This window comes from Medicago sativa, chromosome 7 (genome assembly GCF_051527215.1).
Source record: "Medicago sativa cultivar Bolivia chromosome 7, Bolivia_mono, whole genome shotgun sequence".
NCBI classification, from domain to species: Eukaryota; Viridiplantae; Streptophyta; class Magnoliopsida; order Fabales; family Fabaceae; genus Medicago; species Medicago sativa.
In genome coordinates this window covers 89,248,873-89,359,411 of record NC_140755.1, presented here as the reverse complement: position 1 = coordinate 89,359,411, position 110,539 = coordinate 89,248,873, and the positions used below count along the sequence as shown (strand labels likewise).

The following is a 110,539-nucleotide window of genomic DNA, read 5'->3' as shown; positions in this document are numbered from 1 at the left end:
TTAATGAATAAATAAATAAAGATGCAAATTTAGAGCCAAAATTTTAGAATTGAGTTGTTGGATACTTAACAAAATTAAATTAATAAACAAGGATACCGACTCTTCTATTCTAATGGTGTAATAGTCTATCTAATACTCAAATTTGTTTTCTCTTCTTTGAGTTCTGTCACGTGGCCAATGTACCAGCCACAATCCTAGCAATAATAGCAGCCTCCAACGAACGGCTTAGCAGTTAGCACTAATATCAAATTTCAGTCAAGTCCTACACACCCCATCACACTGGAAGCTAGCTAAGTTCTCCTCTCTGTTGAATAGAATAATAGTCCTCTCCCGTTTATAAAATTTCCAGCATTTGAATTTGAATGACGGAAAAAAGTTCTCTATACGCCTTTTAAACATCTTTTTCACTCCATGAAGAAAATATGAGCCAACCCATATCTAGAGGTGCAAATGATACCACACTTAGAAAATTTATTTACGTTTGGCTCATAAAAAATGTGTGGTATTTGGTTCACATTTCTCTTCCTTCTTTTTTTTTTGAGGGGTTTTTCTTTTTTTTTTTTTTGAGGGTTTGAAACTCACTTATTCAATTAAATGAATTTAGCGAAAAATATGAACTTGGTTTATTAATATATAATCAAATATGAGCTTGATTTGGTTGACTCGTTTTTAATTTATTTTTCTCATACTATATGTACTTGCGTAAAAAATGTAAAAATGTCACAAAAAAATATCTTGTACCAAAAAAAAAAAGTAAATTCAGAAGTTCTAAACTATTGAATATTTATAATTCATAAAAAATAAAAATTTCATAACTTCTTGACGACAAAAAATATATATCAATTTTTTTATAGGTTACCATATCCTAAGAACGAAGTTTCTACCTTTGTTTAGTGATCGAATTTTTTCCGATACAAACGAATCAAATATCAAACATTTGACCACTTGGTTAATTCGTTCAAGTCCCTTATGAATCAAAATATTGTTGGTATAAAAATTTAATTTTAACAATATAAGCATGAACAAAATTTTATATATTTCTATAATATAAATAAATAATAATTGTTACTAAAATATTAACCGTCAACTTTTTTTTGTTCTTCTCTCATTCTCAAACCCTAGCCGTCACCATCTTTTTTCTTCTTGTCTACCGAATGAGGGTGATTCAAGTTCAAAATTGACCCTAACTCACTCCTCCGAAATCTTTTTCCTTCCCTTTTAGTTAAAGGAAAATGCTACTTCTCAAGAAAAATAGCTTCAAGAATTTTTCAAGAAATAGTTGGCAAATTTTAATTGGATGATTTATTTGTCCACTTCCTATTTTTCAGCCACACCTCCTTGAATTGTGGCAAATAGTGCATTGTGATTGGCTATTCTTTATTCTTGAAGAATTCTTGATGTTATTTTTCTAGAGATATAGCATTGCTCATAGTTAAATAAGTGATTTTCACATATTTTCAGTCTTCTTTCATTTGTTTTTGTGATTTCGTCGTCTTTGCACAACTCAGTTTGTTTTGATTTCACGTCTTTGTGCGATGTGTTTTAGATTTCCCATCTTAGTGCAGTCTTTATTTGATTCAGGTTGAAAGATTAGTTTCGAACAAGTGCAGATCCATTCAATTATTTTGGCTTCGAGCAAGTGCATTGGTACTCCCATTTTATGCTATTAACATGGATAATGTGCGGGTTTCTTTTTATTCACTTAAGGAGTAGGATTAGAGATTTGAAATTGAACATGGGAGTGATGAATTGGGATTCTAGAAATTTACGAATTTAAAGTGATAATTTTGATTTTGTTTATGTCAATTTAGTCCTGAAAATATGCCTCATCATATCATTCTTGTCAGCCAAAAAAATGTCAGCTCAACTTTTTTTGTATAACGTCAGTGACTAAAATGGCTAACGGATTCTAGAGTGAGAGAGTGTTTTATATTTTTTTTCCTGAGTCAGGGACTATTAATGACCGGATGTGTTGTAAGCACATTAGGAATCAAAAACTACTACTAAACCCAAACTATTAAGATTAATAAAAAAAATCATTAAATACGATTCATATATATCAAAGATTAATTTCACATGAATAGAAGACAAGCAAACAACAAGCTTTGTTGTTTGGTCTTTTTAGATTGCAAAATATAAAGTCAACATTCTTAGAAGACATGGCATTATTATGCATGATCGTTTAAACTCTATAAATCGTCAAGAACCAATAGTGTTAGGAAGCCAAGATGTCAAAACCAAAATGATAGTTTCCCGTTAAAAATAATAATAATTAACACTTAACAAACGCTTAACATGTTTCTGGCGTCTATCATTTTTCCACCATATTTTGAAATATATCTAAAAGTTTTTGGTCAACAAACGTCAGCTTTAGACAAATCAATACATATACAAATGAACGAAGCAGCCACACCCACACCTATTATAAATAGGCATGCATACAACGAATTGAAATAAGCAATAAGCATATCCTCAAACAATAACAACCAAAAAAACATTCTTAGTTCATTCGCATCAACCATGGCAAAATCTTCACAATCCTCCATAAGTCTTCTAATTTCTTTGAACCTTACATTCCTCTCCATAATATCCCTTGTCACTGCCACTAATTACTATAAAAGCCTATCCCCAACAATGCTGGGTTTTCAAGAAGAGAAATTCACTCACCTTCACTTTTACTTTCACGACATTGTGTCAGGACCAAAACCTAGCATGGTATTTGTAGCTGAGCCTAATGGCAAGGTAAAAAATGCGTTGCCATTCGGGACGGTTGTGGCGATGGATGACCCATTGACAGCTGGTCCTGAACGTGACTCGAAACTTGTGGGTAAGGCTCAAGGAATTTACACTTCTATATCACAAGAGGAGATGGGACTAATGATGGTGATGACCATGGCATTCACTGATGGAGATTTCAATGGAAGTACACTTAGCATATTGGGCAGAAACATGATCATGAGTGAACCTGTTAGAGAAATGGCCATTGTTGGCGGGACTGGGGCTTTTCGTTTTGTACGTGGGTATGCTCAAGCTAAATTTTATTCCGTTGATTACACTAAGGGAGATGCCATTGTGGAATATGATATATTCGTATTCCATTATTAGCTAGGTGTATTACTACTAAAGTAGAGTTTATTTTTTGATCTATTATTTATTAATTAAATTATTGTGTTCCTGTTACACTCTCACGTACCTATAGTACATGTAGGTGAAATAATACAAATGTAATACCACATTCATTTTCAAATTCAATAGTTTTTTTTAGTATTGTGTTGAGTGATAAATTTTAATTTTAATTTTGGAAGACAAACATGTTAAGACTGGTAAACAGACAGAAAGTGTGTAATGATAATTATATGACAAAATGGTACTGTATATGACAAAATATGGCAGTTGTAATCTGTCTTGATGAAAATTATTAAGTTTCAATTTAACATGTTCGATGCTAACGAAAAATGTAATTTGATAGAAAATTTATCTATCAAAGAAACCACACAAGAGTGTTAAGATATATACTAAAAGACAAGTATCAATGAGTTCAGAAAATTTGATGCCAAAATGGGTGGATGCATCTTATGTTTGTGTTTTTTAGCATAATGTAGTTATCACACATGTATACGTGTCAATAACATAACATAACCCCTCAAAAAAAAAACAAAACATAAGTATATAATTTTGGTTATTTACTTTCTTAGTTTGCCTATTGATACTAGGATTTTTCGTCAAACTTTGTGGCGAGGATTTTCAAAAAGCAAGCAATGACGTTGATGTCCTTGAAAAACTTTAATATTAATGGACAAAGGCTCTTATAATGTTTGAACTCGTGTTCTGTGAAATTTATTTGAAAAGAAGATTCAGCTGGCATAATTGCTTTTGCTTGATCTTTAATCTCACCATTATTTTGAGTTGCTAGCATTGCGAGTCTATTAGGGTGATTTGATTCTGCAATTTTTGTTCTAATTTCGGATTTCAAGAAATTTGTTAAAACTTGTCTTTGTCTATGAAGACATATTTGAGTTATTAATTTGTGAGCTTAATTATGTCATGGGTAATTAAACAAACATTGAAACCATGATTTGCTTTATTAATGAGCAGAGCACCATATTTAGCTTAAGCATTTGATAATTGTAAGCTTTATTAGTTTATGCTGATTTTGAGTGATTAAACATATCCTCTCTTTTTTTGGTTACAATTAAACATATCCTCTCTGGTCACATTTATAAGCAACTTTTGTTTTTTTAGATTTATTAAATAATTTTTATTTTATATATTAAAGATTAATTACACATGAATAGAATACAAGCGGGCAACAATCTGCGCCGCTAAGCCATTTCGGATGACAAAATCAATCTTCGTAAACACAACATTCATGAACCTAGAAGACATGACATTGATGTGCATGACCTTTTAAACTATATGTAGAAGATCAACAACCTTTGGTGCTAGGAAGTCAAAAGTGTCAAAAGCAAATGGTATAAAAGCATGTTGATTGTAAAAACACGTTTTCTCATGTTTGGTCACTTGACTTTACGCTGCTTTTAAAGTTGCTTGTCCTACCGTAAAATCCTCGACCCCTCATCCCACAAGTGGTGTAACCCCGACCAAGTCCACACATGCATGTTTTTCTCCTACCCATTTGTACACCATAACATCTGCAGGTCTAATTAAGTGTCGATCTTTTATCTAGTGGATCAGTAAGAAAGTTCGCAGACGCCTCCTTCTTCACTGGTATATACTCCCGCCCGCCTGAATATATAAAAGAAGGCATCCCTAACAAAGTCATGTTTGTACTTAAAGTTAGGAAGCTCCTTACAATGAATTGCATGCTCCCCAAAAGTATACAGGCACGCCTTACGACAAACCGAACACACCTCATCAATAGAAAATAGTAGAATCATAAGACAATGTCTAAGGATATATAGTACGGTACTCTATTGATGACATACGTTGACCTAACCCATCAATACGGATAACTAGAAGAAAATCTTGAGCATGTGTTGCTTGCAAACACCCTAAAATTGTCTTATGTCTAGTGGTCATGTCAAACTATTAGTTTAAGTGATGTACCTAAACTATATTATATTTTAGATATATCAATTATTTAATAAATCTAAAAAAATAAAGGTTGTTTATAAATATGATTGAAGGGAGTATATGCACTTCCATCAAGTGGTAAAGTTTTGAATTAAGATATTTGCATTTGACAATTCATCGCCTGTCTTATTTGTGATTTTTAGGCATTCGAACTATTGTTTTCAACATTGATCTTTAGTTACTCCGTGTTATGTTGTTATAAAAAAGGCTAAACATCATTTTCGGTGCTTTAAGTTACATGATTATAATAAGTTAGTCTTTTAAGTTTTTTTTTGTTATAAATTGGTCCTTTAAGTCATAAAATATTTGCACCGTTATCCTAATTTCATCAAACTTAATCAAAAAATATTTATGTGGATGTTTAATGTTAAGTTGGTTTGTCCAAATTCATTGCTCTCAAAACTAGAGCTCATAAATGTGTTATTCGGTCTTGATTCAAAACAAAATTGACTGATTACTTGATTTATAATATTGTTGATCAAATATTTATATGTAAAATTAGGCTTAAAATTCAAAAACAAGAAGAAGAAAATGTGTATAAGTAATCATGTTTGATGTCATAAATACTTTTGAACCTACCATCTTAAATGATCTATAAGCACTTTTTAACGAAGTTGGCTGAAAAGATGGATGACAGTATAAATATTATATGACTTAAAGGATCAATTTGTAACAAAAAAATAACTTAAAGACCAATCCTCTATACATACAAAAGCAAATGTTCAAAATGCATAATCCACATGTCACCCTCTATACATACAAATGCCACATGTCATACTTTAAGAAAACAAATCACATACAAGTTTTTGGTTCTACAAATCACATGAAAAGGTTGACTATGCATATTAATTAACATTAAAATAGAATCAGATTTCCTATGATTTGAAGTTATAAAAATAAATAAAAACAATTAACAGTTGACTATTATGCTACGAATTTTTTCAGGCAGACAAGCGAATTTTTTTGGATCAATTTTATATTGCAGAAAAAATAATAAATGCCCATTGCCCATTGCTGTTATAAAAAATAAAAAGGAGAATGCTAACCAGTGCCCTCAGGGCAATGGTTAAGTATCTAAATCAAGTAAGTTTTAATGAAAAAAATGTGTAATCATTACTTTATCAAAAGTGAAATCGTATGTTTCCAAGACAAAATTTCTAATTGTAGGTTCCTTAACCATTGCCCTGAGGGCACTGGTTAGCAAGACCCAAATAAAAATAATGCTTTTAGCTTGTTTAGTGCTGCTTCTGGCCTTAAAGCAAATAAGGCTAAGAGCTCAATTTATTTGGGAGGTGTATCCATGAGCGTTCAAGATACTATTGTCACTAAGTTTAACCTCATCAAAGGTGAGCTTCCTTTTCGGTACCTTGGGGTCCCATTGTCCTCCAAAAAATTATCTGTTATTCAGTGTCAACCTTTGGTGAAGAAGATCATCTGTAGAATTGAAAATTGGTCTTCTAAGTTGTTATCGTATGCTGGTAGGTTACAACTTATCAAATCAGTCTTGTTTGGTGTTCAAACTTATTGGAGTCAGGTTTTTGTGCTTCCTCAGAAGGTTCTAAAACTTATTCAAACAGCTTGTAGGGTTTTTCTCTGGACTGGAAAATCTGGCACCTCCAAAAGAGCTCTTATTGCTTGGGAGCGTATATGTCTACCTAAGACAGCTGGTGGGTGGAATGTAATTGATTTGAAAGTTTGGAATCAAGCTGCAATCTGTAAACTTCTTTGGAATTTGGCCAACAAGAAGGATGTTTTATGGGTGAAATGGGTACATGAATATTACACCAAGGGGAGGAATGTGCTACTCATGGATGTGCCTGCACAAGCTTCATGGGTAATAAAAAAAGTCTTTGGTGCAGCAAAGACTATTTCAAGTGTTAATGGCAGTATTTTTCAACAAGCTAATTTCTCTATTAAAAGAATATATAATGCTTTAAGAGGTGACTTTTCAAAGGTTGGGTGGAGGAAAATGATATGTAATAATCCAGCCATCCAAAATGTTTGTTTGTTACTTGGTTGATTATTCATGCTAGATTGCCAACTTGTGATAGGATGCTTAAAGTAGGTATCCAATGTGATCAAGTTTGCATTTTGTGTACAAAGGAGAATGAAACTCATTCTCACCTTTTTTTTCTTGTGATTATGCTGATGATGTGTGGAAAGGTGTTATGAGATGGATGAATATGACTGTCAATACTAGCAATTGGCAATCTATTTTGCAATATATTCAGTCTCATTGTAACAGTAACAATGGTATGCATCAAGCTCATAGAATGGTGTTGAGTGTGACCCTGTATATGATCTGGAAGGAGAGGAATGATAGAAGATTTCAGAATTGTTACCGATCTGTTCAACAACTCCTTAACCAAATCAAAATGGATGCTTACATTAGAGGATTGCAATTCAAGAAGGTGCGAACTCTGATGATTCGGGTGCGAGGTTAATGGTTCTTTTGTTTGTTTGAGCTTAGCTCTTGTTTCTTGGTTTTGTTGGTTCCTGATTCCATGTAGTTTGTAATAACTGTTTTGGTTAATGAAAGTTATCTCTATTTACCAAAAATAAAAATAATTAACAGTTGACTAGGTGCGTACGAATTTTTTCAGGCAGGCAAACAAATTTTTTTTGATCAATTTTTATACTGCAGAAAACCATTCAAATCCATATGTTGACATAATATGTCTAATAAATGCACATTTATATACCTTCTGTCAATGTAAATTATAGCAAGTCATTCAATTTTGTTGAAAGCCACAATAAATTTCGTTGGCTACTATTTTTTTTAATTACTTTACAATTTCTTTTGTCAACGTAAATTTGTCTATCACTCGCACTTAAGTAGTTTTCGTATTTTAAGATTTTGTGCCACTCAAATATTCTTATAAAACTCCTTTCTTTTCTAAATTTCTAAATGGCTCCCAACTATGATTTTGTCATTAACATTAACAACAGCCAAAGCAAGTGGTGATTTTTTACAAGAGTTGTCAGACTATGGACATCAAGCGATTCGACTAAAAATATTTGTTGCCAATAATAAATTTCACTAATTTATTATTCATGAGACAGATATTTGTTGCCAATAAATATTAAAAAAAACATGAGACGAATATTTTTCGCTAATAAATATTAAAAACACGGGACACATTTATCTCTAATAGATAAAAAAAACATGTTCAAACCCCGACCACCACAAAAAAAAAGATAAAAAAAAAGGGGGACAAATACTTATAGCTGATAATACATATAAAAAAAGACAAATATTAGTAATTGATACATAAAAAACACGTGACAAATATTTGTCAATGATATATACAAATATTGATTAATAAATGAACCGTCATGATATTCCTAAAAGCTTAGAAGCTCTAAGACCTCCAGAAAGGCTCTAAGACCTCCAGAAAGGCTCTAAAACCTCGGAAGGGCTTTAAAGCCTCTAAAAGAGCTCAGGCGCCCTCAGGAGAGGTTCCTGAGACCTTGGCGCGCTCGCCTTAAAGCACCGCCCTTTCGAGCTTCTAGAAGTCTCTAGAAGCCGCCTAAAATACAAGAATACTCCTGTTGCTTGTAAACCAAGCAACCAAAACCCAAGCCCATAGCAGGCTATAAATACTAGCCTTTTCAACGTACGTCAAGGACACAACGAGTCCCTCAGGGACTACCTAGCAAGGTTTAACGACACGACCATAAAAGTAATCAACCCCAACCAGGAGGTATTCGTAAAAGCTTTCCAGAACGGGCTGAGAGCGGGACAGTTCAATGAATCTCTGGCCAGAAACCCGCTGATACCATGGAGGAAATTATCGCCAGGGCGGACTGTTACATCAAGGGCGAGGAAAGCAACGGGGAGAAAAAAGCAAGGGATGCCAAAGAGCGTGCATCCAATAACACGGAGCGGCGACCTTATCAACCAGCAGCCGGCAGGGACCGAGCCCCCTATAGAAGACCAGAAAGGCGACCTTACATGCCCTATCATCACATGCCACGCCTGGAGGACTTCACGCCCCTAAACACAAGGCCAGAGCGTATCATGAAAGAGGTCTACGAAACGAAGTTGATCCCGAACCCACCCCCATCACGTCACCCCGTCATGGGAGGGGACAAAGACAAATGGTGCAAATATCATAAGATACGCGGTCAAGACACTAATTCATGCATACACCTTCGCCAAGAAATCGAGAGGCTAATACATAACGGAAAGTTGAGAGGATACGCCTAGGACAAGAGGGGCGAGAACAGACAAAAAGCAGACAGTAAGAAGGAGGAAAAGAGCGAAGAGAAGAGACACACGTCAAACACCATATCGGGCGGTTTCGCCGGAGGAGGAGAGTCGAGTTCATCTCGAAAGAAGTATGTAAGACAGGTAATGTTGTGCCAGGAGTATGGAGAAAAAATTCATGAGCACAAGCTTGACGTATCTTTTACAGCCAAGGATTATCGAGACGTCGTACCACACGACGATGACCCCATGGTTATCACTTTGCAAATCTTTAAGTGGGATGTGAAGAGGGTATTGATAGATCCAGGTAGCTCTGCTGATGTACTTTACTATTACACATTTGATCGAATGGGATTAGACCCAGAACAACTACAACCCTTCAAAGGAACGCTGGCGGGATTTACAGGCGAGCAGGTTCACGTAAGGGGCTACATCACCCTCAAGACGACATTTGGAAGTGGGTCTCACGCAAAAACCATTCGTGTAAGGTATCTCATAGTGAACTCGCCCAGCTCTTACAACATCATTATAGGTCGCCCTACTTTCAACCTTTTGGGTGGGTTCTTATCCACTAAATTCTTAGTGATGAAGTATCCTTTAGATACCGGGAAGATTGGAACCAGGGAATGCTATCACAATAATTTGCGGTTGCAGAAAACTAAGAAGAGATCCAGTAACGAGGTAACGCATGAAGTTAACATGATCGATCTCGACCCCAAAGAAGACTTCCAGCAAGAACGACTGGAACCCACCGAACACTTAAAGGAAATCTCCATCGGCCCAGAAGCTTATCATACAACTAAGATTGGTACATCCCTAAGCCCTGAAGAAGAGACCGCCCTGGTGAATTTACTACGAAGGAATTTGGATCTCTTCCCCTGGCGTCCATCTGAAATGCCAGGGATGGATCCTGACATTGCTTGCCACCATTTGTCCATCAAGCCTGGTGTGAAGCCTGTGGTACAGCGAAAAAGGAAGATGGGCGAAGAAATAAGAAAATCTGTAGACGATGAAGTGAAGAGGTTGGTGGACGCCCACTTTATCAGCGAAATAAAATATCCTACGTGGTTAGCCAACACAGTCCTCGTCAAAAAAAGCAAATGGGAAGTGGAGAATGTGCGTGGATTACACGGATTTAAACATGGCGTGCCCCAAAGATCCTTATCCTCTCCCTAATATCGACCACCTGATCGACAGCGCCTCGGGATACAGAACCCTGAGCTTTATGGACGCATTTTCAGGTTATAACCAGATACGGATGGATCCCCTGGACGCCCCAAAAACGACCTTTATGACCAACACTAAGAATTATCACTACGAAGTCATGTCATTTGGTCTCAAAAATGCAGGCGCTACTCTCCAACGATCTATGGACACGGCTTTCTCTCAGCAAATAGGACGGAATCTGGAAGTATATATCGATGACCTGGTAGCGAAAACGAAAGAGGGGCGTAGTCACACAGACGACCTAGAGGAAATTTTAAGCCAGGTTCGGAGGTACAGAATTCGTTTAAATCCAGCAAAGTGTTCTTTCGGAGTACAGGCGGGAAAATTCCTAGGTTTACTCCTAACAAGACGAGGTATTGAAGCAAATCCTGATAAATGCCAGGCGATCATCGACATGAGAAGTCCCTCTAGCATTAAAGAAGTACAACAACTCACAGGAAGGCTGGCAGCTCTATCTCGTTTTCTATCCTGCGCCGGCGACAAAGCTTTCTCTTTCTTCGCCTCCATTAAGAAAAAATAGAAATTTGAGTGGACTCCAGAATGCGAAGACGCTTTCCAACAAATTAAGAAGTTCCTATCTAGCCCGCGCGTTCTTCAGCGACCAAGTCCGAATGTCGTCCTTTTTTTATATTTGGCGATCTCCGAAAACACCATGAGCATAGTCCTGGTAGAAGACTCAGAAGCGGGTGAAAGACCAATTTATTTCGTCAGCAGGGTATTTAAAGGTGCAGAACTACGATATTAGAAGATAGAACGGCTGACCCTTGCGGTCATCGTAATGGCAAGGAAACTCCGCCCATACTTTCAAAGCCACAAAATTGTCGTGAAGTCAGATTACCCCATCAGACAAGTTCTTGGAAAACCAGATCTGACGGGAAGGATGGTGGCCTGGTCTATAGAGCTTTCAGAGTACGACGTTCAGTTTGTTCCAAGAGGGAGTATGAAATCCCAAGTTTTGGCGGATTTTGTGGTGGAGCTCACCTCGCCAATGCAGGAAAAGCCCCCTTTCGTATGGCTTTTATCCGTAGACGGTTCTTCCAACTTAAAAGGCAGTGGCGCGGGTGTGATCTTGGAAGGACCAGATGATATTCTCATAGAACAGTCCCTCAGGTTCGAATTCAAGGCAAGCAACAATCAGGCCGAGTACGAAGCGTTGATCGCCGGCATGACCCTAGCACAAGAGATGGGAGCTGAGAATTTAAGGGCCAAAAGCGATTCCCAGCTCATAACGAGTCAGATCACAGGCGAGTATCAAACAAAGGACGCCCAACTCGCCAAATATCTGGCTAAAGTACAGAGCCTCGCCAAGAGATTTAACTTCTTCGAAGCAGTTTACGTGCCACGAGAGCAAAATTTCAGAGCAAACTTATTAGCAAAGCTCACCAGTACCAAGCGACCAGGCAACAACAAAACCGTCATCCAGGAAATAATCGCTGCTCCCAGTACAAGGGTTGAAGAGGTGCTTCAAGTCGCCGAAAGCAAAGGAGGCTGGATGGAGCCGCTACTCAGATATTTGACTGGATCATTCACGCCCACCAACAGCGAGGAGGAACAGACAGTCAGAAGGCGAGCGTCAAAATTCGTTATCGTTTCTGGTAAGCTTTACAAACGGGTCCGAATGACTCCTTTATTACGCTGCCTAGGGGAAGATGAGACACATATAGTTCTTTTGGAAGTACACGAGGGCGTGTGCGGCAGCCATATTGGCGGGCGAACTTTAGCTACCAAACTCCTCCGCGCAGGATACTACTGGCCCACCACGCTTCAGGATAGCTCAAATTTCGTTAAAAAAGTGTGACAAATGCCAAAGATTTTATGACAAGAAGCACGTTCCAGCTCAAGAGTTGACTTCCGTTTACTCTCCCTGGCCTTTCCATAAATGGGCGGTCGACATTGTTGGACCTTTCCCTCTCGCCTCAGGACAGCTGAAGTTTCTCATAGTTGGCGTGGACTACTTCACCAAGTGGATCGAAGCAGAGGCGGTCGCCAAGATAACCGCAGAAAGGGTGAAGAAATTCTATTGGAGAAAGATCATCTGTCGTTTCGGTCTACCCAAATGCATAGTGTCTGACAATGGAACTCAATTCGCAAGCTCCACAGTACTAGATTTCTGCAAGCACCTGGGATACAGACAAAGTTCGTTTCTGTAATTCACCCACAAGCCAACGGGCAAGCTGAGTCGGCCAACAAGGTTATCCTTAACGGGATCAAGAAGAAGCTGGAGGTCGCCAAAAGCTTATGGGCAGAACAGCTCCATGAGGTAAGAATAATCTTTAAATTAATTCCACTATTCCAGAAAATAATTTTCAAGTTAATTTCATTATCACAAATTATTATATTCTGTATGAACGCCATCTCGGTCAATATAAGTACAGGTACTATGGTCTTGCCACACTACCCCTCATTCTACGACCATGGAAGCTCCATTCACTATGGTCTACGGCACAGACGCCATGCTACCTGTCGAAATAGACACCCCCACTTGGCGGCGGGATATGTTTTCAGAGGAAGGTATCACTTTTTCTTACTTGTCCGACTAACTTTTTTGTATGCAGGAGAATTCTTTTAATTTTTACACATTTATAAAACACGAATTCATGGATTATTCCTTTAAAAAGCAAATGAAGTAGGTTTGGCAGTTAGCATGGACGTCATTGATGAAGTTAGAGAACAAGCCCACATCAGGGAATTTGCCGCCAAGCAGAGAGCGGCCCGACGCTACAACTCTAGGGTAGCGCCCAGGGAAATGAAGGAAGGCGATCTAGTCCTGAAGCAAGTTGTTGCCCCAACAAGAATAGGAAAGCTCTTTCCAAATTGGGAGGGACCATACAGAATTCGAGAAAAGTGTTCTCATGGGGCGTACAAGTTAGAAGAACTGAACGGAGAAGTTGTGCCTCGAACTTGGAACGTAGCTAATCTGCGCCACTATTATAGCTGATTTATTTTGTTTGAATTTTGAATTTCTTGTAATACAGGGTTAAGGTAGTACTCTTTTCCCCTGCAAGAGTAGGGGTTTTTAACGAGGCGCCTTCTCCTTTTTTATAAGATGTTCCTTGCACTTTATTTGTTTCTCACCGCCATTTTTGAATAAGCAGACTCAACTACTCAGAATAGTGGAAGCAAACAAAAACGAATTTGATCCAAAGGATCTACGAGCCCCCTGCAACGTCAACCTTGATAGAGGCTCTGGCGGGGGTCGAATGTAAAACTCGCTGCGAGCCCCTAGCAACGTCAACCTTGATAGAGGCTCTGGCAGGGGTCGACGGTTAAACTCGCCTAAAACAAAAAATGAATTTGATACAAAGGATTTGCGAGCCCCCAGCAACGTCAACCTTGATAGAGGCTCCGGCGGGGGTCGACTGTTAAACTCGCCCAAAACGACAAAACGAATTTGATCCAAAAATAAAATCTTGATAGCGAGAGTTCAACCTTTAAAGGATCGACGTAAGCGCCCTAAAAGCCAACCTTGATAGAGGCTCTTGCGGGGTTCAACCACATAAGTGCCCCTAAAACACCAACCTTGATAGAGGCTCTGGCGGGGTTCAACAACATAAGTGCCCCTAAAACGCCAACCTTGATAGAGGCTCTCGCCAAGTTCGACATCAACAAACACCTACATAAGCGCCCTAAAACGTTAACCTCGATAGAGGCTCTGACGGGGGTCGGCGAAAACTCTCGCTAAATACGCCAAAATGCCAAAGCGAAAATCGCCCTAAATAAGGCTCTTATAAGAAAAACCTCGAGGTTACCAATAAAAATTCGACGCTAGGAAGATAAACAAATACGAAAGGTTTTCTCAAAAGGCTAACATATAAGTTCAGGCCACCAGCGAAATCTAAGCAGCATCAAAGGATCACGTTAACAAACATTGTTCAAAAAAGCGCTTCGCAGAGTCGCTAAAATTAAGTTAACCAATAAATAGGCACTTCACAAAGCTGCCGAATGTTAAGTTACAAGATCCAAAGAGAAACATAAAATAAATAAAAGGAGTCATTCGTCATCCACCAACTCGCCATCAACAATGATCTTGAAGGGGTCAAGTTCTTCCATCTTTGCCTCGGGATTAAAAAGCAGTACCTGCTCCTTAGCACGTTTGAACCCATTCTCGAAGTACACGGCCAGTGCACACTTTCCCTCATCAACAGCTAACTCTGACTTCTTCAGAGCAGCATCTTTCTCGTCTCTCTCCTCTTCAGCAGCCTCCTTCGCCTTCTTCATTTCCTCTAGAGCCTTTTCCGCAGCTTTCTTCTCTTCCAAAGCATCTGATAGACGTCCCTCTAGGCCAATGGCTTTATGCTTCCACTTCTCCACATCTTCCGAAGCATCCTTGTACTTCCTCTCCACAAGTTCGTGCTTCACCTCCATGGCATGACCTATCAGCAGAACACGCAAGGCAGCAGTCCCAGCGTCCGCAACTAAGTCGCCAAATTTGGCTTTCACCGCATCATCAACGTCGACCTTCGCCAAAGGAACCTGCTCCGCCATATACCTACAAGATGCCAAACAGCACGCCCGGATGAGCCGATTCGAGTAAAATAAAAAAACACATATGTGAATCACCAAATACTCAAGAGAAAGAAAAGAAACAGAAGCATACCGCCTGAAATTAAACTCTGAATGCCAGAATGACTCCATCGCTTCGTCATTCAGGGAAGTACCGCCGACCTCAGTGCTCGCCGATGGGCGACCACCAGCCTTAGTTCCCTTACTAGTCCTTGACTTCTTAGTTACAGGGGAGTCAGCTGTAACCAAAGCATTTGCATCACCAGCACCTTCTACGTCGTCAACCTCTATAACCCCGCCATCACCTTTTGAAGCAGCTTTCTTCCTCTTTAGTTTCCTCAGCGAGACTCCAGCCGGGTTACTAGGCACATAGCCCTCAGGGTTCTTGCTCTTCTCCAACTCCGCCAAATACTTCCTCATCTCAGCACCGGTCAAGGGCAACATCTCATTTACAAACAAAAAAATGAGCAAACATCGATCAATAAAACGTACAAAAATATATATCACAAGGTAGCAACAGAGCATAACCGTTAAAGACACTCACGCAAATAAGCCGTCAAGAGAGTAACGTCGCCCTCCCTATTCAACAGGTCATGAATGTTGGTGAGAGGAACATTTTCAAGAAATTGGACTAAAAGGCGCTCATAAGAGGACATATCCTTGAGTTCGTACCCTCTCACTGCTAGAGGATTACTCGTCCACCGCAGAGGAAACTTTGGCTCTCCAGCCACCAACACGGACGCAGTTGAACATCCCGGCGCTCCCTGTACTCTAACAAAGGTGTCACGCCACTCTTTCTTAAAATTGCAGGCGTATTGAGGAAAGAGCCTTTTTCCCGAGTGAGCGGAGATAACAATCCACGTCCCCTTGTTTACATCCTTAGTCCCGTAAAAACAAAAGAACACGCCCACGGAGGGCTCCAGACCCAAAGCCTTGCATAAAATTTCGAAGCGACGGATGAACGCCCAACTGTTGGGGCGAATTTGTGTGGGCGCCACATTAAGATACTTCAAGACATCCATCTCGAAGGGCATAAAAGGAATTTTCACACCAAACTCCTCCAAAACCGCAGTGTACACGAAGTAAGATTCGTCGCCCTCTCCCGCCATCTCCTGATCACAAACTCGCTCGTCGGGATCACAAGATAATAGAACCACATCCTCCTCTCTCCCAGTGGCAGATATGTCAAACTTACTCCTGAAATAGTCTAAAGCAAAAACATCTACATACAATGACTCCTCCGCGAGTACTTCTTCAGCAAAACGAGCCATTCCTATTAACCTAAGAGGCGAATCCTTTTCTACAAATCCAAACGAAAGCTCTCGAAGCGGACAAGTATCCTGGCAGTCGTCCTTCCTACACTGCGTTCCTGAAGTAGCAGACAGAAACACACAGTCAATATCGCTACTTGAATTAACACTAGACTCGCTAGACAAATCACTAAACAAATCGTCTCCGTGTAACCCTAGATAGTACTTATCCCAATCAATAATCCCATCCAGACCCGTTGCATGCCTCAAGCATTCTTTCCTCAACTGATCCCTTTCAGCTGGATCAGTGGGACAAACCAATTTTCCCTCGTCATCACACTCCCTAATCAAGACCATTTCCAAGGTCTACAGTCCCGGACACAAAGAACAATGAAAGGAGAAACAAAATTAAAAGGACGAAAAGAGGAAGAATACCTGAAACGATTACGCGAAAGATCCTTTAAACTAAGAACAAGAAGAAATGGCAAGCAAAGGAACCGTCGGAGGCAGAGACGAAGAGGAAATGAGAAAAAATGAAAAGTAAACAAAGAGCCAAACACGCTTTAAAGAAGGACAAAAGTCGCCTCGGGAAGCGTGTTTGGGAAGTCGATGAGTGGAGACACGTCATCGGATCAGAACACGTGGCGGCTACTCGAAAGGTCACGAAATACGAACCGTTCGAGAACAGAACGCCTCCCTAAAAGCATGCGCGCCACGCCAACGGAGCATGTCACGCCCATCCAGGCGACCAACCTTCATGTAAGCATGCCCAACGACATACAAGAACGGCTGATCAGTCACAAACCATCTCGCCTTCACTCAAGACTCATGCTTGGGGGGCTACAGGAACCGATAGTGCGTAATACATGCACCCTTGGGGGCTATTAAAACTTTTTGAGACCATCCAGGGAGGATATCTTAAAAACGGATCGTATACATACCCTCGGGGGTCCCAGTACATTTCAGGATCGCCCCAGGAGAATCCTCAAAAATAACAGCAAGTGAAAACTAAAATCCTAAAGAAAGCCAATCACTTCGCCTTGTCCCAAGACTTGTGCCGCCTTGTCCCAAGACTTGTGCTTGGGGGGCTGTGAACCGTCATAATATTCCTAAAGACTTAATGACTTCCAGAAGGTCCAATCTCATGTTGTCATCACTTCGCCTTGTCCCAAGACTTGTGCTTGGGGGGCTGTGAACCGTCATGATATTCCTAAAAGCTTAGAAGCCCTCCAGAGAAGCTCTAAGACCTCCATAAAGGCTCTAAAACCTCGGAAGGGCTTTAAAGCCTCTAAAAGGGTTCAGGCGCCCTCAGGAGAGGCTCTTGAGACCTTGGCGTGCTCGCCTTAAAGCACCGCCCTTCCGAGCTTCTAGAAGTCTCTAGAAGCCGCCTAAAATACAAGAATACCCCTGTTGCTTGTAAACCAAGCAACCAAAACCCAAGCCCATAGCAGGCTATAAATACCACTCTTGAGAGCGTTTTCAGATGATCTAATCATCAGTCAAAACCCTAGCACACGATTCTTAACCCTAGAGTCCCTTACCGTACTTTTTGCAAGTACAATAAATATTAAACAAAATAAAACTGTAAAATATTGTTAATGGTACATAAAAAGAAAAATAAGAGATAGAGATAGAGATAGAGATAGAGATAAATAAAAATAACACGAAAAATATTCTTTACCATTGCTTTAAACAAAATACAAGACAAATATTCATTAATGATAAATATTTAAAAAACAGGAAAAATATTTGTCTCTTACACATAAAAAAACACGAGACATAAATTTTCAATAAATAAATAAATAAATCACATGAGTAATATTTACCCCTAATACACAATAAAATGTAAAACAAATATATATCACTGGAAGAAAAAAAAAAGAGTTATTTTTCATTGACACGTAAAAGCACGGGACATATCCATTCTATCATGGCAAGCAAAACAGTCACGAATACAAAACTACCGGCAAAACCAATAAAGAACTCGACGACACCGCAACTGATCAAACTCAAGGCAGCAAAGATCCAATCTATCATCGACGAAGCAGGTCTACACCAAAAAGAACAACGATGTCGACAAGAACAACTACAAACCTATGAATAGAACAGATCTACACCGGATCTGAACACCATCACTGTAACCATCAAAGCCCAACGGAAGATTGACCGACAATGGAAGCACAACAACTGAGCATCAGAACTCCAAGATCTTAGTCACGGAAAGAAACACCGAGAAAAGGTTCTTCCAAAGAACCACCACCGAAAAAACAGAGGAGATGCGATGAAGATAGAGGCGGTTTGAAACGGAAAGACTTGGATAACACGTGAGGTGGTTTGCTTGGATTGTTTAGAGAGATGTTATTGGCCACCTTTTTCAATGAAAATGTATTTATCACTAATAAATATTAAAAAAAAATATGACACATTTTTTTTTGACAAGATATGACACATATTTGTCATTGAAACATAAGAAAACAAACAAATTTAAAAATAAAATAAAAAATGTGATAAACGATTTTCTTCGATAAATAAAAAATAAAAAAATAAATATTTTTGGAGATTAAAATATAGTAGCCTATCACCCGTGCATTGCACGGGTTAACACACTAGTTGGTAACAAAAAAACTTAAATGATTAATATGTTATAAACATATAACTTAAGGGTGTGTTTGTTTCAACTGATAGAGGGAGGAAAGATTGTGAGTGGAGAGAAAGAAAGTGGAAAGGAGAGGTTTCCATAGTTTAGAACACCATAGAAAGCCATAGGAAAGGAGCATCATTGATGGGGCCCACGCTAAAATTGTTTATGCGCTGCTTTGGACAGAAAATGGACACAAATACCCTCACTTTATTACTTTTATAATTTTCATTGGTTTTTCTTTTATTTCCAACGTTTGTTTTTTTAAGTGGGTGGCGTTTTTGTGGTGTCACGTTTTAATAATTCTTTTGTTACTATTCTTATGTTCTTATTTTTGGCATTATTTTTTCTTTGGTACATTTTTTTGGGTATAATATTTTATATATTAATACTAGAACGCCGACCCGTGCATCGCACGGGTCTCACGGGTCGGAATAATTTGATACATAATAAAACGAAGAATTAATTAAGTTTTTAGTCCCTATAAATATATCAAATTTCGTTTTTAGTCCTCATAAATTTTTTTGATAGATCTTGGTTCCTATAAAAAAATTTAGCACGTAGTTTTAGTCCCTATTAAATTAAAATTTGTTTAATTATGCTTAAAATTTTAAATTTTTTAATGATTTTTTACATACTTGTTTAAAAAATTTCGTACATTTAGAGGTCGAAGCGCTAATAAAAGACAATGATAATAAATTTTTGAAATAATACTTATGCCAATGAATAAATTTATTTAGGTGGACTGGAAAAAGTTTCCTTAGCTAAGTAAATATAGCCGACACAGCAACTTGAAGAAATTTAAAAACCAAATTGTAAAAAACAAAAGGTAAAAACACAGATTATTTAATGTCTGATTTATGCAGATTGAAGGAATTCGATAACAAAGCAAACGGCTCCAGCATTCGAGCAAGCTAAACATCTTTGTCGTCCTTGTGCTCAATTTTGACACGAACAACTCTGGTAGGTTTTGTGACCGACGTCTGGCCAGCTTCATCATCATCAACAGTCACAGAGTCAATGCTATTAGAGGACCTCTTAGCACCTGTTTTGGTGGTTGGTGTGTCAATCACACATGTATTGCTGCATGAGTCCTCAACCTCTGGTACATCCTGCAGACATTGGTGACAAACAATTTGATCAATTGTGTTACGGATTAAACCTTTACGGACTCATGAAAGATTAATGTAATAATTACCATCTGAACATTTGAATTATTTGGCGCATCACCATCCACACTAAGCTCAACAACAGATCCATCGTCGGGTTTCTATCACGTATACATCAATAAAGGGAAGCAATTAGCAACACGATTCTTCCTTTATGTGCATTATTCTATAACAATTATAAAACCGTAATATCAGTTATGTTCTACCTTCAAATTATACTTAAACATAAACTGCTCAATGACAGCAACATCATCAGATGCCTTCTTTACGGCATAATTCCGATACTTCTTTACGACATTTCCTTCACCAACCTCAACCTTGAAAAGAATTTGCTTGTCAATCAGCACATTAAAATCAGCAGGATAATCATTGCCTACTGCTCCCTGCTCAAAAATAATAAAATGTTAGTACAAATTTTCGTCGGTAGATATACCTCATATATAGACCACACATTTATACAATTATATAATACACGACTACCTCATCATGTTCATAGATCAAGTCTTGCACATTACGCCCAATAAACTGGGTCACCTGGCGATCAAAAAGAACAAAAGTAGTGGACCCTGTGTCGTCCATCACGATGACATGCAGCTTGAACCTATCAAATAATCAACTATATCAATACAATTCCACGCATAATAAAAACAAAAATTATATTCGGATAAAATTTGTTTACCTTGGGACTGCACCCTTGCAAGTTTTACACTTGCGACAACAGAGCACTCCGTTGTCAGCGGTGGCCAATGAAGCACACTGGGTGCATGATCGAAAGTATCAATCAACCCCAGTTTCGATCTCACATATAGTGGCAAGCACCGAACCTTGACAGATTTGTAAATATTTCCTAGCCTTTTGCATAAAAATATTGAACAAAAATAACAAAGATGAATCCAAAAATACATCTAAAAATTTCATTAAACAGATAGCCACCTCAGTTGACTCAATCATGCTTTCAATTGTCATTCGGTTGGTGTTGAGCAAGTCATCTGATAAAGACGCGGAGCTGTTCGTTGAAATCTGGCTGACATTTCGGGTTAACTGTATTGATGCATTTTTCATTCTAATAAAAGGGCACCAATGTCAATAGAAGAGTAGCGAGACTCAAGTAGCAAGGTAAGGGACGACAACATATAACTCATGTAACCTATTAATAATAATTGAACAATAATATTTGACAGTGTTACTATTAATATTGCGCTGCCCTTTTCTGTGTGCACATCTTCTCAAACTTTCTTACTTATTACAAATTCTAACATGCCATCAGAAAACTATTGTTAGTGGATATCTTTAGGGTCATATGCCAAATAAGCTACCCATAAACGATGGGAGGACCTCCAGACAACTTAATTACGACCAAAAAAACTTGCCTTTATTCTATAACATATAATAATGTAAATGGTTACCCTGTCATGTACGCAGCGACTTCAGGCAAATCGTCATTTAGCATCAGCTTAGTCCCATTAAAGGCATTAGCAACTCCCATATCACCTCATTTTTCAAAAATTCAATAGCAAGTGAACATAATTTCACATTTCATTCTTGATATCAGCAGAAAGCACAAACTTAAAACATGACATACCTAAATACATGCGTGTCTTGCAGAACTGAAATATCAATATAGTAGGTGTGTGGTTGTCATGGTTGCTAAAAAAGGTCACAATTTTGTCAGCATGTTCACCCCAAAGAGAGCAATGCAAGTGGTTGTTTCTGTAATAAAATATTACCAAAATATCAATTCAGGAACATAAGGTATATTAAAATTATATTACATGAACCAGCAACAAAGAAACAGACAAAGCTTACTCAAGATCCTCAAAAGTGAGATCAATAACCCTGCTTTTCCTTCCATCCTTTTCAGTTTCCCTTATATCACCTCTTTCAATTACATGACCAATAACATATGAAATTACGTATACAAAAGCAAAAACAAATAACAAATGTATGAAATTCCTAAAGGAATGCTTATAGGTAGTAATAATGTACAACGCACATTCAGAATTGAAGTCTTTGAAGTCTTACCCGTAGACACTTCCTCGACAGTTGAAGAGAGAATTTCATTGAATGGCTTGAACTCAAAAACGTTCATAGGGATAGCAGGCGAGTGTACTTTGGTAAAATTTGAATTGTGCATCATACTAAGCTTATGTTTGTGTGAAGTTAACTTATAAGGACCTTCATTAAAACCTACAATTGCATTTTCAAGCTGATATGTACCCCCTTCTTCAACCATGGACCTAAACCTTGCCACCAAATCTTTTCTAGTTGTGGCGTGAATACGTCCACCCTATTGACGACAACAACATCAGTAAAAAACTGGTTAAATTACATAACTAAAAAAACAACGATGACATTAGTTTAATTTTAAAGCTAAGAGTGCAAACATGTAAAAACCTTTTCATCGACCAGTAACATGTTCATGAAAATCATGCTAGTGGGGACCTTCTTCTCTCGAATCAATCAAACGTGAGCAACTCGCACACACATTTTGAGGTTCTTTCTTCCTCCAGAAACAGCTGAGATTGGAGTGTATTTGGCAGACATCATTGGCCGGTTTTTTCCTTTCCAAGAAAGAGAATGCTTGCTTAGATTGAGAAGGTCTGGCTAATAGGTTATGATGTATTTATAGAAAAAGGTGAAATGCGTGTGAGTAGGATATGATGGTTGAGCAATAAAGAGTATTACTTATCACGTTAAGCACAAAATAGTGGAACAAAGTTAGGAAATGGCCAACAATTTAGGATAAGGATTAATATGAATCAGCCTGAAATTAATATTGACATAGTGTGTTTACTAAGGATTGACATCTTGATAAGCATGAAAGATTGAAATACTCGCTATTTTTAGGAAATAGCATAATTTGTTATGCACATTGTGTTGACTTCTCTGCATAAAACATAAGCGATTTTGTTTACTAAAGATTGACATACTGATAAGCATGGAAAAATAGGACATTCTGTTAACTAAAGATTGACACATTGATAAGGATGAAACACATGACACAAATTATTAGGGTTAGGGTTAGCTTGGGGGGATAAGCTGAAGTAGAGATAAATATGAAATAGTTGTTTCGGAAAACAGAAGAGATAAATATGAAATAGTTGTTTCGGAAAAATAGGGCTATAGATAAATATGAAATAGTTGTTTCGGAAAACAAAAGAGATAAATATGAAATAGTTGTTTCGGAAAATAGAAGAGATAAATATGAAATAGTTGTTTCGGAAAATAGAAGAGATAAATATGAAATATGATCAATGGCTAAAATTGAATGGCACCTAAATGTGCAAGATCCAATGGCTCAGAAAAGTGGAGGGAAAAATGGGGGGAAAATATTAGGGTTAGGGTTAGCATCAGAGGTTAAGCATTAGTAAATAAGATAAGTAAATACATATCAATTTAATATGTGGGTAGTTATGTAATTTACTAAATCTAACATTTTTTTATTTTAAATTTTTTATCTTTCTTTCCTTTCTCTTTCTCTTATATCAAACAACTAATAAAATCATCTCACTTTCTACTCTCATTCCTTCCTTTCACAATCTTTCTTTTTACTTTCTTTCCTCGTACTTTCTTTGATCAACCAAACATAGCCTAAAGGACCGCAGAAGATATTTGACAAAAAAAAAAAAAACTTTGTGTTATGTTGTTCATCCCAAACTAAAAGTGCGGGTATTTCTTTTACTAAACTGGAAGTGCGAGTTTATGTTTTGCGCATCACTGCAAATACTATACCAATACTTCTAGTTTTATGAATTTAATTGGCCGATAAAGGGTGGCACTTTGGTGCCATTAATGGCACCATGCCATTACATCCCCACCACACACACACATCACACACATCCACAATGTTTGGGTGTCATCAATGACCAGGATGTAATGGCACGGTGCCATTAATGACACCCAATTATTTCCACCGATAAAGTCCCTCTAAAAGATTTAATTTTGCATTTTTAAACACGAGTTCAAACCTAGAAACTTTAGTCAAGCCACGTAATGTTAGTCTGATGTGATACCCTAATAGTCTAATTTTTATTTTCTTTATCTTCTTTGAGTTTTGTCATGTTTCTAGCGTACCAATCACAAGCTTACCAATAAGAGCCTCCACCGGCGTTGCAAAATGTTGAATGGTGCAATCTCCAAAATCAGTTGTCTTCTGATTGGTATTAGTAAGTCTACACACTCCGTCACGCTGAAATTTAAGACCTCTCGTGTGTTGAGTAAAAAAGAAAAGTCCTCTTCAATGTACACCATCCGGTCACATATATAAGCAAAAATTCATATTTTAGATTCATTAAATAAATGATGTACGTTGTCTACAGACAACGTAGACAACGTACATCATTTATTTATTTAATGAATCTAAAATATGAATTTTTGCTTATATTTATAACCGGAGGGTGTACAAAATTTTCAGCATTCGTACACATTGAGTTTCAATGAGGAAAAAAGTTCTTTACACATTATACACCTTTTGAACATATTTTCACACCGGGGAGAAGTATGAGCCGCCACATATCTGGCTGTGTAAATGATGCCAACACTTCAAATTTATTTACGTTTGGCTCTTAAAAAAAAGTGTGGTTTGAAATTCATTTATTTAATTAAACGAATTTAGCTAAAATTATGAATTGTCTTTATCAATAAGTAATCCAATTTAGGTTTGAATTATTTGACTCGTTTATAGTTTAATTACTTTTCTTGCATTTTTTAGCATTAATCTTGTAAAAAAATGTCACCAAATACTTTATTGTAAAAAAAATAAATATGTACTTAAGAAGTAAAAAAAAAATATAACTTCTTGACTACAAAAGACATTTATCAAAAACGTAATTTTAACAATAGTAAAAAATTTGATATGATGGAACATGAATTTCTCAACACTTAATATGTGTGATAGATAATATGTGTGAGTGACTTGTTTGTTGTTGAAATCTTTAGAGACTTTTGTTTTTTTTTTAAAGGTTTAGAGACTTTTGTTGTTTGCATCAAAATTTTCAATTATTTTAGTTTTACACGTAACTGTAACGTCGATCAGTTCTTCATCCGGAAACATGAGGTTTAGCAATGAAATCATCTACTTTAAAATAAATAAAATCAACGTCACTCGAATACTATTTGCACAAGCATTACTATTGGACAAACAAATGGAAGTAGCTAGCCTTAAGTTTTATAAATAAATAGACATCGATCATATAAATTTATTGAGTGCCACTCATGGGATCAAGACATTTTCCTCTTAGTTCATTCAAATCCACCATGGCAAAATCCTCATCAATATTATCTTCCTCCATAACTCTACTCATCACTCTAAACCTTATTTCCTTCTACATATCCCTGGCTACAGCCACCAATTACTACAAAAGCTTATCTCCAGCGTTGTTGGGTTTTCAAGAAGAGAAGTTCACCCACCTTCACTTCTATTTCCACGACGTTATGGAAGGCCCCAAAGCAAGCGCAGTGATAGTAGCCGAGCCCAACGGCAAGGTTGAAAATTGTCTTCCATTCGGGACAGTAGTGGCTATTGATGATCCGTTGACGATTGGGCCTGAACTTGACTCGAAACTCGTGGGTAAAGCTCAAGGAATTTACGCTTCAATATCACAAGATGAGATGGGACTAATGATGGTTATGACATGGGCGTTCTCAGAGGGAGAATTTAATGGAAGCACACTTAGTATATTGGCTAGGAACATGATCGTGAGTGAACCTATTAGAGAAATGCCTATTGTTGGTGGAACTGGGGCTTTTAGATTTGTACGTGGTTATGCTCAAGCCAAGTTTTACTCTGTGAGTTTTGCCACTGGAAATGCTGTTGTGGAATATGATGTATTCGTGTTCCATTATTAATTAATTAGCATTAGTTGAGTATTTCATATAAGAATAATAATATACTTTGGAGTCTAATTATCGAATTTTTCCCAAAAGTTTATGAATAAACATGTAGTTTGTGATTAAGTTTATAAATAAACATTTAGTTTGTGAATATTTAAAAAAGTTATTTTAGCTTATCTCTCTTATAGTGACATTATATCCCATTGTAAAAGTCTTTTATCTTCTCATAATTATGTTGTAAGATTTGTCCGGAGACAAACAAAGAAGTTTTAGTATTGTTAGAGCATTTTTATGTTGCTTGCCTCCTCATAGTTCATAGTATTGTCCCATATTTTCTATGATGTTCCCTTCTAATATGTACTCGTTAATTATTAATTCTTAATGAAATAACCATCTCTCTTGTATAATATACCACTCCTTCCGTACTAATTATAAGCTCCATTTGAAAAAATAATTGTCTCTAAATATAAACACTTGTACAATTTACTAAGTGGATTTATTGGTTTTTTCTCATATTAATACGAGCAATGCTATATATCAAGAAAGATTTTATCAAGAAATTGTCCCGAAATTAATGTTAGCCAATAAAATCTCAGCGTGGCCGGAAATCATGGGGTGGTGGGTGTTATGTAATTTTTTTTATGAAACGTTAATAAATAAGATTGAAATCTAAGGGTGATTATTCTGCCATGTCATTCTTGAATTCATCAAGAAAATCCATTCTTGATATCTAGCATTTTCCTTTAAGGAAGAACCACTTATAAAGTGGACACATCAAATTCCCTAATAACTTTTTTGAATATATATATATATATATATATATATATATATATGTGTGTGTGTGTGTGTGTGTGTGTGTGTGTGTGTGTGAAAAAAGTCAAAGGTATTTATAAAATGGGACGGAGATATATAGTAGCAAATATTTGTAAAGTATACGTAAAAAATCATAAGAATAACTTCTGATAAATTTATGACTAGTCTTTTTTATTTTTTTGCTTTCAAGATAACTTTAAGCAATATTTTGTCAAAAAAGAAAAATATTAGCAATATCTTATAGTAAGTCATCCATAGAGATGATACAAATGAGTATTTAAATATTAAACAATTTTATAGGCTAATTTAAAACATTCATTTATGAGATGTTTTGAAAAAACTTTAAACAAATACCTAACTAAAGTTTCTATCCGCCATTACAATGTGACACAGCTAAGTAGATGATGGATAATTGGGTCTTAAATTTTATTTTATATTTCAAAAGAATTTCAAGATATTTTTACTAGTATAGTTGGTTCTTTAATCAACTAACACTCTCGTTAGTATTTTTCATTTTTATTATATTTTGTGTTTATTGTTTGACATCTTCCTTTTGCATGTTTCCAAACGTTAATGTCATGTTATTTGTTTATTACCTCTCTATCTTTTTTGAGAGAGAGATCTATCTAGATCTTGAATTCACGAGTTTTTGCTGCGAAGTTTAACAATTTACTGTTTTATTCATCCTTTCCTTAAGAACACAACACTCTTCACAATTTTCTTTACCTTTCAACTAAACTAAACGGAGTACTTTGTATTCTGTAGATCGAAAGAGTCCTAACATTCAGGATTTGTCCTATGAAAGTACACATACACATATGAGATTCATGTAAATACAGCATAGGTTAAAAATAAAGACTAGTGACAAAAAACAAGTTAATTCATTTTTTTCCTCAAAAAAAAAAATGTTAATTCATTTTTTGAAAAGGTATAATAAACTAAGATATATTAAGTTAGTTTTAGCAAGTTTGACCTAATTTAACATATAAAATATAAACATAAATAATAGCAACTTGATTTATCTTTTAAGTAAGTTCAATATTATTAATCGATGTCATTCAACTCTATTTTTAAAATAGCAAGGCAACCCATCGTTAAATAAAGCCTAAAGCAAGTTTCACAGTGATGCATTTTATATTGTAATATATAGCTTGATTTAAACTTTTGAGTTGACATTTATATCTTCTAAAATAAAAATAAAAAAAATCAAGTCTTGCAACTATAAATCAAGAAGACAATCTACATCAAAAAATAAATCAAGAAGACAACAACCAATAGAGTTCAAATAAAATAGACTATAAAATAAAGACCAAGAGACTATAATATTTATATAAAAAAACAAACGCATTAAACAACAATAAATTCAGACCAAAGAAAAAGGATTAGAACAATAATAAAGTGAGCTAAATCCAATCAAATTCTAACCAAGAGTAAATTGTAGATTGAGCTCGTGAAACAATACAGATAAAAAACGACAAGGAATAATACAAATGAAAACTAGTCCTTGCACCCGTGCTGCCGCACGGGTCATACAAATTGCATATGTGCAAATCCTAAAAGCAAATTTTAATAGTAAGTATCAAACCTTGAAAGTACATCTTAGTGATCACACCTCTCTCTGTTGTTATGGATAAAATATGAAAATAAAACTGTATTAGTCTAAGAAAATAATGTGTTCTCTATGTATAATCTTATATGCTATATGTGTGGGATATATGAACTTCTTTTTAAGAAAACATATCAACCAATTTACGGACCTTCCTTAAAAAAAAAAACCAATTTATGGACCGAAAATGTATACCCAAACACAAAAAATAAGGAAAGGAAAATAAAAGGAGAACCACATCACCTTAACAAAGCAGAAAAGCATAAATGATCATGGTAGTAGAGTTGGGCAATCATGCATATATAAGATAAGTTGGGGCAAGATTTTATTGAAAAAATTAAAACGTTCATTTTTAGAGTTTCCAATCTAATGAATGGAACTTTTTTTGGATATCATAATCATTGTAATCTTCTTATCATGTTAGGACTGACTTTTCCTAAATTTTCTGACAATTTGATTAGTGTATACGTTTTTTTATTTATTTTATGTGGACATATGGATTTAATTATTTAATAATTGTAGCATACATATTTTTCTTTGAGGTATATAGTACTAACTGTCAAGTATAGGTATGGCAACAAAACCCATACCCACGGTTACCCACCCGAACCAAACCCAATTTGACGGGTTTTCCCCGTTTTGACTGGGTTTGGGTATGGGTATGAGTTTTCCCCGATTTAAAAATACGTGTATGGGACGGGTAACGGGTATATAGGTACCCACCCCGAACCCATACCCAAACCCGTCCCAAATGTAAAATATTACTTTATGTTGATATGTCATGTTATTTTGTTTGATAATTGTCATGTTAATAAAAACTACCTTTGATACTTAAAGATCTACTAAATCATTACGTCTAACAAATGTTAAAGTGAGCATATTGTTGGATAATGTATTACAATGTTGCTTTTAGGGATGCAAAAAAACTTCTATTTTTTATTAAAAAAAATTATTCAATGAGGGGACGGGGATGGGGCGGGGATATCCAAACCCGTCGGGGACGGGGATGAGATTCAATTTCTCATCCCCGTTGGGTATGGGTAGGGTATCGGGTAAGTATATGAGAATCGGGTATGGGGATGGGGAAGGTAAAACCCATCCCCAGCCCGCCCCATTGTCATGCCTATTCAAGTAAGTCTTTGTATTCTCCTTTCATTTTGTGTGACATGCAGAATGGGAAGTTCCTTTTTCTTTTTTTCAATAGTGGAGGAAACTATTCAATTTGATAATTAATTGATTCTTTAATTCTTCAAAGATAATTGGAAAGTCAAGTTGTTAATTAATAGTGTAAATTTTTTTTAGATGTACAAATTCAAAGATATATAAATATGAAGAAGATAGAGAGATAGATGTGTAACTTGGATCATATCCTTTAACCTTCTCTATATATTGTTTTTAGAGGCACTATTCTTTATTCATCTCAATTTTATCCATCTTTATCTTAATTACACATACACAATGTTTATCTCTATCATTATACTTGGAGTAATATGTTTATTATTATTTTTATACGAAAAAATGGTAGACACTTGTCTTCACCTTTATAAAAAAACAGTATTATTTATAAATATACCCCTTATTTATATTACCAATCTGTATTAATTAATAGCCAAAAAATAAAGAGTAAAAAAGAGAAGAAAAACTATAACACCAAATTGAAGAGGAATCATCCAATAGTTTCATGGAGAAAGTGACGATAAACAACCATTTTTAATAAGCTTCTTCCTCACCATCAATGATGCAACAAAATAAAAAATAGAAGCATCATTTATCCTAATTCACAAAAAAAATAAAAAATCCACATACACGTTAAGGAATAAAAAAATATATAAAAGAAAGTTCGAAAAATAGACTAATAAACATTTGAAGCTTAACTATTTGATCAATCTAAGAGTAACTTGACTCCCTATCAATTATCATATCATAGAAACCAGTTAATAATCAAGATAAGAGAAAAATTGTACCTACACTAATGAATAAATCGTCATATAATTAATACCAAGAAATATTGAAAAATGGATTCAAATCCAAATCCAACACCAAAACTCACTGGTTTCTAGCCTTCATCTTTTGCAGCGAATTAAGACTACTACCACCACATAGTATTATTAGAATTGTGAATATTGTTATTTCCTTTCATATTTGAAGCTCTTTGTCTCCTCATGTAGCCACCTAAAGCTTGTCCTATTGCAAACTCCAATCCACAAATAGAACACTCTTGTTTTAGACTTTGATAATCAAAAGATGAAGAGTAAAAGTGAGTGGAAAAACAACAATACAAAATTGAAGATAAACTATCCAATTGTTACTTGAAAGTGATGATGAACAAAACCCAAAATATGATGCACAAAATCACATATTTATACACAATGTTTTCAATATAGAAACTAAAAATATTGAGATCATATTAGTGGTTGTATATATAATGAGTGAGTGTATGGTCATAATTAAAAAATGAGTTACGGAATAAAAAAAAAAGCAGTTCAAAGGTTGTGATAGAAATGAATCCATCCATCCATAATCCATAATAAACATGTAAAGAATGTGTGAAGGAGGTATAACGTAAAATGAAACAAAAAACAGAACGTCAAATTAAAAGTTAATTGTGCCTTGTATTACTTGAACTTGTGTATTCTTTTTAATTGTTGATGTCAACTACTGTATTGATTCATTGTTGGTTTGTTCATGATATGCTATTCATTCATTTCAATCATAATGTATTAGTGGAAGCGATATTATAACACTAAAACAGCTACTGGTTAAGTGGTTAAAGTGCTTGGATGGAGGTGCTTGCATGGAGGCTATGGGTTGCGAGTTCAACTCCCTGCAGAGACTTTTTTCAGAAAGATTTTTTAAACCTCTCAAAAAAGGGAAAGATTTTTTAAACCTCTCAAAAAAGGCAAGATTAGGTTTAGGTTTAGGGTTTTATAATGAGCATGCATTGTGAACCTTAGTCCTGCAAAGACTTTTTTCAGAAAGATTTTTTAAACCTCTCAAAAAAGGTAGGTTTAGGTTTAGGGTTTCATAATGAGCATGCATTGTGAACCTTAGTATTATATATTAAGATATGAGTATGTATTCCTCTTTTGAAATCTAAAGCCCTTTTGATTACTTGGCCTTTTGGCCGACCATGAGTAAAAAGTATGATTTTAGCTTTTTAGCTTAGTAGACAAAGGACGAAATTGGACTACTAAAACCTTAAACATAAGTTTTTTATTCAGATTGGTCAAATACCTCCCTGGATCCTTTAAGTTTCACGTTTGAAATAGATAGGTCCTTTAAATTTCAAAGGTTACAGATAGGTCCTTTAAGTTTCTAAGGTTTCACATAGGAGGTATTTGGCCATTCAGATTAATCATACTAAATAACATGGGTTAATTAAGTTTTTAGTCCCTGTAAATATTGACAGTTTTGTTTTTAATCCCTACAAAATAAAATCACATTTTTTAGTCCCTATAAAATTTTCCATCAGCATTTTTAGTCCCTATAAAATTTTCCATCAACATTTTTAGTCCCTATAAAATTTTTCCATCAGCATTTTTAGTCCCTAAAATGCTTAAGGAAAATGTCATAGGGACTAAAAAGTGTGATTTTATTTTGTAGGGACTAAAAACAAAACTGTGAATATTTATAGGGACTAAAAACTTAATTAACCCAAATAACATCAAAGAGCGTAATGGTTAAATAGAGTTTGAACGTGTTAATATTATATAAAATTCTCATCGTTTTTGCTTTGTGATTTTGGATCAGTCTAAAAGTCAACCAATGATATTTAACTTCAACAATTTATCGTATCTCACCGTACAAAATGATTCCTATGCTAGTATTTGAAACTGCGTGGCCAAAGGAAGTTTCACTTAAATTACGTACAATATTTGGTGACTTTGGTGAATGGTGAAGGACAGATCAAGCTCGAATCTTTGCTAAAAAAAAAAGATCAAGCTCGAATCTGAATGAAGTAAATCAAGCATGGAGTTTATAGGTGCATGACTTTGGTGGATGACATTCTAAACCGCCTTCTTTTGAAGGAGAAAAAAATAGGGAAATTAGTAAATGATGTGCCAACATGAGTCTTAGAAAAAAAAAAAAAAACATGAGTCTTAGAAGGGAATGTGGACTTTCTATGATAAGAGATAACACTTATAAACAATGTGAGAGATGCGAAGAAATAACCCAAAAAGGTTGGAAAGGAAAGAAACCAAAACATTTATTTTTATAGGGTGTTGCTAACAAGTGCCCTAAGAGCATTGTTTAAGGAACCCACAAGGGGAAAATATGTCTTGAAAATACAAGTCAAACACTTGTTAAAGTCATAACGTACAATTTCCAATGCAAAAGTTGCTACCTTTAGATGCTTAAACAATGTCCTTAGGGCACTTGTTAGCATTTTCCATTTTTATAAGATATGAACCAAAGACAAAATGAATTTTGATGAGTGGCCGGCCGAGTAAAATATTTTTCACTATCAACCAATTACAACTCAACATTTTTTTAAGGGGTACAACTCAACAATTTTTTTTTACACAAACAACTCAACATTTATTGTATACACACTTCTATGTCGATATCCTTTGGCCTCTCAAAAATATGTTGAAATCGTTTGGCTTACGATAGTAGTACTCCTTCCGTCTTACAATAATTGTCACTTTACCATTTTTTTTTCTCAAAATAGTTGTCACTTTAGAATACCAATGCAACATTTATTATTTTTTTCCATTAATATACCCTTATTTATTGAATTTCATCTAACTTAACTACTCCACTAACTACAATTAATAAGAGTGTTTTAGTAAATGACACTAATTTTACTATCAAAATCAATCCAACTAATCATTTCCTTAATAACCGTGCACAAACCTGCCATTCAAAAAAAAATCGTGCACAAACCTTAAACGACTATAATTTAAAGACGGAGGGAGTAGTAAAAAATATGTTTGGTAAATCCTCCCTCCGGTAACTATTATAAGCAAAAAACTATTTTTTAGATTCATTGAATGAAGGATGTATGTGGTCATTAATATAGACCACATACATCATTTATTCAATGAACCTAAAAATTGTTTTTTGTTTATATTAGTGATCGGAGGGAGTATTAAATACTCCCTCCGGTCTTTATTATGAGAAACAAAACCAAAAAACATCAAAATCAATGCAAATTATTAAATAATGTAATTTTTTGAATATTTTTACAAATATACCCTTGTAAAAATGTGAAACATTAAATACACCCACTAATATTAAAAACATAAACATTAAATGAGAGGTAAAAAAATATTTTAAGGGTCTTATTAACGAGTGCCCCCGGGGCACTCTTTAAGCATACTAAATTAAGAAATTATTATTTAAAAATGTCAAAGTTTTCAATTTTCAATGCACAAATTACACAAACTTTCATAAAAAGTTTCCATTTAAGTCCCTTAACCAGTGCCCCGGGGGCACTGGTTAACATTTCCCATATTTTAAACATTAACTACACCTTAAAAGTTGTGACATTTCTTATAAATAAGACCATTTTTTTTTTTTGAAAATTCTCTTAGACTCCCTTCATTTTTTATCTTTTGATGTTTTAGCTAAGGACACACGTCTTAAGGAGTAATTAAACCATATAAATATTTGTGTGTTTTAGACTAAAATATCCTTATTTATGATTAAATTCACATGTGATAAGTCAAATGTCACAACTCCATTAATAGTTTTATAATGTGTTTTCCAACAAAGATAAACTTGAAAAAAAAGGTATTAAATATACTAAAATATAAAAAAAAAATGAAAATAGAGGGAGTAACAAGGAACATAAGAAGTATCATACTCCCTCCGGTCCTATTTACAAGAAACAATTTACTTTTTAGATACATTAAATAATTTATGTATTTGGTTTAGGTTCTTGACTAGATACATACATTATTCAATATATCTAAAAAGTCAATTTTCTCTTGTAAATAGGACCGGAGGGAGTATCATTTGATGACATGATATAAATATGTAATTATGATATCATCATTTATTAATCACATGATATAATTATGATTGGTAGATAAATATCATCATTTATTTATTCTAACCAAGTTGCACTTAAGAAGACCAAATCATTTATTTAAGGAAAAAGAATCTAAATCAAATTATATGTTTTTTTTTAACAAAAACAAAAGAAAAAGAAAAAGAACATAAAAGACACAGGGTCCGTTTGGTTCAACGAGGGGGAGGGGTGGGTTGTTGAGGGGAGGGACAGGAAGGGAAGGGAATGGGAGATATTTCAATTAAATATATGTTTGGTTTAAATGATGGGATGGAAGGGGAGGGGAGGGATTTTAATCAAATATTGGTTCACAAGGGAAGGGGAGAGATTTTAAAACTAAATTACTTTTTTATCCCTCTAATATTAAAATAGTATCACGATTTTTAAATCATTCACTTCATAAAAAATTAAACATGAAAACTCAGTAACCGAAAACTCCATAAATAATCATACACAAAACTTCTAACAAGATATCGGGTATTCATAAATATTAGAGCACTGATTTATAAAATATATTTATAAAATAATCTAGAAAAATATAAAAATATTTATAAAAAAATCATTGTTAGAACTGATTTATAAAATATATTTATAAAAAATCCAACATAAAATTTGTTGATAATGTTTTAATATGTAATACAATTAAAAAATATTAAATAAAAAAATGAGAACAACGTTAGTACAAAAAAAAATTCTCGTAAAAAAAATATAAGAGAAGAATATGTGGTTCTACTTTAAAAAAAAAAAAGAAAAGGATAATATAGGCATAGTTTTAAAACTCGGCTCGGTCATCGACTCGGTAGGGGTACTGGGTCACTGAGTTAATGGTCGAACCACTGAGTCACTGGTTGAACCGCATGACTGAATCGGATTAAACCGAATAACTCGGCTAGATGACTCGGTCTTAAGATTAATTTTTTATAGATATTTAACAAAATTAAATTGGATTGAATAGATGACTCGGCCACTTAAAAACTAAAAAAAAAGACATGTAATATGTATATTAATATCTTTTTTGAAAAAATGTATATTAATATTAATATAATATCTAGATTTTCTAAAAAAATATATGATGTTATATTAATATTATTGTGTAAATATTATATTTAATAATAATTTTCTCTTTCTCTTTTTAAAAGAAAAGAAACGTTGTGTTCTAGCCACTTCTAAAATTAAAATGTGATATATTTACATATATAATATATTTCATTTGATAACAAAGATATGAAGTCGTTGTAGTGGTTAAGTTTTCACCAACTATTCATTTTGATGTCTCTGGTTGGATTCCTATTGTCCTCACTTTTTCATTTTTCATATTATTAATCCTTCCCTAATGACTAATTTCATTTTTCATATTATTAATCCTTCCCTAATGACTAATTATGAGAATAAAGATTTAAAAAAATATTAAACCGGGTTGGCTCAGAAAACCGGCCGAGTCACTGGTTTTTGGCGAGTCAAAACGGTTTTCACCGATTTAAATGCATGGCCGATCTGACATGTGGCTCGAACCGGCATACCCACCGGTTCCCGGTCGGACCGGTTCGACCGGCCGGTCCGAGCCGGTTTTTAAAACTATGAATATAGGCACGTTAAGAAAAAAGGGTAATAAGAAATATATTGAAAACACATAAATTTTTAATAAGGATGATTTTGTCATTTAAAAATAAATATGTGGATAATTATGTCAATGTAATTAAAATTGCATTAACTCATTTATCTTTGCCCTCCCCTCCAAAAAAACTCCAATTTGAGGGGGAGCAATAAATGAGTTTATGAGGGATTTTGCTCCCCTTTCTCTCCCTCCCCTCCCTCCCCATCAAAACCCCCGAACCAAAAGGGTCAGTTTGGTTCGAGAATTAGGAAGGGAGAGTAGGGATTTTAACAGATGAGGGAAGATATTTTAATCAAAAATGTGTTCGGTTCGCAAGGAAGAAGGGGAGAGATTTTAAAATTATTTTACTGTTTTACCCTTAAACTTAATTAAATAAGGATAATAAAGTAACAAAACAATAACGATATCAGAACGTACATTAGTGATTAAAACATTCTAGTTCCAACAACCATTTGACACAATCTCCCCATCCTAGTTCAATCAGAAAATCAAAATGAAGAATTTCCATCACTGATACAATATCTAAAACCTTCTATAAAAATTTGTAGCTGCCTCCAATATATTTCTCCAAACTAGAGAAAGGCTACTTTTTTTTTTTTTTGGTACAAAGAGAAAAACTACTTTTTTTTTGTGGTGGTCGGGGTTCGAATCCCATACCTTACATATTTTATGCATTGTCCCTATCAACTGATCTAAGCTCACGAGAACAGAGAAATGCTACTTTATTCTTTACCGTGAATTTTCATTTTAATATTTTTTTTTATCAATAAATCTTCATTTCAATATTGATACACAACCCTTAATTTTTAGCAACAAAAAGAAAACATGGTAGGGTGTAAAAGCAAAATAAGGAGTGCAGAAAGCAGTTAGCACCTTTATATTGGTTTCTGTATCGCAAAGTTACAACACACGCAACACAACAGAATCAATACGACTGGTAGGTAGCAGAACTCTGCACTCTGTAGTTTCTCCATTCATTCGAATAGAATATAAATAAAAGCACGCAGAATCGTGATCTGCGAATGATTCATTGATTCTGTTTCAGAATGAGCACCATCGATTCTTAATGGTAACCTTTCATAAACCTCCTAATTTCTCTATCTCACATTTTCGATTCGCTATGATTTTCAGTTTCTATTATTCTTGTAACATTATCCGTGCATGTAATTTGAGACGAACCTTACTTAGGGATTATTTACCGGTATTATGCAATTCAAGAATTTCAAATTAAGCTATTGTTTGTTGTTATTATAAGGAGAAATTCAGGATCTCTGAAACTTACAAATGCTAATATTTTATTTTTGTTGATTATAGTTAATTGTGGTTTAATTGTAGTTTTTGTATATTTTGCAGTTTTGTGAACATGAAGGAAAAAAATACTAGCTCTGTTCTCAAGCGTATTTTAGTGAATTGTGCATCTCAGGTTTGTAGATGCTTTTGGTTTTTGGTTACAATATGAAATTTTAGTGTGCCGCGTAAAACCTTTTTCATTATGAGAACAGGGATGTGCGTGGTGTAGATTAGTTTTAGACCGACACCGACATTTAATAAGAATGGAGCATTTGGTGATTATTTGCAAAAAAGCGGTTACAAAATAGAGTAAAGGGGACATGAACTGTTAATGTAAACTAGTTTTAGACTGACGTCCAATAACAATTGACTATTGATAATCTGTTGGCGGTCATTTTTAAAAAGCGATTACAATAAGCATACATGGCAATATGTGGTTTCTTATTGGACGACGGTGTAAAGCTCTTTTACACCGTTAATGTATATCCGTTAAACCCTTTTGTTATATCATTTTTGTTACTTAGAACCCCTATACAAGATAAAGTTGGCTAATCTTTGGTACCTATAAATGGTCGACTTGATTTTATCATTTATCACTTGCAATAACCAAGTTTAATTTATTTACTTAGATGCGTTAAACATGTAATTATGGTTGAGGCATCGGGTTGTTGGGAAGTGGAGGGAATCCGTTGTGTGATTTATGTTTTCTTTTCATTTAGGCTTCAGCCTATATTCTACATGTCTTATTTATGCATGAAAATTGATATGGTTAAGTCTCATTGGATAGGCAAAAGCATACGGGAGTTGTGTTGCAGCTAAGGTTCCAGATATTGAACGTGATATGTGTGTAACAGAGTTTCTGGCATTAAAAAGTTGTATGCAAAATACGGTATCATATTCTACAATTATCTTGACATAAAGTTTTTCTACACGCTGGCTCGGTATTTTAGCTATAAAGCTATTTGTTTCATTTTATGGGGAAATACAACCACAAGCCGCATTGTGGAAAAACTGAAGAGAAACATTTTTGCAAACTTCATTTAATTGGGCCACGGCTTTTGACAGTTACAAGCCGTTTAAGTTTATGAAATTTTGTTTTTCCATGTTTTCCCCCTAAAATTATTGATCTATTATGCTGTGTTGTGTCTACTGTATAACTGTTACTTATTTTTGTGTTTTTATTAAATATCGTATGTTTAAAAATACATATTGCTCCTAACAGCTCAAAAAGAAGGTTTAAGTGAATGTCCATCTGCTTTCCGGGCCATTGAACACACGCAGAAAAAGTTTGATGGTTATACAGATTTCTAATTACCAGTCTAAAGAGGAGGGTCGTAAAGCTTTTGGGGGCAAAGGTTTAATCTTCAACACTCATATCCCCTGTTAACAATAGATACATTAACCTTTTACCATCCATAAGTGTAAATAACTTTAATCGTTTTGCTGCAGTTTATTTTATACCCCAGCTATTTATTGTGTAAACAAGAAGCAGCAACATGTCTAGAAAAGCAACAACCTCAAAGCCTACTATAGGTCTGAGAGGATCTGATGGTCTTTCACATGCTTACATTCAGTATCCACCGCTTCGGTGTAATGTTCCTGAATCAGGGGGGTTATTTTATGACGATGGAAATAAGTTGCTTCTCTCCCCAGCAGCTAACCAGGTAACATGATATGCTTTGTATATTTGTTTTTTAGTGAAAAATGATTTGCGTGTTATGTCAACCATTTTGAATTGCATCAAAATGATGTGTTATCTGTCTATTTCATTGTCAATTGTTAAATCAGATATATTTTTGTAATGTTTAGGTCTTTTCATGGAAAGTCAGTATCTTTGATCCTCTCACTGGTCCGACCACTGACTCAATAAGTGAAGGCCCTATTATAGCTATTCGGTATTCTTTAGACACAAAGGTCATAGCCATCCAGCGATCAGGCCAGGAGATACAGTTTTGGGATAGAGAAACTGCGGAAACGTTTAGCCATAAGTGCAGGCCAGAATCAGAAAGTATACTTGGATTTTTTTGGACAGACAGTCAACAGTGTGACATTGTTATTGTTAAGACCAAGTATGGTTGCCTTTTTTTATCATCTCTACATTTAATTCAATTACATTGGTCAATGATGCATTTTTTTTAATGTCCTGATCTTAAGTTCAGAAGAGATCCAAAAGTTAGTAAAAATGTTTCCAGGCTGGAAATTTTCAGTCCTATTATAGTATAGGATTTTAGAGAATGATTAAATAATGTGGAGTCTTATAGTATAAGGTTTATAAGAATCTTCATTGGACAAAGCATATTCATTGATCTACTAGTCTGGTGGTTAAACCTGTCTTTATAAATCGTGGTAGGGGTCCAGCAACTCTCGTCATCGACACATTTTTTTCTTTTTCTTCTTCTAGTTCTCTCATCACATCAATATCTCTGGCACTTGATTCTCTCCTACTTTTCTTCCCCTCTCTTTATGTTTATTTTTCATCGTCTTGGATGAACATTTAATTATCTTTTAGTTTTTTGGGAAGAAGCATATTGTAAGGCAAAGAAAAGGTACAGAGTCTAATAGCTTTAGATCACTATTAAAGATTAAAAAATATTTATTACGGGAATAAGTTTTGCAATCTGTGTCCATGAGGTGTCAAATCAATGATAAGAGTTTAACATTGTAATCTCATGGGAAGGAGTTCAAATCCCCCCGCGAACGATTGTTTTCAAGGGAAGGAGTTTAATAATTTTACCGATCCCCAAATATTTTTTATTTAAAAAAAGTCTTACAGTTCCTTAAGATATCTGTCAAAATAATCTGCTAAAATGTTTTGTTGGCTGAGCAAAATAATGATGCAAAAAAAACAACCTTATCCTACGAGAGTTGTGAAGGCATGAGTTTTTGCATATGACTTTTGGCACTATGCTCTAATATTGTATTCTAGACTGTTTCAAATATTACATTACTCCCCAAGTATTTTGCCTTCCTCCTTTTTTCTTTTTTGTTGCTCAAGTAAAGAGACCTATTCCATTTTTTTACAGTGGTCTAGACTTGTGTGCATATAAATCCGAGTCCAAATCACTCCAATTGGTGGAAACAAAGAAACTGAATGTTAGTTGGTATATTTATACACATGAAAGCCGCTTGGTTCTTCTTGCTTCTGGAATGCAGTGCAAGACATTCCATGGATTTCAGGTATGAGAGTGTGCTATTTACTTCTTTTTTTCCTTTTAGTTTTAGTACAATAAGATATTTATATCATATAGGATTCGTAATTTATTTTGTTTCAATCAAAGATATAATATCATTATTGTTCAGAAAAGAGTTAATTCATTTGACTGATAGTAAAACATTTCTGGTTAGATTTCATCTGCAGATATTGTGCGCTTACCAAGGTTTGAGATGGTTATGGCCAAATCTGAGGCAAATAGTAAGCCCGTTTTAGCAGCTGAAGACATCTTTATTGTCACTGTGTATGTACCAGTTATTTTCTTCGTTAACCTTAGACCTTTGTAATTTAAATAGCTGCCTGTTGAAAGTTTTTTTAATGATCAATCACAGTTATGGTAGGATATACTGCTTGCAAGTTGATAGAGTTGCAATGCTACTCCATTCCTATAGGCTATATCGTGATGCAGTGATACAACAGGTGGGTTTTGTTCAAATTTCTTATTGACTTTATAATTTAATTAATTCAGCCAAAAGTTCTTTTTTACAATAACATTTGTGAGAGCTTCTCTGAACATATGCCTTTTTTTATTTAGGAAATCTTCCCCTTCTATTTTACTCTGACGAAACTCTGACATCAAATATAATTCACACTGTTAAACAGATAAAATGAATATTTGTGATCCTTGTCCTTTACAATCTTTGATTATTTATGCATTCCACAAAACATTTTTTACTGACAGAAAATTAGTTACAAATCAGTATTAGTTCATTGTATGATTTCATAAGCAGCAAGCGATCTGAAATAATTTCATTAGTAATATGGAGAATTAGATATATGTAATTTCAAAAATTTGCAAATTAATAACGGTAAGATTAATCGAGTTTATCTTAATACAATTATGTTTCTTCTGATCAATTAAAATTAATTTCTAGCTTCAAATTTTACATATGTTGCACATCCCTATTGCAATTCTTAAAAGTGTGTTAATCTGTTTTAGCTAGACAGACAAATAAAACATGTCCACATGGGACATGTAATCCACATGGGACATGTAATTATATCCTGGATCTTGTATGATAACAATTGTGTGTGATTCATTGAACTATGTACATCTGAAAAATAAAAATGAGACTGATGCTCATGATGTTTGCAGGGATCTTTACCAATTTATTCCAGCAGGATTGCTGTGAGTGTGGTCGACAATGTACTTCTTATTCATCAAGTTGATGCAAAGGTTGTTATACTTTATGATCTCTTCGCAGATTCTCGAGCACCAATATCTGCACCACTTCCTTTATTGTTAAGGGGTTTCCCCAGGTCCAGTAGCTCATCTCAATTTAGTGGTAGAGAAAGTGAAAGTTCAGATGGTAATGTTGCTAGTAGCCATGAAGCAGTTACATATGCTGATACATGGATTTTCCTGGTGCCTGACCTCGTATGCGATGTGGCCAATAAGCTATTATGGAAATTCAATTTAGACATAGAAGTAAGTATTTTATTCATTTTGGTATCGATGTCAAATTTGTTGTGCTTCCGTGAAATGAATAACCTTATTTTGTAGGCAATTTCTGCCAGCAACTCAGATGTACCATCAGTATTAGACTTCCTGCAGCGACGGAAGTTGGAGGCTAACAAGGTATGTTCAATCCATCCATCCCAACTTCATTACAGAAATGCTTCTAATTGATTAATTATTCACGATGCAATAGTGAAGCATTTGTTGTTAGCTGTTTCTTTTTAATTTAAACCAAATTTACCAGTAGTCAGTCAGTTTGTACCTGGAATTTGGCCACTTTTGTATTGAAAACTATATTTCTAGGGGATGCAGCTATGTTCCCAGTTAGTTTATTCATCTATGATTCAGAATCAAAGACTTTTAGTTGCCCTAAGTTGGTAAATTTCATCACCTTACTAGAGGATGACCCTTTACTACTAGATGTTGCAGGCTTTGCATCAGACAAAGGGTTGCAGGCTTAGCATCAGACAAAGGAAGGCACTAGGCAGAAAAACTAAGTACCCGTCCTCTTTACTTCTTTGAAGTCTGACAGTGTCACTTCCAGCCATAGGCCTTTGCCATAGTCTAACATAGCCTGCCTTGTTTCACTGGCCAACCCCACTCTTCCTTTGGCATAGTCTTTTGTGTTATCTTATTTTTTGAGCATCCACTTCAGTTATTTTTAATGATCACGTATGTTTAGCAATTTTCACTTCTAGGCATCAATTACACTATTATTTCATTTAGTAGGTTTAAAACTAGCAGAAATTTTTCTTCAATTTATTTAGAGGCCCTTTAGACATAAGCATCCCTTAATATAGAAGGAGAAAATGTTTGAGCAATCAACAGGCATTTGAGACTTAAGAGTCTTACCTGTCTACGGTAAGTGTTACAATTGAGTAGTATCATCTACCCTAGCAAATTTGGAAGGTTATGTAGTCAACTGTATCCAAGACTGTTCAATAAACTTAAATAATTTTTTATGGGGTACTGTGCATGCCTTGTAAATTTATTGCTAAACCTGAGTATTGAATTCCCTGTTATTCTCTATTGAGGTATTGCACTGTAAGTCTGAAATGTGATTCTGGCATAATTCCCCATCTAAATTGGCTGTAAAGGAAGTTGTTTTATATTGATATTGATTTAAATGTCTTTTTAATTGGTTCTAAACTACAATTATTGACAGTATTCGTTTGTTCTGAAACTTTGAACTAATCAATTGATGATTATTTTAAAAATCTCAGCTTACTTCATTTCTGCCTTTTCAGGCTAAACAATTGTGCTTGGGCATAACACAGACACTTATTCTAGAGCACAGACCTGTGCCTGTGGTTGCCAAGGCTATAAATGTACTAGTCTCCTCGTACTCCCATTCAATTAAAACTTGTAGCTATCTGAAGGGGCTGAAACCAGAGATGCCATTAAATTCTGGTGCACAAAATTCTGACGCTGACGCATCTGCTATAGAAAGAGATGCAATTGGGAAATCGATCATACACGAATCTACCACCAGAGTCGACAACGAAACTTTGGACTCTGAGGATGAATCACATTTTACAAATCTTGAACAGAATTTAAAGGATGCCTATGTTGGTGGTAGTGTAAACAATGAGAACTCCCCAAGCAATGAAGCTCATAGTTCTTATGTTACGCAATCATCTTTACTGTCTGTGCAAGAGGAATCCCAACTTACTTCAGCAGCAATTTCACCCGATGAGATGTACAACTTTGTCTTTTCGCCTGTTGATGAAGAGATGGTGGGAGACCCTTCTTATTTGGTTGCTATAATTGTTGAGTTTCTTCACAGGTATGCCAATATTACTCTTTTTTTTTTTGTTAAAAAGCTGCTTTGAGTCTCAAGGCATTCCATAGATTAGTATTCTAGTTTCTAATGGATTTTAGTTTTTCCACTGTTAATGTATGACAATGAGATATATGATTTCAACTATTTAAAAAAACATTGAAATGATGGATGCGAATTTGGGGACTTTAATTTAATATGCTATTTTTTGTATGGAATCTGGTATGCCTTAATGACTTGACTTGGGGTATTATGTACCTATTTATTAGGTGTGTTGGATGAGGTATCTACTTCAAATGATGGATGTGAATTTGGGGACTTTAATTTAATATGCTATTTTTTTATCTGATCATGACTTTTACTGCCATTCTTGAGAATCAGCTCTCAATGCTCTTCATTAATCATTGCAGTGCAAATTTGGAAAAGATTCGTGTGCTCCCAAATCTATATGTATTGATAATTCAACTTCTGGTGCGGAATGAACGCTATGCTGAATTGGGGTTGTTTGTCGTAAATAAGGTTACTGATTTCTCTGTATAGTATTATTGTGAAGATATTAGGCACCTGTATGCTAAATTAGAGTTAATTTAATTCTGAGTAGAGACATTTTGTTGCAGATTTTGGAGCCCTCTAAGGAAGTTGCATTGCAGCTCCTAGAGTCTGGTCGTCAGAATACCCAAACTAGAAAGCTTGGTCTGGATATGCTGAGACAGCTTGGTTTACATAATGATTATGTAGTGTTGCTAGTGCAAGATGGATACTACCTTGAAGCCTTGCGATATGCACGGAAGTATAAGGTAATTTCTACTTTGCTTGATCCTGTTCTGGAAAGTAATTTTGCAGTGTTTAAGTTCTTAAAAGAACAGGGAGATGATGGAAATATGACGAACAGGTGCTACCGTTCTCTCATGATTCTGTAGGATTTATTGCTGTAGAAATTCCATTCGTCCTGTTTCTGTGTCTGCCGATGAGTTTTTATTTACTGCATTTGTAGAAAGCCCTTTGCAGAAAATAGATTATGTGTTTTTAAACAGTAAAATTAAATTAAATCCTTCTTTAGTGGTAGTGTTTAGGGGCTCCCAGATTCCGTAGAGGGCTGCCAGCCCATGATTGATAGAAATTTCAAGTGCCTTGCCTAAGTTATTCACCCTGGCAAGACGAATATAAAAGCAGGCTAAGAGCATGCCGGGTGAAGGGAGCGAAACTACCCTTGCAAAAGAAAAACTCTCCTCTCTGGATTAGTAGGACTTTATGGCTAGGAACCCCACCTTGCATCATGGCCTTGATTAAATGTTTTCTTTGCGGAAGCTGGGAAGAGGGTTGAGGAAGCCTCAGGCTAACCATGAAAAGTAACAGCCAGGGCCACATCATCTCCATTGAATGCCATTTTATCGACCGGCACACACGATCTCGGAAATTTCTTCCCCACTTGTGACTGACACAATACTAGTGATGGAAAAACTGTTGCTGCTACTGCATTGAAAATTCACTGACTGAGCAACTATTTATGAATTATGATCATAAACTGAGATGTTTACGTTGTTGGTGTAGTTGGAGAGGCTTTGGTGCTTTACTAATTTTAAAATTTGAATCGTGAACTTTTTACGAACAAAGATTAATGTAATTTTCTAATTGTCGATCTTGTAACTATAAAGTATATGCGTATTTGCTATCTGAAGTAAATGGATAACGTACTGAAGCATACTATCAAGAGCTGCTTCAAGTAGTTATCCTGTAGAGCGTGTATATCGAAACGTGAAAGTTTCAAAGGGTTTGCGTTTATGATTTTGTTTTAATTTTAGAAAACTCCAAAGCTAACTGGTGTGAGAATTATTTTCAGGTGGATACCATCCGACCATCGTTGTTCTTAGAAGCAGCTTTTGTATCCAATGACTCCCAACATCTTGCAGCAGTTCTAAGATTCTTTACAGATTTTCTGCCTGGCTTCAAAAACACCGCAGAGCATAATAGGTACCATCGCATACTGAATGAGATGAACTCTTCCATGACTGCTTGAGAGGTCTTGCAAGAAAAAAAAACCGGAGAGAAATTTAGTCATTGTCAGGGGTAAACCCTTGTTCAAGCAGGGCTATCTCATCATGATATCCGATATATCCTTCTACATGTTGTATGTTAAATAAATCTCTCTCTTCCTAACAAGTTTAGTTTTAGCAGATTCTGTGATCTAAAGAAACTTTTACTTAGCTTGAGCTTGTGGATGAATTGCCTGGGTTGTCCTTCAAAATTCATCATGCTCTGTAATTGCTATTTACTTAAATTATATTCATTTTTACTAAATATAATATAAATAGGGAACTAAAACAAGAATGAAAAACATCTTATTATTGAACGCGTTAAATGATGTACTAAATAAAATTGCATGATGCATACAATTTTATGAAAATTGAACTCAACATTTTAAGCTGGAGATTTGTTTTTTGATCTATTCCATTTTGATATGAGAAGCATAATAACTTTCTTCAACGTAATTCACTCGTTGTGCATATAGAAGGTCAGCTAGTACCAACAGCCAATCCAGTCTTATATGCTATAGCAGTATTTTGTAAAATAGAATCGATATATTGAATTATGTCACGAACGAACATATACTAGTGTCTCAATCTGTTTGTGTATATGCAAACGCACGCCTACAAAGTCATGGTGATCTAAAATTTTATTTGCATAGTAATGCTGCGAGTCTGGGTTGTCGAGGTAAATGACAAATGGACAAAGCAATTTTGTTGACAGAATGAGCAAAGCAAATATAATAGTATATTTTGTTTTGTAGGACGTGTTCATTATTTTCTGCTTGATTAGAAATTAGTCTCCTGCCACAAAAATGCAATGATTCTTTCCATCTATTGAAGAAATGGAAGCTTATGTTTAGGAGAAACACTGATACAAATGAGATATTGGTGTATCAAATTTTGTATCATTTAAAATATTTTTAAATTATTTAAAACTATTGTGTCCATCTCTTTTATAAAAAAAGAACCATCAATTTTTATTTATTTTTTTGAAATAAGAACCATCAATTTATTTTTATAAAAGAAGAGAATCCCAACTAATAATCAATAACCAAATCGTTAAGATTTGAGTGGTAAGCGCAAAGCTAGAAATGTCTTACCACCTTTCAAAAAAAAAAAAAAACAAAAAGAAAAAAAATGTCTTAACTAAAATGTATTTTAAAAAATAGATTTAATCAATATGTACTCACTATGTAAAATAACTAAAGACGTATAATCATCCCATTATATATTATTATTTGTGCATATATTTGAAAATATAATATCACAAAGTAACTCTTTTTTTTTTGTTGAGAGGCACAAAGTGACTCAATATGGAATACGATTGAAAGTCTGTATAAAAGAAATTACCCTTTGAGTGTAGGATATGAGTAAAAAATAATAATTAAAAGTGACTTAATATTGAATACGATTGAAAGTATGTATTAAAAAAATTGCATAAAGGAGTTACCCTTAAGTGTAATTTTTTTAGTTTTTTAGTGGTGGCCGGGGTTTGAACTCAAGAGGAATTACCCTTAAGTGTATTTTTTTTAGTGGTGGTCGGGGTTTGAACCCAAAACCTTGCATATATTATGCGTTGTCCATACCAACTGAGCTAAGCTCACGATGACTACCCCTTAAGTGTATGATAGGAGTAAAAAAGTGTGCGATTATTAAACTTTTTTTTTTGTTCTTAAAGGTTACCTTCCGTTGAGGTAATTCCATCGAAGTGTGTTAGATATTAATATAAATACTTTTTTTAAACAAAATTCAAACATTGATTCATCACGTTGTGAAGTTTAACCTCTTCGTTAGACTCATCCGGAAGAAAAGATGTTCAAATTTTATCTTGTACTTTATATACTTTATTGTATTGTTTTTTGAAAGAATAACTTACTGTATTGTTGCGGTTGTTACTTGCTAGCAACTAGAAAAAGAAAGAATACTCTATTGAATTATGATCATCATTATAATATATCATATGCTTTAATATATTGTAATTATATACATGAACTACCCGAATCATTTAGTTGTTTTGAGAATAAGGGGGTCAGTGGGTCAATTGAATAATGCAACTCCAGAGTGAACATACAGAACAAACCAAAACAACTGGGATTTTCTATACGTAAAGAATGTATTAGAAATTATTAATTTTAGTAAACAACTTAAAGCTGTTAAACCTGAATTACATGTTGAATATTTGTCCCTAGCTTTTGGAATTTTACATTTGTTTTAGTTATGTTCTATTAATTCTTTTTTTAGTTAGAGTCACCATACCTGAATCCTATACGGACAATCCACTAATATATTAAAGATAATGGAAGAAGCAAGCACTATGAGTTTTTATTACTTCTTGGTTTTGTGTAACATATCAAGTATACATTTTATTAGGATGCAGCCTTTTTACACAATTTGTATGTATTTTTTTCGTTTGTGAGTGAAAAGTAATTTGTAAGTACTGTTGATGTTTGTTTGGCTATGTGTGTGTTTGGTTCAGCTTTGAATATAATTGATTCTGATAGAATTGATTCTGACAGAATTGATTCTGAGAGAATTGATTTATGTTTGGATACAATTATGTAGAATTGATTAAACAAACTGATTTATGTTTGGATACAATTATGTAGAATTGCTTTTGAATATATAATTTCTAAAATAGACATAGCTAAAGGAGAATTGATAAAGAAGGAGAATTGATAAAGGGTAATAAAGGAAAATAATAGGTTGTAATAATAAAATATAATATTTACTGTTTATAATTGATTCTAAAAAAGCTAGAAGCTAGGATTTGTAGCTTCATGGAGAATTGCTTTTGGAGGATAAAAGCAATTCTGAAAAGCCAAACCAAACACGTTGATTTTGGCTAGAATTGCTTTTGGCACTGTAGAGAATTGCTTTTGGCTGGGCAGAAGCTGTGAGAAAAAAAAAGATATTGAGTGAATTTGTTATCTAAAATTGATTAGGGCTAAAACTAAGTTGAAGATAAAATGATTTGTATTTATATACATTAATATAAAGTGAGTTGTAAAATATATTTAAGTGTAAAAATTAATTCTAGAACCAGAAGCTAAAATTTATAGCTTTAAGTAGAATTAAAATCAATTATACACTTCAAGAATCAATTTTAGCCCATTTAAAAATGAAACGAAACATACACTTAGTGTGAATTATTCCACACATGTGTAAAATAATGTGATGTCATAGTAAATGAACTTTTTAGATTGGTTAATCATTTAACCGATAACCAATCTAAAAAGTGAACGGTTTCTAGCAGTATTTTTGGCAGTTTGAAGTGTTTGTGAGAAATTCAATATGCATGATTTTCTTAAAAAAATTGTACTACTCCATCTGGTCACTATTATAAGCAAATTTTGACTTTTTAAGTTCATTCAATAAATGATGTATGCGGTCTATATTATAGACCACATACATCATTTATTGAATGAATCTAAAACGTAGAAATTTGCTTATAATAGTGACCAGAGGGAGTACTACTATATTTTTTGTGGCGACTAATCTATAAAAATCCGTGTTTTTCTTTTGTTTGTTAATTTTGAGGTTTATGAGACTTCCCTGAAAATTGAAGTCCAAGACAAACTTGAGTTTTTGTTTGGTAGTCAGTGGCATGCCATTCTCGTGAAACTGTGACCATCAGGAAACCCCTCAACACTACACAACCTTAACTCTGCTGCGGGTAGCACTTTGGTGTCATTAATGGCACCATGCCATTAAATCTGGGTCTTACAAACACATTGCTATTGCATCTGGGCCACACAACACATCTATTTTAGTGCCATTAATGACCCAGATTTAATGGCACAGTGCCATTAATGGCACCAAAGTGCTACCCTAACTCTGCCTATGCGCGTGCTAAAAATGAATTAAAGACAACTAATAATTAATTAAAACAAGAAAAGTAGATTCGTGGAAAATTTACGCAAGTCCCACCACAAGTCAACAACAACAACTCTCTCTCTTCTTCGTACCATTTCCATACTGCGTCATTTTCATCACCCTCTCCATTAACAACAACAATTTTTAATTACTGATCATAATCATACTAATAATCAAGCTTTGTTCTTCATAATCACTTTTTCCACTTTTTGTAAGGCTTCCCATCCTAATCGCTTCCAAGCCAAGTCAATAACTCTCTCTCTCTCTCTCTCTCTCTCTCTCTCTCTCTCTCTTCTACTGTTACTTATTCACAACTACTGCTTCAGAAGAAGATTCACTATTTTTCTTCTTTTCTCACTCAACTCTAACTAACTTCAACTCCAACTCTCTCACACTTTCCACTTCTGGATCTGTTTCTTTCTTCCATTTCAACGCGATCTTCTACAATGCTTCTCTGATTCTTCATTTTCAGGTCAATTTTCCATTCTTATCTTATCTTACGCATTTTTCATCAATTTCTGTTACGTGTACGATTATCGTTGAATTCGATGAAAACGCATTTAATTCTGTTGATTTTTTTCTTCAATTTTTTGTTGAAATTTGTTGTAGGTTTGACGAGAAGTGTGAATGGCGTCGAAACAAGGACCGAAATCAAAACGATTTGGATCGATTGGAGGAACGAAAGGTGTGAATTCGCCTTCTTCTTCAACAACTTCGTCATCTAAACAGTTTCACGAAACCTCCAATGACGCTCCGAGTTCGCCTGCGTCGTCGTCAGTGCGGAGTAAACCGCAGCAGTTTTATCCAGAAGCTGTGCCGTTGGATTCTCAAAAGACTAAAGAGAATGTAACTGTCACTGTCAGGTTTCGGCCTTTGAAGTAAGTGTTTTGTTTTTAGAATTATTTACAGTAATCGTATTGTGTTACAGCTGTTGATGTTAATTTGATCGAGGTGTGGTGTGTTATGTGTGTGACAGTCCGAGGGAAATTCGTCATGGCGAGGAGATTGCTTGGTATGCAGATGGAGATACTGTAGTGCGAAATGAGTATAATCCTTCTATAGCTTATGCTTACGGTAAAAATTTGCAAGGCTCATATTTGTTGATAGGTTTTATTGCTGTTTAAATTTTTTCATTTGGTATTTAGATTGAAGCATTGAGTTGTATTGTTTTGAGATTGAATTTACATCATAGAATAGAATACTTCTAGAATGTTAGTCACCTTGAAATGTTGAAGAATTTCACGTTTAATTTTGAGAGTAAAATCTCATGGCTATGATAGCTGTAAAATACAATGGAGTGAATAAATTATCACTTTCATATCGATTCAATTGAAGTCTGAACAATAATTCTATTATGAGTGTCCGATAGTGCTTGGTGATATAACCTGAATATTAGTTATAAGTGGCGGACAATTTTCACCTTACAAGTCAGTTTTAGGCAATTAAGTTAGGCTCAACACAAATTCTAAGACGGTATGTGTGTCGAAAATCTTTGTCGTGAGAGTGTGTTGAGACTTGAGAGTCCCTTATTGCATAGTGGTATAACCGGAAAAGAGGTTATAAGTGGGGAAAACTTTCAGCTTACAAATCAGTTTTGTAGGGTTGAGTTAGACCCGACCTAAATTCTAAAATTTTGTTGGAATGAATCTATCCAAAACAAAACTAATACAAAATATAGTCATAAAAAAGAAATATAACAAATCTAGGAAGGGATCCATGTGCTGAACACCCAAGAAAAGCCAACTGAAAAGTCTTGTCCCAATGCATCACTTAGGATAGATACATTCTTTTAAATTCTGAGTTTTCCTTATTCTGACAAAAGGTTGCAAAGTACAACCTTCACTCTGCCAAATAACTTTTCCATCATTGGCGACTGCTGAAATGAAACATTTTAAATCAATTATCAGAAAACGCTCCAAGTTTTGCGGACACAGCCAAGGATCACGAAATAGTCCAAAAGCATCACACCCTAAAGTGTAACGTGCCTCTGGACAAGGAAGAAACAAATGCAAAACTGTTTCCGAGTTTAAAATTTAAACAGTAGGGAGTTTGATGCATAACATTAGTATTAATTATCTTGATTAGCACAGATGCCCAAATGAAAGAATATCCTTACCCATACATAGTTCCACACAATTTAATGCACGCCCCTACTTTGAAGGGGGTTAGACTTGGTGGTCCAAACCAAATGAAAAATGTTCCTCCTTCGTCCTTAATGAGACATTTTTGGATTGGCAATATGAAATCCTCTTTGGTAAACCGTAATTCCTCTTTATAACTTGATGCCATAATGAGGAAATCTCAAGGGAAATATTGTAGACTTTTACTCAATAATGTAATGTTTTTGGAAGATTTAAAAAAATCTTCCTTCCTTTTTTTTGGCACACATTAGATTTTACAGCATACCAAATGATCCTTCTTTTATCTCCTACACCGGATAAAAAGAAATGTGTTAGGATGCATAATCTAGGTTGAGGAAAGATGTTAGTTAGTTATTGTTAACAATAGAGATTGCAAAATAGGGAAAGGACAAATAGGCTAGGGTTTCAATAATGTGAATAACATAACATGTGAATCTAAGGGTTACAAAGAGAATATATAGTACAGCATAAAAGTACTACCTTATAAATATAAAAGGCACAATAGCATAAGCTAAATGGACTTTTATCTAACATCTCACAAGGAAGCATCGAAAACTACCCCTCAAGCTAAAGCTTGTTACAAGTTAACCCTGAAAATAAGAGATCAAACCAAACCAACTAATATCATAACTAATAAAGAGGAGCAATCAAAGAGTGAACAACAACCAAAGAGACGAGGAACCATTAGAGAGAAGAACCAAATCAAACCAAACCGACATAGAGAAGAACCACACTAAAACAATCATCAAAAAACAAAGCAAACACATTCCCAAACTTTTGGGAACTTAATAGCGGAATAATGGTGAAGTCGTTCACGGAGGATCGAATCGAACTTTGATACCATGTTAACAGTAGAGGTTACAAAATAGGGGAAGGACAAAGATGCTAGGGTTTCAAGAATGTGAATAACGTAACACGGTAAACTAAGAGTTACAGAGAGAATATATAGTAAAACATAAAGGTACTAGACTACTAACTTAAAAATGAAAAGGCCTAATAGCATAAGCTCAATAGACTATTATCTAACATCTCCCTGCCAACTCACGATACACTAGCACAAAGCGTTGAGTTTTTTTTTTTGGTGTGAACCAGGTATCCTCGAGCCGGGTAGGACCGCAATGGGTTGCAAAGCTCTCCCGCTAGAGATTTAACATTGTTGCATTCGAACCCAGGACCCTTAGTTAAACTGGAAGAGATCCCGTACCATCTGCATCGAGAGTTTGTTAATCAAGAAACAAAATCGTACTCAATAATAAATAACATATCCCATTTGTTAAGTGACTAGTTAGATAAATAGGGGAATTTTGATTGGGAAGGGGTCATTTTATACAATTAGTTTGTGAGTGAAAAAAGGGATCCTTTGCGAAGGATAATCCTTGGGGGGAATCCTGTTATCCATTCATTTTCTGTTATTCGAGTTCAATAATACAGCTCCAATCCTTTGATTATTTCTATCTAGTTTTCCATATATTTTTCTTTGAGTTACTACAAAATATCTTGGAATCTTCCCAGTCCTGCGAGTGATCCCTGTGGGGAATAATTCCGTTAGAGATGGACGGTGGACAAACAAACATGCCTGGATCAGCAAATCTGATCCCCTAGTGAAACGCAATTAACATGCCTTTGTAGTTATCTCATCTTTTTCATACCTTTTGGATCACTGGGCTCCTAAATGAAGCAAGTCACTTGAGGATATTAACATAGAAGGTTGCCAAACCAAGAAAATGCCTTTTGATGACTTGTCAGTCGGAAACCAACCAAATTAGCAAAAGAACTGTGAAGCTAATTTTCAAGCCAAAAACATAAACAATCAAGTTGTATCCTTTTAAGTGCGGTCAATTCATGGATCAGTGCTAGATAGCTATTCATCTCTACCTAACTGTAGACAAAAGTGAGGCAAATACTATTATGCTTTATTCATCAGTCAAAGAATGTTTATATATACAGCGAGATTACAATCAATTCTCTTCCTTGAATTATGGAGTGACTTTAGGAAACTAAATCATAACATCATAACATATAATATAATAGAAAATAAAGTCTGCACAATAAAAAAGGAAAAAATCACATGGATTCTCCAACACTAACAAACGCTAAAACTTATCTCAAACAAATTAGTCTGAATAATTGCATGATAGAGATAACTTAAAAAGAAAAGAGAGAAAACAAGAATCTGTGTTATTTCTAATTATGTATACAACACAGACACATATATAGTTAATCAGAATCTGTTATTTCTAATTATTGATCATTTTTAATGTGGTATATTAAATCATTAATTTCTCTTTTTCTTGTTTCTAGATCGCGTCTTTGGTCCCACGACCACAACTCGTCATGTCTATGATGTTGCCGCTCAACATGTTGTTAGTGGTGCTATGGAGGGCGTTAATGGTAATTAACAGATTGAACTAACTTCCCTAGACCTATTCAGCGCGGCCAAAGAATAAATTCTACTATTGCTTTGAACAAATCATCATTTTATTTTCCCTAATATGCAGATTACATTTTAGATGTCTGATTTGAAATAATACTAAATCCAATTCTTATGTCAACTAAATAGGTATTGGTAATGCAACTTTGTATAGTTTGAAATTGCTGATTACCTTTTACTTTTAGTTGGATACCATGCACAGTCAAATTATAGCTGTTATTTTCATTTCGGTAGATACATTAAAAGATGTTGGAAATTCCGCCTTTATTGTGGTCCACCCCTAGTCGCCTAATTGTGACATTTGAGTTGCCTCGTGTTGGCTTTGAGGGGGTGAATTTAGTCCCACATCGGTTAGATATAGGACTCTTGATAAGAGTTTATAAAGAGGAGGCACTCCTCACCTTACAAGCCGGTTTTGTAAGGATGAGTTAGGCCCCAAATTTCAATAAAAGATTTAAGTGCAGATATGCATAGTTTTGCAGTCAGTGTATTGAAGACAGTTTTTAACATTTCTGAAGGACGTACAATTTGGATCCTTTAGTGTAAAAGTTATATGCTTTTGACTTTGTTGGTCACTACTTGTCTTCCTATAATTGTTCGCTAAATAAGGTTGCAAGCCTTAGATTGATAGGCAGTCAGATCATGATGTAACCAAAAGGTCTGAGATTTGACATTTTAGCAATTAGCTCACATAATAATCTCTGTCTAAAGAATACGGTAGGTTCTGATCTTTGTAGATTTCATGAGAAAAGAAACCAAGGTAACTTGATGGTTGGAGGGGATGAGTAAAAGATGCCAAGGAAGTCAAGAGTTCTATTCCTACTTCCAGCATAATATTAATAACAATGCTAACATTTACTGTTGAATAAATACTTGATGATTCAGACCATGGGATATTTTAGGGAGCCTCGCGCTACACCTCTCAAATGGACTGTAGTTAGGCATGCAATTTCTTTGATGAAGAAACCTGTCCATTTAACTCTTTTCTCCTTGAAGTTAGCCATTCCAATTGAAAGTCACTCTGCATGGAGAAATACTTGGCTGAGGGATTTCTAGATTGTTTTTCATGTGCTTACCTGGCATATTGGATAATTAACAAATGAGCTCCTCTCTGGTTTTCGTACAGGTACTGTATTTGCATACGGGGTAACAAGCAGTGGGAAGACTCATACAATGCATGTGAGACCACTTATTTTCCTCCTGCATCTTGTTAATCAGTCTAATTTGTTACATATCTTGAATTTGGTAATTTAAGGTTGTTATTTGGAATATTTATCACTTCCTATCTCCTCTCACGAGGATTATTGGTATTTTCTTTGGATTCTTAACATGCTAAAAGTGTGCAGTAGCATTGAACTGAAGCAGCTAGGTTTTTTTGCTAGTTAATTTTACTCAATCAAAATCTGCACTTCCTGCATAAGCTCACCATCGTTTGTTCAAATCCACAACTAAACTGATGTTGACCTGTCATGATAGTCTTGAACATAGAGCAACTACTGTTACATTATATAGGCTAACAAGTTTAAGACTGCAAGCACTTCTTTTTACCAGTTTTTCATGTGACTGGAGACCATTGTAAAGCTTTTTCTTTCCTTCTCTGCTACTTAATAATATGTTATGCAATGTCATCACAAAAATTAATTGATATTATTAGTTATTGCGACAATGGCTGATAATATTGAGTTAAGCTATGACTTTGGATTACTTGCTGATAATTCTAAGAGGTATGCTCTGTCTCATATATTCATAATTGCAGGGTGATCAAAGATCTCCTGGAATCATACCTCTTGCTGTGAAGGATGCTTTTAGCATTATCCAAGAGGTATGGAAAAATACTGGTTTGTTTGTTTCACTTTTATCATGGGAATTATGCAATTTGATGTTTCTTCACACCAGACTCCAAACCGAGAGTTTCTCCTTCGAGTTTCGTATCTAGAGATCTACAATGAGGTGTGCTTCTTCCTCATATGTAGCTTGTTTCATGTGACGCTATGTTCATGTTGATGTGGTCTTCTACAAACATGAAAAGAAATTTGATTATTGCTGCTTTGTTGCTGACACTATTATTCTCCAAACTTCCTTTTAGGTGGTTAATGACTTGTTAAATCCAGCAGGACAGAACTTAAGAGTCAGAGAGGATGCTCAGGTACTGATCATAAGTTCATAACTTTTGTCATCTTTTTTATTGTATCTATATTGTATATTACTTGCTTAATTGTGAGGATTGTCCGCTCTGAATTACTTTGATTGCCAAGTGCCGAAATGTTATTTTTAGTCAATTAAGCCAAGTAACATTTGATAAACAAAAGCAAATTTGGGCTCTAGATGATTTAGAGATATGCCAATATCTTGTAATATCGTTGATATTGTGAGTATTTTTATTTATCTCACATGATTCAGTTTTTTGGTTTTTAGTTTTTAACCTTTAGAGCATCCATTAAGATTAGTTTTGAATTTTTGTAGTTATGATCATGATTTGTCAAAAAAAGGTTATTATTTTGAAGGAAAGTCTGTATCATTTGTATATTGATTCACATGTAGGGAACCTTTGTTGAGGGAATAAAGGAAGAGGTTGTACTCTCCCCTGCTCATGCACTCTCTCTTATTGCAGCCGGAGAAGGTAAAAGTTCCAGCTAGGTTTATTTTCTTGAGGATTGATTTAATTTTCTGGTCTGGTGTACCATCAGAATGTGGGATACTGTAATTAAGTAATGATGTTTATGTATTTTAAAATTGGGTATTACTATGAAAAGTGACGTCACATTAGGTTTATGCATTTAAATAACTGGTATATTTTTTTTTTTTTTTGACAAAAACTGGTATATTTTTTTGACAACTTTTAATATGGTATTGTCAAAAAGCAGCTGCATATATAATATTTTTTGGCTGTTATTAAAAAAACTATTTTTCTGGGTTCTACAAGCCCAGATTTTCTGTTCTTTGTGTGTCCCTTTCTTTATTCTTGACAAAATTTTTAATTTGACAACAGAGCACAGACACGTTGGATCCACAAACCTCAACTTACTCAGCAGCAGGAGCCATACAATTTTTACCCTGGTGGGTCTATACTATCTTAAAGGACAAATCAATTTGTTTCAACCAATTGTTATTGTATTATGTACTAAATTTATCATACAAGATATGTGTGTGTGTATATATATATATCTATCTGTGTATGTGTGTAATACTTACACATAATAATTAATAGGCTAACTTATCCAATAGAGCCAATCTTAATAGCAAACCAATCAACATAATAATTAATCCTATTCTAACACTCAAGTTAATCCAAAAATAGAATAAAAACCCCAAATTAATAATAAAAAATGGTTCAAATATCTTTTTCATCCCTGTAATATACCACTTTTTTACTTTTGGTACTTGGTTTTAGTCTCTGGAATATGTTGACCATATTGATTTTAGTCCTTATATAGTCCGTATTTGAGGGACTAAAATCAATATGGTCTGCATATTATGGAGACCAACTCCAACATAAACAAATAATATAGAGACTAAAACAAAACAAGGGTAAACAATGTATATTTGTAAAGACCAAAAACAAACCAAATTCTATAGACTAAAAACAAAAAGCGATATATTTCTAGGGACAAAACAGGTATTTAAGCCTAAAATAATCTCAAGTTGTAAAATAACCCTAAATAAAATAATGAAATAGGTACTCCCCCAAACGCTAGCTCAAGGGGTGATGATTGCCGACAAGACTAGACATCTAGAGTGTGGATAAATACAGGCGGCTTAATTACATATCTAGCATAGGTTTTGATACCATCTTAAAATTTGGGCTAGTCATCCCTAAAAACTAGCTTGCGTGGGAGGATTGTCCAAACCTTATACGTACTACTTTGTTCATGTCTCTAGTCCATATGAGATCTTAACAATAACGATCTCCAACTTTTAATCAGTTCACGAACGAGAAAAGGGAACATCAAGATGTAACCTATTTCTTTTAAACATATATATGGCATTCCTTTTATTCTTTTTAATTTTATGCTATTTTATAACAGACCGTAGAAAGCAGTCCATGTGGTGAATATATTGAAGGAGAAGCAGTAACACTGTCACAATTGGTAATTATTTTAAACTCAATGGTTAAAGTTGCTTTGTACACGTGATCTCTACTTACAAACTTCAACATGGGTTATGATTTCATGTTATTTTGTTAATATTTTATATATACATGCAGAATCTCATTGATCTAGCAGGTTCAGAGAGTTCAAAAGCTGAAACAATTGGCATGAGAAGGAGAGAAGGATCTTATATCAACAAAAGTCTTTTAACTCTTGGAACTGTGAGGTCTCAAACCTTTCTTCTGAGTATAATTTAGAGACGTGAAATATTATGTATGAAGCGCAAGCTCTGACACAGACACTTGTCACGATACAAACATGGACGCTTCAACACTGCTAATTTAATTAATTTATTATTATTATTATTATTATTATTATTATTATTATTATTATTATATATATATAATATATAATATAATATAATTAGATATGATCTTCATTTATAAAATATCTAAACAGGGAATTACAGTATGTATTTGCATCTATATTGAGCAATTTGTTTCAATACTAAAAACGTTCTAAAACAAGATATGATAGTCTTTCACCTTCATTCCTCTATACAACAACAACAACAACAACAACAACAACGCCTTATCCCACTAAGTGGGGTCGGCTACATGGATCAAATGCCGCCATAATGTTCTATCAAAGACCATATTTGGATCCAACTCATTGACCTCTAAATCTTTTCTAATGGTTTCTCTAATAGTTTTCTTAGGTCTTCCTCTACCTCTTTTAACCTGACTCTCCTCCATTTGATCTACTCTTCTTACCACGGCGTCTACGGGTCTCCTCTCTACATGTCCAAACCATCTAAGCCTATTTTCTACCAACTTTTCTACTATAGGTGCTACCCCCACTCTCTCTCTAATGATGTCATTCCTAATCCTATCATGTCTAGTCTTACCACTCATCCAACGCAACATCCTCATCTCCGCTACGCTTACTTTACTCTCGTGTTGGCTCTTAACCGCCCAACACTCCGTACCATACAACATTGCCGGTCTGACTGCTGTCCGATAGAACTTTCCTTTCAGCTTAAGTGGTACTTTCTTATCGCACAAAACACCTGAGGCTCTTCTCCATTTCAACCACCCAGCTTGAATACGATGATGTACATCAGCTTCTATTTCTCCGTCATTTTGTACTATGGACCCAAGATATCTAAACCGTGTAACTTGGGGTATGATATGATCTCCAACTTTCACCTCTAAGGTAGACCCACTTCTCCTTTTACTGAAGTTACATTCCATATATTCCGTCTTGTTTCTACTCAGGCGGAAACCGTACGCTTCTAAGGCTTGCCTCCAAGTCTCTAGCCTCCCGTTTAACTCCTCCCTCGACTCACCAAGCAAGACTACATCATCTGCAAAAAGCATACATCTCGGTGCTAACTCTTGGATGTGTTCCGTCAGTACATCCAAAACTAAAGTAAAAAGATAAGGACTTAGGGTTGACCCTTGGTGCAGTCCTATTGTTATGGGAAATTCTCCGGTATCCCCATCCTGCGTCCTCACACTAGTCGAAGCCCCCTCATACATATCCTGGATAGCTCTAATATAGGCAATCCTCACCCCTTTCTTCTCCAGGGCTTTCCACAAAATCTCTCTAGGTACTCTATCATACGCCTTCTCCAAATCAATGAAAACTAAGTGCAAGTCTTTTTTATCCGTCCGATATCGCTCCATCACGCTTCATTCCTCTATCTACTACCTAAAAGTTAAAAATGTTGTGATCAAGCCTAACCCTAGAGGTGTCCTTCCTTAAGAAGGTATCAAACTGCTTAGAATTTTGGTACTGTTGTCCATTTTTTGTAGCAAGAGCTAGAAAGTTGAATTTTTAGGTGATTTAGATTTTGATCCTTTCTGCTCCATTTTTTGTAGTAAGAGCTAGAAAGTTGAATTTTAGCACATGATAGGTGGGCCTATGCATCCACCCTTCAAGTCCAAGGACTCTTGCATGAGAGGGTGTTATGATTTATAAAATCATCCATGTGTTATTTCAAAAAAAAAAATAAAAAAATCATCCATGTGTCGTAACTTAAAATCTTAAGCTTTTGTAATAATTGTTTGTTGACAAGTAGGGGTACCAAGTGGATTGATTGTATGTTGGACACTAACAAATGGGTCAAAAGAAATCACTATTTATATTTGTTTAAGACTTTAGAGTCCTCATTTATGCTGTTGTATTCAGTGGACCATGTGCTTTCATACCTGAGAATCCGAGATTAACTGTAATTATCTTTGTTGCACAGGTTATTTCAAAATTGACCGAAGCTAAAGCTAGTCACATTCCATATAGGGACTCCAAATTGACTAGAGTGCTTCAGTCTTCTCTCAGTGGTCATGGACGTGTATCTGTAAGGCTTTCATGTGTTGATATTTGTCTTCGCATATTAATTTGTTAAACATAAATTTCATAATACACATCTTTGTGGTAGAAATGCTATATAAATAAGCAATTATGATAGTTTATTGTTATTTAAATGCAGCTCATTTGTACAGTAACCCCTTCATCAAGTAGCAGTGAAGAGACACATAATACATTGAAGTTTGCTCACCGGGCAAAGCATATTGAAATACAGGCAGCACAAAACAAGGTAAGTTAAAATTAAAATTAGTTTTGGTTGAATCCGAATTTTTCCTACAAAATAAAAAGAGTACAACTGGCACAGAGTACAAAGTCCAGGATTCAACTACTAATCTTCTTCTGCATAATATCATCCCACGACTACAGAAGATACAATTTTCTGAGCAACAAACAAGTACCTCAGTTCTTGTAATTGTAAATAGTAAAACTAGGATTTTGAGAGTATCACTCGACTGTTTAGATCATAGTCACACGGTTCGGCATTCGCTTCGGTACTTGGTACGAATTCGGGTACGTGGTTCGCTACTTTCAAAAAACTAGGTACGTGGGGGGTATACAGAGTCGGTACGTTGTTTGGGTTCGTGGTACGTTCAAATATAATAATCGGTACGTTACTAAAAAATATCTAATAAACATAAAATAAAATAGAAAATGAAAACTATTTTTTTTTTTAAGAGCAAAGAAAAATTAGTTGATTATTATGTGACTATGGCATGATGCACGAATGGTCCTAGATTATATACATAAGACGTACATGCTGCATACATTAACATAGTCATTGTACACTAATTATATGCACTATATATTAAATATCTTAGAATAGTTCGATATTTTATTAGAGTATTGTACTTTATTGCCTAGGACCATTTTCTAATCTTAGAGTATCTTAGATCATCTCCTATAGTTATTTTCTATATTACCTGTTATAATCATGATTTGTTTCCTTGTTTCCATGGTGTTTAGTCTTCTGTATCAAGTTAATATCTCGCTAGTATCCAATTATTATCAATAGCATTCAAAGTTTTTATTATTTGTCTCCTCCTTTTATCTAAAACCCATATTTTTCGATATGGCATCAGAATCTGGATCGGTCCTTTGAAACCTATCCTGTCCCTATTCCGCTGCTGAATTCCCTAAAGTTTTGGGCTCATAGCCTCTCCTCTTGTCCATGTTTGGTTCTTTTGTGACTCTGAGATACGACTTGATGTTGTTACAACCACACTGCCTCTTCTTTGATGTTTGTCATGCAATTGTTTTCTCACTAATGGATTATAGCAGCGGCTTCAAGTCTCAACTAATGTTATATTTTGAGTCTGTACTTTTCTTTGGACCTTCTTCCACACCTGAGTCTATCTTGATCATTTTGCCCCTCCCTCCTGTCTTAGATAAGTACTCTCCACCAGCAATACCCCAGGTTCAAGACAATTTTGCTCCTACTCTTCATTTGCAGATCTATTGTTGGTTGTCTTCATCATCTGCACCTTAACCTCCTTATATAGGCCAGCAATGAATTGGATAAGAGCAGGCCAAATGGACATCCAACTGCTTGGTTATGGCTTCAAAATTAAATACAAATCTCACCCAAGTTACAAGCTAATGGGTGATAAGTTGTTAACCAAAGATAGGCTAGTGCTACCTTGATGGCTGAGTTTCAAGATTCAGTTGTTGGGGGGAAATAGAGGGAGGTTCGATACGAAGGTGACTAAGTGTTCCTCAAGATACAACCTTACAAGCTTAAACCCTTGGTGAAGCTGAATGAGAAACCAAGTCCTCAATATTACCTTTTCAGACATAAAGAAGATTGATGTCTGATGAGGTTGCTTAGAAATTAAAACTACCCCAGATTCAGTTTCTGCGTCTCGTTTCTTTCTGTTTCGTGAGCATTTCTTCCTGTAGATATTTTAGAATGCTTGAAAAGCTAGGATAACTGATGTTTTTCTTGTTTAGTACCCCTTTTCTTATAGAAGATTCCATCCCTTCTGTTCCCTTTCTAATTGCTTTTAATATATACTAAATCTGCAGATAATTGATGAGAAGTCACTTATCAAGAAATACCAACAAGAGATTCAATGCTTAAAGGAAGAATTGGAACAATTAAAGAGGGGCATTGTCACAGTTCAGCCAAAAGACATTGGGGAAGATGACATTGTGCTCCTAAAACAAAAGGTAGGTAATGCTGTACATATCACAGCCTTCTGTTTTGTTTGTCTCTCAGGACATTTTTAGTAAAATATTGTGGGTCAAAGTTAGAATTCAAAATAGAAATACTTATATTATGCTTCAAAAAGTGTTTTTTGAATGGATGTGTCCAAAAAGTTGGTCATAAATAGGAGTCCACTTTTCTATGCCCTCCGGAAAATGGAGTACTGTAGTGTACTAATATATTTTATTTACAAGTTGAGCACTAATTGAACATTTTCAAACTCAGCAATAAAAATTGCAGAGCAAGACATATCTGTAAATTTTATTTGTTTATAATTTTTGTTATTCACTTTGTAGCCTTTATTACTGTCTATAACCATTGACATAGAGTCTATAACCATTGACATAGAATTATTTATCTTATAAAAAAAAATTTGCACTTTTGAAAATGGTAGTACATTTCTCTCTTTTTTGGTGGTGGAATGAGCCCACATATTTGAAAATAGTAGTACAGTCCTCTCTTTTTTGGTGGCGGAATGAGCCCACATATATATCAAAGGCAAACCCTTAATTACTTTCTTTTGTAAGGAAAAAAAAATCATGAAGGGCAAACAGTTAATTACTTTCTTTTGTAAGGAAAAAATAAATCATGAAGGGCAAACAGTTAATTACTTTCTTTTATTTAGAATTGTGAAGTAAATTTACTGGTTATTGAGTTTATTTGTATTCTATAAAATTAGCATTCTGATTTGAATGGTTTTCAATTGTAACTGTGTAAAGTTAGAAGATGGTCAAGTGAAGTTGCAATCCAGATTGGAACAAGAAGAAGACGCTAAAGCTGCTTTGTTAGGCAGAATTCAACGGTTGACTAAGTTGATTTTGGTCTCCACAAAAGCATCACAGTCAACGAGATTTCCTAATAAGCCTGGTCCCCGTAGAAGACATTCCTTTGGAGAAGAAGAGGTGTTTCTCATTTTACTTTCTACTCCCCACCCACTCCCAAATACCAGGAACTTACATTTCTTTTAGTTTTACATACTTTTTTCTCTCTGTCCCTACATTTTTCATTTTAAATTCTTGTTTGCAGCTGGCATATCTTCCATACAAAAGGCGGGATTTAATTTTAGAAGAGGAAAATATTGACCTGTATGTTAATCTGGATGGAAATGCTGCAACAGCTGATGATTCTCCAAAAGAGGAGAAGAAGACAAAGAAACATGGGCTACTAAATTGGTTGAAATCACGTGTAAGTTGTCCATTGCTGTTTGCTATTTCTAATGATAGGGAATTATGATTTATGAGAACATGATTGAAATGCATGTTGCTTTTCCAAGTTGTATAGGTTGCATTTATTGATTATGAAGTTTGATTTGAATTCTTCTCCTTTCATCGTTATTATTAAATCTATCAGACTTATATGACTTGATCATCTTAGCTGTTGTCTGCTCCCATTCTTTACCACCCTATATGTTTTTGGTAATTAAGAACCTAAAATACTCTTTTAGATCATTGTATTAAAAATAATGTAACATCTTGGTTCAGCACGTATTATTCCATAATTCCTATTAAAATTTCAGAAAATTGAATGCATTTTACTTCTTTATTAGGAATTATTTTGATTATGTTATTGGAAATACTTGACATTTATGAGTTTCAATGATCATTCAAAAGATATTTGACAGTATTTAACTGCATGAAATTTCAAGCTTTCTATGGGACATGCATTTGTCACTGGATTATTCTTTTTTGTAAGTTTATAATAATCTTTTAGTTTAGCTTAAGTAACATTTATTTTGATGCACTGTGTGCATGGTTGGGTACCTTGTTGACCATCTTACATAACCCTATTAATAATTTCATTATAGTTACTCAGAAGTTGAATTTCTATTTCTTTAAGTTTGTGTGTTCACTATTTTTATCAGAAACGGGAAAGTGCCTTGACAGGCACTAGTGATAAATCCAGTGGAGCAAAATCTACCAGCACACCGTCTACACCTCAAGCAGACAATGGTAACCATGTGGAGTCCAGACTTTCCCATTCTCTAGCCGCAGAAAGCTCTCCTTCTGCTGATCATATATCCGACGCAAGAGACGATAAAGATATTCACGAGGATAGTTTATTGGGACAAGAGACACCTTTGGTATTTAATGAACTTTTGTTTTTTCTTTTCTTATTGCTGCTTTGGGGAAAAATTCAAAGTTATAAACAGGACAAAAAAACAGATTCTATGCATATGTTTTGACAAAAACTGGTGATGTGATTATTGTCTCAACCTAAAAGTCACTTGAATTCTTTCAAAAACACCACAAACAACCTCAATTATGGTAATAATTCATGTATTATTTAGCATACAGTGTTGTCCTCAAGTGTAGTTCAGTGCATAAATGTCCCTTTCTTTCCATAGAAGTTTCTCAGTGTCCAAGATTATGTATTTGGTATGTGTCAAATTATAACTTTTTTTTTAATCAAATATTACTATTCCTTATCATCTGGTAATCATTAGACCTAAAAGAGTTGGTACATGTTATCTTCAGTTTGAGAAATATGTATAATTTTTTTTATTTTTTTTTACGATGTGTCAAATCTTTGTTAATTGTGTGAAGATATAAGTTTTTTAATCTGAAAAGAGAGAAATATAATGGATATGTGGACTGTATATTATGTAACATCTATATTTTTACCTTACTAGATGTCACTTTTGTTTTCTTGGTTTCTAGACAAGCATCAAATCCGTTGATCAAATTGACCTTCTGAGGGAGCAGCACAAGATTTTATCCGGAGAGGTGGCACTTCATTCAAGTTCATTAAAGAGGCTGTCTGAGGAAACAAGAACAAATCCTCAAAATAATCAGATTCATGTTGGTTACTATCTCTTTTTTGTCTGTATAAACATGTTTTTTGTTTTTTGTTTTTAATTATCATTGTATCTTTTCTGCTGCCTGAAAGTTTTACTTTTGAACTAATAAAGGTGGAGATGAAAAGGTTGAAAGATGAAATTAAGGAAAAGAGTGAACAAATAGATTTGCTGGAAAAGCAAATGTCTAATTATTTCATAGCTTCAGAGCAGACAGATCAATCAGGAGTATCACAGGTATGCTGACATAATTGTTGCTTTGTTTCACTTACTTGCAGACTTAATACTGGTTGTTTTGTACTTCAGGCTGTTGCTGAGCTGATGGAACAACTAAATGATAAATCCTTTGAACTTGAGGTAACAGTTATTTACCATGTGCTAATGTTTTTCAACATATAATTGCATTAGACAGGAAGTCCAGATGGAATTCAATTGAAAAGTAAAATTCAGCAGTCTTCTTATTTTACGAATGGGAAGCCAAGTCTAATTTATTAGATTTAAAAAAAAAAAAAAAATATTTCTCTCTTTTCATGAAATGATTGACAAAATCAGAGCAAAGATAGTTTGTGATTATGTCAATAATTTGACACAATTGGTTTTTTAAAAGCTATGCTTCTAATCATGCAAGATAGAAATGCTGTTTTATTGTTAGGTATCCTAGCTGTTTTAACTGCTAAAGTTACTAGCGCATGAACATGCGGCCTTGCTATGGACCATTCTCTAATGAGCCCAATATAACTAATGCACAATATTCTGCTAATTCAGGTCAAAGCAGCAGACAACCGTATAATTCAAGAACAGCTTAATCAGAAGGTGAAAATTCAGCTTAGTTTTTTATGAGATATCCTATTATTTTTTATCATGTTCTAGCTAAGTGTGAAATATTATCAGATTTGTGAATGCGAAAGCCTGCAAGAAACAGTTGCTTCTTTGAAACAGCAACTTACAGATGCAATAGAGTTGAGGAATTTCAGCCCTGTAGTCAATCATTCACAACATTTCCCTGGAACCAAGGACTATCATGGTGAACTTTACCTTGACAAAGGAAACATGGACAGTACCAATGAAGGGAATCTCAAGCAAGCACAGGTATATTTTTTCACCTTGTGGCCATCTTCATTGGGTGCTCTTTAAGTTCCTAGCCTTCGTTTCATCTCTAGAAGAGCGGCTGTGATTACTAATTAATTTTCCAGCAATTCCCCTTAAGAATGATTACAATGCCCTTATGATACAACAATCATGGCAAACTGCTTGTTATGATAACTTCATTATTACGGTGCAAGTGCTAGGAACACTGGTTTTCCAACACTCAATTTATGATGAGGTGAAACTTATGTGGTCCCTCCCACCACTTTGAAAATAAGTCTCACTAAATAGGTAATAGAACCCATTATTTAGTGGGACTGGCATAAATTTCATCCAATCATAGAGCTAGTGTTGAAGGGAGAATACTAGAAAGACTGTTACTCCTCTTTGGTGCAAAGATTTATTTCAGGTAGGAGCACTTATTATGAGAGGGACAAGGAGGAAAATATTAATTACCGGTCTACAATGGATTATCTAGATTAGAAATTACTTCATCTAGTCAACATAATGTTCTAATCGTATTACATGTGCATGATGAACGGGCACATTTCTACATATATAAATTTCAGTCTGTCTACACTCCTGCATAATATTTGTATAAGATTGAATAATGCATCCGATTTTGATTCTGGAAAGCATCTATTCTCATGTTTATTTCCCTGACTTGAAAATAATTGTCTAAACTCTAGTTTTCTCCCAAGTGCTTTTAGTTTGTTAAGGAAACTTTTTAAATTTTGATTAGTGATAAAGTGGCAAATTTTACAGATTAAAAGTGATGACGAGAAATGTCTAATTACTGATGTTTCTACTTGCATTCTATTCGAAATAAATATAATGGCTTCAAGTGTTTAGTATATAGCTAAATTAATTATCATTCCCACTGATCTAGTGCTTGTTTTAATTAGGCAAGTGAGATAGAAGAGCTGAAGCAGAAGGTGGAAGAACTAACAGCATCAAAGGACCAGCTTGAAGTTAGGAATCAGAAACTAGCTGAAGAGAGTTCATATGCTAAAGGGCTAGCTTCAGCTGCTGCTGTTGAGCTTAAGGCACTGTCAGAAGAAGTTGCCAAACTCATGAACCATAATGAGAGATTATCTACCGAGCTAGCTGCTTCCAAGAATTCACCTACCCCACGTAGAACTAGTGGAACAGCTCAAAATGGGAGAAGAGAAAGTCAAGTTAGACTTAGACGAAATGATCAGGGTGTTTCAAACTCTGATGTCAAGAGAGAACTAGCCTTGAGTAAAGACCGGGAACTTTCATATGAAGCTGCTCTCTTAGAAAGAGATCAGAAAGAGGTCGAGCTTCAAAGAAAGATTGAGGAGTCAAAACAAAGAGAAGCATACCTGGAAAACGAACTTGCCAACATGTGGGTTCTTGTGGCAAAGCTTAAAAAGTCACAAGGAGCAGAAAACGATGTTTCAGGGTCGACTAAAGAGAGTTTGCAATTTGATGGTTTTGATATTTGATGTGATTTTGTATAGTGGCTTTTTAATCAATCATTACAATTTGTTTAAAGTAGGAGTGGCTTGAGGGAAAGCTTTGTAAAGACTGTTAGCAGGAGAGTTTGTTTTTCTCTTCCCCTTCATCACCATCCTTTTTGGTCCATAGCTAGGGCTTCTTATTTGTACATCCAAAGAACTCACTTTCCGCTTCCTTTTCCCCAGCCTTCTTTTTTTTCTTCGTTCCTCCGAATGGTGTGCTAATTGGTCCCTTTTATGAGCATAGTTAATTTGGTTTGTATCTCTGAGGACAATTTTTAAAGCGTGGAAAGGTAGGCATCAATTTTTAAAGACGGTAGTTCCGTTTCCGTCTGCTTTAACGGACCCTTTAAAATATTTTTTAAATCAATTAGTGTGAATGAACTACAATATGATAATTAATCATGATGACCCTTTTTTTTTTTTGAAAGGTGTCAAGGACATGTAAGTAAAGTTTTACATGACCCCAAGATAGAAAGTAATTTTTGAGTGTTCGTAAGCAGTACATGCTCATGATTTTTTTTTCTTCTAGTTATCCCTATCGATGGTTTATGTCAGCATATGTCACTAGTAGATTATCATAGTATCTTCAAGTATCGTTTTATGATTCAATTATTTTCTATTGATGAGGTTTGTCATGTTTGTTGTAAGGCGTGTGAGTTTCTAGGGAGCATGCAACTCATTGTAGAGAGATTTTAGGCTTCAAATATAACCATGATTTTGTTATGAGTGTCTTTTTTGATCTATTTGGACAGGCGAAAGTATTTATGAAAAAAGATGCATCTGTGAACTTCATGATCGACTCACAAGAGAACATATAGACACTTAGGCAACAAATGTTGTTGTATACATGTGAATATGAAGGAAACATGCATGTGCAGATTTATTTGGGGTTTCCTCACTTGTGAGATTGAGGATCGAGATTTTAATTGTGGAATAGACAATCCTCAAACTTTTGTGCCTTGAAATGGGAGAACTATTCCCTCACTCAAAGTTTTTTTCGAAAAAAGAAAAAAAAAAACTATAAAAAGACTATGAGAAATGTTAACTTGTGCCCTTGAGGCATAAGTTAAGAAATCAAATGTAGAAATTTTTGATTGAAAATTGTGAATTCAATGTCTTAAAAGTCTCAAAAGTTATAATTTTAAGTTATAATTTTAATTTAACTTATTTTTTATTTCTATTTTAAGCTCCTTAATTTGTGCTCTAAGGGTACAAGTTAACATGACCCAAAGACTATATATCAATTAATAGACGGTAAATTCTTAAATATTTCCATTTTGAACGACATTATAGTATTCAAATAATCATTTCATAATATTATTTTACAATTTCATTATAAATATGAGAAACGCTAAATTGCGTGTTTATCGCACATGTTAAGAAATCAAATATAAACATTTTTTTTGGTAGACTTTGGCCTCTTATTTCTAGGTGGCTTGGATTCCCAACGACATCACGTGGAAATTTATTAGATCACCTATTTCAATTGGGAAGGTTAAGGGGGTTTTCGAAAAATGTTCAATTCTCCCTTAATATTATTTGGCTTTCTGTGGTTTGGGTCATCTAGAAAGAGCGCAATAGACACATTTTTGAACACAAGGAGGAGTATTTGTAGGCGTTAGCTGAAAGGGTTAAGCTTCAGTCTTTTTAATTGGTGGTTGAAGTCAAAATATGTTACTTTCGATTTTGATTACCACTTTTAGAAGCTTAATCATATCTCTTGCTTAACTGTTGTAATTTAGCCTGTTTACTTTTTTCAATTTGCTTGCAGACTTTTTGTGTTGTAAATCTGTTTTTTAACAAGTCGTTTCCAATACACCATGTTTTGGTTGTTTAATTTAATATATATCTTGTTTTTGCCTTTAAAAAAAACTATAAAAATATAATCTTGAAAATTGTTCATTCAATATATTGAAAGCGTAGAACTTTTTTTTTTTTTTTTGGATTCACTTAACTTATATAGAGCCAAAGATTATTTTGATTTTAAAATCTTTCCCTTTAGTGGCAAGTATTACCTTATTTAAATGAAGGATTAATATTGTTCAAAAAGAAAATGAATGGTTAATCATCAATTTAGTTTTTAAAATTGTATAGTCGAATAATTTGATATGTAAGCAAAAAACTATAATATTATATTTGTTTTTATTGAAGGAATATTTCTTATATTATTGGTGTCATTGAAAGAGAAAAATATAGTTTGTTATGATATGAAAGTGAAAGTCAGTGAGGTTGCCAACACTCACTGGTGTATTCCTAGTCAGCTCCATTCTCAGCTAACTGCAATAGTCAGTGACTTCATTGTCAACACTCACTGGTGTATTCCTTTCTGTGTGTCTCTTTCCTTTCCAGAGGTAAAACATCTTGCTGAACAAGTGACCATACCTTTGGAAGCATCAGAAGATAAGCTTGTTTGGAAGAATAGCAACAATGGGGATCTTTCCTTCAAGGAAACTTTTGAATTCAAGTATGGTATAAGACAAAACATCACTTGGGCCAAGACCATCTGGAGCCCAGACATTCCTCCTTCCAAATCCTTACTTGTTTGGAGGCTTATGCATAACAAAGTCCCTACAGATGACAACCTCATGACCAGGGGCATTCACTCTCCATCTATGTGCTCATCTTGCAATTCTCAGGTTGAATCTTCTTTTCATCTCTTCTTCGAATGCACTTTTGCTATGAAACTTTGGAATTGGTTGTTCTCTATTCTAAACATCTACATCCAGTTCACATCAGTGCATGATGTTTGGTCTTTATTAGATAGAAACTGGTCCCCTCAGTGCACTCTAGTGATTAAAGCTTGCCTCATTAATATCATTAATATAATTTGGTTTAGAAGGAATCATATCAGATTCCAAGGCAAATCTTTGCATTGGAAATCTGCTATAAGTCTCATAATTGCGCAAACATCTATTGCTGGTAACAATACTAACAAATCTGCTAGAGGAGATATGCGGGAGTTTAGCATCCTTAAGGCTTGTAAAGTTACTATCAGACCCCCTAGAGCTCCTAACATTAAGGAAGTTATTTGGTCACCTCCTATGGTATCTTGGATAAAAGTAAACACTGATGGTGCAGCAACAAAGAATCCTTTGAAAGCTTCTGCATGAGGTATTTTTCGAAACTCAGAAGGCATTTGCACAGGTTGTTTTTCTCAATTCTTAGGTCCTCAAAACGCCTTGTTCGCAGAGTTGGTGGCTGCCATGACGGCAATTGAAATTGCGCATCTCAAAGGCTTTCAAAATGTATGGCTTGAATCTGATTCTCAATTGGTTATCCTGGCTTTCAAATCTATTTATGTGGTACCTTGGAATCTTAGAAATAGGTGGTATAATTGTAAAGTTAGATTAAGAAATATGAGGTTTTTTGTGTCCCATATTTATAGAGAAGGTAATGCTTGTGCAGATGGCCTTGCAAACCTAGGTCTTACTTTGCCTTCCTCTGAATTATTTTGGTCAGATACTATCCCTGGTTTCATTAGGGGAGAGTACACTAGGAATAGGTTGGGAATGCCCAATTTCAGATTTAACACCTTTTGAAAAGGTTTTGGTATAGTCCCCCTTTTCTTTTCTTGTACTCTTTTTTGGTTATATATTGAATGATGCTCTTTGAATCAGTTTAAAAAAAAAAGTGAAAAATATCTATACCTATAATTTTAATAAAAATCAAAATAATTTTAATCAAAATCAAAATTACATAAAACTATAGTTTGTAATTTATATACTTTAACGCAACAAAAAAGAGCGAACAGATGAAATGCTAGTTAAAATAATATACGCGTGTCTGTGTAAATTAATAATTAAATTTGATTCTAATTATATAGAATTAAAATTCTAAAAATGGAATTATGTAATGATAAAATCAATTATTAATAATAACATAAAGATTTTTGAATAAAAAACATAAGTTTTTTTAAAATAAAAAAAATAAAATATTTGATTTTGATTATATGATAACTATAGTATAGTTCATAAGAAATGAGCACAATTTTTAAGTTATATTTATCATATATTATAAACTAGTTTAAAAAGTGCGTGAATTTAAATATAATTTACTTCGTCTAAGAAGTGTCAGTTTAGTGGTAAAAGTTTGACTCCGCAACTTCAAGGAACATTGTTTAAAGCTTTTTGATTTAATATAACATGATACTAAGTTTTTGTTTAACTTTTCCATTAAGAGCTAGCCACTAGTTGCTAGACAATTCAAAAAGTTAAACTCTAGCAACTAGTGGAAGTTATTAAAATACCCCTAAATACCCCTAAATTTTTATTAAAATTACTTGCGTCTTTTTTTTTTGACAAGAAATTTACTGGCGTCTTGTTCACCATTTTCTTCTCATGTATGTGTTCCAATCCATCAAAAACAACCGTGAGAGTAATTGAGTAGAATTCTCACATTTCTGTCATATTGATACATTTAAGCTTTCTTTTTTCTTTCTCTAGCTCCCTCTTCTCCTCACCAGAACATTACCGCCACCTTTCCTGATTGATACAACCCTTAGGCTTTGTTTGGGAGTTTGGAGGGGATGGGAGGGGAGGGTTTTGGAAAAAAGGAAGGAGCAAGTGGAAGAAATAGAAGACATTGGGAGGAGAGGCTTTGGAGATTAATTTTTTACTCATAATAAAAAATCCCCCTCATTTGGGGGAACTCAAAAATTGTATTGGGGGAGGGTTTTGGGGGGTTATGGAGAGTTTATATGAATTTTTCAAATCCAATCTATGTTGTTATTATATTCTTAAAATTAAAAGTATATTAATCATAAGTATTAGTTTATCATTCTCTAAAAAATTGTTCTTTCAAAAAATGTGAATATTTTGTCCATTTTTCTATATATTTCCAACCCCCTAAAGCCCTCCCCTCTCTTCCCCTCCAAACTCCCAAACAAAGCCTTAGTATTTCCTTAGAATTCAGATAGCATGATCTATAATTATTAATTAATCTCCCTTTAAGTTTTTTTAATTGTTTTCATGAAACAATTAATTTAATAGATTATTTGATTTTGTTGGTCCGTAAATGATTATGAACTAATTTGGCTTGGTTTGGTTCCCTATATATAGTTGTTGTTTTTTTTTTTCTTTTTCTGTTTTGTTTGACTTTTTTGTTAAGTTGTTGTGAAGCTTTATTACCAATGTACCCACAATTTTTTTCTCATATATAGGCATGGCAACAAAACTCATACCCGTGGTTACCCGCCCGAACCAAACCCAATTTGACGGGTTTTCCCCGTTTTGACTGGGTTTGGGTTTTCCCCGATTTCAAAACACGGGTATGGGACGGGTAAAGGGTATATATGTACCCACCCCGAACCCATACCCAAACTTGTCCCGAATGAAGAAAATTACTTTATGTTGATATGCCATGTTATTTTGTTTGATAATTGCTGTGTTATAAAAACTATCATTGATATTTAAAGGAACAACTAAATCAATCGGTCTAACAAATGTTAAAATGAGCGTAATTCTTGATAATGCATTACAACATTTCTCTAGGGTTTGCAAAAAAACTTCTATTTTTTATTAAAAAATATTATTCAATGCGGGGATGGGGATGGGGCGGGTATACCCGAACCCGTTGGGGACGGGGATGTGGTTCAATTTCTCATCCCCGTTGGGTATGGGTAGGGTAACGGATAAATATATGAGAATTGGATATGGGGATGGAGAATGTAAAACCCGTCCCCACCCCGCCCCATTGCCATGCATACTCATATATTTGTTTGCACGCTTCTCAGTATGTCGGTACTCATCTTTTCATGAAGGATATTCTTGCTTGTTTTTAAATAATTTCTATTTTGGATTAATACTTCCTTTTGGATAATTTGAAAGGAGTGAAATCTCATAATTTTTCAAAACAACGAATCGTCTATCTTTCAGATTGTTGACATGGTGAAACTCCGCTCGTTATGGTGATTTAAGGTGTGCATGTCAAGTTTACCTTTTGATTTTCTTGCATAGTGGAGTAATCCAACTCTCTGCACTCTATAGTACTAGTAACGCTACCAGGTAATGTCGCTTGTTGGCTTTTATCTTCTTGCCTTCTATATTGTAATCTGACACTTTGTTTTGATTCCTTAGTAGGTACACCTTGTCCTTAGCTTGGTCTCATCTGTTCTTTAATATAATCATTTTGGCTTCTTCAATATATATGGGTTAATTAAGTAAATGGTCCTTATAAATATTCAATATTTTATTTTTAGTCCCTACAAAATAAAATCATACTTTTTAGTCCTTATAAAATTTTAGGTTAATTAAGTTTTTGGTCCCTATAAATATCTGCAGTTTTGTTTTTAGTCCTTATAAAAATAAATCACACTTTTTAGTCCCTACAAAATTTTCCGTTAGTGTATTTAGTCTCTGTTAAATTAAAATTTGTTTAATTATGCTTAAACTTCTAAATTTTTGAAAGATTTTTTACAGACATGTTCATAACATCGTAAGACACTCTTTTATAAAATCTTTTAGTTTTTTAACATGTAATGAATTAATTATTAATTTTTCTAAAAGCCAAATTTTCAAGATTATATTAATGAAAATTTTGACCTAATAATAAAATTTTGAGCTACTTTTTTGCGGAGGAACTTTGTATAATGTTCTAAATAAGTATGTAAAAAATATGTTAAAAATTTAAACGTTTAAGCACAATTAAGAAAATTTTAATTTTACAAGGACTAAAAGTATTATACTTAAACAATTGATTTTCAACAGACATGTTGAAAATCAATTGTTTAAGTATAATTTACCCTGTTAAATCAATTGTTTAAGTATAATTAACCCTGTTAAATTTTAATTTTACAAGGACTAAAAGTATGTGTTAGTCTCTGTTAAATTAAAATTGGTTTAATTATACAAACTTTTATATTTAAGCATACTTTTACAAGAGACTATTATAATTGTTTAAGTATAATTAACCCTGTTGAAAATTGTTTAAGTATAATTAACCCATGTTGAAAATTTTAATTTAACAGGGTTAATTATACTTAAACAATTGATTTTCAACAGACATGTTAAGAACATTATAATAATCTCTTTTATAAAAAATTAGAATTTTTTAACATGTAATGAATTAAATATAATTTTTTTAAACGCCAAAAATTCAAGATAAAACTAACGAAAATTTGGACCTAAAAATAAAATTTTGAGCTAACTTATTGCGGCGGAACCTTTTATAATGTTTTAAACAAGTATGTAATAAATCATTAAAAAATTTAAAATTTTAAGCATAATTAAACAAGTATGTGAGTATAATTAAACAAATTTTAATTTAACAGGGACTAAAAACACTAACGGAAAATTTTGTAGGGGCTAAAAAGTGTGATTTATGTTTATAGGGACTAAAAATAAATCTGCAGATATTTATAGGGACCAAAAACTTAATTAACCCTAAAATTTTCCGTCAACATTTTTAGCCCCTATAAAATTTCCCATCAGGATTTTTAGTTCCTATAAAAAAATTTGTCACCAATTTTGTCCCTAAAAATGTTAAAGGAAAATGTTACAGAGAGTAAAAAGTGTATTAGTAGGGACTAGGGTTGGTCCTAAGATTATTGGTGCTCTGGGCGAAACAATAAATTGTGCCCTTTTATTTATTTCAATATCTTTCTTCTTGTAGTTTTTGTTGCAAAATATTAGTTTATTATCAAAGTTATTTAAAAATATATTCTCAATAGAATTAATCAAAGAGAATTAAAAAGAAATATATCTATATAATACTAACTACTAAGTAAAAATAATTTTGGTGCCCTGAGTTACCGTCCCTCCCGCCCACCCTCAGAGCCACCCCTGGTAGGGACCAAAAACAAAATTCTAGATATTTATAGGGATCATTTACTTAGTTAACCCCTATATATATATATATATATATATATATATATATATATATATTAAATAAAGTAATACTTTTAATCTTTAAATATCTTTGCTATTGAGAAATGTTGGGGCTTTTTTTTTTGGTACAATGTTAGAGGCTTATTTTACTTCGACTGTGATAAATGTGAAAAAAGTGAAAAGAAATATAATATTATATTATATATAAGCAAAAAGTTATGAAAAAAAAAAGAGCTTTTACGGTACACTCGTAGATTGAAGTGAATTAGTACATTTGTTCTCTAAATCAAAATCAATAAATTAACAATCGTTTTACTGAAATAAATAACTATTATCGACTTTTATATTATAGGAAAAAGCATTTCATAAGAAGAAAACATTATGACTGTAAAAAAAAAAAAAGAAGAAGAAAACATTATTTTGGTGTTTATAACAATCATATTAAATTTTTACATTTATCGTGAAAGATAATAAGTTTTCACTATTATAATTAGTTGTTTGCTAGAATGGAAGGGTCCTGGGAGGAGGAGAAGTTGACTCCCCTTAAGGTGGTTACATTATCTTAGTAGCTCATTTGTGATAGGATTCCCACCCTTTAGAATTTGCTCAGACGCAGGGTGATTCATGATACAAGTGGATAGAGCCAAATTCTCTTTGTGGAAGTGATTCCTGACCAAGAACCTCAGACTTGGTACCGTTTGGCCCGGTTTTTTTTCAACTTCTCTACATTTTTAAGAAGAAGTTAGGTCAAACACAATATCAATAAAATACCTTCTAAAAAAAGTATTTTTTTTAGAATGCATAAAATTGAATAGAATGAGCTTTGACCAAAAGTTGTTGAATGCTACTTCAAAAAACTACTTCTTGACAGTTTATTTCACAAGCACCTCTAATCAACTCACGTTGGCAACCTTTTCTTTTATTTTTTCAATATGCTTTTTTCTTCCATTTTATTTTATTGAACCGGTCCATTTAAATTTTTTTTAAAGAGGGTCCATTTAATTTTATTATCTATTTTTGAAGGAATTTTATTATCTTTTTATCACTTATATATTAATATCAATATCTTTTAATTATCACAACCTCGCAAATATTTTCACTCACGCTGTCATTGAATGACACCGAATATTTTTATTCCCTTTCTTCAACCTCGAAAATATATATACACACACATTAGAGTTTAGAGTAATATTTTATATCCTTATGTATGTTTTTTTTTTGTTACACTAATGCGTATAATTTTTTTTTAGTGTTGTGTAATGAGTATAATTATTTTTATAAAATTTTGATTTTAATTAAAAGTACAAGTGTAGTTGCCTAAAAAAATTATACTTATATATATTTTACACATTTGTATTGTAACAAATTATGCATATCTTTTTCTTATTAAAAAAACTATACATATCTTTTTCAATGACACCAGCAATGTAACAAATATAATATTATATAATATAAATTCTTATCTCTTTGACTGACACTAAAAATATGGTATTCTTATAACAAAATTTGTTATAACAAAAATTTGTTATAGAGTATAATTGGAAAAGAAAAAACCAACTATTCTCCCTTAAAAAAAAAAAAAAACCGACTATTCTCATTATATATACACACATATACATATTATAGATATATTCATAATAAATTCAAAGTTTTGTCCTTGTGAGCTTATATCAGTTGATAAAGATAACGCATAATATATGCAAGATTCGGGGTTCGAACCCCGAACACCACCAAAAAGGTAATAAATTCAAAGTTTTGTACAATATTTTAACTTAAAAATAACTTTAAAACTAAAAAACAACAAAGAAACCAAACAGCTTTAGCTTCTTCCTTAAAGAGCTTAATTTTAACTTTGTTTTAAAGTAGCTTTTAGACCCAAAAAAAGTCTGGCCAAACCGTACCTACTCCATTAAGTGGGAGGGCGAACATGCCTTGTGTTGGCATCAGTAGGGAGGTGTATGGTGGGTGACTCTCGATCGGTTGGGTTGTTCACCTTTTTGTTATGGTTCTCAGGTGTTCCTTCTTTGGTGGCCTCTCTAGGAGGGTTGGTGGTTTGTCGATGATCTGTTTGGTGCTTGCGATGTTCTGTTTACTGCTTGTGCTTATTGCATTATTTCGAACCATCTCTTTTCTTTTATATATTTGCTGATAGATCTCTGGCAAGTGCACCAAATACTATCGAAGTAGTAAAAATATCGATCCCACGAGGACTGTTTTTAACTTCAATAATTCAATTTCGTTATATAATTAGGATGTGTAAAGTTTATTTTTAGTTTGCCACTAGGCAGAAGATTTGGTTTGATTTTATGAAATCAAATAAAAGAGAATAAAGATTTGATTAAGAAAATATGAGAGAAAGATGAGATCAGATCCGTCGAATCCTCTAAGTTCCCCTAATTGGTCTACTGCACCTATTTGTTATGAACCCTCTTCTAGTTTACGATGATTAACAAATTAGCCCTAATCAATCCCTTGAGTTAGGACCCTCTTCTTAAACTACAGCCCCTAATTCCTTAGGTGGTCTAATAATTCTTGAAGGTTTTACCGAACGTTAACCTATTATCACTAACAAACGATTATCTATTCCTAGACTAACCATGTTTATTAGAACAATTCAATTAGGTCTAAGTCGAAAGCCATGGTCAGTGGTCATTCGTTCTCACAAAATCAAGTTATATGTGATCAAGATATAAAAAGCATTAAGAACAATTGAATTGAATAAACTAGAATTGAATTCATAAACAAAATAGAGTTTCACAGCAACATGTGTCAATTAGGGTTACAAAGATTCATCTCGGATCTAATCTCTAAGAGATTTAGCTACTCATAATCGAGTTTACAAATAGCATAATCAATGAAATAATTAAAACATACATGAATTGGTAAAAGGTTGAAGAAATCGCCCTTCTAGCCGTCTCCGATGTCTCAAGATCGCACTTTGCTCTCCAAAATCGTAACCCTTGTTCTTCAGCTTGAGTGCAGTATTTATAGAAGTCATGGGCCTGACCCATCAAAATCGCGCCGCGCCTTGTTAATTGGCGTGCCGCGATTTCCTCTTTACAGGAAGTGTGTATTTTTGCTTCAAAAATCGCAGCACGGCTTGAAATTGGCGTGGCGCGATTTCCTTCGAACAGACTTCAACATTTAAGCTTTTTGCACTCCAGAACAGTAGAAATTGCATAAGAACTCTATCAAAATGTCACAATAAGTCCCTAATATTACGTAATGACAGAATGTCATCATTTGCCATAAAAAAGGTATTCACTAATAAAACATAATATGAATTTCAAAGGATGTATTAATTGGCCAAATGTATTTTCCTTTTTGTTTTTCATTCATACAAACTGGTGCTTTCTACAACAACATTATTGAAAATCTAGACAATTAGATAAACTAAACAAACATTTCATTAATTAAACAGATTCTTACTGCAACAACATTATTGAAAATCTAGACAGCAAACATTTCATTCCTTCATTCATTCACCTTGTGGAAATACAATCACTGCAAAGGTACTAGAGAACATTTTTAACATTTAGGGACACTCGAGTTTGAAGTTACTCGGATTTTAGATGTTTTGTCCCTTTTTCATCATTCAATTTCTTTTTTTTTTTTGATACACCATTTTTGTGTGTATTTTGCATGTCAATTTCATTTTTGTTCTCTAATTCTCTAGTACCCCCACCCCAAACTTAGTTGGTTGCAAATTCCAATAGCAACCCCAAACTTAATCTTTAGCAACATTCTACAATGCCTTAACTCAGAAAATACATTAAGGGACAAGTCCTAAAAGTCTCTAGGCTTGTAATGTAGTTTGTCACCGAACAAAAAGTTCTAATCCTACCGGCTCACAATTGGTTAAGAAAGGATAAATTTAACAAATTAAAACAGGGTAGGCTTCAAAAAGGCTCACAGGACCAAGCACTTTTGCCTCAGTGTGTAATTGACAAAGACCAATCAATAATAGAGAAACAATGCAAGTTCTAGAAATGTAGTTGCATGGAAAACTAATCTAAATATAAGTAAATTGAAAAACAAGATTTGGCAATGAACCTTATGGCTGAGATTTCTGGGAGTATGTGACTACCTAGCAACGCCGTACACTTCGCCTTTGAATCAAGTCACCCCTCCTTTAGAACTTTTGGAATACCGTTTCATCAAACAACTGTTACTAAACTGGAATAGGTCACATGAAACAAAACAAATTCATTAATAATAAACAAGTGCAGGAGCAATTACAATAGGGAAATAAGTTCAATGGACTTCGACATTAAAAAGAAAATAAAAAGAAAATACACCAAAAGAAAAATTACTGAAAATAACATGTAGTGGGTTGCCTCCCACCCAGCGCTTCTTTATCGTCACTAGCTTGACTGCTAAGGATTCTCAGAGGTCCTTCAGAATGAGTGCCACCCTTCCTTTTGGTAGGTCACCACCTAGGTATGGTTTAACTCTTTGTCCATTTACTTTGAAACTTCGATCTCCTTCAGGTGTCACTAGTTCAACAGCTCCATATGGTGACACACTTTTGACCAAGAATGGTCCAGACCATTTTGATTTGAGCTTCCCAGGAAACAGCTTCAACCTGGAGTTATACAACAAAACTAGCTGTCCACAGTTAATATCCCTAGGCACTAAGTTTTTGTCATGATACCTTTTTGTCCTGGCTTTATAGATGAGCGCATTTTCATACGCTCTAAGCCTCATCTCCTCAAGTTCATTAAGTTTCAAAATTCTTTTCTTACCAGCGGCTACTTGATCAAAATTTAAGGCCTTAATGGCCCAATAAGCTTTATGTTCTAGCTCGACTGGAAGATGACATGCCTTCCCATATACTAACTGATAGGGTGAGAACCCAAGATGGGTCTTAAAGGCTGTCCTATATGCCCACAGTGCGTCATCTAATTTCCTGGACCAATCTTTCCTATTTGACGCAACTGTCTTCTCCAGAATCTGTTTCAGCTGTCGGTTTGAAACCTCTGCTTGACCACTAGTTTGTGGGTGATAGGGAGTTGCAACTTTGTGCTTAATGTTATACTTTTTGAGCACATTTTCAAGAAAATTATTGCAAAAATGCTTCCCCCCATCACTGATCAATACTCTAGGGGTTCCAAACCTAGTGAAAATATTCTTTTGAAGGAAGTTGACAACCGTTTTGGCATCATTAGCAACACATGGTATCGCTTCAACCCACTTTGTGACATAATCAACACAGACTAGAATATGGAGATAAGAGTAAGAGGAAGGGAATGGTCCCATAAAATCAATACCCCAACAATCAAATGGTTCAACTTCAATGATTCCTTTTAGGGGCATTTCATTCCTCTTTGATATGTTACCTGTCCTTTGGCATCTGTCACATCTTGTGACAAAGTCGTGGCAATCTTTGAAAAGGGTGGGCCACCAGAATCCACTTTGCAAAATTTTTGCAGCTGTTCTTTCTCCACTGTGGTGGCCTCCATAAGCTGAGCTATGGCAGTGCCACATGATACTATGTGCTTCCTCACCTGCAACACAACGTCTAATCAAACCGTCAGTACCTACCTTAAACAGATATGGGTCATCCCACAAGTAGTGGTTTGCATCTTTGAAGAACTTTTTCCTCTGAGGGTAGGTCAGATCATCAGGAACTATGTTGCCGGCCTTAAAGTTTGCCATGTCAGCAAACCAAGGTCTTTCTCCAATAGCAAACAGCTGTTCATCAGGGAACTCGGCCTTGATTGCCTTCTCCTTCTTTGTTACCTCATCATTCTCCAGCCTTGAGAGGTGGTCAGCTACCACGTTCTCGACTCCCTTCTTGTCACGAATTTCAAGATCAAATTCTTGCAATAATAGGATCCACCTCAACAGTCGAGGCTTTGAATCCCCTTTAGTTAAGAGATATTTGAGAGCTGCATGATCTGTAAAAACAATGACTTTGGAGCCTATTAGATAAGAACGAAATTTTTCCAATGCAAAGATTACCGCAAGCAACTCCTTTTCAGTTGTGGAATAGTTAACTTGATTTTCATTTAAAACCTTGCTTGCATAGTAAATTGCATGAAAAAATTTGTTCTTGCGTTGGCCTAGGACTGCACCAACAGCATAATCACTTGCATCACACATAAGTTCAAAAGGTAAATTCCAATCGGGTGCAATGATTATTGGTGCAGTCACCAACTTGTTTTTAATCAAAGAAAAAGCATTTAGACATTCAGAATCAAAATTAAACTCATTTTCTTTGACTAAGAGGTTACAGAGGGGTTTGGAAATTTTAGAAAAGTCTTTTATGAACCGCCGATAGAAACCGGCATGCCCCAAGAAACTCCTCACTCCTTTAACATTGATGGGTGGAGGAAGTTTCTCTATAACCTCTATCTTGGCTTGGTCTACCTCAATGCCTTTAGCACTTATTTTATGCCCCAAAACTATACCTTCAGTTACCATAAAATGACATTTTTCCCAATTCAAAACAAGGTTAGTTTCGGTGCATCTTTTAAGTACAGCATTTAAATGGAACAAGCATTGATCAAAAGACTTACCAAAAACAGAAAAGTCGTCCATAAATACCTCAATGTTCTTCTCTATCATATCAGAGAAGATGGAAAGCATGCACCTTTGAAAGGTTGCCGGCGCATTACACAGCCCAAAGGGCATCCTTCGATAAGCAAACACTCCAAATGGACAAGTGAAGGCAGTCTTTTCTTGATCTTCCGGAGCCACTGCAATTTGATTATACCCCGAATACCCATCCAAGAAGCAATAAAAGGCTTGGCCAGCTAATCTCTCAATCATTTGATCCATGAATGGTAATGGAAAGTGGTCCTTTCTTGTTGCGGTATTCAACCTCCGGTAGTCTATACACATTCTCCAACCAGTGACGGTGCGGGTAGGTATCAATTCATTTTTTTCATTTGCTACCACCGTCATTCCTCCTTTCTTGGGTACCACATGAACTGGACTCACCCATGAGCTATCTGAGATAGGGTAGATCATACCTGCATCTAGTAACTTCAGCACCTCTTTCTTCACTACTTCCTTCATTGTTGGGTTAAGTCTCCTTTGAGGTTGAACTACCGGTTTGTATTCAGCCTCCATGTGTATTTTATGCATGCAATAAGCTGGACTAATACCCTCCAAATCAGAAATGTTCCACCCCAAAGCTCCTTGATTGTCTCTTAACACCCTCATTAATTTTTCTTCTTCCAAAGGTGTCAAGGTATTGCTGATGATTACTGGTTTAGAGGCATCCTTAGTGAGAAAAACATATTTCAAGTGAGAAGGGAGTTCTTTTAATTCTGGATTTTTCTCTCCTTCTCCACTCAAAATAGGAGCATCCATAGAGTGCTTACCCATTAATTCTTCTATTTTTACCGGACCCAACTCTTGCTTGCTTGCTGCTAGTTGCTTCACACAATCACTTACTTCAAGATCTTCATCATCTTCACCTTTTGCTATAGAATTCACAATTGCACGTTCAAGAGGGTGTGTTGGTTGATGTTCACAAGAGTCATCTTTAACTATTTCTTCAACAATGTCAATCCGGTAACACTTGGGATTTTCATCTTTGTGCTTCATGGCCTCAAATATATTAAACACTACTTGCTCCTTATGAAATCTCAACATTAGCTCTCCTTTCTCAATGTCAATCAAAGCACGGCCAGTTGCAAGGAAAGGTCTTCCTAGAATGAGTGGCATATCCTCATCTTCAGCCATATCTAAGATCACAAAATCCGCTGGAAACACCAAGTCATTAACCTTGACTAGTACATCTTCAAGTATACCGAAGGGATAAGAGATCGACCGATCAGCTAAAGTAATGGTCATTCTTGTTGGTTTTGGTTCCCCACACTTAAGCTTCTTCATCATTGAGAGTGGCATCAGATTTATACTTGCTCCCAAGTCACATAAAGCTCTACCAATGTCTACCGGTCCAATTGAACAAGGGATAGTAAAAGCACCAGGATCCTTCAGCTTAGGTGGCAGCTTCTTTTGAAGAATAGCACTACAATTTTCAGAAAGTGCAATATTCTCATCATCCTTAGGCTTCCTTCGTTTAGTCAACAAGTCTTTCATGAACTTAGCATACAACGGCATTTGATCAAGAGCTTCACCAAAAGGAATATTCACCTGAAGTTGTGAGAAAAGTTGCATGAACTTCTTGAATTGGCCTTCATCCTTTTCTTTCTTCTTCGAAAGGTGAGGGTATGGAAGCTTCACATATGATGGAATAACATGTGGTTTGTCTCCATCTTTCAAAATTTGACTCTTCGACTTCCTCAAGATTGAATCTTCATCAATTAACTTCTCACTTTTTTCTCCCTCTATTTTTTTCTTCCTTTCGTTTTCAACTACTCCATGATCATTTTCTTTTTCAACTACACCCTCATCATTTTTTTCAACTACATCATTCTCCTCTACCTCAACTACTTCATCAACTTTCTTTGGAGCTTTTGGAACTAAAGGTGTCAAAACCTTTTTGCTCCTCAATTCAATAGCATTACAAGACTCATTCTTAGGGTTATCTTTAGTGTTACCTGAGAATCCGCCTTTGTTTTGTTCAGCCAACTGCTTAGCCAATTGCCCCAGTTGAGTTTCAAGCATCTTCCTAGAAGCTTCATTGTTCTTTCTTTCAGCTTCTTGACTCTTCTTCATCTCTTCAAAGTTGCCTTGAGTCATCTTCATGAAGTTCATCATAGTTTCCTCAAGAGCTGATGGCTTCCTTTGTTGTTGTTGGGGAGGAGTGAGCATCTGAGAGTTCAAAGCATTGTTATTTGAGTAGCTCAGATTGGGATGCTTGTTGATGCCTGAATTGTAGTATTGATTCTGCCTTTGATAACCTCCCATGAAGTTAGCTTCTTCATTTGATCCTTCCGGAACACATTCACCGTTGGGATGTTCTTCACCACATAAGTCACATTTGATTGCAGCCACTTGTTGTTGCTTTTGAGCCAAAGTGAAGCCTTGAAACTCCTTAGTTAGAGCTTCGATTTGTTTATTCATAGCTGCTTGGTTAGCAAGGATAGCAGTTTGTTCACTCACCCCAAACACTCCTCTTTCTTTCTTTTTAGCTTGATCACGATACTCATTGCCAGCCATGTTTTCAATTAGAGCTTGAACTTCATGATCAGTTTTGCTCTTGAGACTACCTCCCGCGGAAGCATCTAAGAACATTCGAGTGTTTGGTGTTACCCCCTCAGTGAAGATTTGGAGGTATTGCTTTTCGGTGAACTCATGATTAGGGCATCTCTTGAGAAGCAAATTGAATCGCTCCCAAGCATCATACAATGATTCACCTTCTCCTTGCTTGAAGTTAGAGATCTCCATCTTCTTGTCCCAATACTTAGACATAGGGAAGTATTTCTCCAAGAACTTCAGCTCTAACTCTTCCCATGTTTGGACAGTCCCGTTCGGTATTGTTAGCAACCAATCTTTTGCTCTTCCCGTCAAGGTGAAAGGAAATAGCCTTAGCTTCTTTTGTGCTTCAGTCACGGTGGCAGGTTGCACACAAAACTCGCAGGTTTCAGCAAAGCGGCTCAAGTGTTCATGAGGACTCATAGCTTCAGTCCCATCGAATTGCTTGTCCCTCAAACCGTTGAGGACAGTTGTCTTGATGTCGAAGGCTACGGGGTTAGCTGGTTGAAAAGTGTGGGTCAGTTGACCGCGATGAGTGGCTAACCCGTAGTCTCCTAGCTTAGGTCTCGGTGGTACAACTCCTTCTCCTTCCATAGTTGCAGATTTAGGAGAAGAGACTGTTTCAGATTCACTTGAGAGTTGTTCCGGTATTTGTTCTCGAACACCCGGTGGAACGGACTGAGCTAACCTTTGCGATCGGACAGCTTTCCGAAGTGCTCTAGCAGTCCTTTCAATTTCTGGATCGTACTCTAAGTCGTCTGAGCTCTGTTTACCTCGCATAAACAGCAAAATACCTTAGTAGCACTGCACAACGCAAAGTAATCAAGTGAATATGAAAACAGAAAAATAAAATTAAAAACAGAAAAGTAAATTGCAAAAACCCTAAATTATAACGTAATTGCCTTGTTGAAATAATTCAACAGTCCCCGGCAACGGCGCCAAAAACTTGATAGATCTCTGGCAAGTGCACCAAATACTATCGAAGTAGTAAAAATATCGATCCCACGAGGACTGTTTTTAACTTCAATAATTCAATTTCGTTATATAATTAGGATGTGTAAAGTTTATTTTTAGTTTGCCACTAGGCAGAAGATTTGGTTTGATTTTATGAAATCAAATAAAAGAGAATAAAGATTTGATTAAGAAAATATGAGAGAAAGATGAGATCAGATCCGTCGAATCCTCTAAGTTCCCCTAATTGGTCTACTGCACCTATTTGTTATGAACCCTCTTCTAGTTTACGATGATTAACAAATTAGCCCTAATCAATCCCTTGAGTTAGGACCCTCTTCTTAAACTACAGCCCCTAATTCCTTAGGTGGTCTAATAATTCTTGAAGGTTTTACCGAACGTTAACCTATTATCACTAACAAACGATTATCTATTCCTAGACTAACCATGTTTATTAGAACAATTCAATTAGGTCTAAGTCGAAAGCCATGGTCAGTGGTCATTCGTTCTCACAAAATCAAGTTATATGTGATCAAGATATAAAAAGCATTAAGAACAATTGAATTGAATAAACTAGAATTGAATTCATAAACAAAATAGAGTTTCACAGCAACATGTGTCAATTAGGGTTACAAAGATTCATCTCGGATCTAATCTCTAAGAGATTTAGCTACTCATAATCGAGTTTACAAATAGCATAATCAATGAAATAATTAAAACATACATGAATTGGTAAAAGGTTGAAGAAATCGCCCTTCTAGCCGTCTCCGATGTCTCAAGATCGCACTTTGCTCTCCAAAATCGTAACCCTTGTTCTTCAGCTTGAGTGCAGTATTTATAGAAGTCATGGGCCTGACCCATCAAAATCGCGCCGCGCCTTGTTAATTGGCGTGCCGCGATTTCCTCTTTACAGGAAGTGTGTATTTTTGCTTCAAAAATCGCAGCACGGCTTGAAATTGGCGTGGCGCGATTTCCTTCGAACAGACTTCAACATTTAAGCTTTTTGCACTCCAGAACAGTAGAAATTGCATAAGAACTCTATCAAAATGTCACAATAAGTCCCTAATATTACGTAATGACAGAATGTCATCATTTGCCATAAAAAAGGTATTCACTAATAAAACATAATATGAATTTCAAAGGATGTATTAATTGGCCAAATGTATTTTCCTTTTTGTTTTTCATTCATACAAACTGGTGCTTTCTACAACAACATTATTGAAAATCTAGACAATTAGATAAACTAAACAAACATTTCATTAATTAAACAGATTCTTACTGCAACAACATTATTGAAAATCTAGACAGCAAACTAATTAATCAAAAGACAAACGCTAGATCTGAAGTTTAAGACATGTTTGACAATAATTAAGTCCCACAATGACACAATGTCTCTCTAAAAAACAAGCTAAAGAAACCCTAATGAAAAGCAAAGCGATAACAAAGAAAATACAATAAGCAAAATAATCAACTCAACCCCATTACATAATTAAAACACTAGATCAACCTAGAGCTTCAAATCAAGGTTGATGTCATTGGTGCTTCCATCCCGCCACACCACTGGTAATTCTTCAGTTGGAGCTGAATCAATCGGCTTGTCGATCAGAGAAATAAGATCCATTGTTCTCCCCAAAGATCCATCGATATTATTGTAATCACGATCAGTACGAGAGACAATTGGAACCTCTGGTATAGGCCTCATGTATGGATGAAAACGGCGGTTATAATTACCGCTTCCATGCATAGGAAACAACATAGTGTGTGATGAAGGTGGTGGAGATGGTGGTCCAATGTGGTGTGTGTTGTTTAGTCTCAATAAAGCCCGATTTATGTTGCAAATTGTGTATGTGCTTTGGTGCCAAGAAAGATCTCGTGCAGTTCTGAAGGTTTCATGGCAATGGTTGCATGGAATAGGAGCAACGTTAGTAATGATGCTGCTGCCAGTACTGCTCTCATCATCTGATTCAGATAGGAGTTCAATATCTGACTCCATTTTCAGTGAGGGAATTGGTTTTTAGATTGGAAAAAAAAAATATGGAACAACACTCTTTGCAAGAAGCTAGAGAAATGTGGTGGGTACCTTTGAGAAGTAGGATGTATTTATAGAGGATGTTTCAAGGTAGGGCATGATTTTGGAAGAATTTTTGTGTTTTTTTAATCCAAAAAAAATATAGGAATTAATTAGAGGCGACTTTAATTGAATGCACGTACGTGTAATGGTTTAATTAATAAATATAGAAGATTTTTTTAATTAATTAATACTTTAATTATTTTACAATATGAATTCAAATATATTTTTTGAAAGGACTGTCAATTCAATTTTTTTATTATTACCAAAATCAACTGATATTAATTACACAATTTTTTGAGATATCTAGAAGTTGACTTTTTAAATTTTTATTTTAATAATATGATTTACTTACCAATAATAACTTTTTCCCGTCAAAAAATAAATGATTTTATTTTATTTAATGTAAAGTTGACAACGAATATTAGACCTACAAATTGGTATTTTCTATTCAAAATAAAAACTAGGACCCTAAATGACTAATTTTGAGGACAAAAAAATCCATTGCTTTGGACAAAAAATATTGTTGGGACCATAATTGTAAGATAACTGATGGATCAAGAAGTTTAATTTTCAAAAAGTTACGGGCTATTTTCACGAGCGAAATAAAATTGTAATTGAGTCAATTATAGAAAAATATAAACTTTTTTTTTTGACAAATAAAAAATATAAACTTGTAATTTCAATAGTTAAAACAAATTGCTCTTTCAAAAAAAAAACTTCAATAGTTAAAACAAATTGTAGAATTAAAAGAAAAAGCTAAAAATTTAAAAATGACCAATCATGATGGTGAGATATGGTTGGATATGCACTAAACTTTGTTTTTTAAAATATTATTTTTTGCATTAATGTTTTTTCAAGAAATTTAAAGAAAAAAATATCCCTTTTTATATGATTGGGCATGGTATTGGAAAATATTTTTGTGTCTTTTTAAACCGAAAAATATACTAGGAATTAAGAAAAATATACTAGGAATTAATTAGGGATGACTTTTTTTGTTGGTGTCCGGGGTTCGAATCCCGAACTTTGCGTATATTATGCATTGTCTTTACCAACTGAGCTAAGCTCACGGGAACAATTAGGGGTGACTTTAATTGAATATATGTAAGTGTAATGGTTTAATTAATAAATATGAAAAAAATTAATTAATGTTTTAATTCATATTTTTTATTATTATTAAAATTAACTATGGTTAATGACACGTTTTTTTAAGATATCGAGAAGTTGACATATTAAATTATATTTTAATAATATGATTTACTTACCATTTTCTATTCGATAAAATATATGCAAGGTCCCTTTAAAAATATATATATATATATATATATATATATTTTTTTACAAGGAAAAAAATAAATTTTTTTTACAAGGAAAAAAAAAATATATATATATATATATATATGCAAGGTCTGAGGTTCAAACTCAGGCCACAACAAAATATATATATATATATATATATATATATATATATTGAAAGAAAAAAATATACATATATATATATATATAATTTTAATTTTCTTTTTCTTTGTAACAATTTATATTTATTTTTTGATTAAAATTATAAGTATATTTTTTTTATTTTATATTGTAACAATTTATATTTATTTTTTTCAATGGTAGCAACAATACGTCAAATATAATGAAAATTCTTGTTTTTTTAAATGACATCAACAATATATGATTCTTATTGACACATTTGTTTAAGGATATAATTGAATGTGAAGAAGCCACCCCAAAAATATGTATTTTCTTTATATATAGTATAGATAAAGGAAGTTTAGTGCAAAATGAAAGAAAAAGCTCGAGAAAATTAATATGGTTGGATACACGCTTTAAAAAAATAGAAAAAAGTTCTCGTGAGCTTAGCTCAGTTGGTAGAGACATTTTGAACCCCTGAGACCCCACTTATTCTCCTTAAAAAGAGAATTTCTAACCACTAGACTACTTAACAAAATAAACACACACAAAAATGACCAGCCCATAGAAGTCCCTTACGTAACAAAATCATGAGACGAAGTCCCCTATATATAACAAAGGGACATAATCGTGAGATATGCCCCTAAAAAAATGGTGATATATGGTTGGATGGACCCGTATTTCCTACTGTAACTAGTGTACAAAGTTTCATGTAGTAGGCGATCCTAACCACAAGGGTTGGTAATAAACTGGGCCAATTTAAGTAAAATTTGGAATTCGACTCAATGATTACGTTTAGGTTGATGAACCAAATGAGCTGCACTTGAGCTGAAAATTAATTTCGTTAACCAAGTGAGCTAAACTTGAACTAAATATAGTTCAACTCGTTTGGCTTGTAAGTTAACTCGATGATATGAACTACACACACACACACACACACACACACACACACACACACACACACACACACACACACACACACATATAGTTCAGTTCATTTGGTTCATAAATTAGCTTGATTATATTTATGTGTACGCGCCCACGAGTGCGTGAATGATTACACACACGGAATTATGTGTATTAGTTTTATTGCGCTTTTTGTATTATTGTTTTGAGTTATTTGTAACTTGCTATGTGTTTATTTTTTTATATTTTTTTTTGCACATGTATGCATATATAAACTTTGTATTTGTGTCCATCCTTTAAACAATATATGTTTGATATAGCTTTTATTTTAATTCAATATTTTCCTTTTTAAAAGAAAAATTAAATGATAAAAAATATAAATTTTCTTTTACCTTTTTGATAAATAATTTTTTTTTTTGAATTATGTGATTCTAGCATATGAACTGATGAACCTAATTAACGAGTCAAACTAAGTTGCGTGTGAACATTAAGAGTGTCGGACTTGAGTTGAATAAAAAGTTCATTGTGAACACGGGTCGAGTTTTCAACTGAACCAAATCGAGGTTAGACGAGTTCGACTTGATTCGCCTCATTTCTAGTACTATCGACCACAGAAAAGCAATCTAACTGTTTAGATTTATGAGTTTGACACAGTTTCAATCTCACTCATTTATTTCTAATCGAATGACGAGTTACGTTAACGCAGTTACTACGTGGAATCCAGTTGGATGGTTGGATATGCAAGTATTCAAAAAAAATTGCAAAGAAGATACATACAAATTATATATATTTGCAATATTTTGGCTCTTAAACAAGTTAGCAAAAAATAAATACATATATACATATATTATTATTTATTTTTAACATAACCAATTTGTTAGGTGTTAAGAGATGTTGGGGCTTACTTTGAATTTGTAGGTGCATAAAAATGTGAAAAAAAGTATCAATAAGAAATATAATATTGTCCCCTTCAAAAAAATGAAATATGTAAGCAAAAAAAATCTTAATAAGTTAATTTTTTTACACAAATAAATTAATTTCTTCGACAGCCAATTACATCATTTTCCATCCAGAAACGGCCGTAAAAGAAAATATTGTCCCCTTTAAATTGATGTATTTTTTTTAGTAGCAAAGAAAATATATTAGTAGATGGAAGTAAAAGGAAAAAAAAAAAGTGTCCCGTGAGCATTTCTCAGTTGGCAGGGAACATTGCATTGTTATATGCAGAGGCCGGGGTTCGAATCCCAAACACCTCTTATTCCCCTTAAAAGTGAATTCTAGCCACCGGACAACTAGATAAAAACAAAAAAACAAAAAAAAAAAAGTATCAGAGGTCTGATTGAAAACCTCAGACCGGCATGATATGGTTGTTAATTTCTTTGACTAAATTAAACTCATTTCAAGAGGAAACAATAACACAGTTAGATAAGATTTGACCCAAACTAAAACATTTCATTAATTAAACTGATGATTACCACAAACATTGAAAATCTAGACACATAAAAAACTAATCAAAAGACAGAGGTACGCTAGATCCGATATCAGACAAATTAAAAAACCCTAATGAAAATCAAAACAATGACAAAGAAAAATAAAGCAGACACTTTAATTTATTAGACCCCATTACATAATTATAAAACCATAGATCAACCTAGAGCTTCAAATCATTGTCGATATCGTCGTTTTTGTTGTTGTTGCTGTTGCTGGTGCTTCCTATTTCAAACGTACTATCACCCCACACCACCGGTCGTTCCTCAGTTGGAGCAAGATCAGCCGGCTTGTCAATCAAAGAAAGACGATCCAATTCTCTCCCTAAAAATTCATCAATGTTGTTATGGTAAAGACGAGTAGGGAAAATTGGAATCTCTGGTATAGGCCTCATGTATGGATGAAAACGACGGGTATAATTACCACGTCCGTGCATGGGAAACATAGTGTGAGATGAAGGTGGTGGTAGTGGTGGTCCATTGCGGCGTGAAAAAACTCTTCGTGAAAATCGTGGTGTTGCTGGTGGTATGAATGTTGTCAATGGTGTCTTGTTTTCATTTTGGTTTTTCACCATTTTCAGTGATGAGCAAATGAGTGTTGAGAGAATTGGTTTTTGCAAGAAGCTAGAGAATGTGAAGCTGCGGTTGTGAGTTCTATAAGAAATAAAAGGTACGTATTTATAGAGAGGGTTTCAAGTTAGTCATGGTTTTGGAAAATACTTTGCGTCTTTTTTTATAATAATAAAATTAGAGTGCTTAGTATATACATGTTTTTACCCTTTTATTGAGAATATTATATATGTTTTTTAACCAAAAAAATGCAGTATTTAATTAGGGATGACTTTAATTGAATATAGGTACGTGTAATGGGTAGATTCTAGTTGCAGTAACTTATATATGTCAGAAATGCACGTACATTGGATTTGACACTTATTTGGATTCAGATAACATATATAGACCAATATATTTTTTAAAATAATATATAGACAAATATTCTTTAAAATAAAATAAAATAGACAAATATATTAATTTCAGATTTGACTCCGGTAATTTTTTATTGAATAGTACTTCATTCAGTCTTATTTATAAGAAAAAATTAAATCAATATAAATAGATGTATCTGGTTCAAAATTCAATTTAGATACGTTAACTTTTATTGACTAAACTTTCTTTTACAAATTGGACCGAATGAAGTACTACATTGTTTAACTAAATTCAGTTTTTCTGTCGTCATGAGCTTAGCTCAGTTGGTAAAGACAACATATAATATATGTAAGGCCCGAGATTCAATCCCCAACCACTACAAAAAAAAAACAGCTTTTCTTTCAATGTATGACTACAAACTATTACTTTTTTTTTTCTTCGAAGGAACAAACTATTGTTTTTTATTAAATGAGTCAATCACCAATTTAATTTTTAAATTGTATGGTCAAGTAATTTAATCTGGAATTATATAAAGTGTAAATTTTGCGATAAGAGTTTGATCTTTTAATTGTAAGAGACGCAATTTAAATTTTATCTGAAACATTTGTAAAATGACTTAATTTTAATTGTATATGGAATCAGTGACAGATCCAAAAAATTTGAGTAGTGAAGGTACCTTACATTTGTAAAATTAGTCTTTTAATAATATGATTTATTTATCTTCACTTAACCATTTTTTACTAATTAAAAAATTATTTTAGTTTTCTTTCTTCTTACTTAATATGATTAATAAAAACTTATATTATACTCCATCCGTTTCAAAATAAGTGTCGTTTTAGCCTATTGCACACAGATTAAGGAATAGAATGAAATAATCATTAGACATAATACTTTTACTAAACTACCCTTACTTTATAAGAAATTAAAAAGACAAACTTAAAGTTGCATTGAAAATTGTGAGAGGGAAAAGTTTGAGTATTTATTGAGGGTAAAGTTGAAAAAAAAAATTAGAGAAATGCTAGGGACAGTTGCTTTTACACTCTCTCTTAAACACTTGCTCTTTCATTGGTCCACCTCACCTTCCTTTTCATTAACTTTTTTCAGTTACCGGCTCTTTTTTTTTTTTTTAGAATTCAATCACGGCTCTTGAAAACAGACAACATTTAATTGTTTTTTATGTATTTTTTATTGGAACCTCAAACGTTTTGGCGCCTAGCTAAATTGGCGCTAAGTAAACTCTGCTGCAAGTTCACAGCTGCTACTCCCACCATTTTCCTTTACAAAGTGATTTGTCCATTTATAAAAAATAAAAAAAATCATTGGCTTTTTCTTCAATTTCTCAATTATCAGAAAGTGGATATATGTGTTTATCTACAAATTCATCAAGAGAAGAAAAGTGTTGTACGTCATTCGTCATTTTTGTAAGGTATTTTTTTCCTGTAAAAAAATTGTCTTTTGTGTGCCTCCTATGTGTAGTATATGACCGTTTGTAGTATCAAACATCTAATTTTCTAGAGCAGTATCAAAACATCGTATTTAATATATTTTTTTGGTGTGTAATGATCAATTAACTGTTACTTCTTTTATACATATATTAGGAACTAATGGAACCTATCGATGAAAATGAAGAGTGTGTTGCCAATGAGCCTGTCAATAGTGAATCATATGTTGCTGATTTAGAGGTTAAGAACCATGAAGAACCTTACATTGGAATGGAATTTGAGTCACAAGAAGATGCTTATTCGTTCTATGCTCGATATGCTAAATGTGTCGGATTTGGTGTATGCACTAAAAGTAGCCGTCGTTCGAAAATTTCTAAACAATTTATTGATGTGAAATATGCTTGCACGAGACATGGTAAAAAACGAGAATCGACGGCACAAAATCCACGTCCTTGTTTGAAGGTGGAATGTGGGGCTGCCTTACATATCAAAAGAAATTGTGGTGACAGATGGGTGATCCATGACTTCATCAAAGATCACAATCATGATCTTTTTCCAGCATATGCGCATTATTTTCCTTGCCATAGAAGAATCAATCAAGCTCAAAAGCAATGTATTGAAACTTTGCAACATGTTGGTGTGAGACCAAGCAAAATTTTTGCCACACTTGCGAAACAACACGGAGGGTATGAGAAAGTTGGTTGCTCGGAGAAAGATATTAGAAATCTTTTAGATAAGGATCGTCGTCTGACTTTGGAATCAGGAGATGCAAATGCAATGTTGGAGTGTTTTACGCTTATGCAAGAACGAAATTCAAGATTCTTTTATGCGATGGATTTGGATGATGATGGTCGTCTGAAAAATGTATTTTGGGTGGATGCAAATGGTATAGATGATTACAAAGAGTTTGGAGATGTGATATCTTTTGATACAACATATATCACAAACAAATATAAAATGCCATTTGCTCCCTTCATTGGTGTGAATAATCACTTTCAATCAAGATTGCTTGGTTGTGCATTACTAGCAAATGAGACCTCGGAGACTTTCACATGGTTGATGAAAACTTGGCTTAGGGCAATGGGTGGCAAGCCTCCAAATGCAATAATAACTGACCAAGACAGAGCAATGAAAGTAGCTATTGGACAGGTATTTCCAAATGCTCGACATCGTTTTTGTCTTTGGCATATACTTAGAAAAGTGCCTGAAAAACTCGGTCATGTTATAAGTGAAAATGATGATTTCATGGGATATTTTAACTCGTGCATTTACAAGTCCCGTTCAATACAACAGTTTCATGATAAATGGGAAGAAATGGTAGAAAAATTTCAGCTGTCTGATGATGAGTGGATTCAGTCGTTGTATGAAGAACGTGAACATTGGATTCCTGTTTACATGAAAGATACATTTTTTGGTGGTATGTCAACAACTCAAAGATCAGAGAGCATCAACTCCTTTTTCGACAAATATGTAAACAAGAAAACTACTTTGAAGGAATTTGTTGAAAAATATAAAGTTGCTCTGGAGGATAGAGAAGAAGCAGAGAAGCAAGCTGATTTTAATACATGGCACAAGCAACCTGTTCTTAAGACTCCATCACCTTTTGAAAAGCAAATGTCAATGGTTTATACACATGAAGTGTTCAAAAAATTTCAAGTTGAAGTGATGGGACTGTCTGGATGTCATCTTATGCAAAGGGATGAAGATAATCATCTCACTTCTTTTACAATATACGACTTTGAGAAGAAAGAAGCGTTCGTTGTAGAGTGGGATGCATCAAAAGTGGAAATTTCTTGTATATGTCGCTTGTTTCAGTATAATGGTTATCTTTGTCGACATTCATTGATGGCCTTCCAATTTATTGGTATCTTTGCTGTTCCATCAAACTATATACTGAGAAGATGGACAAAGGATATTAGAAGTTTGCACCATAAAAGAAAGACGAATGAAGATATGTGTTCCAATAAGGATAGATATGATATGTTATATGAAAAGGCCATTCAATTGTTGGAAGAAGGATCATTAAGCAAGGAGAGTTGTAACTTTGCATGTCAATCAATGGAGGAGGCCTTGAAACATTGTGCAATCATTAATCAATCGATGAAAAGTAACAGAGGAAATGTAGGGAAGAAAATTTTACTTGACAAGAAATTACTTGATCCTAAACCAGCAAACACAAAAGGAGCTCCGAAAAGAATCAAGAGTGGGATTGAGAGAGGTCGTAAGAGAACAAGCAGTGGCAAAGTGAAAAAGGTTAGAATTTATTGCTTTGCTGTGATTTTCATTTCACTAAACTTTCTTAAAATATTCATATTTAAGATGATTTCTCATTGTTGTTTTTGTGATGTGGTTATGTGAAAATGAAGTCTGCATTTGTTGAAAAAGAAGCAGTGATATCCTCTGATACTATCAATGATGAAGCAGTTGCTACATCAACAAAAGTGGTATGAGATTTCAATATTGAACTTGATGCATGTTTATTCTAGAGCTGCATTTGAGTAACCAACTAATTATCTCTCTCATTTTCTTTTCTCAATTTTCAGTCAAGGAAGTAGAGTCATACAAGTTAAAGGACATGGCATTTGTTTAACTTGATTGCTGAATTTGTTGTGTAAAAGGATTGAACTCCTAATTTGATAAATGTTTTTGTATCAGTATCAATTATGTCTCTATGAAACTTTTTAGTTAATTTCATACTTGTTCCATTTGCTTCAAGTGTATGGCAGTATGGTTATAATTTTGATATTCTATAAATCTTATAATTGTTGACTATATTACTCCCTTTAGCATAACAGTAAGCTTATAATTGTTTTGCAGGATTTGCTTCAGGTGTATGACAGTATGAATTTCCTTTTATACTTGTTCATTATTTTCTGCACTATATAAGCAGCCTTTAAAAATAATTGATAGCATATCTATGAAAGTGAATAAATGATAATTAGTTTTTGTTGGATGCTATCGATTTCAATTATAGTGAAAGTGAGAGGTAAGAGTGTGTGATTTCAGTTTTCCTGCAAGTATAGACTATATATGAGTATGGAGGATGGTAGGTGTGTTTTGGAGAGATGAAGTACGTATAAATGAGTGTTTTGACTTTTATGGAAATGCTAGCGTGTTTCGGATAAAATAAATAAATAAATAAATGAGTATTTTGTCTTAAATGAATGTTTTGTCTTATATGAGAAGTAGATCAACAGGTACAGCAGGTAAACAAGTAAAAACCGAATTAATAAAGCTTTCTGGACCAATAAAAGAGCAAGTGTTTAAGAGAGAGTGTAAAAGCAACTGTCCCTAGCATTCCTCAAAAAATTAAAGTTGTATTGGAAATGTAAAGTGACATTCATTTTGAAACAATTTTTTGGTAAAGTGACACTCATTTTGAAACACAGAGTAGTTAATAACTTATTATTTAATTTATTACCGTGGACTAAGAAATTTATCTTCAAAAGATAGACCTTACAATTTTTAGTAAAAAAATATATTTTTATAATAATAAAAAATGGACAACATATTTAATCTTTTATTAAAATTTACTAAAAAATAGTAAGGACCACCTTTGGACCGAATCTGATTTAGAAGTCCCTTTATAAATAAAAATTAAATTAAAAAACACTTCTAGAAGTACTATGATCATCCCGTACCGAAAGACTACAAGTTGTTAAGAGTCAAGCACTATGACAGTACCACGGATCTAGATGACCACATCGAGACCGTGGACACACTCTTAAGCTTTCGAGGTGCCCTAATCCGGTGAAATGTAAGTTGTTTGTTCTAACCTTATAGGATAGGAAGGGGTCATGACATGGTTTAAAAACCTCAAAGCCCCGCTCCATCAAATCTTGGGCGAACTATGCAAAAAATTTAGAGCCCACGTACTTCATAGCCTCAAGGAACTTTACTACTTTTGTGGGGTAACTGATACTTACCAATGAGTTCCACCAGACCGCAAAGTATTATTCTGTATCGAATTTTAAACTTATTAAAACACTATTCTAAGCTGCCAAATATTTTAAAGAGCACAACAACAACTAGTCGACGACAATATAGCCACAAAAGTTACCAGACCAAATGGTAGCATATAGTTGTTATGTTAGTATTTTTTACTTTAACACCAAAATTTGAACCCGATAATTTAATTCAATGAAGGGTGGATGATCCTTTGGTAGTTCTATGCTAATCTGTTGTAAGTTGTAACTTGTAAGTCACATGTCCATACCATATATGAGCATCAAATTAGTCATATATCCAATCCCCTCTTTAATTCAATGAAGGGGTTCCTTTTTATCAAAGAACACCAAAGTTCGCATATGTGATATATATTTTAGCTTGAGATTGTATCTCAAAACAAGGACAAGGGACTTGAACATTTTTCTACACAGATATGTAAAATGTGTAAAGAAATGTTGCTATTAAGAAATGTTGGGGGCTTTTTTTTTACAGTCTTGGAGGCTTATTTTAATTTAACTTTGTGATAAATGTGAAAAAAAGATATAAGAAGTATAATATTATATATAAGCAAAAACTTATGCGAGAAAAAATATTTTACCGTGCACTCACAAATTGAAGTGTATTGGTCCACTTGTTTCTTAAATCAATAAATTAACGATCATTTTAAATAAAGAATTATTTATCAACTTGATATTTTAGGAAAAATTGTTTCATAAGAAATAACATCATTTCGATGTTTACAGGAATCATACTAATTTTTTTACATTTTATAAAAAAAAAAAAAAAAAAAAATCAGATTTCAGTGGCTCATTCGTGATAGGATTCTCACCCGCCAGAATTTTCTCAAGTGCAGGGTAGTTCATGCATGATACAAGTGGTTCTTCCTGTGCTTTTTGTGGTGCAATGATTGAGTCTGTTGATCATCTTTTTGTTTCGTGTGGTACGAGATGTTTAGGTGGATGAAGTGGTCTTGTAGCACCTCGAGACGTAGCAAGTGTCGTTGGATATTTTCAAGGGGATAGGGGGTAGTAGGAGAGACAAGATTGCTTTAGTCATAGTTTGGCATGTTTTGTGCACCATCTGAAAGTTTTGGAATAATCTTAATTTTACTATGCAGAATACTTCAATGGAGTAGCTTGTGGATAGAGACAAATTCTCTTCGTACGTGGAAGTGATTTTTGACCAAAAACCCCCAAACTTCCCTACTCCTCTTACGAGTGGGAGGGCGAACATGTCTTGTGTTGGCATCAGTGGGAAGATGTGCGGTGAGTGACTCTCAACGGATTGGGCTTGTTCGCCTTTTTGTTATGGTTCTCGGGTATTTCTTCTTTGGTGGCCTCTCTAGGAAGGTTAGTGTTTTGTTGAGGTTATGTTTGGTGCTTGTGTGTTGATGTCGTTTTGTGGGTTTTGGGAGTGGTTTGTTTTATCTTTTGTGTTGATTTCCTTCTTCTGTTTTTGTTATGAGAAATGTTGTTTATATAGCGAACAAATATCTGGTGAAGGTTTCACGAGAAGTGTTTACCGAATAATTTTTCCTACTTTATAGCAACTACCTCCCTTGTATTCCGGTCAGGCACACATGTTATTAGTGAATTGCTTTTCGCTTTCCCTTCGAGGCGATTTCCATCGGGATAAATAGCATTGCTGGTTTGTTATTTAGGCTTGTTGGTCCAAGTACTGCTTGTGCTTGTTGTATTATTTCGAACCATCTCTTGTATTTTATATACATTTGCCATAAAAAAGGTATTCACTAATAAAACATAATATGAATTTCAAAGGATGTATTAATTAGCCAATTGTAATTTCCTTTTTGTTTTTCATTCATGAGCAATGTTTACACACTAGTGCTTTACTACAACAACATTATTGAAAATCTAGACAATAAGATAAACTTAGACACTAAAACAAACATTTCATTGATTAAATTGATGCTTACTACAACATTATTGAAAATCTAGACAACAAACTAATTATTCAAAAGACACACTAATGAAAAGCAAACTAATTAACTAGACCCCGTTACATCATTAGAAAGCTTGATCAACCTAAAGCTTCAAATCAAGGTCGATGTCATTGTTGTTCCCATCCCGCCAGACCGCTGGTACTTCTTCAATTGGAGCAGAATCAATCGGCTTGTCGATCAGAGAAATAAGATCCATTGTTCTCCCCAAAGATCCATCAATATTATTGTAATCATGACTAGTACGAGAGACAATTGGAACCTCTGGTATAGGCCTCATGGATGGATGAAGGTGGTCATAATTACCACTTCCATGCATAGGAAACAACATGGTGTGTGATGAAGGTGGTGGAGATGGTGGTCCAATGTGGTACAAAGAAGATCTTTGTAAATCTTGTGATGTTGTTGGTATGAATGTTTGTGATGGTGTGTTGTTTAGTCTCGATAAAGCCCGATTTATGTTGCAAATTGTGTATGAGCTTTGGTGCCAAGAAAGATCTTGTGCAGTTTTGAAGGTGTTATGGCAATGGTTGCATCGAAATTCGATTGGAGTTAGAGTAAGAACAAGAGTAGGAGCAACGTTAGTATTGTTGCTGCTGACAGTACTGCTCTCATCATAAGATAAGAGTTGAACATCTAACAACATTTTCAGTGATAAGAAAAAAATGGAACAACGCTCTTGCAAGAAGCTAGAGAAATGTGGTGAATGTTAAGCTGCTTGTGAATACCTTTGAGATGTAAGATGTATTTATAGAGGGGGGGTTTCAAGGTAGGGCATGATTTTGGAAAATAATTTCTTTGTATTTTTAAACCAAAAAAATATAGAGCAAATTGCACTTACCTCCCCTAAGGTTTTATCAAAAGACATTTACATCCCCTCTAGTTTGGAAAAAACACTTACCTCCCTTAATTATTCCATGAGTAAGACACTTTCCCCCTTTGACATTCACAACTATATGATTCTCTTGCTCAAAAGTTCAATAATCACAATAATTTCTCCGTTTTCTCCATTTTTTATGTATCCCTCTATCGTGTTTCCTCGATCTCTTTAGAGCTCTCAATGAGAGAAATTTAGGTGCTTTGATGTTTTTATTTCGTTTTGATCTTCAGATTTCAAATACTTTGCTTCGGTTATATTCTTCTATGAACATTTTATTTTCTATATTTTAATGTTCAAGTCTATTGATATTCTATGAAATTTAACACACTGCATATAAAATTGGATCCTCAAGTGTTGCTTCAATCAAACAAAAAGAAACTTCCAAGTTGCAAATTAATGGACACTCATGGCAAAATTTTGTTTGTTAATAAGAAATTGGCTTAATTAATCATCGTTGCATAACAAAGCTATGATCGGAAGTAGTGTTTTGTGGCAAAGTGATAAAAGGCCGGGGCCCGTTGTGCTTCGGTAGTAGTCTGGATGTTTAGTATTCCAAGCAATGGTGAGAAAAAAAATTAGGGTAGCAGGATGTTTAAAACTTAAATCACCGTTAACAATGTAGATCAAAGGGAGGTGAATGTTTTTTCTAAACTAGAGGGGATGTGAATGTCTTTTGATAAAACCATAGGGGAGGTGGGTGCAATTTGCTCAAAAATATATATATAGGAATTAATTAGGGGTGACTTTAATTGAATGTATGTACATTTTTTTGACTGAATTGAATGCATGTACATGTAATGGGTTAATTAATAAATTTGAAAGATTTTTTTTTTTTATAAATGCTTTAAATTTATACTCTCAATTCAAATTATTGACTATTTCCAAAATAAAATAATGTTAATTACACAATTTTTTAAGATATCTAGAAGTTGACCTTTTAAATTTGTATTTTGATAATATGATTTACTTACCATTTTCTACTAGTTAAAATATTATTTTATTTTTTATTTGATTTTTTATTTTTTGACCAAATTTTTTTGAACAAGTTTTTTGACCAAATTTTAATTTTCTTTTTATTTGATAAGTCATGCTTGGTAAAATCATATACATTATAATTAATAACTTTTTTACCTCAAAAAAATTAATAAAATTTTATCTTATTCAATGTAAAGTTGACAGCGAACTTTAGGCCTACAAATTGGTATTTTCTATTCAAAATCAAATCTAGGACCCTAAATGACTAGTTTTGAGGAAAAAAAATTACATTGCTTTGGGGGGAAATATTGTTGGGACCATAATTGTAAGATAACCGAGGGATCGAAAAGTTTAGTTTTCAAAAAGTTACGGGCCTTTTCACGAGTGTAATAAAATAAAGAGGCCAAAATTATAATTGAATCAATTATAGAAAAATATAAACTCTTTTTTATCAAGAGAAAAATATAAACTTGTAAGCTCAATAGTTAAAACAAATTGTAAAATTAGAAGAAAAAGGTAAAATTAAAAAAATGACCAATCATGATGGTAAGATATGGTTGGATATGCACTAAACTTTGTTTTGTTTTAATTATTATTTTTTTGCATTAATGTTTTTTTTTTCAAGAAGTTGAAAGAAAAATATGTCCCTTTGTTATATGATTGGGCATGGTTTTGGAGAAAAAAATTGTGTCTTTTTAAACCAAAAAATATACTAGGAATTAATTAGGAGAGACTTTAATTGAATATATGTACGTGTAATTGTTTAATTAATAAATACGAAATAAAATTAATTAATGCTTTAATTCAAATTATTGATTATTACTAAAATTAACTATTTTTTAGGGGTACTAAAATTTACTAATGTTTATTAGAAATTTTTTTAAGATATCTAGAAGTTGACATTATAAATTATTTTTTTAATAATATGATTTACTTAACATTTTTTACTCGTTAAAATATTATTTTCATTTTCATTTTATTTGACTGGCGTTCAGACAACCACTCCGTGCCCGTCTGTTGGCTATTTTTATTGTGTTCATGCGTATAAACTACGAATAAAAGTTTTTGTGAAATAATTGTTTTTATTAAAATTATTTGGATTTTGATTAAAATTATAGGTAAATAAATTTTTCCATTTTATATTGTAACCATCTATAATTATCTTTTTCAATGTCACCAACAATACATCAAATATAATAAAAATTGTATTTTTGAATGACATCAGCAATACATGATTCTTATTGACAAATTTGTTTAACAATATAATTGAATGTGAAAAACCACCCCAAAAATATGTATTTTCTTTATATACGTGGTATTGATGAAGAAAGTTTAGTGCATATGTGTATTGATGAAGAAAGTTTAGTGCAAAATGGAAGAAAAGGTTCGTGAAAATTAATATGGTTGGTTATGTGCTTTAAAAAAAGGGTTAATTATGTTTCTAGTCCCTATAAAATAGCGACCTTGTAAGTTTAGTCCCTACTTAATTTTAATAGCATTTTTAGTCCCTAATTTTGTTTTTCTGCACTGAGTATTAGTCCCTACTCAATTCAAATTTGTTTAATTTATGCTTAAACTCTTAAATTTTTGAACAATTTTTTGCAGACATGTTTAGAACATTACTAAAAGTTCGTCCACAAAAAATTATCGCAAAATTTGATTTCTACATCCAGATTTTATTACTTTTTATCTTTAACTTTTGTCGTTTTAAAAATTCATATTTAATTCATTTCATGTCAGAAAATTCTAAATTTTAGTAAACGAACCTTTCATAGTGTTCTAATCTTGTCTCAAAAAAATCGTTCAAAAATTTAAGAGTTTAAGGATAATTAATCAAACTTTGTTTTAGCAGGGACTAAAATTATAAGTAAATTTTTTTTTATAGGGACTAAAAATGCTATTAAAATTAAGTAGGGACTAAACTTACAAGGTCGCTATTTTATAGGGACTAGAAACATAATTAACCCTTAAAAAAAATACAAAAAAAATCTCTGTGAATTTAATTTAGTTGATAGGGACATTGCATAATATATACAGGAGTTGAGGTTTAGACACCCCACTTATTCTCTTTAAAAAGAGAATTTCTAGCCAATAGACTGCTTGACAAAAAATGACCGGACCATGTAGAAGTCCCTTACATAACAAAGGGACAAATTAGTGAGATATGCCCCTAAAAAAATGGTGAGATATGGTTGGGTGGACCAGAATTTCCTGATGTAACTAGTGTACATAGTTTCATGTAGTAGGTGATCTTGACCACTGGGGTTGGTTCATGAACCAAATGAGTTGAACTTGAGCTTAAAATCAAATTCGTTAATCAAATGAGTTGAACATGAACTATATATAATTCAATTCGTTTGGTTTGTTTCATATGTTAGTTTGATTATATGTATGTGTGTGCACCCACGCATGTGTGGATGCGCACACACGTGTACTAGTTGTATTGCGCTTTTTTGTATTATTGTGTTGATTTATTTGTAGCTTGTTATGTGTGTTATTTTTTTTATATCATCCTTCTTTGCATATATATATATATATATATATATATATATATATATATATATATATATATATATATATATATATATATTCATTTATTGTATTTGTGTCTATCCTTTAAGCAATATATTTTTGCAATAGTTTTTATTTTAGTTCAATAATTTCCTTTTTAAAAGAAAAATTAAAAGGTAAAAAATATAAATTTTATTTTACTTTTTTATTAAAAATTTGAATTATGTGATTCGAGCATTTGAATTGAACCTAACGAGTTGAATCAGGTTGCTCGTGAACATTAAGAGAGTCGGACTTCAGCTAAATAAAAAGTTTATTTTAAACCTGAGTAGAATTGTGAACTGAACCAAGTCAAGCTCAGACGAGTTTGACTTGTCGTACCTCGTTTCTAGTCCTATCTACCACATAAAAGCAATTTAACGGTTCAAATTTATGCAATGTAGTTTCACACAATTTCAATCTCATTTATTCATATTCATTTCTAATCAAACAATCAGTACGTAGCAGTTATTATGTTAACACAGTTACTACGAGGAATCTACCTCAATAGTTGGATATGCATGTACTAAAAAAAATTGCACAGAAGATACATACAAATTATATATATTTACAGTATTATTTTTATTTTTTTAAGAAATCAAAATGGAATATATTAAAACCAAAAGTCTATCCCACCAGCAGAAGGTGTGCCATTGAAATAAACAATAATTACAACAAAGTTTTACATTTACAGACTAAAGATAAACAACATGACTGCTAACCATTACCCAAACAATGAAAAGGATTCTGGCTCCAATCATGAAATTTATAATAAAAAGAAACAGAATCAGCTTAAAAAAAAAAGTTTTACAATATTATTGACCTTAAAAAAAGTTAGTAAATATATATATATATATATATATATATATATATATATATATATATATATATGTATATGAGATTTGCTAGAACACACCCACTAGTTTTCATGTGGGAGTGTTGTAGCAAGTAAATAACTAAAAAGTGGTTAAATACACCCTAAGGTGTATGTTGCTATAACACACCTTCTAACAAAAACAAGTGGGTGTGTTCTAGCAAATCCTATAGGCATTTGCTAGAACGTACACCCACTAGTTTTTATGTGGGAGTGTTTTAGCAAGTAAATAACTAAAAAGTGGTTAATTACACCCTAAGGTGTAGCTTTGCTAAAACACTCCCACATAAAAACTAGTGGGTGTGTTCTAGCAAATCTCATATATATATATAGGGTTGCTAACTTACACCCACCTAAAAACACTAAGGTGCAAGTTAGCAAGTTACACCCACTTATAATTTACTAAAACACCCTTTTGTTTATATTCTAATTAATTTTAAATAGGAAGTGCAATTTTGTAACTAGCTTAAAAAAGATCCTTAAAAAAAAGACAATGACATACTTAAGGTACAAAACATGTAATAAAGACAAAATTTTAAGGAAACAATATTTGGAATGATGAAAGTGGGTGTAAATTAGTGAAGGTTGCTAACTTGTACCTTAATAATACTTATAGAAATGAGTGTAAATAATTTTGTAGGTGCATAAAAATGTGAAAAAAGTATAAATAAGAAATATAATATTGTCCCTTCAAAAAATGAAATATAATATTGTATCATATGTAAGCAAAAAAAAACAAAAAATTTCTTATTATATTAATTTCTTCGACAGCCAATTACATCATTTTCCATCAAGAAACTGCCGTAAAATAAACAAGTCATATAAATCTTAATTGATGTACTCCCCTGTCACTGTTACAAGCAAAATTTCACTTTTTAGATACATTGAATAATTAATGTATCAAGTCTATAATAAAGACTAAATACATTAATTATTCATTGTATCTAAAAAGTCAAATTTTGCTTATAATAGTAATCGGATGAAGTATTTTTTATGGATTTTGCTAAATAGAGATTTAAGATGATACTTTTGATAAGGAACCTTCAAATATTAATTTTGTCTAGAAAATATAAGATGATATTTTTGATCAAATAATAATTACACATCTTTTTCATAAAAACTTATTTGTTTTGGTCTTTGGATGTTTAACCAATATCCATGGGGCACCGGTTAACATTCTCCTTTTTTTTTATTAGCAAAAAAAGTATAAGTCCCCGTAGTTCAGTTGACAAGAACATGCGTTGTTATATACGGGCGTCAGAGTTCGAATCTCGAACATTCAATTTATTCCCCTTGAAAAAGAAGAAAAAAAAAAAAAAAGTAATTTACTCCCACACATTGATGTATTTATTTGACCAATTTGTTTTCCCTTTCATTGAAAACCTCAGTTTGATCAAGACCACATGATATGCTTGTTAATTTCTTTGGCTAAATTAAACTCATTTAAGAGGAAACAATAAAACAGATTGTCAACAAAAAAAAGAGAGTAAACAATAACACAGTTAGATAAGATTAATTAGACCCAGAATAAAACATTTCATTAATCAAACTGATGCTTACTACAAACATCGAAATTCTAGACACATACAAAACTAATCAAAAGACAGAGGTACGCTAGATCCGATATCAAACATGCCTTGACAATAATTAAGTCCAACAATGTCTCTGTAAAACAAGTTAAAAAACCCTAATGAAAATCAAAACAAAAAAGAAAAATAAAGCAGACAAATTAATATTTAACTAGACCCCATTACATAATTATAAAACCATAGATCAACCTAGAGTTTCAAATCATGGTAGATATCGTTGTTTTTGTTGTTGTTCCTGTTGCTGGTGATTCCCATTTCAAACAAACCATCACTCAACACCACCAGTCGTTCCTCCATTGGAGCAAGATCAGCCGGCTTGTCAATCAAAGAAAGACGATCCATTGCTCCTCCTAAAGATTCATCAATGTTGTTATGGTAAAGACGAGCAGGGAAAATTGGAATCTCTGGTATAGGCCTCATGTATGGACGAAAGCGACGGTTATAATTACCACGTCCATGCATGGGAAACATAGTGTGAGATGAAGGTGGTGGTAGTGGTGGTCCATTGCGGCGTGAAAAAACTCTTTGTGAAAATTGTGGTGTTGCTGGTGGTATGAATGTTGTCAATGGTGTGTTGTTTTCATTTTGGCTTTTCACCATTTTCAGTGATGAGCAAATGAGTGTTGAGAGAATTGGTTTTTAGACTGGAAAGAAGATAGGAACAACACTCTTGCAAGAAGCTGGAGAATGTGAAGCTGCGCTTGTGAGTTCTGTAAATGGTGTAAGATGTATTAATTTATAGTGAGGGTTTCAAATTAGTCATGATTTTGGAAAATTTGTGTCTTTTTATAATAAATAAAATTAGTCTTGGAAATTGAGAGATGGGTTGACTTTTTTTAAAAGTAATTTAGTGATTAGAATTGAATAAGTAGGGGTGTTTAATGGTTTAAACTTCAGCCTCTGTATATATCAATACAATGTTTCTGACAACTGAGCTAGGCTTCTGAAGAAACGAGGAATGACTTTAATTGCATATAGGTACATGTAATTGTTAGATTCTAGGCAGTAATAACTTATACTCCCTCCGTCCCATATTATAAGAAAAAAAAAAATCACACTTATTAAGAAAACTAAAACATACTAGTAGTTTGTAATATAGTTTTTTGTGTTATCTTTGAAATAAGTTTTATAGGAAGATTTAAAAACAATTTTCATTGGTAGTTGATTATAGAGTAAATGAAAAAGAGAGCAAATTGAATGCACTTTGCATTTAATTTTCCTTTGGGGAAGATAATTTTTGAAAAAACATAATTAAATATGATAAAAGTTGTTCTTTTTTGCTTATAATTTGGGACAAATACAATGAGTTTTTTTTGCTTATAATTTAGGACGGAGGGAGTATATTTCAGAAATGCAGGTACAATGAATTTGACAGTTAATTTGGATTCACATAACATATATAGACCAAATATATTTTTGGAGTTTGCGCTCAGGGTGCCGAGGATCGAACCTGCAACAACTAGTTCTTACATGACCAGCTGTTGAGGTACAATGGTGGCATATATAGACCAATATATTAATTTTAGGTTAATTTGATTCTTCGCGGTAAAATTTTACTGATCGGTAGTATTACATTGTTTTAACTAAAGTCAACTTTTCTTATAGACTACAACTATTACTTTTTATTTAAATGAGTCAATTATCAATTTAATTTTTAAATTGTATGGTCAAATAATTTAATCTAAAAATCTTTGAGGTATCGATTTAGCGATAAGAGTTTGATCATATAACTTTAAAGGAGCAGTGTAAATTTTATCTGAAATCGTTATAAAATGACTCTTAGAGCTACTTTAATTTTAATTCTATATGGAACAGTTATTTAACAAACTAGTGAAATTTTAAAAAGATTGTCATATTAATTTTCAAATAACTTTAGCAAATAGAACTTTTTAATACAAAAAATAGTTGACAACATAGAAGCTAGTTTTTTGTCCAAAAAAACAACATAGAAGCTAGTTTATAACAAATCATAAATTTCTTCTTTAAAAAACAAATAAATAATTAACAAATATTGATCGAGATTTTTGCAATAACAGATAAAGTAACGTATTAACCCCTCTGTCTCAAATCATAAGTCGCTTCGGAGGTGAGAATCACCAAGACCTGGAGTGACTTTGGTCACAATTTACAATTTCATATATTTACCTAGTTAACACATCGATAGTCATTAGATTGAAATTAAACAATTCAAATTTTGATTATTTTAATCTAAAATATTGAACTTTAAATTAGGATAATCCCATCTCAATCGAACAACTATGGATGTGTATGTCGACTCCATGAATACGTAGGATTGCATTCAACAATCCTACGTATTCATGGAGTCGACATCTATAGTTGATTCTTCTTTTTTAAATTGTGACCAAAGTCAATCCAGGTCTTAGTGATTCTTCTTTTCTAAATAACTATTCTTTTGTGTTTTGAATAAAATAAGTTTTTTTAGAAAGAATAAAATTATTAAAAATAATAAGAAAAAGTGTGACGTGTTATTTACCATGATACAAGTCTTTGGATCACGAATGCTTATATTTATAGTAGAAACAGTAACTTGTCCCTAATGAAAATCAACAAAAAAAATAAGTTTATGAGTCTTCAGTCACCACCCCGAATGAAGTTTTATGTGGTCCAATAATTATTCCCACAAAACCTTCTTATTACAAAATAATTGAGTATTATGTTCCTTCCAAATTACAAGACATCCAAATTACATGAAAGCAAGAACGAATATCCTTTTTAAACCCATGAATGACACCAAATTGAAGAGCTTGTTCCCCAATATCAGCCGGATTAACAAAAGAAACATCAAACCTGTATAGAACAAGATTCCAAAGAGAACAAAAAAATCACAACCAATAAAAAGATGATTAATTGTCCCCTCCTTCTCACACCCTCCTGAACAAAGTATTGTACCAAAAGGCACTACTCCTCGATGATGAAGTTGATCCTTTGTTGGTGCTCTTTTATTTAACAATCTCCAAGCAAGTAATAAAACCTTCAAAGGCACTGCTTTATTCCAAACCAAGTGAGTATGAATATCAAAGTTGGGCTGATCTGTTCTAGTCAGAACTTGATATGCATCTTTGACCGAGTAACCATCAACATAGTTATGAAGCCAAACCCATTTATAAGCTACATTGTCCTGTCATAAATTATATCTAACAAATAAATACGTTGTTCCCCGATACTGATATAGTTAACGCTACTCAAACTAAAGTGCATTGGAAAAAATCTGCATTTGGTTGAATGAAATTCAACAAAGATACCTCTGTTTTGACTCAAGATAATAAGATGAGAATTGATATGTATATTCAAGGTGATTTTATTTCGGCCAAAACATAATTAATTTCCCAAAAATGTGTGATTCATATTTGTGAAGCGTGTGTTCCTCTTTCGACGTTTAATTGGGTTTTTGAGTTAAATTT

At 33.9% G+C, this 110,539-nt stretch overlaps 4 protein-coding genes, 2 long non-coding RNA genes, 1 other non-coding gene and 3 pseudogenes across 11 annotated transcripts; 7 read left to right on the top strand and 3 right to left on the bottom strand.

Moving 5' to 3' along the window:
• The first annotated feature begins 2,442 nt into the window (after positions 1-2,442).
• Positions 2,443-3,267, top strand: LOC146909977 (pterocarpan synthase 1 pseudogene; annotated as a pseudogene). Its single transcript, XR_015020433.1, has one exon. The product of XR_015020433.1 is annotated as a pterocarpan synthase 1 pseudogene (transcript).
• Positions 3,268-11,309: 8,042 nt separating this feature from the next.
• Positions 11,310-13,737, top strand: LOC146909976 (uncharacterized). The gene is made up of 7 exons (XM_085729394.1): positions 11,310-12,220; positions 12,342-12,537; positions 12,624-12,791; positions 12,907-13,042; positions 13,150-13,396; positions 13,507-13,513; positions 13,627-13,737. Exons 1-7 carry the CDS (start codon positions 11,310-11,312, stop codon positions 13,735-13,737), a joined length of 1,776 nt encoding a protein of 591 aa, XP_085585520.1.
• Positions 13,738-19,601: 5,864 nt separating this feature from the next.
• Positions 19,602-22,694, bottom strand: LOC146909975 (uncharacterized; annotated as a pseudogene).
• Positions 22,695-25,232: 2,538 nt separating this feature from the next.
• On the top strand, positions 25,233-26,099 carry LOC146909974 (pterocarpan synthase 1 pseudogene; annotated as a pseudogene). The gene has a single exon (XR_015020432.1). The product of XR_015020432.1 is annotated as a pterocarpan synthase 1 pseudogene (transcript).
• Positions 26,100-29,997: 3,898 nt separating this feature from the next.
• On the bottom strand, positions 29,998-30,779 carry LOC146909973 (uncharacterized). The gene is made up of 2 exons (XR_015018791.1): positions 30,307-30,779; positions 29,998-30,115 (listed from the first exon to the last, which is right to left on the bottom strand). It is a non-coding gene; the product is annotated as an uncharacterized LOC146909973 (long non-coding RNA).
• Positions 30,780-38,134: 7,355 nt separating this feature from the next.
• LOC146909972 (C18orf8) lies at positions 38,135-46,048 on the top strand. 2 transcript variants are annotated; one of them, XM_085729710.1, is made up of 13 exons: positions 38,135-38,152; positions 38,486-38,618; positions 38,713-38,927; positions 39,073-39,332; positions 40,287-40,440; positions 40,609-40,718; positions 40,807-40,894; positions 41,571-41,903; positions 41,979-42,053; positions 43,181-43,719; positions 44,124-44,232; positions 44,331-44,510; positions 45,554-46,048. In XM_085729710.1, the coding sequence occupies exons 3-13, from the start codon at positions 38,760-38,762 to the stop codon at positions 45,728-45,730; spliced, it is 2,193 nt and encodes a 730-aa protein (XP_085585836.1). In that variant the 5' UTR covers positions 38,135-38,152; positions 38,486-38,618; positions 38,713-38,759; the 3' UTR covers positions 45,731-46,048. The 2 variants fall into 2 exon arrangements, with proteins under 2 accessions (XP_085585836.1, XP_085585837.1); XM_085729711.1 differs by lacking the exon at positions 38,135-38,152 and having other exon boundaries at positions 38,730-38,927.
• A 3,760-nt stretch (positions 46,049-49,808) lies between these two features.
• On the top strand, positions 49,809-70,696 carry LOC146909970 (P-loop containing nucleoside triphosphate hydrolases superfamily protein). 2 transcript variants are annotated; one of them, XM_085723831.1, is made up of 24 exons: positions 49,809-50,085; positions 50,223-50,491; positions 50,590-50,687; positions 54,056-54,145; positions 55,312-55,364; positions 55,942-56,007; positions 56,082-56,135; positions 56,272-56,331; positions 56,727-56,805; positions 57,175-57,242; positions 58,211-58,273; positions 58,390-58,494; positions 60,528-60,632; positions 60,765-60,872; positions 62,666-62,809; positions 63,566-63,748; positions 63,873-64,031; positions 64,708-64,926; positions 65,504-65,644; positions 65,755-65,877; positions 65,947-65,997; positions 66,406-66,453; positions 66,532-66,729; positions 70,560-70,696. In XM_085723831.1, the coding sequence occupies exons 2-24, from the start codon at positions 50,241-50,243 to the stop codon at positions 70,563-70,565; spliced, it is 2,472 nt and encodes an 823-aa protein (XP_085579957.1). In that variant the 5' UTR covers positions 49,809-50,085; positions 50,223-50,240; the 3' UTR covers positions 70,566-70,696. The 2 variants fall into 2 exon arrangements, with proteins under 2 accessions (XP_085579957.1, XP_085579956.1); XM_085723830.1 differs by lacking the exon at positions 70,560-70,696 and adding an exon at positions 67,632-68,469.
• Positions 61,284-65,597, bottom strand: LOC146909971 (uncharacterized). The gene is made up of 2 exons (XR_015017852.1): positions 65,468-65,597; positions 61,284-62,659 (listed from the first exon to the last, which is right to left on the bottom strand). It is a non-coding gene; the product is annotated as an uncharacterized LOC146909971 (long non-coding RNA).
• Positions 70,697-85,241: 14,545 nt separating the features above from the next.
• Positions 85,242-85,348, top strand: LOC146909969 (small nucleolar RNA R71). Its single transcript, XR_015020939.1, has one exon. It is a non-coding gene; the product is annotated as a small nucleolar RNA R71 (small nucleolar RNA).
• A 9,155-nt stretch (positions 85,349-94,503) lies between these two features.
• On the top strand, positions 94,504-96,896 carry LOC146909968 (protein FAR-RED IMPAIRED RESPONSE 1-like). The gene is made up of 4 exons (XM_085729392.1): positions 94,504-94,622; positions 95,160-96,594; positions 96,708-96,785; positions 96,885-96,896. The coding sequence occupies exons 1-4, from the start codon at positions 94,504-94,506 to the stop codon at positions 96,894-96,896; spliced, it is 1,644 nt and encodes a 547-aa protein (XP_085585518.1).
• Positions 96,897-110,539: the final 13,643 nt, after the last annotated feature.

Bases quoted from the DNA above. Each gene is read 5' to 3' on its own strand.
- LOC146909976 (XM_085729394.1), top strand. From the start codon at position 11,310: ATGGCAAGGAAACTCCGCCCATACTTTCAAAGCCACAAAATTGTCGTG. The intron at 12,221-12,341 runs GTGCGGCAGCCA...CAAATGCCAAAG, and splicing joins TTGGAAGTACACGAGGGCGT to ATTTTATGACAAGAAGCACG. The intron at 12,538-12,623 runs GTGAAGAAATTC...TCAATTCGCAAG, and splicing joins CCAAGATAACCGCAGAAAGG to CTCCACAGTACTAGATTTCT.
- LOC146909972 (XM_085729710.1), top strand. From the start codon at position 38,760: ATGTCTAGAAAAGCAACAACCTCAAAGCCTACTATAGGTCTGAGAGGA. The intron at 41,904-41,978 runs GTAAGTATTTTA...CTTATTTTGTAG, and splicing joins AATTCAATTTAGACATAGAA to GCAATTTCTGCCAGCAACTC. The intron at 44,233-44,330 runs GTTACTGATTTC...ATTTTGTTGCAG, and splicing joins GGTTGTTTGTCGTAAATAAG to ATTTTGGAGCCCTCTAAGGA.
- LOC146909968 (XM_085729392.1), top strand. From the start codon at position 94,504: ATGGAACCTATCGATGAAAATGAAGAGTGTGTTGCCAATGAGCCTGTC. The intron at 94,623-95,159 runs GTCACAAGAAGA...ACGAAATTCAAG, and splicing joins TACATTGGAATGGAATTTGA to ATTCTTTTATGCGATGGATT. The intron at 96,595-96,707 runs GTTAGAATTTAT...GTGAAAATGAAG, and splicing joins GCAGTGGCAAAGTGAAAAAG to TCTGCATTTGTTGAAAAAGA.
- LOC146909970 (XM_085723830.1), top strand. From the start codon at position 50,241: ATGGCGTCGAAACAAGGACCGAAATCAAAACGATTTGGATCGATTGGA. The intron at 50,688-54,055 runs GTAAAAATTTGC...TCTTGTTTCTAG, and splicing joins TTCTATAGCTTATGCTTACG to ATCGCGTCTTTGGTCCCACG. The intron at 58,274-58,389 runs GTAATTATTTTA...ATATACATGCAG, and splicing joins CAGTAACACTGTCACAATTG to AATCTCATTGATCTAGCAGG.